The sequence below is a fragment of the Carex rostrata genome, chromosome 12 (assembly GCF_964058835.1).
Source record: "Carex rostrata chromosome 12, lpCarRost1.2, whole genome shotgun sequence".
Classification (NCBI taxonomy): domain Eukaryota; kingdom Viridiplantae; phylum Streptophyta; class Magnoliopsida; order Poales; family Cyperaceae; genus Carex; species Carex rostrata.
In genome coordinates, this window is record NC_135929.1 from 3388407 (window position 1) to 3506231 (window position 117825).

At 33.2% G+C, this 117825-nt stretch overlaps 8 protein-coding genes, 3 long non-coding RNA genes, 1 other non-coding gene and 2 pseudogenes across 17 annotated transcripts; 6 read left to right on the forward strand and 8 right to left on the reverse strand.

Annotated features, from left to right (window-relative positions):
* Positions 1–8149: 8149 nt before the first annotated feature.
* SIGC (RNApolymerase sigma-subunit C) lies at positions 8150–11378 on the reverse strand. Of its 4 annotated transcripts, XM_078312216.1 has the most exons (8): positions 11296–11378; positions 11123–11240; positions 10917–11032; positions 10360–10839; positions 9927–10157; positions 9545–9685; positions 8946–9146; positions 8150–8512 (listed from the first exon to the last, which is right to left on the reverse strand). In XM_078312216.1, exons 2-8 carry the CDS (start codon positions 11217–11219, stop codon positions 8228–8230), a joined length of 1551 nt encoding a protein of 516 aa, XP_078168342.1. In that variant the 5' UTR covers positions 11220–11240; positions 11296–11378; the 3' UTR covers positions 8150–8227. The 4 variants fall into 4 exon arrangements, with proteins under 4 accessions (XP_078168342.1, XP_078168341.1, XP_078168344.1 ...); XM_078312215.1 differs by lacking the exon at positions 11296–11378 and having other exon boundaries at positions 11123–11289; XM_078312218.1 differs by lacking the exons at positions 10360–10839; positions 11296–11378 and having other exon boundaries at positions 11123–11289.
* A 90-nt stretch (positions 11379–11468) lies between these two features.
* On the forward strand, positions 11469–11541 carry TRNAV-UAC (transfer RNA valine (anticodon UAC)). The gene has a single exon. It is a non-coding gene; the product is annotated as a tRNA-Val (tRNA).
* A 9319-nt stretch (positions 11542–20860) lies between these two features.
* Positions 20861–21670, forward strand: LOC144563002 (zinc finger CCCH domain-containing protein 37-like). Its single transcript, XM_078312375.1, has one exon. The coding sequence runs from the start codon at positions 20861–20863 to the stop codon at positions 21668–21670; it is 810 nt and encodes a 269-aa protein (XP_078168501.1).
* A 1362-nt stretch (positions 21671–23032) lies between these two features.
* On the reverse strand, positions 23033–26513 carry SYP71 (syntaxin of plants 71). Its single transcript, XM_078312128.1, has 9 exons — positions 26215–26513; positions 25999–26124; positions 24914–25076; positions 24250–24335; positions 23847–23915; positions 23722–23766; positions 23559–23621; positions 23386–23462; positions 23033–23281 (listed from the first exon to the last, which is right to left on the reverse strand). Exons 1-9 carry the CDS (start codon positions 26368–26370, stop codon positions 23266–23268), a joined length of 801 nt encoding a protein of 266 aa, XP_078168254.1. The 5' UTR covers positions 26371–26513; the 3' UTR covers positions 23033–23265.
* Positions 26514–38096: 11583 nt separating this feature from the next.
* Positions 38097–39819, forward strand: LOC144563099 (transcription repressor MYB6-like). Its single transcript, XM_078312489.1, has 3 exons — positions 38097–38327; positions 38639–38768; positions 39198–39819. Exons 1-3 carry the CDS (start codon positions 38192–38194, stop codon positions 39736–39738), a joined length of 807 nt encoding a protein of 268 aa, XP_078168615.1. The 5' UTR covers positions 38097–38191; the 3' UTR covers positions 39739–39819.
* Positions 39820–47856: 8037 nt separating this feature from the next.
* Positions 47857–50914, forward strand: LOC144562635 (uncharacterized). Its single transcript, XR_013514171.1, has 3 exons — positions 47857–48044; positions 48151–48289; positions 50651–50914. It is a non-coding gene; the product is annotated as an uncharacterized LOC144562635 (long non-coding RNA).
* LOC144563530 (uncharacterized) lies at positions 48783–49881 on the reverse strand. Its single transcript, XR_013514376.1, has 3 exons — positions 49503–49881; positions 49086–49407; positions 48783–48975 (listed from the first exon to the last, which is right to left on the reverse strand). It is a non-coding gene; the product is annotated as an uncharacterized LOC144563530 (long non-coding RNA).
* Positions 50915–50945: 31 nt separating the features above from the next.
* LOC144562636 (uncharacterized) lies at positions 50946–51609 on the reverse strand. Its single transcript, XR_013514172.1, has 3 exons — positions 51275–51609; positions 51108–51179; positions 50946–51022 (listed from the first exon to the last, which is right to left on the reverse strand). It is a non-coding gene; the product is annotated as an uncharacterized LOC144562636 (long non-coding RNA).
* Positions 51610–52268: 659 nt separating this feature from the next.
* LOC144562857 (putative leucine-rich repeat receptor-like protein kinase At2g28990) lies at positions 52269–61373 on the reverse strand. Its single transcript, XM_078312166.1, has 11 exons — positions 61239–61373; positions 60622–60760; positions 60433–60504; positions 60268–60339; positions 60095–60175; positions 59843–59997; positions 59405–59709; positions 58870–58996; positions 58543–58611; positions 53470–53659; positions 52269–53052 (listed from the first exon to the last, which is right to left on the reverse strand). Exons 2-11 carry the CDS (start codon positions 60708–60710, stop codon positions 52644–52646), a joined length of 1569 nt encoding a protein of 522 aa, XP_078168292.1. The 5' UTR covers positions 60711–60760; positions 61239–61373; the 3' UTR covers positions 52269–52643.
* LOC144562858 (small ribosomal subunit protein uS15-like) lies at positions 56975–57940 on the reverse strand (annotated as a pseudogene). Its single transcript, XR_013514218.1, has 3 exons — positions 57845–57940; positions 57340–57478; positions 56975–57071 (listed from the first exon to the last, which is right to left on the reverse strand). The product of XR_013514218.1 is annotated as a small ribosomal subunit protein uS15-like (transcript).
* On the reverse strand, positions 61143–89847 carry LOC144563003 (putative leucine-rich repeat receptor-like protein kinase At2g19210). The gene is made up of 6 exons (XM_078312376.1): positions 89662–89847; positions 63088–63190; positions 62432–62975; positions 61747–62049; positions 61239–61426; positions 61143–61171 (listed from the first exon to the last, which is right to left on the reverse strand). Exons 1-6 carry the CDS (start codon positions 89845–89847, stop codon positions 61143–61145), a joined length of 1353 nt encoding a protein of 450 aa, XP_078168502.1.
* A 1209-nt stretch (positions 89848–91056) lies between these two features.
* On the forward strand, positions 91057–95322 carry LOC144562859 (WRKY transcription factor). The gene is made up of 2 exons (XM_078312168.1): positions 91057–91181; positions 92778–95322. Exon 2 carries the CDS (start codon positions 93038–93040, stop codon positions 94919–94921), a length of 1884 nt encoding a protein of 627 aa, XP_078168294.1. The 5' UTR covers positions 91057–91181; positions 92778–93037; the 3' UTR covers positions 94922–95322.
* A 467-nt stretch (positions 95323–95789) lies between these two features.
* LOC144563385 (uncharacterized) lies at positions 95790–96384 on the forward strand (annotated as a pseudogene).
* Positions 96385–99973: 3589 nt separating this feature from the next.
* On the reverse strand, positions 99974–107587 carry LOC144562860 (glycosyl transferase family 1 protein). 2 transcript variants are annotated; one of them, XM_078312169.1, is made up of 14 exons: positions 107071–107587; positions 106906–106992; positions 106575–106684; positions 106378–106428; positions 105835–106006; positions 105105–105425; positions 104629–104835; positions 103825–104316; positions 102939–103148; positions 102123–102311; positions 101509–101672; positions 101000–101155; positions 100842–100920; positions 99974–100625 (listed from the first exon to the last, which is right to left on the reverse strand). In XM_078312169.1, the coding sequence occupies exons 1-14, from the start codon at positions 107512–107514 to the stop codon at positions 100179–100181; spliced, it is 3129 nt and encodes a 1042-aa protein (XP_078168295.1). In that variant the 5' UTR covers positions 107515–107587; the 3' UTR covers positions 99974–100178. The 2 variants fall into 2 exon arrangements, with proteins under 2 accessions (XP_078168295.1, XP_078168296.1); XM_078312170.1 differs by lacking the exon at positions 104629–104835.
* Positions 107588–117825: the final 10238 nt, after the last annotated feature.

Below are 117825 nucleotides of genomic sequence, written 5' to 3' on the forward strand. Positions count from 1 at the left end.
CTGTCTGCGAATTTAATACATCTAACCGACTCCAAATTTTCTTTTTTTAGTTTCTCATATTGTAGATCTTCTTGCTAGCTTTCCAAAAAGTGGTCGCAATCCTAAATCGGAGTTACGAGTCAAAAGTTATGGCTATTTTAAGATGAGACTCCAGTTATGCGTTCTGCTACAGTGCGTCCGCACTGCTACAGTACCATCCGCACTGGTATCTGCATTGCGTCTGCACCACCCGCACTGCGGCTGCATCGAGATCCGCACTAGGGTCGGACTTTTCCTGTGCGCTCAGAGTGCGGCTGCATCGAGATCCGTGCGTCCGCATCAATATCCGTTCATCCGCACGGATTTTGATGTATAGCTTATTATACCTTTTTAAAATTGGCGCGCGTCCAGAAATTCATTTAAGTACTTAGTGCGGCCGTATCATAAACCGTGCGTCCGCATTGGACATTTTTCTTCGATTTTGCTTCATTTTCTGCATTTTCTGCAAATTAAAACCAAACAAACGCAGTAACTTGATCCTAGGTGTATTCTATTCACTTTATATTCAAAATACAAGATATTTGATGTTATTTCATGATAAAAATCAGATTGAATATGTATATAATTTAGGCCTATCAAGCACCAAAATTAGGTGTGTGAGTGACAAATCCGGCTGTAGCTCCGGGTTATTGTGTGGCAAGGAAGGCCTCAGTTGAGGGCTCTGATACTATCCAAACTTCGGGTCAGGCAACAAACAAAAGAAGCTTTAGAGAGACTAGAACTGGTTTGACTAGGAACCGGGTTAATGAAACAGTAGAATTGGGGACTGAATTGATGCAAGTGGTGGAGCCTTCGTCTCCACTAGGACCTACTCTCAATAAAAGGCACAAGCCGGCGGGCCTAAATGCACCGGCACCGAATATATGAGTCTTATGTCGTGGAATTGTCGGGGTAGCGGAGGCACGACAATGGCCACGTTAAGCCGGTGCCTTCGTTGCACGGGTGCACACATTACTTTCATAGCCAAGACAAGGTGTTCTGTGGAGACGGCTAAGAAGCGAATTAGAGAGCTGCCACCGTGTAATTATACAATTGTCCCCTCGCGAGGCAATTCTGGAGGTTTATGGTTGTTGTGGGATTCAAGTAGCCAAATAGCGATAATTGAGGAGGGTCAAAATCTGATTGTGGCATGGGTACCACAGATGGGTGATAAGCAGCCGTGGTTGTTAGTAGCTTTTTATGGGGACACACACAGGAGGACTAATCCAGAAATTTGGAGTCAAATAGAGCAGCACATTGAATCTCATGATCTGCCAGTGTGCATTCTAGGCGACTTCAACGCTATTTTGGATACTTCGGAAAAAAAAATGGGGTCTCAAACCTTATCGGCTGCCAATAGAGGGTTTAGAGCATGGGTGCACGGTAATGGTTTAGAGCATGGGTACACGTGGTCAAATAAGCAGGGAGGGGGGGGCCCACATTTCATCACGGCTGGATCGGGTCCTAGCAAACATGGAATGGACCATGATGTATCCAAATGCAGCCGTATTTCACTTACCAAGATTCAATAGCGATCATTTACCCGTGTTGTTAAAAACTGATGCCAAGAAGGTGAGGCTACGGCCAAATTTTCGGTGTGAGAACTGGTGGTCTCTTAGACCAGAGTTCAAGAGTGTGTGTAAAGAGGCAGCAATTAAGGGAGGTGATGACTGGGAAGGTTTGAAAAAAAGTTTTAAGTTTGAAGTAAAGAAATGGGGGATTCAGAACAAGAGTCCGGATACTATGCTTGCAGAAGTTGAGAAGAAGATGGAATTCCTGATGCATCAGGATGTCACTGATGAAACCCTCAAAAGAGAAAAGGAACTGGAGCATGAACACTCGCGTATTTTTGGTTGGTTATTTCTAGGTTTTTGAGTGGGGTATAAATAGGAACCTGTAGAACAGATTGAGTACGTTTTTTAGGCATAATTTCTGATTTTAAAACAAGGAAAAGCAAAGGGAAAACAAGAAGAGAGAAGAAGGAAGAAGAGATCATTGATCAATCAGTTTTATTATTTTCTTTCCTTTGGAACTCTTTTATTCTTTTGATTTGATTTGTATCTTAGCCATGGTTAGCTAAGGGCTTTTCTAGGGTTGATTAGGGTTGTACTTGAAAGTTTTGTTATGATTTAGTTGGTTTTATTTTATATATTCTTGTTCTTTGTTATGATCTATTCTTTATTTTAATTAATTGTGAGGACTTAATCGAAATCACATGAAACCCTAGGATTTGGTATTTGCAATTGAGAAATTGAATATTAGGTCCATACCATAAGGAATAGGGTATTCGATAGGCTAGGTACCGAGAGGTGATGCCTGTCTTATACGGGCTTTACCTAATAGTTTAGAAAATTGTGCCAAGTACCGAGAGGTGAAAGATAGTTTTCTAGATCAATTGGGACAGTAAGAACTTAATGACTTTAGATTAGAGTAGCCAAGTACTGAGATGTGACGTTTATTCTAATTTAAAGATGATATTAATATAGAAATATCACTTTGTACCTACAACACCAAACTGTGCCTTCATAAATATAAGAACAGAAATTTATAAACCAATTAGTCGTGACATTAGTGGATAGGAACCCTAAGAAACCCTAATTTATCATACTTGATAAAAATCAGATTTTGCTTTAAAGACTTAGTTTAATTCAACTTAATCACAATCAAACCAACCTTTGAACAAACAAATTCCTTTTTACTTTCTTTTACTAAATTAAATTGTTAGGTTAGATTTTGATATTCCAACTTGTCCCTGTGGAGACGATCCCTAAGTACTACTTGACAAGGTTGTACACTTGCAACCGAATTGAGTATCAACTAGGATTTATTACTTGTATTGTAATAATCTACATCAATTATATTATGTTATAATTATTATTAGTATATAGTTGTGGTTATTGAACTACATAAAACTATAATTAGATCTTTAATAAAATTGTCGGTATTAAAAGATAACGGGCAATTTAATCGTTTAACCGTTAAATCGTTAAATGGATATTCTGTTGTTAACTGTCATAAAATAAATTTAAAAACTTGCTTCAAATACAACATACTGCATACATGACATATATTTTAATCGGAAGTACCATAATAGAGGTTGGCTACTCTACTTCCATAAGTATATGAGAGCATATGCTTATAAATTATTTTTGCATTTTTAATATCCAAATGATCGATCTGAAGTCATCAATATGTTCTCCATACTAGAATGTGCTTGAAGACCAAATTTTATATTTTTAAAATTTTTTTTACTATATTTTAAGAATTTTTCAAAACAATCATAAAAAAAAAATCCTGTTTTTGAAAAATTCTGAAAAAATAGTAAATTTTTTTCAAAAAATGTAAAATTTGGTCTCCAAGCACATATTAATATGAATAACATGCTGAGCGCTTCAAATCGACCATTTGGACATTGAAAACGAAAAAACGAGTTATAAGCATATGCTCTCATAGTCTCATATGCTTATGGAAGTAGAATAGCCAACCCCCCTCTCTCTCTCTCTCTCTATATATAGCAAAGCTAGGGTGTGATGTGCTCACCAATAGGATTTGGTGAGCACAGCTCCAAAAGGTATATCGGATTGATTTAAAACGCCGAATCCAAACAGTTTAAATCCATGTACTTTATGAGTGATGCATGTACATGCAAAGTTTTGAAAGTTTTGAATTTATTTGCTATAAAATCAAGCGGTCAAAGAAATGAACATTTTATAAATTAATTTATAAGTTGTTTTATATATTCAATTTTTTTCTTTTGACTGCTTAACCTTGTTGCAAATAAATTCAAAACTTTTAAAATTTTGCATGTACATGCATCACACATGAAGTAAATGAATTTTAATGGTTCATATTCTGTGTTTGAAGTCAATCTAATATACTTTTGAAATTATACTCACCAAACTCTCTTAATAAACACATCACAGATCACACCCTAGCTTTGTATGCGCTCCTTACCAAGCTATATATGCCGTTAAAATGCATCTTAGAGATTAAGCAATACTTAATAAGTTCATATTGCATCCTGAAAAAAGAAACCCAGAAAAGATTTAAATCTAGAAGAAATAATAGCCTTGTGCAGGGCGCAGCTTATGACATGGAAAGCGCCAAGACACTTTTTAGGGATAGTGACATGCCAACAATACCTGTCTCCACCCATGACCAGTTGCTTTCTTAGTTAGGTCTTGTGTATATATAACCCCTAAATTTTAGAATATTTTTGTCTATTCTGCTTTTCAAAATCTCTATCAACAATATTTTCAGGTTTCTATCAACAATATTTTTCCAAGTTTTAAAACTTCAACAACTTTATGCTTAGAAAATAATCATAAAGTTGGGGGAGAGCAATCAATTGGACACATGGCACTAAACACAAGCGTTCAGAATAAATTATAATACATGCATGCGTTCAGGAAGTAGATATGAAGTTATAAATTTTTTTAAACTAAATGTCAATGTTATCAGAACCGGACCGGACATCGATTCGGTAAAGCTCCGGCTCAACAGTTCATTGGTTAGACCAATGGTCTAACCGGTTTAATTACTGGTTTTTTTAATAAGCTGAATAAACGTTCTAGGAATTTTTTATAATATTTATAGTTATATGTGAGCTTTGATCAAGAATTTGATCTCTCTGCAAATCATAGATCAAATTAGCAGAGTATTTTTTTTTCTTTTTTTCCAAGTGAATTCAACTCTATCCAACAATTCTGAACGTGTTCATACAGATTGAAATCTGTTGCACTTGCATAAATTACAGAACTTGTTAATAGGTCAATATTGTTCATGCTATATGATACACTTGCATTAGGAATACAAGTAGTCTGACATTCAAATTGAACAAAACAAAGTTTGCCAGTTTGATTGGAGTTGAATATTCAGAGACACATTATAATTGAATTAATAATTAGAAACAAGGAAATGAGAAGACCCTTGAATAAGGATGTATCTTTTTTTAAGAAAAATTTGGGTCAAATTTCATATTTAATTGATAATTGTGGTTACAAAGTTTGTATTCACGGTTTACATAAATTTTAAATGCTCAAAACAATTGAGCTTGAAACCAGAAAATAAATTGGAGAAAATTAAAGCAAGTGAAAGAGAAGTCCCTAAATGGGCGAATAAAAAATGACAGAAAAAACAGAAACAAAAGAAACAGCCTTTAGAAGTTGCTATTTTACACGAGAGCCCCTGGTTCTTCTTCCTATCGTACAAGCAGTATCATGTACCAGTCCGGTACAGTTTTAAATCTCCATCATTTTGCAACAGCTATGTTTTACCAGTACCTGCAGCTATTGTGTACTGGCTCGTGACTGACTCCATCCTTGAAAAGGGATATATCATTGATGGTATAAAATTTTCACAAGTTCGAACATTGTACTTGTACCAGTAGAAAGAATTGTAAGTTTTATAACTTCTTCTGGTGCCTTTACAAATGAATAAAATAAAAAACAGACTACAGTAGAGAAAAGTATTTTATTTGGTTGAAAAACTACAACCGAAAAAAAAGTGATATGGGACAACGAGGGCAACAATTGAAGGTACTAGGTATCACTTTATCACCACAACTAATCAATAATTTTTTAACAGCTGATTATACCAACGACTACATATTTCCTCACAAAACGACCAAAGGCAGCATCAATCTTTGATCCTCATTTTACAAAGTGTCAATATCGGATCAAAGAAAAATTTAAGCCCAGAAAAAGGAGATTTGAGAAACTTGAGAGATCGAAACTTATTAAATTTAATGGAACTTATTAGGTTAGCGAGATCGAAACTTGAGAGAGATCTGAGATGGGAAGCGGCGACTCTGAGAAGGAGATTTGAGAAATGAACCGGGTATTTTTTGTCCGTTCGATTCAGCGAATTTTAATAAAACCGGATGGTTAAACCGGCTATGACCGGTTTATTATCTTAAACGATACTTGTGAAGAACCGAACCGAACAGATGTCTGGTTCCGGTTTTTTCCGATCGAACTGACCGGTCCTGTCCGGTTCTGATAACACTGCTAAATGTACTGTTGTTAAATATTTTAAAAATCTGAGAATCAGTTTTTGGTCTAAGTGACAGAAACAATACACTCCATGTTAGGAGGTTGTAGGTTCAAAATTCAGATGAGAGAATTTCTTGTGAATATTAAATAGTTTGGTTAGCTTGACTTCAACCCTTATTATAAACAAAATAATTTAAATCCGGAATAAACAAGAACAATTCTAAATGTAGAAAAAATGACAACAATATATATATATAGAGAGATTGATCATTTTGACGTATTCATATGTTCAAAAGCGGGCTCAACATTTCATACCTGTTCAGTTGAAAATATTCGTATACATGACATAAAATAATTTATAATTGCATAACTCTGCAATTGGAAGGAAAATAGAGAAAAATCTTCCTTCCATCTTTTATTAGGTTGATTACATGTTTGGGTTTTGGATCTTTGGTAACAACATGCATGTGCCTCAAATCGCATTAAGACATCTGTTAAGGGATAACAGTCTAAAGTTAGGTTGCCAATGAGTTATCCCAATTCCATCCCATTTACGTGGAGCTCCTCGGGCTTTGCATTTGTACCCTTTTTTTTCATTTTATATATTAATTTGCAAGATAGTAAAATCTCCCCAGTTCTATCGCGATAACTTGTACTGAGGCAATCATGGAACACAAATGATTATTTGATGGACAGTTATCCTCCCACTGTACCAGTACCAGTATTAGTACAATTTTCATGTAGAAGAAAAGGTTGGGATTCAGTGGCTCAGTGAAACTGTAAACCCGAAATTACCCTAGATTCAGTAGCTCAGTTATCCAAGTATAAGTAACTGTAAATTTCAGACTGATTGGTTTAGATGGAGTGTAATTTTAGAAGAGGACCCCAAGTATAACTGTACAAGTAAACTGGTTATATTAGTGTACATTTCAGATTGAATGTATAATTCGTCTTATCTCTATATCAACTGTACATATTATCTCATCCTCTGCATTAAACAAAAATCTGTTTAATAGGTATAAGGTAATACATGAAGAACATCCTTTGCATCTAATCAAAAAGTTTTTTCAAAATTAAAAAAAGTTCTTTTTAATTAGTAGGAAAAATAATCGAGTAGAACTAGGGTGCTCTTAAGCTCACCAAAGTTTTGGTGAGCTTAACTCTAAAACTCATCAAATCAATTTCAAATGACGAATCCAAACCGTTGAAATCCGCCTACCTTACGTGTGATGCATCTACATGTGAAATTTTTAAACATTCGAATTAATTTAGTATAAAGTCAAGTGGTCAAAAAACGTTCAAAAATGAATGCACTAAAATTAATTTATTAATCTTCTAATTTTGACCGCTTGACTTTATACTAAATTAATTCGAATATTTAAAAATTTCACATGTAAATGCATCACACGTAAGGTAGGCGGGTTTCAACGGTTCGGATTCATCATTTGAAATCGATTTGATGAGTTTTAGAGTTAAGCTCACCAAAACTTTGGTGAGCTTAAGAGCACCCTAGTTCTACTCAAAATAATCTACCAGCAAATATATTAAAAATTATAAAGAGCTCAGAGCACAGATCATAAATATATGAGAAGAGCAAACAGGTTTGCTGGCATAGCAACGAACCTGATCCTAAACCAAAGAGAACATAAATAAAAACTTTCAGCACAAATAAAGCCAACACTCAGCCACTCAATTTATAACTCTTGACACAACAAATAGGTCGCTAAATATCACACATATAAAGTTTTAGGAAACTAATAAAGAATAACAAAGGCGATACAGAAAGTAAACATAACATCAATTAGCATGCTTAATATTAATCATTGTAAATTAATAGGATTTATTTGAACAAATAGTTGTAACATTGCACAATCGATGCACCTGGAGGCTCTACTTGTAACAAAACATGAATTGGGTTGGTAAAACATAAATGCCTGTTTGACAGAGAATCTTACTTTTTTTTTTTTTGAGGAAAAGCCCTTAGGCGACAGAGAATCTTACTTGTGCTTGCTGGGTAGCCCTGAAAAAAAGCATAGCCCTGCTACATGCTACCAGATAACCTTTGTAACAAAATGAATTCGTGTACACTAATTAAAGAGGTATCAGTATCACTCACCTTTAGACAATTCTATACATTAGAAAGGAGAAAAGCAAAGTCGTTTTTATTATCTACATGAGTTCGCGACAATATGTTTCTATACAAGGTATCCTAGACTTCAATTATACCAATGCAAAAGCCTTCTGACATTGTCTTTTATATCATCCCTTCTTAGCTTAGCGATGGCACGTTTCTCTAATTTTCTTATCCATTCTTTTGACAAATTAAAATGCTGGCCAATTTCCTCCAGTGATCTACATGTTCCATCACTAAGGCCATATCTTTGTGCTATTATTTGTTTTTCTCTTGGATTTAACTCCTCCAATATAAATAGAAGCTCCTCATTCAATATTTTTCTATTTATGGAACTACGCCCTTCTAGAGATTTATCAGGAATGATATCCTGCAATTATGAGAAAAATGGTTCAGAAAAAGTTGAATTTAGAGTAGCTAGTCTAATATCAAATTAGGCGCATCATGAAAACAAAACCCGGAAAACTTAGTAGAGCGAAAGCTATTTGTTGTAATCCTCAGAATTTCATAAACAATACAATGTAAGTTTCTATCAGATTAGTGAGCATGGTCTTTCTGGGTCAAACCAGGTGGCACCAGACTTGGGAACGTAAAATTATTTTGGCTTATGGTATTTTGTGGATGCTTAACTCATAAAAAAGTTGGATTTTGTAATCTAATTTGTTTTACTTTTTTTTTATACACACTTTTGCTTCACGCCAAATTCTTTTTCCAACAAATAGAAAGACCGTGCAAATTTCATAATGTAACATGCATGGATGGTTAACTTCTCATCTGAAAATTAATAAAGAAAAGGGTGGTACCTTCAATGAAATGCTCGAACCATGTTTAAAAGGTCTCTCCAAAGACCTAATTGACCGAGAACACCTCCTAGCTAATCTAACTTTGGCCAAAGTAAAACCGGTAAATTTAGCTGTCTCTTCATCACTTGGATACCTCCCTAAATTGAAATGTAGTTCCCTCTGCGCCTTTTCTATCTTTTGAACCATACACTCTGCCCTTACCTTGAAAATGATAAAGCTGGAATTAAAAATGATTTGCTTGTATATTTTACAATTGCATCACATGGAAAACGTTTCACTCTTTGAATAAGTCTTATTTTATTTTTATTTTACAAAATTTCAGCAAAATTCAAGTCAAGCAAGAACAGATGGTGGTTCACGTCTGCACGGACAGGTTATGGAATGATGTGATACAATGTCAAATACAGCAGGCAAATCAAATGTTGTTGGCTTAACCTTGCAATTTATTTTGTTTGGGTGTTACTTCATAGAACCCTGAAAAGGTCAATTTATTTTTCCAGACAGTGCTAAATATAGGCTAGGAGTGACAAAAAAAGAACCACTTTGATTTTTCAGCCGGTTGTATCACAAAAAATTAAACACTCATAATAGGTACTTACTGACAATCTGAATATTCTAGAATTCTGAGCTATAAATTCAAAAATAGCCTTTCTGATCCAATGTCGAATATAAGTTGAGAATCTGTATCCCTTCTTGCTGTCAAATTTCTCAGCACCTTTCAACACACCCAAATTCCCAGCCTACAAGAAGAAAAGATGAAGCAGTCTTCAATATCTCTTTCAAAACTATTTTCATCATTTTGACATAATTATGTTACAACTGTACCGTAACTTATAAGTGGGTGAAGAAATTATGTTAAAGAGTAAAAAACTGCAATAGTTTTTTTTTTTTTTTTTTTTTTTGTACTAACCATTGGTCTAACAGAGAACGTTTGATAAACAACAAAAATTTAAAATGTTTTTCCAATAGAATAAAGATAACCTGTACTAAATCGTCAGGGCCAATTCCCAATCCTCGATATTTCTTGACAAGGAATATCACCAGTGGTTGTGTACACTGTACAAGCTGATCTCTACAATATTGACCATGTATCAGTAGTTGACTCAGGGTTCCTGTATCAGTTTTAGCTGCCTTTGCCCAGTCAGCATAGCTAACAGGTTGACCTGTCTCCTTTTCTATCACCTCACGAATCCTCTCAAGTTCAGAAGCTACCTAGAAAAGTAAACTCTCTTTTGTTAACCCAAACAAATTGCAACATGTACTGATTACCAAGGCCGGTCCAATTTGGGAGAGTACTATTGAGTTCATGACAATCAGTTCAGTAGTGGTATGTATAAGCTGGTATATACCACTACAGACAGTATGATAACTCTTGTTTTCAGCAGTATAAAAAAATGGTAGAATAACCTATTACCTTAACGCCCTCTGAAAATTCACATTCTTCTTTAGCAGTACAGTGATTTCTACTTCTCCACCCAAATGAGAGAATCCGCTGACGGCACTTTTGCAATTTTTTAAAATTTGTATGTGGTGTGGAAGCAAATGGCTCAGTCTCAGTCACTCTCTTATGTGATGCTTTAATTCTCTTTAATTTTCTCTCTTGACTCCTTCCGCTCCGAACAATGACTACTTTGTCCTTTGGTTTCTCCACTGGTACCTCTAATTGTAGGAAATCAGGTTTTAGAGGTGTTGATACAAGATTTTGAGAGAGACAGTCATGATATAATTTCAGGGGTCCTAGCTGCTTTATCTGTAGTACAATATCTCTCTCCAAAAGTTCCAATTCTTTATTGGCTAAAATTCCTTCTATTTCATTGAGGTTTTCCATCAACAAGCCTGATTGAATTGAACCAGAGGTGCTTTCCTCATGTAGAGAGTTACTGTAAAAGTTTGCCTGAAATCAGAGCAATTTATTTCTCAGTTTTTTTGGGGTACAGTTAAAATAAGAAGGAAATCAAATTCATGAATTACCTTTGATTTTATTGCATCAGTAGATGAACAAGAAGACTCTTTTACACTGCCAAGATGAAGTTTCTTGGATTCCTCTGGCAACAGTAAGGCCGTGGTTCTTGACTTGGTATTTCCATCTAAGAAGCATTTCATCAAACGTGTTATGTGCATGTACTTACCCTTACCAAAGAAAAGGAGAGAAGAAGTTAGAATCAAAGACCACTCACAGAGAGAAATAGTGGAAAAGAGCTGGTCGTGTGGCTTGGGTAACTGACTGGTGGGTCCATGAGAGGCGCACGCACAGCACTTTGGTACTACAGCCATGAATTACGAAGCTATCTCTACCTTTCGTCTCTAGATACGAATCGGGTCAGGGAAAAGATACTTGCCATGCTCTTACTCTTTTGCAGTATTGCTTTGTGACCGCGCAGGAAGATATTTTAGGAGTCCTTTCATTCACGCGTGAAACTTTGAGCATGATATATGAGATACAGGAATTTAAATTAGTCGCTCTTAATATCTTTTTCTTATTGAATTCAATAATTATATAAGTTTCTTTACTACAATCAATAAGTTGCCGTGGTGTAGTGGTTATCACGTCAGTCTTACACACTGAAGGTCCCCAGTTCGATCCTGGGCGGCAGCAATTTCTTTTTTCAAATTGTTTTTATACGATTTTTTTCTTTTATTTTTTGCAAATTTCAAGTTAACATTGTTTTTCACTTTTCAGTAACCAAATCTGCTCCTCAGTTTGTGTGCTAAAATTAATCATATAAAATAGAAAGCTAAGGAGCAGATTTTCTATAATTTCGTTTTACTAGGAGCCGACCCGACCTGATTCCGGGATCCGTATCCTCCCAGGTACCTGACTCAACACAATTGAAACGGACAGCTCAGATTTACTCTCAGCCGGTCAGGATTATTTGTGCTTTGAGATGCTTGCCAATTCATTTTCGGACCATCCGATTCAATTCTACTCAGTCAGGTAACCTGAGGGGATACGAATTCCCTGATTAGTAGGGCATTTTCAGCTGGTTGGATCCACATGTTTATCTTCATGGGCCCAGATCCCCTGTTTGGATCCAAACAGTCCGAGTATTCGGAGTTTTGACCAAGTCGACTCAAATTAGAATTACACAATTTCTTTAATATTTGTGAAGATTTTGATCGGACTCCATTTTCAATCTTCTCGCATATATCTTGTTAGTCATTTAGTTTTCTTTTGATTCATTTTGCACAGTGGGAAGTTTTGCTTTTAAACAACCGGCCTCCTCTTGTTATCAACCGACTCTTCCTTACTTCCAGTTTGTACTCCACTTTTTCAATCAAAGGCATGTATAGCCTTTTTTGGTCGATTAAAGTTAACAGCAGACCTAAATAACTTACCGGGAAATTGGAAGCGGAGCAGCCAAGGATAGCTGAAATGACTTGTACCTGATTTGAGTCTACATTAATTGGAATCCAGGTGCTTTTGTCAAAGTTAGGGCTTGTTCGGCATTTTACTGTTTACTGTGGGAATAAAAAATTTGCTCAGAGTTAAGTTTTTATTCCCACAGTGAACAGTAAAATTCAGTTCAAAATTTTTGATTCCCACACCCATTCCTATTCCCTAGTGGGCTGCCGAACGAGCCCTTAATGTGCAAGCCAGAAATCGATGTAAATAGGCGTAGCATGATTTTAAGGGATACTATCGTAGTGTTATCAGTTTTGGAAATGAGGACCGTATCATGTGCATACTGATGCACTATGATCGACTTCCTTAGCTTTCTTGTTAGTTGAGCACCTCAATCATTTTCTGAAAAACATCAACTGCAATATCAAACAGCATGGAAGTAAAGGATCCCCTGCCGGAATCCCTTCTTGTGCTTAAAAAAACCAGAATGACCTCCGTTCATCACAATTCTTGACGAGGCCGTGCACAGCAGATCCTCTATCCATTTACTCCATTTAAACCTCTTAACTTTATATACATCTGTAAAAAATCTTCTTACGGAATTGTAAACTTGTAACATTTAGTGTTATGTATATAAGATTCCTTTTGAAATATCCTACATAGCAAATTGTCACACTCTTTTTTTTTCAGCAACACATTTACACCACTTATTATTTCTTTTACTCTCTATTTATCATGAAAATATTACTCTTCAGGCTGGAAGCGTGACAAGCGTCCAATAACAAGGCAAATTACTGCTGGATCAAGAGATATTTTTGTATCGGTACGGAGAAATTGGAATTTACAGGCCGCATTTAGAAGAAGCATTTGCTGATTTAAATCTTTTATTATCACTCAGTACTTAATTTCATAAAAACTTTTGGGCCTATGTTTTCCAACGAAAGCCCAACTAATCTATAAGGCCGCTTAAGCCCAACTAAACATACCCGACATACACTGCCGTAAAATATGGCGGTTGCGGGCAGCCTCGCTGCCTAATTTAAAATTTATTATGAGATGATTCGAACTATATTTTGATTTGTTATAATCTGTGTAAACAGATCTGAAATTTAACAATGGCTTGTGGCAGTATGTAAGTTAATGATGGGGGTCCACCAGTCAACCTCACGCGCCTAGCCGCAATCATGTCCGTAGACGTTTAATTTGTTTTAAAGATAATTCCATAGAATATTAGAATTCCACGGAATGTAAATAACAAGAGATATTAATATTATTTATGGTGTATGTTATTGTTATGTTTGATTTTGAATGACTGTTATTTTAAGTGGCGAAACATACTGTAATTGAATGGGATGGGGGGGGGGGGGGGGGGGCTAACCACCCCTATCAATTGAAAATTTTCATTTGTGTCCTTTAAAATTTTGAAATTTTATAAAAATTAATACTATTAGCCCCTCATAAAATATAATTAAAAATTATTTAATAGATTTCGCTAATTTCCAATCATAAATGAGGTATAAATTGATTAGAAACACGAACAGGTGTACAAAAACTCAATGTAAATGCATTTCACTTGATTTTTTTTGCATAACATTTTTGGTATATGCTTGATTTTAGTACTGATAAATTTATGCACATCTAAAAGACATAAATTAAAGTTCATTTGATGAATTTGATTATTTTAGGAACATAAATAAGATGAAAATTGATTAAAAATTAATAGCTATACAAAATGCACCGTATACATTTTAATTAAATTTTTATACATAATATTTAATACATTATTTAATTTAACACTTATAGATTTATATAAATATAAACATAATTTTTTTTCATTTCATACAACCACATAAAATAAATATAAAAAACATAATTTTTTTTTCTCATTTCCTAACCTAAATTGCCTTTTACCCCCCAACGTGAAATCGAGTTCGGATCTTCTGAATTAATTGAAATCTTTTGTTACATCCGAACCGTCAAATCAAAATACAAGCTAATTCGAATTGTAATGAAATGTACGAGATTTCTTTAATATTCATAATAAAACCGATCTAAAATTTTAGAATTTTAAGTTATTGTATTATTTGAATTCCATGAAATCTAGTTGATTTTTGTGCTGATGAGGGCACTCAGGCCATATCCGTCAGGTATTTGAGTCCGTATCCCCCCGGTACCTGAGGTGCAATTAATAAAAATGGACGGCTCAGATTAATTTCATCCAGGCTAAACTCAATCTGATAGCTGTTGGGCTATAGGGTCTGCTTTGAGATTAATGCCAAGTAAAATGAATGGTCCAGATACACCACTTGCACCTCAGGTACCTGGGGCGATGCGGATTCTAGCTATTTCATGGGAAATCAATGGCCCAATTCGGCCGCACTCAATCCTGTGCGGCTGTGCCTATGAAAAATATAGGGTTGGTTTTGAGTTCTGCCAGGTTAAATGAACGGTCCGGATCTATTTATTGCACCTCAGTTACACTGGCTGTGAAATTATAAATCTGAATTGCCACGTGTGAGGCCCTTATCTAGTTTATTCGAAATTAGTTGCTTACTCCTGGTTCACCGTGCTACAATTTGCATTCATTTACTAACAACTTAACAAGTTTCCCCTCCAAGAGAGATTTGAAAACCATGTCTATTCACAGTTATCGCTCAGTTCACCTGCACCAGGGTACATCTTCCGTACAATGAGATACACCGCGATACTACAAAAGGCAACAACAAAGATGATGTCTACAAAGATTTTCCTAATTTCTTTGAGGAAAACCCGTAGCCCGAAGGCTCTGCGGAAGCATTTTCTTATTTATTTCCACAGTTCTACTTTTTTTTTGAAGTTAACTAGGCAGTGGCTGCCGGGAATTGCATTAAAGTTGAAAAGAGCAATACAGAGTTTACCTGTACAGATCCCCCACTGAACCAGACCAAAACAAAATACACCCATCACATTCGCATCCTCAGAACAAGCCTATCTACCATGTACTGTAAAAAAACTACATACCACATCTTGAACTAAATTAAGTCAAACTTGAGATATTATTCTTATTTACACACCATTTCTTCCACATTTGTTGATTGTCTCACATATGTAATGAATTGGACAAATATGTGAGTTTTTATAATTTTCAAGGATACATATGTAATTATTTATTTTGAAGGGATAAATACATACTACTTAAACTTCTTGAGAGATATACATGAAATTCCCTCTTTTTTGATAGTAATTAATATATAATTGAAATTATAAGTCTAGTAGGCAATAATAATAAATTTTGTTTGTCTACAAAAAATATATCTATGAGATGAGATTATTTTTATCTGTTCTTCCTAAATAATGTAATATTTGATGAAAAAATCAAGTCAAATTCATTTTTTCTCACATTAGTGCGCTGGATGTTCTCCCACATCTACATCTCTCAGTGAATGCACTTTTAAAACTTTTAAATAAGTATTAATTGCATATTTTTTTTCATACCAATATAATTGTCATTTATTTTAGCTATCTATTTATTAACAATAAATTTGCAAAATTTTCAGAAATTAGGTTCAAAAATTGTATGACATAATGACATTAAGTCCACAGGCCATTTTTATTAATAACCCAAAAAAAAAAGTTTTTTACAAAAGTAACCCCAAAATCTGAGTTTTTCCAAATATAACCAAACCGCCAGGGACATGGGCGGTCTGCTAGGGACCAGACCGCCAGCGTTCTGGGCGGTCCACTTTTTTTTTTTTTTAGATCTGATTTTTTTTTTCTTAATATTTTCATTTGTGAAGTTTTAGTTTTTTTTTTCTTAGAGTATTTGTCAAAAAATAAAACATTTGATATATTTATAAGTGATGTCGTAACTCTTTATAACTTTCAATTGATTTGTCAGTTGGATATCACGAGTCTAAAGATAACACTAATTAAGGACTTGGCCTTGATTCAAAAAATTTCAAGCTCTGACAGCTTGTTGATCTTCTTCTCTATATTTATGGTACTAAAACAATAGTTTAGAGATACCGAGGCATGTGCAGCCGGACAGGGAGCTCAAAGGCAAAGCAGCTGCTAGGTTCAGTCCCTCGGGGAAGAAGCATAAGAAATGATTGCAGTTTTTTTATAATGTATTTATTATGATTGCAGTTTTTTTATGATGTATTTTGGACTGTAGTATTATTATGATTGCAGTTTTATTTTATATTTCATGTTGGTTTTTATGTTTTTTCTGCTTTACATCGAAACGGTCTTCTGAAATTACAACGTATCTGTTTCGTCAAATTATAACTAATCAAGTGTTAAAACTAAGCAATTCCATCGAAACGGTCTTATACCTGTAGCAATCGCCTCAAAATCGCCCAAAATTATCCAAAATTGAAACAGTCTGCTATTTTTTTGGCAAATCAAATCAAACTGACAAATCAAATCAAATCAAATCAAATAATAAGTTCATCTTTCACGACGTCAGAACAATAAGTTCACAAATACAATTAAAGTTCAACGATACAACTGAAGTTCACAAATATTCATAATTAGTTCACCTAAGCAAAATAATAAGTTCATCTTTCACGACGTTGGAATAGACCCAATAGACGAGAAGATTTTCTGGTGCCAGCTGCAGGAGCAACAGTACTTGTAGACCCTTAGCTACTAGATGATTGGGTCGCAGGAGGTGGTTGTGTTCTACCAGTTGCTAGATGATTGGCTACTAGATGTAATTCCAAAATATAACAGGTTGTGGAGAGTACCGAATATTCTGAAGCAACTGGTAGAACACAACCAGCGGTGGCAAGTACCGAATATTCTGAAGCAACTGGTAGAACACAACCACCTCCTGCAACCCAATCATCTAGTAGCCAAGGGTCTACAAGTACTGTTGCTCCTGCAGCTGGCACCAGAAAATCTTCTCGTCTATTGGGTCTATTCCGACGTCGTGAAAGATGAACTTATTATTTTGCTTAGGTGAACTAAGTTATGAATATTTGTGAACTTCAGTTGTATCGTTGAACTTTAATTGTATTTGTGAACTTATTGTTCCGACGTCGTGAAAGATGAACTTATTATTTGATTTGATTTGATGTGATTTGATTTGATTTGTCAGTTTGATTTGATTTGCCAAAAAAATAGCAGACTGTTTCAATTTTGGATAATTTTGGGCGATTTTGAGGCGATTGCTACAGGTATAAGACCGTTTCGATGGAATTGCTTAGTTTTAACACTTGATTAGTTATAATTTGACGAAACAGATACGTTGTAATTTCAGAAGACCGTTTCGATGTAAAGCAGAAAAAACATAAAAACCAACATGAAATATAAAATAAAACTGCAATCATAATAATACTACGGTCCAAAATACATCATAAAAAAACTGCAATCATAATAAATACATTATAAAAAAACTGCAATCATTTCTTATGCTTCTTCCCCGAGGGACTGAACCTAGCAGCTGCTTTGCCTTTGAGCTCCCTGTCCGGCTGCACACGCCTCGGTATCTCTAAACTATTGTTTTAGTACCATAAATATAGAGAAGAAGATCAACAAGCTGTCAGAGCTTGAAATTTTTTGAATCAAGGCCAAGTCCTTAATTAGTGTTATCTTTAGACTCGTGATATCCAACTGACAAATCAATTGAAAGTTATAAAGAGTTACGACATCACTTATAAATATATCAAATGTTTTATTTTTTGACAAATACTCTAAGAAAAAAAAACTAAAACTTCACAAATGAAAATATTAAGAAAAAAAATCAGATCTAAAAAAAAAAAAAAGCGGACCGCCCAGAACGCTGGCGGTCTGGTCCCTAGCAGACCGCCCATGTCCCTGGCGGTCCGCTATAGAAGTGGACCGCCAGCGTCCCTGGCGGTTTGGTTATATTTGGAAAAACTCAGATTTTGGGGTTACTTTTGTAAAAAACTTTTTTTTTTGGGTTATTAATAAAAATGGCCGTAAGTCCACAAATTTACTTGATACATAATTTTGATACAAAATTACAAATTTGCTTAATACATAATTTTCATAACTCATAACTCATAACAATGTGTTAGTCTAAAATGTTGACTGGTCTATTTATTATCGAGTCCGGCTAGTATAACATTAGTGTCATATGACACTAACTTCAAAATCAATTAAATAGACTTCAAATGACTAATTCAAACCATTCAAACCGATTTACTTTATGAGTGATGCGTTTACATACAATTTTTTTTTATATTTTTGAGTTATTTTAGTATCAAATCAAGCGGTAAAAATATTGAAAAAAATGAATATATTAAAATTAACTTAAAAACTCACACATTTGACCGCTTGACTTGATACTAAATAAATTTGAAAAATTATAAATTTTGATGTAAACGCACAACTAATGAAGTAGATCGGATTGAACGGTTTGAATTCACCGTTTGAAGATGATTCGATAGGTTTTGAAGTTAGTATTATATAGACTAAAATGACACTAATGTTATAATAGCCATACTCTTTATTATCATAATAACTTCACATATAAAACAATGTCTTTTCATTTTATACAAACTCATTAATTATAAGGCCCTGTCTGGATGGTATGGGTTCCCGTCGTTTGTCCAAAACCGTTCCCAACTGTAATTCAGTAGGAAAAATTTCGCAATCTCAGACAGCATTATGTAGTTCCCATCTTCATTGGTTATTCCCTCTCTTCTTTTCATTGGTCCTAATATGTGCCAAACCTGTTGCCTACAATAACAAATACGCTGAAACAATGATTGGTGATCAAGATCTTATAATATGTGTACCTAGCTAGTATCTTCATTTTATCCTTTGTGGGACTAACTAACTTCAGTTAGTCGGGTCCGAAACTGAACTCTACAAGTTTGCTTGATGTTTGCTTGATAAACTTGCATATATTAAATTTATTTTATTGAAGCTGAGACTAACTAACTTTAGTTCACGAGTTAGTGCACAATTTTTTTAATTACATCAATTTTATAAATTTTATAAATATATTATATTTTTTATTTTTAAATTACGTCAACTTTAGTCTCACTTAAGATCAGTGAACAATCTTTTATTATTATTACATCAATTTATAAATATTTATTTTAATTTTTTTCTTAATTTAAAACAATATTTTCTACAAATTTAAATATAAATTTAAATAGGTAAGATTCTATATTTTTTTTTATTTCCGAGCTCATATTGATTTTCCTGATCGAATTCCAAATATATATTTATTTCTTATTTTGAATAGGTAGAAATTTAAATAGAAATTCTTAATTTAAAATAATATTTTCTACAAATTTAAATAGGTAAGATTCTATATTTTTTTTATTTCCAAATTGATTTTCCTATTTGAATTCCAAATATAGATTTATTTCTTATTTTAAATAGGTAGAAATTTAAATAGAAATATATAATTTTGAAATAAATTAAGATTTTCTACAACTAATTTTACAATACAACGAATATTTATTTTAACATATTTTCATAATTAATTCTGTCCGTATGTATTCATGAATTCTCACTTTTTTTTAAAAATGAATTTTCATTTCCCATCAAATTCAATTCCGTATAATTATGTGACAAACCACCATGCCTTACAATCTGTGTCTTGATCGCCAAGTTGTCCTCTACCCATATTCCCATCCCCCACGTCCGAAGTCTTATCCAATTATTCTCGGAATTAATTATTTACTCTAGGTTTACCGTATCCATAGTTTGCCTTCATATACTGAGTCACTGACAAACTTCCTATTTAATAGAGGTCCACAGACCACGTCTACACACAACCCGCAGTTTCAATTGCATTGGGGGACCGGCGGACCGCTTCCATACAATAGGATAGGCTACGCCACAAAAACAGCAAACATGGCGTTTGATTTCTAAAGGAGCTCCACGTGGCCGTCTAATAATTGGTTGCCGTTTATTCTCCGCGTCTGTCGAACATTCCAAATTCCAATTCATCTCTTGACAAAAATATCGGGACCTTTGATCTATTATGGCAGAATACAATGTTAACCTTGACGCGGTGAAGTAAAAAAAATGATGACGTCACGGCGTATAAAGATGACTAAATGCGGTTCTTTTTGACACCAGTACGCAATATCTTCATATTTGTTTTATTTTAACACATACTACACCTTTTTGTGAATACAAAGAATAATAATTTGCCAACCGTGCACATGTTCACTATTAGATTGTCCACATTTGAATTCCTCAGCAAGCTAGTAAGTTAACTATAATAAAATTTGCTACAATTACCTGAGCTTATCCGGTATAAATTATATATAATTAGCTTTTACATATGTAATACAATTTATTAGATTCCTTGTACTTAGACTTGTAAATTAGGCTTAATTCTAATTCTCATACAATTGACTACATATATCATGCAACCAAAATAAGTAAAAGAAATGAATAAATAGCAAGCGGCGTCGGTTTTCATTTCTCCAATTCAATTTGCAAGACGGCGCTGAATGTCTCCGGTCTATTGCTCCACATATATTTACATATTTCAAGGAATTTAAAGAATCTGTGACATTTTTTATTAAATCTTTTCCCTCTCAAAATGCGATCAAATCAAACCCTAGTTAACCCCCCATTTACGTCCACCCATTCCGCCATGTCCGATCTCAGTCCCAATCGCCTCTACCAAGCGACACCATGTCCGATGGCGATGCCTCTGTACGATTGCAACTCGGAGTATTCAGTGCAGCGGATACCTTGCCCCGAATTTCAGAATTCTGTGGCTATGATGCGCTATTATGGTGAGTTGATGAGGAGATTCAAGTCGAAGCCTCTGAAGGAGGTTGATTCCCATACTGGCATGGCTAGCGGGCACTCACGTGACAATTTCATGATGTATCAGTTCAAGGTACAGCGGTGTGCCACCAATCGGGGCCACCACGACTGGACCGGCTGTGACTATTTGCACCCAGGCGAGAAGGCGAGACGGCGAGACCCACGGACGTACTCGTACACTGGCAAACCGTGCGCAGATTTTAGAAAACGGGGTCAATGTGAGAATGGCGACAGGTGTCAGTTTGCGCATGGTGTTTTCGAAACGTGGCTCCATCCTGACAAGTACAAGACACAGATGTGCCGGGATCAGGGAAATTGTCAAAGGAAGGTTTGTTTTTTTGCACACTCGGAAATGGAATTGAGAGATGGTGATGGTGTAAAGGAGGGCAAGAGCGATATGATATCACCCAAGTCGGTTTTAAGCATGAATCAGTCGCTGCCTCAGTCGCCATCTCAGCTTCGAACCGATAATGATACAAAAGTTCTTGATAGATGGAGGGAGTGTAAAGAAATTGGTGGTCAAAATATTGCAAATGGTGCCTTAGTTCAAGATTCAAATTGCAATATCAATAATTTAAATGAAACATTTGAGGAGCTAAATGTGGATTGGGTTGACGAGCTTTTGAATTGAATTCTTGCTGTGATTTTTGAAGTGAATATTTAGGTTTTTAGACAGTGGTGCAATGTACAGGAGTAATCATTACCGTGGTACCATTGTAGGTTGCACATTGTATTTACATAGAACCATCTTATTTTTTGGTTCATGTAAATTATCTAAATAAATTTCATCAACTGATTAGTACCTTAATTTAGTTATTTGAAGGTTTGTGTTTTATCGTTGAACAATATATAATTTTGTGAAATCTATTATTTATTTTGAAGTCTTTATTTTCACAATGTTTTGTTCCATTCTCTCTTTGTCCCTTTGTTTGTTTATACCAGTGTTGTAAATAACGGTATGCAGTTGTCGGACGGACAGGGTACTGCCAAATAATTAATTGAAAAAATTCATAAGAGTTTGATCACCACCAAAATTTGCAACTTGAACTAAGAATACACAAAATTCTACTTTTCCTTTCCCTTCCTTTCTATTCCATGTGCTGGGAGGGACTGCACAGCTTCACTTGCTAGTTGCTAATCTGTAGTTAATAAATTCATATTATCGAGAAAACTGTCACAATTGTTTTGCTATTTTTTTTATTGTGGCATAACTATCTTAAATGTTTTATACTAGAGCATTTTCTTTTTGGGTCAATGGCCAACTCGGCAGATCTTTAATGGAGAAAACATATAAAACATATAAGAAATCAACTTTTTGAAAAACAATGGGTATTTTTGACTTTCTGGTTATGTTTATTTAAATAGTGACAAAAGATTAAATCTAGGTACATGCTGACATATCAAAAGAGAGTGACATGCGCCAGAGAAAAAAAATAAAAAAATAAAAAGAAAAAGAAAAAGAAAGAAAAGGACGTGCATGCAAATGCAAATTGCAATTGAATCATTGAATGCGTACAGAAATTAAAAGTGACAATGATATCTCGTCTAGCGACCATGGTTTCTGGGACAACTCTGTGTACGAAAGAGACCGGCTCCTAGGAATAAGATTGAGGTGCCTTTCATCCTTTGCAAGTGATATAGAATTAAAAACAGAGTTGTTTGCTTCATGACAAATCCACAAATAGAATTGTTTGCTGTCTCCAAATGATTCTCTCGTTTACCTTCAAAGAGGAGAGAGAGAGAGAGAGAGAGAGAGAGAGAGAGAGAGAGAGAGAGAGCCGGAGAGGTCATGTCATTAGATAAAACAGCGTTGAGATACCTACTGGTTACTGATTTTGGTCAATTTAATATGGTTAAGTCCTACTAAAACGGAAGCAACGTGAACCATCCAATCTTAATCGGATGTTGGATCCCTACTAACTAACAAATTAACAATATCAACACTGCGTGTACTATTTTACTAACAATGGTGTATCCCTACTGATTAATAACAAAAAAGAACATACAACTACACTCAATTACAATATTTCAGACGGAGCCAATCTTAAATGTATAGTCAACACACAGAAGTACAAGGGGGATTGTACAGAAAATAAAGCAAAAAGAAGAAACGAAGATATTAATACACAAAGGCGTATCAAGCTTCAACACTCATCAAACTATGATATTACATAAAATCAAGTAATCCAAGGCACTAGAGAAATCCCATCAGATGGAGTGGTGGCATCATTTTTTCAATACACTGCAAAACAAAATCCGGAAATAATATCAAAACAAGCAAAATTTTCACCATAGCACAATAAAATATGTAATTGCATTTGACAGAAAAAAGTAAAAAAATATTACTTGTAGAGGTAAGCAGCAATGCCCAGAATTACACACAACAAGATAATATCAATACAAAAATTCCGACTTGATCTCAGCTACACAAGATTAAGAAAAATCAGAGAATAAACGAAATCAAGTAAGACTATAATTTAATTGTCAAACTTAAACCATGTGAAAATGACTAAGGTTACCGAATTGACAGTCTCCTTCAGTCTGACATTTGTATTTTTCAAGTCAGAGGTTGCTTTGTCCACCTACACCAAATGAAAAAATGTAAATACATTATGAATAAACCATGTCGCAATATATCAGGCAGCTCCCAAGATAAGTAATGTAGCGGCAGGAAAAGTATACCTTAGTGTCAATCTCATCCATCAGGGGGACTTGTCTATCCAATTCCTGGTTATTATACAATTTGCATCAGTGTTAAACTTCTAACAAATGATGATTAAAATAAAATATAGTAATATTGAGTTTACCTCATTCATATCAGAAGCCATATTTTTGAGAGTATCAAGGCCTTCAGAAATAATGTCTAGTCCTTGGTCCTGGAAAAAACAGAAAGACGACAATATTTTAAGGAGCCAATATATACGTAATAGATGCTAAAGTCATTTAGAATACATAGCGGTACTTGCATTACAAAATGGTACAAACTGGGAAATTGATATCTCTAGGGTACTGGGATTGTTCGAGTGTTCTCGAGTATAAAAGGGTATTGAACCTAGCTGGTATGATATCGGCATTATAATAATGTAATGCTCAGGGTCCTAGTTAACCTATCTTGAAATTAAGTGTCCGGGTCAATGTTTCCTCTGACGTACCAGTCCTCTCGACAAGGCAGCTGGTACGGTACCGCAGGCCAGAAAAGGAAACACTTGCCTGTTTCATCTTGCGCATCTCATACTCTTGCCGGAATTGATTTGACTCGTCAGTTTGCTGGAAGTAGTCACTCTTGAAATTCCCATCTATACACAATTGGAAGTAGTATACAAAAAATGTTTACTTTCTTGCTGAAAAACTTAAAAAAATGAATGCTCCCAAAATCATAAATTCTAGCTGACTGCAAACACTGTCAGAGATTATTTTATGTAATAATGTTATAATGAACAACCAACAATAGTAGCAATATTTACATTACATTTATCAGACATGGGAACCTGGTTTAGGTGGCAGGGGAATCAGAGCCTTCTGGAATATTACTGTTGCTAACTACCGAGTATACATGAATCACAGTAAATGAGTGAGAACAGTAATTTTGTACTGTAAAACACATAATTTACTTTTTAAAACAGCTCAAACATAATGCTCCTAAGAAGCAAGATGATATTCTTGTCTACATTGAATATGGGGATATTACATTAAACTGTATACCCTAAATAAATAGCTCATTATGAAGCTTAACATATTGTCCGGACATGTTTATGAGCATACCTGAGTTTCATAACCTATTATCCTACCTGTCTCATTTTGACAATAAAAAATGACAAATGAAGAAGAAAAAGAAACAACAAAGACAAAGAGTCCAAATGAAAAGTGTGCGAACCTGAGTCAAACTTAATCTCATTGGTTGGGCGGGAACCAGAACCAAACCAGCCTCCTGACTGTTTTGGTTGGGCTGTACCATCTGGTATTGACCGGATCCTCTCTGGCAGCGCTGCAACAAGGTCGTTTCTTGTTGCCAGATCTTCTTTTGTCAGGCCTTTAACCTATCATAAATCCAATGAATACAAAGCATTAGCTAATGAAAATGCATCTAATCATCTACTTCCTTGAATTTATGGAAAGTACCCAGAGGTGGATTTAAGAAGAGGTAATGGGGGTCAATTGACACCCATTTTTTTTTTTTTTTTGTGTGTATTTATGTATGATTTTCCATATAATTTAGAGTAAAATGTCATTGACCCCCATTCTCTGCAGGAAAATTTTATATGATTGACCCCTATAATTCGAAAGTCTAGCTCCACCCCTGACAGTACCTAGTTAGATGTTGACAAGGCAATAATGGTATTCATTTGTACCGGAAGACTTAAAACATTGCGGTTAAAGGTCAAATAACTAGGATGTAATCCACAGATTCTAATAAGAATAGTCAATTTTTTAGACATTCTAAAAGAACCAGCTTAACAGTACTGCAGATATATCTGCAAAAGAACATTATATCACAGAAATAAACGAAATGGCTTTAGTTCATTATACAAATATGCTCTCTAAAAGAAATAATTTTCAGTTAAATTTGCAAGATTTGCATAAATTATCAATTATGGCCTAATTTACTGGAGGCACTCACTGATCAACTTTAGCAGATTGGTTAATACTTAACAGGAAGAAACAGCAATTTGTTAAAGTGGTGAAGCAGCAAAAATAAAAACAATATTTTTTGGGGCTTATATATATGCAACCTACAAGCCTTTACTATCAGTTAAAGTAATGCAGAAGAGAACTGATGATCAGAGTTTTTCTCAGGAGGTTCATCTTCATGTCGAAATAAAAAAAAAGTAAAAAAAGGAAACAAAATTAAGCACTCCAATCTCACTCGAGGAGAAAAACCTCACTCCATCACGATCTCAGAATAATGCACAGCAGCTGAATAAAAAAATTAAGCAGATCTAAATAAATAGCAATCCGAACCTTTTTAAGTGCCAATCGCTGAAGCTTAGGCACCTCATCCATGAGCCGCGCCTTGATGCGCCGGATCTCTGCATTTAATGCGACAGTGGTGGCTCTATTCTTCTCGTTAGCCGCCAATTCCGATTTCTACACCCGGAAAAAAGTGTCCGAAAAAAATCAACCAACATTCACAAAATCAAACCCTTAACAGATCTCACGATATAATGCAAAACCTACCTCGAGAGCGGTCTCAATGTCGGCCTCGACGGAGCCGAAGAGGCGCGCGAATTGGTCGTCACCGGAGACATTGTTGGCGTTGAGCTTCTCCACGTCATACTTGTCATACTTCTTGCATATCGCGTCGACACGTGTCAGTATATCGATCACACTCATGGTTTCTCCTTCCCTGTTATTCTTCCCTTTCTCCTATGATCTCCCCTTTTTTTCACGTGGGATCTCGGTGAACCGCCGGTCTCCGATCGGTTGAGAGAGAGAGAGAGAGGAAGAAGAGGGGACTTGAGAGACACAGACAGCCTGTTAATTTGATTTTACAGGCTGGATTAGGTAAAACTGGGCCGGGCTGAAATTTAAGTGTAAAATTGTATTCTTATAAAAAGAGTAGATATGATTTGTTTTGGCAAATGAAATTCGATACAGGCTGATGGGCTCTCTATGTGGTATTTGTTTTTAATCTAGTTGGGACTCTCCGTGTGGAAATCGGATCCTCTGCATGAACTCAAACTTTTTGAGTTATGCAGAATGAATATTAAAGTTGCCCCGTGCATTCCATTTTAAGTTAGGTTGGTTCAGATTTTGATCAGACGGTTAAGATAAGTTTGAGTTAATGCAGAGGATGTGGATTTCTCCATGTGGGGTTCTCTACTAATAAAATTCTAGCCTTTCAAATTTCAATATTTACAAAGAATTTCCATTCGAGTTTCGAACCCGTATATCTCACATGGTGTTGTTTTCTGTCATCATATTAAAGGCTGATTTTTTGACTGATACAACTAATTTGGTCGGGAGAAGATTTCTAGTTTGATTAGTAACTAATTACAGAAAAAGTTCCTAATTCAGCATTGATACATTAATATATAAGATTTGGCAGTTGGTTGAATTGAGAAGTACGAAATATCTTTAGGTTTCACTTGGAGCTTATATACACAAAATTGAAGATGAATTGACCAGCATCACCTGAATTTGACACAATGGAAAAGGAAACTATCATTTGGTCTCACTGCTTGGTGTTTTTCTATCATTTTTTTTTTCTATTATTCTTGTGAGTGGGTAAGTTGGATTACATTTCTTAAAGACAACCACATCTAACAAAGTTCAAATGAAACAAAAAGGTTGAAGAAAAAGAGGGTTTCAAAATAATTTTATTCTATGTGCTGAATTTCGTTAAACTCAAATCAGATTAGACGGTCCGGATTAAAACTCAAAATTTGAGTAATCTTAGTTGATACGAATTTGTACCGTCTCACCTTGAGCAGCTGCTGAGCAAGGCAAAGAGGATAATAAAGTAGCTCAAGCTGCAATTAAGTTTATCCAAAACCGGAATTTATTCAATATGAAGCTAATCGGAATTCACCAGATTGTATTAATAGAAAATGAGTTGTTTTAAGATTCATTTCTAAAAAAAATAGTCATTTTTAAAAATTTGACTGGTACGAAATTTTACGGATTAACTCAAATTTTTTAGATATCTCATGGCATATGATTTCATATTGTGGTGGACTGGAGGTGGTTAATTGGATTGATAGTTGTAATTAAGGTGTATTTTCATCAGCTCTTTGTTTTTTAGAAAAACAAACAATATTGTCAGTATAATCACATCTATACTGATAATTATGTTTTATAATTGCTTTCATAAAGTAATGAAAGCTGTCACTCTATTTCGAAGTTCTTTTGCTAAAAGAGAGAGATAGTTGTTAATTAGCGTAAAATTTTAGAAATTTTCTTTAAAAACCTTTGATTTGCTCTCCACAAATTTTGGCATTTATTTATCTGTTGAATTTTTGTTTGTTTGTTTTAAGTCCAATCAAATAATGAAACCTAAGTTTTAGTTTCGATGAAGCACATGCACCCCGTCCCCGTTCCATCCACCCCCCCCCCTCCCCCCCGAACCGAACAATCTATCCAGTGTTTATATATTTAATCATAATATGATAATCATCTTGTTGGCACTTGTTTAATTATTTGTTCCATTAGTTATGGCACAATTTTTGTTTGTTATTATTGCACAATTGCACGAGTGTCATATATACACCTGCCTAATAGTACATACTTCTGACCCCCAATCCCCTCCCAAGCAAAATATTTTGCTTCCTTTCGTGGTTATTCGTATATTTCTAAAGAGAAGGGTTCAAAATATCTCCATTTTTTTTGTATCTCCTATTTATTTTTAAAAACATTAATAAATTAAAATTAAAAACTTAAAAGTCAAAAGAAAACCATTTGATATGATCTACATCATTTTATCTATGTACATGTAAAAAATTGTGACATTTTAACTTTATTTTGGTTGTCATCAAGAGCTCGTAAAAAACATACTAATATAGATAATTTCTAGACGTTGATTTTTCAAATGATTGATTTACATAAAAAAAAAAATCAAAATGTGATATTTCTTTTATGAGCTGATAAGCATAAATTATATACACATTTGATCTAGATTTTATCGTAAAACAACCTCAAATATCTTGTATTTTTAATATAAAATGATTTAAATACACCTAGAATCAAGTTACTGCGGTTGTTTGGCTTTTCGTTGCAGGAAATGATGAAAAATGGCGAAAATACCCTCCAGTGCGGACCAAGTCACCCGCAGTGCGGATCAGAGCAGCCGCACTGAGTACTTAGCCGCATTTCCAACATCCAAGCACAGCGCAGAAAAAAAAGTCCGAGCCTAGTGCGGATGAACTTCCATCCGCAGTGCGGATGAGCCCAGCCGCACTCAATACTTAGCCGATTTTCAGGTCCTTCAGAGAAGCAGAATCCACCCGCAGTGCGGATCAGCCATCCGCACTGCCATCCGCATTCAACTAATTCGCAGAAATTAAATAAGGAAACTTGGAGCCAATGCGGGTGAGACCACCCGCAGTGCGGATCGGCCATCCGCACTGGAGCCGCAGAAAAGCCAAATTTAAATGATTTCAACACGGTTTCTATTTTTGGCACTTCATGGACGCGTTTTACAGCCAAATGAGGACAAGGCATCCTGGGAAACAATCCAGATATAGCACCCACTAACTCCACTTTCTAGGCTCTTAATTGGGCATGATCCTTGGCTATAAAAGAGGGGGTTCAATCTCTTCCCATCACACACAACATCGCTATCTCTTTCATTCTCTCTCTATACACAATACTTAGCGATAAATTCTGGAGAAAAGGAAAGCTTTCAAGCAAGGAGAAGAAGGGTTTCCTGAGCAAGAAGTCGGCAAGATAGAGGTTTTTAATTTGTCAAAGGGTGTAATTATTTCCTTTATTTCATTTCTTCTTACTTTGCCAACTTTTGTAATGGATCTCTCCATGAGGGAGTAGTCCTCTCTCTAGGGGTTTAGGTCAATGCATGAACTTGTTTAATTGTATCTTATTCGGTTATTTGTCTTTGTTATGATTGTTTTATTGGGATTTGATGTTAATTTCTGTGATTTATCATTTGTGTTAATTACATAATTAGTACTTGAAATCGCTGTAGTCCCGCTTTGGTATCTCTTTGTCAAAGGATCCAAAGAAGTTAGGACGAGAGGAGAGTACCATTTATGAATGCAAATACCCTAGGTTTAGATTAGGATTGTAACCAATTTGTGATCTAAACCAGAACTATAGAAATTAAGGTTAGGAATTTGGTGAAGAACCTAACCGTGAAGGCAAACCCTAATTAGGACATCTCAAATCGAATCGGGTATTGGTATGAAGGACTTAATCGTGAAGTATCAATATTTGAGGAGAGGAGAGACTAACAAGAGCTTATGGTCTAAGTAGCTAGGGTGAAGGACCTAACCGTGAAGTCCGAATTACTTAGACACGTTATTAATTCACGAAAGTGACCCTTAATGACATATTAGGTTAGAAACCTCATCAAATCATACATGAACTTAAACAAATACCGAATAGATATAGTTAGCAAGGGAATGTAGACCAAAGACCCCTAGATCTTCTCATCTAGAAAGCAATCTAATCTTTCTTTCATTCATTTACTCTTATTGTTTTAAAAACTCTCTATTCGGGTATTGAACCCAAATTTAGGAATTGTTAGAACAAACCCCCCCCCCCCCCCCCCCCAATTTACTTTTGTTGCACTTTACTTTCCTTTTATTTTCTGAAATTTATTACTAAAGTTTAAAACTAAGTTTTTATCGTACTCCCTGTGGTTCGACACCCCAAATACTACTTTGATAGAATTGTGCACTTGCAATTCAACTCAAACACGTATTAAAGGTTTAAAAAGTACATCGTTGTACTGAAGCTTTTTACCATACCATTTGGACACATCATGAGCACATAGAGAAAATAACATAGATTACATCTAACGGTTTTATTTTGATATTTATGATTTAAATTTAAATTTATTAATATTTTTAAAAATGGAGGCATAGTGGAGGCACAAAAAATGAAGGCATCTGAACCCTTTCATGTTTAAAACGGGAAATTTTATAAAGTATTATTTTTTTAAAAACATATAACAAAATATTATCCTCTCAAAATTCTTAACTAAATGCTCTTGTGGACCCCATTTATTCCCTCTCTTCCGCTCCCTCTCACTCCTTCCTATTTACTCTCATTTATTTTTTGCTTAAGCAAAATATACAATTATGATTTTATATCCGTTTTGAATAATTTTCACTTATTGTGTGTATAAATGATTTAGAATAAAAAAATTTAAGTGTGAAATTTTATTTGTTAAAATAAAAAAGTATAATATTAGCGTAAATGTAGAATATTTTCAACATATAGGTATTTAAAAATATATATATTATAAGACATGATATTAATTTATTTTATAAAAAAAAGTATCTAACATATAAATGTTTTTAACATACACATATTATATAGTTTATTTAGTATAAAAATTCATATTCTTAATTTTCACAACTATAAGAATTTTATCACATCACATGTTAAGAATAATTTAGTGAGGTACTTATACTTTAATAAAAATATATTAATTATGTATTTGATATATCTTAACAAATTAAGAAATAAATAACTAATGTAAGAAATATTGAGTTCGAATACTATAGCAATGAGTGGTGTAGATGGTTGAGATACATTTTTTACACCTTCGAAGTGCACACCTGGTCCGATTAATTACCAGATTTAGCAAAGTTTAGTTCCTAATTTTTCACCATAATGTATTTACTGGCGAGTCGTATTACTTGTATTGTAACTGATTCAAAGTTGCTGGCATTATTTCTTGCATTGATTATTTATTTCTTAATTTCTTAAGATTATATCATATACATAATTAGTATATTTTTATTGAAGTATAAGTATCTTACTAAATTGTTCTTAACCTGTGATGTGATAAAATTCTTATAATTGTGAAAATCAGGAATATGAAATTTTATACCCAATAAAGTAGATAAAATACGTATATTAAAATTATTTATATGTTAGTTAATTTTTTTTTATAAAATAAGTTAATACCATGTCTTATAATAATTTTTACAAAGACCCATATGTTGAAAATATTCTACATATAAACTAATACTATACTTTCTGATTTTAGCAAATAAAATTTGACACTTAAATTTTTTATTCTAAATCATTTATACACATAAAAAATAAAAAGTATTCAAAACTAAATGAGATCACAATTGTATATTTTACTTAAGCAAAAAATAAATGGGAGTAAATAGGGAGGAGCGAGAAGGAGGAAAATAGAAAAAACAAGTGGAGTCTACAAAGACATTTTGTTAAGAATTTTGGATGGATGATATTTTGTTCTATGTTTTGAAAAATAATAACACTTTGTAAAATTTTCCATTTAAAACGATACATATTAACACTTAATTTTTTAGTAAAGAAACATTAGTCAAGCTTTTATTTCATTAACCGCGATTGATTACAGTGATTTGAAGGATTTTGAGAAGTAATCTTTCCATGGATTTACATAGGATTAAAGATTAGAAGAAAAGAAAAATAAAAGATAAAAAGATACTTAAAAAAAGAAAACAAATGACAAAAAAGTACTGCTTAGTATGAATTCATCATTGCCTCTAATTGCAATCCTCAATTTGCTGAAAATTTCCACTGATTTGCAATTTCTTCCATTAACACTTAGGTCCTGATTGACGGATGTATAGAAATGATATATGAATAAGATTGAAAAAGTTTTAAACTGATTTTTACTGTTCACGTAAAAACAGTAAAAGCTTCACCACAGCCAAACAGGACCTTAAATTTTAACTTTATATAACCCTTTTGAAACACAGCATCTGGAAGTTCTTTATTGTACGAAAGCTAAAGAAAACATCAAATATAAATTAATAGCGACAGACTAAGCTAACATTATGACTATTTCTATCCATGTCATTTTCATAGCAAGGACACTTTAGTTTTTAATCCTTGTCTATAGGACCAATTCAAGTAATACAAAATTATAATTGGGGATTTCTTCCATAGAAATCACCTTGTCTAGTGAAAAAATAATACTGATTTTAGCTCAAATGAGCTAAACAAATCGACCAGTCAATATTTCCTGCATCTCTCTTTTTTGGACTGTCACTTTCTCTCTTTATCTCTCTCATAGAGAAAGAAGAAATAGAGAGAGAAAAAACTATTGCAGGATCATGACAACATATGTTGATTTTTCCATCCTGGCATGCTATATTTCCTTTGTGCATATATATGATCACAGCATTCGGCACGATTTGATGTTAGAATTGACCAAACTTGGATTAAATGGCTTCCAGCCACCAGCGAAGAACTTTCTAATTTTACCTGACTGTCTACATCAAAAGTTCAAACAGAACACTTCAAGCAAAAGGTCAAAAGAAAATTAGATATATGGCCGAAAAGTAGATGCCACGTGGGACCACTTGCTTCGTTCAAAGCATGTAAATTCAAAATGATGATTGATCGATTGCCAAAATATCCAATTTTTATATAAAGTTCAGTCCGGTCTAATGTCTTGTCAAAGTCACTCGATCCGAGTTAAAATTTTCACATACTTAATTTGTATGAATTTTTAAGATGTCAGAGCGAGTAACTCACGTTGATCGATTAATTCCGATTGAATATTGAATCGAACTTATTCGATGTTTATGGGATAATTCCGATTTATTTTCATATTTGAGAGTAAAAGAACGAATGCTAGATCAAAGACGCAAATTAGGCCGGCTGTATTTACTGCTTTATTTTTTGAATAATTATATCATTTCTTTCGCCTCTGTCCTTCCATTTATCCCTTCACTTTCTCTCTTCAAATTAACTTTCTTAACTGTCTTTTATCTCTCATTAGTTTCACTAAGAATTTTTATTTATTCCCGCATTAATTATATTGTCATTTTAATAACAATCATCGCATTAATTATACTGTCATCTAATAACAATCACCTCATTAATTATAATGTCCTTTAATAACAATCACCGCTAACAATTATTTATTTGTTTATTGATGTTCAAGAAAGTATTTACCATTGTTCTGACAAGTATTTATCATTATGTCTCAGAAGTATTTATCATTATCTCTGATATAATAATACTTTGATTTGATTAAACATTACTTATTTACAAGTTCAAGAACAAAGTTCAAGAAAATATTTATCATTGTCTTTAACGTACATATATTTTACTGAAATTTGCAATTATGTCTGAGAAGTATTTATTCATGTAACATAAAGTATTTATCATTGCTTCTGAGAAGTATTTATCGTTGTTTTTGACATACATATATTTTACTGAAAATTGCAATTTAAAGTTGATAAAAATTGATAACAACCAATTATTAAAAAAAAAATAACGTCATATGGTTTAAATTATTTATATGAAAATTATACATTAAACTTCCGTTGGGTCGATTATTATATATGAATTCATATAAAATCATAACAGATTTCAATTCATGCAACATATATACATATTGCCTTTTGTACACATGTAATCCCATGTGATCCACATAACATATACTCCTCAAGATCCAATACAATGTTTGTATAGAAGTTATGTTTTTACTACTTAGTAACCATGTGATCAAGCGTTTAGTAATTTTTTTCCCTATATTAAATTTATTTAATGAAGAAAAATTCTAAAAATTGTCAACATGTGAAAAAATTATAAAAATGTAATACAAAGAAATAATGTTGCAAATAATTTATGTAAAAAAAAAATTTATTATTCCAAATTTTAATTATTCTTAAGATAAATATATTAGTATTTATTGTATTGGTCTATGTGCACTCACATCTGGTCACATATTGTAGGATTTAAAAAGTCATACTATGACTGGATACATCATGATATGACACAACATGCGTGTTGTTCATGTGCTGTGATTTGTCCGTCTTCCGACGTCATTATTCTTTCGGAAACTTGACACAACACAGTGCATTACACGAAAGATCTAGTCATAGCATGCGGTCACGCGAGTCACATATGATTATGACTGTTAGATCTTGATCGAATGGTAAATCTTGAATAAACTAACTTAAATTATGAAAAAATAGTTAAATGTGACCAAACGTGATAAATTACTTTTGGACACGTCATGTATGGTCACGGCATGTTAGTCTTGCCGTGACCGTTCTATCGAATTTGGTCACGGCACAACATGACATGTAAAAATCTAATTCAATCACCGCATGACTGGTCACGACACGTTACGTCACATCAGATATTTATATCTCCAACGTACCATATTGGGATCTGATCGGTTTGCACGCTATAATGTATTTTTTTCTCGAAAAATACTTGCAGCATGCGACACACAAGTCATGATATGTAACCGATACATAAGTCATAGCATGTGACCGATACATAAATCACAACATATGACCCTACACATGTAGTGTTATATCATTATGAAGTTGTATCCTACTATAACATGTTTAACCATGATGTTACTTTTTTATGTTCTTACCCTAGAAGAGAATGTGGTACTTATTATTTGAAAAAAGAAATGGCGCATATCATGACACCATACTGATTTTGAGTTAATTCAGAACAAATTCGGGCTATCTAATATGCGATGATATGAATATTAAAGAGAATTCGTGCATTTTATCTCTGACAGATCCTGCTTGAACGATCGAAATGCTAAACTCAAAATCTAAGTTAATGTATAGGATACGAATTCGTCCATGTCATCTGAGGTAACATAATATTTCTGTTTAGAACCAAGCCGTCTAATTATAATTTGGGCCACCGGCCAATTCGATTGAAATATACAGGATCTCTTTAATATTTGCACTGATTATAATCGGACGGTCAGATCTAAATAAAATATATATTCTGTTCGTATTATGGGTCAAAATTGAATAAACAAAAAGATAGGTGGTCCCTGCTGCACTGCTGACGTGCTGAACTGTCCCCCGGTCAGACGCTAGTTTGGTCAAAAATCGGTCCCGTCACGCAAGAGAATTTGTATCCTCTGAGATATCTCAAACTTTGCGTGACTTTATGGAAAATCTCAACCGTTTAAATACACTCTGCACGAATCTTAAGGCATACATAATACTGACCCCCTACATCACCCCGAATAGGCACCGGACACGTCGGTCACGCAAAAGCTGAGATATCTCAGAGGATACGCACTACACGCGAAAGAGGCACTTATTCGATTCCTTGTGGTATCCAGTTGTCTTCCAACGTGGAATTAGCCATTTCAACCGATTAATACTTATAATTTAGCCCGCTACACATTTGGTAACAGAGAAACTGTTGAAGAAGTTTTTAAATTTCAGGTCCACATCGAAAGAAACGGGCAGGAATAGAGATAGAATAGAGATAATATCAGTAGAATAGTATCCTACCTCGTATAATATACGAGACAAATAAATAATAATAGTGGGTTGGTGTTAATCTTGTTCCATTCAAATATTGAATTAGTGTTATTTTTATTCTATTATTTTCGAATTAGTGTTATTCTTATTCCATTCAAATATATCCATAGAGAAATTGATGAATAATTATCAAAATTTGTAGATCTTGAACAATTCTAAGACAAATTCGTATTAATATTATTAGATTAATTATTATTTTTTTGACAAATTTAATTATATGACTGAAAATGATTTAACTTTTACTAATAGATGTTCATCAATTAATATTGCTATACCTAATTTAATATACAAATTTAATTAATTATTTGATAATTTATCAAAATTTATATATTTATTATTTTACATTTTATCACATTTTATCTGAAAATTATTTCAGTACTAGTTTGCTTTTATCAAATTTATTTTGTCCCACTCAATAATTTTTATTGGGGGTGCAAACGGATCAGATAATATCTGACCGTATTCGGATCCATATCCGAAAATTTGATATGGATATCCGATATCTGAATATCCGTGAGAATACAGATACAAATACAGTTTTAAATTTTAATTATCCATATCTAAATAGTAGATATATACCATATAGTTTAATATATATTATAAAAATATTTATGTATATATCTACAGATATCCGATATCCAATCCGTATTCATATGTATCCGTTTAATATCCAATTCGTATCTGTAAAATAAAAATGAAAAATAAAAACGGATAAGGATATGATTTTATCACTATCCGATCCGTTTGCAGCCCACCTCGTTCATGATGAAACTAAATACAAATTATTTGAATCAACGTCATCACTGATGTTTGCAATCTCAGTCCATCCGATCAGAATCCTACGGTCCAATCTAGTCACCGATCCAATGAACTTTTTTCATACTTGCAGGCTGCAGCAGCCAGCAGGAGACCGAAATTTTTATTAGAAAATAAATTAATAAATATCAATAATGAAGAACGAATCTGAGTTTTTTCGAGATATAAGAAAAACATAATAATTTATAACGTCTTCTGAACGTTATAGACTATCACAGTCTAATTAACAATAAACTAATTACAACACTTATTAATTAAATAATTTTTTTTTTTACCGCACTTGTTAATCACGTCCAGCCAGCATTGGCCAATTTGAATGAAAAATTGAAAATGCATAGTGGCTACATTTGAAGTGGCTGGATCTAGGGGTGTTCATTGGATCCGGTTTATTCGGTTTTGAACTGAACTGAATTGGTTTGGATCAAACAGTTCGGTTTTTTTTGGTTTAATGGTTCGGTTCAGTTTTCTTTTTAAAACTGAATTATAACTTCGGTTCGATTCGGTTTGGAAAATTTCAAAATCGAAATAATCAAACCGACTGAACTTTTATATATTATGAAGATCCAGACCATCTCGGTTTGTTTCTTAATCAATTGCTTTAAATACTTCGGTTTATTTCTTAATATCTTAATTTATTTCTTAATACTCCGATTTATTTCTTAATATATTTTGGTTTATTATAAATCAATTGTTTTAAATAAACAAATTAATATATTTCGGTTTGAACCGAACAATCCGAACAAACATAAATAAAACTTTGGTTCTGTTCGGTTCTATTTTTAAAACCTAATTATAACTTTGGTTTGCCTAGTTCGACCGAACTGAACTGATGAACACCCTAGCTGGATCCAGTATTTTTTATTTTTTATTTTTTATTTTTTAAGTTAATTACTAAGTGCGGAGAGTTAGAGTTAATCCTGACTGTGATAGTCTATAATCTCCAGAGGACGTTATAAACTATCACGTTTTCTCTATATCTCGAAAAAACTCAGATTCGTTCTACATTATCGATATTTATTTAATTAATTTCCTATTAATAAAAATTTCGGAGCAGGAGAGCAACTGAGCAGAAAAATGAGTGCATACTCTTTAAACTACAAGGTACAAGTGTACCAAAACATGCATACTATACATGTATATAAAATTACAAAATAGAGTGTACAACCGTACAAGCGTAATGAAGATTGTACGCTAAATGGTCAAAATAAGGCTGCTTGGTCTCAAAGCTTCCTATAAGAAACGACTATCTTTATCCAGACCCCTTTTGTCTCTTCTCTACCTTTTCGCCTTCTTCTCTCCTTTGTTTCTTTCCTCCGTGAGCTTATACTCACTGTCTCTCTCTCATTGTCTCTAGTTTACCTTCTCGTACCTTCTGACTGTTCTATTTTCTAATGGGGAGATCGCCGTGCTGTGACAGAGCCACTGTCAAGAGGGGCCCATGGTCCCCTGATGAAGATGAAGCTCTCAGAGGTTATATAGAGAAAAATAGCACTGGTGGAAACTGGATTACTCTGCCTCAGAAAGCTGGTATATATTTCTCTTCGTAAAATGTATTTAGTCGCCTTGTGTGTGTGTCAGTGTGTGTGCGTGTTCGCATGTTTGCTTGCAATTTTGTGGATTCTGAATCAATGTGATTCCTGCTATTAAACAGGGATTTCGAAGAATTTCTTGTTTTTCTTGTCAAATCACTATACTTCACCACTTTCAACTAATTAATCTTTCAAGACCTTTACAAATAAACTATTCGCACTTTGTATACCCCCTGTTGTATGCTGTAATTATGTACTGTTAAATTAACCTTATTCTGCAATAAAAATTTGTATTTTTTTTTATCTAAGGTCTGAATCGGTGTGGCAAGAGCTGTCGTTTGAGGTGGCTGAATTACCTCAGACCAGATATAAAGCATGGAGGATTTACAGAGGATGATGATAGAACTATTATTTCCCTTTACAACCAAATTGGAAGCAAGTAAGCATAAATTGTTTTATCTCTGAATTACTACTTTCATTTTTCATATTATTTAAATTTACATATACTAGTGTAATAAGCACAATGAGCTTAACCTGGAGTTTTCATAATTTAAATGAGCACACTAGATGAAAGGTACCTTTTCACTATTTTGAATTGCTTTGTTTAAATATGGCACCTCAAACAAAAAACTTTATTAAATCAATTGCCCATGACAGATGATTGAATATCAAACAAATGCTTTACAACTCAACATCTTTAATTTTAGAACAGTATTATATGGATGGCTTTTAAGTACTAATTTAATGCTAGTCTTACTACTCATCTTAAACATTGTTCCTAAGATATTAATTTAAGATCTTATCAAACAAATGCTTTACAACTCATCTTAAGTACTTTATCTAAAATCTATTACATATTAATTTGTAGGTGGTCCGTTATTGCTTCAAAGATGCCCGGCAGAACAGATAATGACATTAAAAATTACTGGAACACCAAGCTAAAGAAAAAATATATGACCCAAAAACTGTCGAGCATCACACAAGTTCATCAGACACAAATGGTCACATCGCAACCGCCACCGGCTTTTTATGTCGGTATGAATCCTGAAGAACTAGTGAACACAGACTTTGCACTATACCAAGAGGAGCAAAAGGCACATATACATGAGCAAATTGCTCCGAAATGTATGATTAGTGCAACCGAAACAGCTGATAATTTGATGGGTTCTGTATCTGACGAGGCGTCGTCAGCGGCTTCTTCCTCCGTCACATTAGAAAACTACAGCTGCATGAACTGGTCTAGAACTGGGGATTGGCAGAGCGATGAGTTTTTCTTATCTGATCAGCTTGAATTTGATGCTGCTTATGGTGATAATTACCTCTTGAATGTAACTAATATGGCTGATTATTGGGTTAACTTTGAGGTTAAGGCTGAAGGATTCTTCAATAGTTTGGCACCACTGTATTAGCTAGCTAGGATCAGGATGGAGCTATTTTACTAAAAAGTAAATTTGGATTAGTGCAACTTGTTGAATTAGACTGCTAATTTATGGCATTTTGACTTGGTCATACTAGATATTTTGAAAATCTATGCATGAAGTCATACCTCGTGCTCTTCGATGTAATGGTGCTAAAATTCATAGACTTTATTTATAAATTGTATTAGGAAACTTCAGATGTTAGTGCCGATATTACTGATAACCATTTATGTATAATGTATTAATTAATGAAGGAGTATAAAATTTTATTTTGCTATAACTTGCATGTTTATTTTGTGCAATTCATACCGCTAAAAAAGTGCATACCAAAGAAAAATTTAAGGGTGTATAAAGAACAGAGAAATGTGTTGGGTCTAATAATTAATCTTAGGTATTCATCTCTGGATGTGTCTAATATTTAGTGTTTTTTTAACATATATATACTGTAAATGTAAACATTAAACGATTTGCAATAAGCTAGTTATCTTTAACATTAAATTAGTTATACTTAACAATACAATATTATTTTTATAAACATTTACTACTTTTTTATATTTCTTTATTTTCTTTAGTACTTGTAAATTTATAATTCTCAAAGTATGAGTCTGCTTATGCTACAAAGTGCAATGTAATGATCATCACTAATTGGGACATGAAAATCGTAATTATAAGTGTTAAATAAACTAAAAAAATGTTAACATGCAGGGGCGAACTCAACATGTAACAGGGACCAGCCGTCTACCTCTGAATTTTGAGTTTTAGTAGTGATCAATCGGCACTGATCGACTTTACCCTCCTCCCCTCTTGGGATTTTTTTTGCCCCACTTTGGATGTTTGATTTGTAATTCGGGTTAAATTTATTGTTAAAATAAAAATAAATTTCTTGAATTATGATTGGTAATTAGAATTATAAGTTAAAGCATTAGAAATTACAAGTCAGAGCATTGCAAAATATAAGTCAAATCATTGTTTTTTTATCGAGTACCCAATTAGTTAATGGGTTTAAATCCGATTAGCTATTTAAACCCGATTCGATATTTTTTTTGCGCGCCTCTGACGAAAATTCTAGATCCGTTCCTATTAACATGAACTAGTTAGCTAAGTGTTTACAAAAATATTATATTTGTTAAAAATAAGAAACTTGAACTTTATACGTCTAGGAGTGGAAACAATATTGACACCTTAAGAGAGATTTTTTTTATGACTTGAAGGAAAAAGAGGTATGGAAACAGCAATAACAAAGGGAAAAACGTGAAATATTCACACACACAAAGTAGTCTATAATAAAAATAGTTTTAGAGGAGCGTTCAAATGCCTCCATGTTTTTGTGCCTCCATCATGCCTCCATTTTTCTCCATCATTTTCAAAGTTCAAACAGTCGATCCGAACCGCTCAACCTAACTTCCATACTAAAATATGTTTGGAGACCAAATTTTATATTTTTAGAAATTTTTTTACTATTTTTTTAGATAGGTACAAAAATACTGTTTTTAGATGGTTCAGATTTACTGGTTTTGTACCTATCTAAAAAAATAGTAAAAAAATTCCTAAAAATATAAAATTTGGTCTCCAAACATATTTTAGTATGGAGGTTAGATTGAGCGGTTCGGATCGACTGTTTGAACTTTGAAAATGATGGAGAGAGATGGAGGCATGATGGAGGCACAAAAACATGGAGGCATTTGAACCCTCCTCATAGTTTTAATATTCTATGATTATATGCGAGAGCAAAACAATTTGAGAATAATTCAAAATAGGGCGGTGATAATTTTATTCATGAGTTATTATCTTTCAAACACACAGACTGATAAATTATGTTTTGGTTGACTGGATATATATATATATATATATAAAATGCATCACCAAGCAATTTTAATACTAAAAACAAAAGGGGAGACTGTGAACTATTATAATAATTAAATAAATTGACAATAAGGTAAGGCGTTTGCTATCATTATAATATGCAATTGGACTTGGACAATGGAAAACACAAATTTAAGGATTTAGGCCGGAACTAGGGGTGGCAAAAAAATTCATAGTTCGTGATTTGATTGAGTTTGATTTGAGTTTAGTTTAATTTGAAACAAATCAAATTCAGTTCGGTTTGAATCTTATTCAAATCAAACTCAAACTGGATATAATTCGTTCTAAATTGATTCACAAACTATTTAGATTCAAATATCAAATAATACAACTAATGGATTCAACCATTAATTTTAAGAATGCAAGAACCAAACTTATATCACAGCTCAAAATTGTTAATATAATGGTAAGTTATAATAGAAAAATGTTTCAGCAGCGTAACAAATTAATAATGGAATAAGTTTCATTTGACTAGATCTATGCTGTAATTTTAATTTTAATAAATCCAGCAGCGTAAAAGGTAAGAAAATCTTGAACTAGTACATAATTCATTAGTGTGAATTCGTGAAAGGTAAAAGAAAACTGTGTGAATTTTGTCTTGTAAGAAGAAAATTAATGCATAAACTACCGGTATAACTAGCGCTGTCAAAAAAATTTGTAGTTCGTAATTCAATCGATTTCAATTCAAAAAATATATAATTCACAATTAATTCAATTCGAAATAAATCAAATCCAATTCAGTTCGAATTTTATTCAAACTCAAAACTAGAGTAATTTCGATTCGATTTGATTCGATGTCACCTCTACCGGAAACAAACAAACAAATGAATAAAAAAGAGAGGACACTTGAGTCAGAGTCCACTCATGAAAATTACATCATTATCTGGCTAGGTCAGAGATCATGAATCTTGCATGAATAAGATTTTATCCCAGTTTGGAATTTGACCACTTCCACAATGCACACATTTCATAGGAGTTATTTTTTGAAAGAAAAATAAAAAAAAGGGAAGAGGCGTAAGCAGCACAACTTCTAAAAAATATGAGAGATTCTCTACTTCTTTTACTGTTCATATTATAGAATTAGACCACCAGCCGCCTTCTTTTTGTGGAGCAGTTATTTCTTAATTTTTCTGCCTGATTTGGGAATTTTGAAACCCAAGTTCTCTGTTTTAAAAGTGGTCCTTCGAATAATGGTAGCACATGAAACCCATTCATTAGTGACTTTATAATAAACAACATGCCATTAAACCATGGAACATAAAAATAAAAAAAATGTTTAAACGCGTGTTTAGCATGGATGGTCCGGATGTGTTTCTTTCGTTATTATATGACTAGGAAAGCGTGATTCTGATTTTCATTAGATCTAGAAGGACCAAATTATTGAATTCAATTTTTTTATATAGCACATTAGTAGTTTATATTTGAAACATTTGTTTTTGACTTGACGAATCATAGACGAAAAATAAAAATCTGCCTTTTAAGACATGAAAAACAACAAATACATGTTCAGATGACTCAATATTTTGGGTGGAGCATTTTTCTGCTTTTTAATAACTACTCTCCAGTTTATTTAATCTGAACGAATAAATCGGATTTACTCTGTTCTGGAGAAGAGATTTATTGTGACCTAGTGAGGGTAGGAATATGGTCTACCTATTTTTGATCGAATGGAAGTATCATGTATGATTTATGAAGCTGGAAACCATAGTTACCCCAGTCTATTTATACTATGCCATTTTATTTAAGTTGCTTAAGTTGTCTTCTAATATTGCTGCTTAACTTCTAGATATTCCCAAGACAATTGGAAATATTTGGTGAGGATTTAGACGGCAATTACAATATTATTTATTGTATGCTTTTTGTAAGATTATGTTCCCAACTAATTGGACTTTTTGTGAGGCGGACAGTCACAGAGACGGTCAGATTTTCCCGAGTTTTTTATTAATAGAAAAAAATATCGTTAATGGAATACGATTTTGTATAATATCGAAATATAGGAAAATTATTATGGTTTATTACGTCTATATAATTCAAACAGTAACCTTTCTGATATTGTTAATTAACAAAAAAAAAAAAACCTGAATGCTATGGTCTATAACGTCTAGCACATTTATTTAAACTGAATTATATGAAAATTATAATCAGATACATATTATATGGGAAAAAGTTTTCCAGTTGCCGCATGCTTTTACAGTGATATCAAAAGAACTAGAAAAGAATGCTTTGTGTTTATTCCCACAATACAACAACTGATAAAGAGGAATTACGATAATAGCCCTTATGCTAAGTTTAGTTTCAGTGATTTATTACAATAAGGGACTGTTTGGATCAGAGAAAATGCTAATTCTAGCACTTGATTAGACATAGTGTATCACCAAAGACTGGTGAGGTCTATAATCTTTTGTAACAGAAGTATTGTAAATTATAGCCTTAAGCATTTTTTACTTTCAGAATTTGAGGTATACTAAATTTAACAGTTAACACAGACATTTGATTGTCAGTTCGCCTATTCAAACATTGCTCTCACTTGAATAAATTGTTGGCATAATTGCTACAGAACAATAGAAAATGAAACAAAAAATAATAATTACTATAGTCCAGGTTTTTTTATCTTTTTAATTAGCAATGTCGAGGAAGTAACTGTTTAAATTATCTGGACGTTAAAAATCATTAAGACTTTCCTATATTTCAATATACACGAAATCCTACCCATTGTTGATATTTTTTTAATAAAAAAATCGGCAGATTTTCACTTGAGGCAAGCTTTACAACCTCCCTTCTTATAATTACAAAAATAATATTCTTTCATTGCATCGATAATTTTAACAATTATTCATAATTAGTTTTATATTATCATCATTTTATATTTTAATTGTGAGACCTACTAAAGTGATAAAAGAACAAGTTTTTGTATGAAGAGGAGGGATCCAATTACATCATTTTTGGTGACACCGGATTACACTCTACATTTCTAAGAGTATGTTTGGATGGTATGAGAATAGTGCTATTCTCATAATAGCAGTGCTATTCTAAATCAAGTCCATCCAAACAACCACATTTGCTATTCCGAACAAGCAGAGCAGCGCTATTCCGCTGTTCCAACAAAAAGTCAGAATAGCGACTGTTGCAAAGAGTGCATCCAAACAACTTTTTAGCTATTCCGAATAGCTTTGAGTTAGCGCTATTCTCAAATAGTAGCTATTATAGCTATTCTTAATTTGCTATTCTCAATAGTAGCTATTCTAGCTATTCTAGAGTGCATCAAACGTACTCTAAAGTCCAAACAGTCAATCCAAACCGTTCAACATGGTGGATATATTAAAATGTGATTGTAGATCAAATTTTACATTTTTTTTGTTTTTTTTACTATTTATTAAGATAGGTACAAAAATTCAATGGTCTGAATATAGCGATTTTGTTAAATACTTAATAAATAGTAATAAAATAAAAATATATAAAATTTGATTTGCAAGCACATTTTAATATATCCATTATGTTGAATGGTTTGGATCGACTATTTGAACTTTGAAAACTTTGTAAATAAAGAGTGTAATTCGGTGTCACAAAAAAAGATATAATTGGATTCCTCATCTTATAGAGAAATTACAAAACCTTGTGTAATTGGTGAAACCTATAGTTTTTATAAAGAAATTACAAAACCTTGTATAATACTTTTAGATAAACTAGTAGTTTAATGAATTTTATAAAATAAGTTTTTCACTATGTTATTCTGATACTTCACTTACAATCCTATATTTATATTGGATGCGTATTGGATACGGATACATATTCAATACGAATCCAATACATATTGGATACACCAGCTGACGTATTCGAGTACGTGACGTATTCATACTCAGAAGATACACACCCAAATACGGGTTGACACTACAGAAATATGACTGTATGGATTGGATACGCACCCGGACTCGTCCGCATACATCAAATCCGTGGACTGCGCATGCACCAGCACAGTGAACTGTGATGGACCAGCTCCATAAATACATTTTAGTGCTCTATAGAAATTGAACCCATTCCCTTTAGTTTAGCAACATACAACCTCTACTGATGAATAAAGACGGTGCCTTTGAGCAGTGCGAAAAAGAGCGAAAAGAAAAAGGAAAATCATGGCAACCCCTTTTCTTCGATTATTGAACTGAATCTCACTTATGCAGCATGTGAAATAGTCAATCTCGTGCCACATTTGTCTCATCATAATGGGTATCAAACTTAAGTAACAAATCAGTTGTGTGTTCCTTCTCCTCTTCGATGACTGAAGAGCAAGTGGTCTCCCATCTGTATATTGTAGCTAGGTACACCTTCCGTTTTGATATGTTATTTGTGTTGTTGTTGTTTATTGTTGCATTTGGTTTGTTAGTGTTTTTTGGTATTTCCTACTCTCCCTCCTACTTCTTCTCTCTCTTGCTCTAATAAACTTTTTTGGCTCCAATCGTAGCAGTTCTTTATCTGATAGACGACTGTCCTAGTCCGGTTGATTCAGTTCTCGATCCTGTTTGATTTAGTGTTTTCTTGGCTGCACACTCCTCTGAGCGGTGATTGTCATGGTCCGGTTAATTCATTTTTCGGCCCGGTTTGATTCAGTACCTTCTTGACTGTGCATAAGAAATAATTCGATAGTGTAGTATGTCAAAATGACCAAGACAAATATGTACATAGTGGAAATAATCATTAGGCTCCTAATATTACAATCAAGCAAAGATGATCAAATTTGTATTCACATGATACATATTTTCCGTGTGTGTTTATTTGTTTACAATTGAATACTTTTAAAGACACTTGTTGTCTAATATTATGTAACATAGTTTGTAACTCTTTTAAATCAATACAATTGACTACGAACTTTCAATTCCAACAAAAAAAATATATAGTCTTTACCATTACATCAATTCATATTTGACGTTTGAATAGAGTAGCTATAATATTTAATGTTTAATTGGATTATTGTATAATTCTCTTCTAATATTTTTTTATATTTAATAAGTGTTGAATTAATAATATAAATAAAATAATAAAAAATATTATATTTAATAGGCTAGACAGAACTTGGGTAAAAGAATATTTCTGTTTAGATCGTATTTTTTATAATCCACCTACAAATATAAAAAATTATCAATCCAATCTTGGATACGGTATCGTATTCAAGATTTTAAAAAATAAAAATTACCAATACAATCTTGGGTACGGATATCGTGTTCAAAATTTTAAAATTACTATATTATCTGATACAATACCAGTAGCCATATTTCTCACATCGAAATAGAAATAGCAAGTATTATAATTTTTCTTTGTAAATGGATTGGAGAAAGAATGGCGTACATATCTTATTCTATGAGGTAAAATAATATTTATGTTTAGATCCGGACTGTCTGATCAGGAGTAAGCCTTGAATACTATGAATAACATAAGGTCATCCGTGCTACAACTTCAAAAACCTATCGTATAAATTTCAAACTTCGATTTAAATAGTTAAATAAGTTGGTTATATAATAAGAGGAGGGATCGGATGACACCCTTTTTTGGTGACATCGAATAACATCGTGCATTTTCAAAGTTTTTAAAGTCCAAACAGTCGATCCAAACCGTTCAACTTGATGGATATGTTAAAATGTGCTTGCAGATCAAATTTTACATTTTTCTGAATTTTTTTACTATTTATTAAGTATTTAACAAAATCACTATATTCAGACCGTTGAATTTTTGTACCCATCTTAATAAATAGTAAAAAAATTCAGAAAAATGTAAAATTTGATCTGCAAGCACATTTTAACATATTCATCAAGTTAAACGGTTTGGATTGACTGCTTGGACTTTAAAAATGCACGGTGTCATCCGATGTTACAAAAAAAAGGGTGTCATCCGATCCCTTCTCATATAATAAACTTGCAGAATACTAATTTTACTATTTTTTTTTACTTTTTTTATGATTTATAAAAGATGACAAAAAATAACTTAAAATATTGACAATTTTCTTTTATTTTTAGACTATTATGGCATTTTATAAATCATAAAAAATAGTAAAAATTAGTATTCTACAAATTTATTATATAATTAATTTATTGAGCTATTTAAATCCAAGTTTCAAATTTATATAATATATTTTTGAGACTGTAGTATGGATGTTTATGCTATCCATATCACGTCTTGCTCTCTCAACCGAATCGAGACCAATCCGATCCAAAATAAGATATACATACTCCTTTAATATTCGTGCCGATTCTGATCGGGCAGTTATCTAAACAGAAATATTGTTTCCTCACGACTCAGATGATACGAATTCGATTGAACGAGGGAGACACCAGACTAGGGAGAGAGAAGTACAGAAGAGAAGAGGAGAAGGAGAAAAAAGACGAAAAGAGAAGGAAAAGGCTGCGTCTGTACTCTGTACCGGTCTTCGAAAGGAAAAGATGAGCTCGGTATGGTTCTGTACCGGTCTTGAAAAAAACTCTCTTTAAACCCTCATTAAGATTTTCCTTATCTCTTGGCGATGATGCTGATATTTAATGTTGAGACCTTCTACAGGGCAGAGACGTCTGAGTGCGTGGTGACACTCAAGTGAGGTAGAGCCGTAGAGATCCATGGTTGCTCTCTTCGCAAGTGGGTTGGTGAATTCTTGACTCTGGGGTTTTTTGGTGGATTGGTGTTCCTCGTCAAACAAAAGGTGCATTGTACTCTTTTCCTTTAATTTGTATTTATAGTGTGTACTACTTTGTGCACGCAAGGTGTTTGATGAAATATCCAATTGATAATTTCATTAGTGTCCTCAAACCTAACAAAAAGTCTTCCCAAAAAGAGTAGTTTTGCCTTTGTTAAGGTTGCCCATGCACATAAAAAAGTTTCATTGATCTCAAAATTAAGCAGTAATACAAAATTAAAAAGTCCTTTTAAGCCGACATATAGTTTAAAAGAATACAAACTGACAGTAGACCGACTTCAGTTTTTCATATTTGACTGCACAACAGTAAACTCAACAGATAGAAGAATATAAAATTACAAATTTCTTCTACCGCTTGAATATACATCATCATTAAAGCACCATGTGCATTTGCCACTAGACCAAAGGCAAATCAAATTGAGAGTTTAATTTTGCTCAATTAAGATAAATATGTTAGGTTCTCATATTAGTATGTGAAAGAAAGATATCATGAGGCATGTACTCAGGATCCATGTAGCCCATTGTTCCACAAACTCTTGTCGCTACTCTCTGAGTCTTTTGGTTTGATAGAGTCTTAGAAATTCCCAAATCAGAAACCTTAGCAGTTAAGTCTTCCGTCAGCAGAATGTTACTGCTTTTGACATCCCTGTGGATAAATGATATTGAGCAATCCTTGTGTAGATAGTGGAGTCCTGAATTTCAAAGTGAAATGCTCAGGAGTCATTCATCACAAATTTTGTTCTTAATTAGTTATCATAATAACATGTAGCATATATAAACATCTCCTTAATTAATTATTGACCTTCTGCAGCTTCAAAAGCTATATGGAGGCGCTCTTTCCAGCTCAGAGTTTTTTCAGAGGACTTTTTGCCCGTTAATAGAGTAGAGTAGTTTCAGAACTTCAAAGTTAATTATTTCATTTTACAATAATTAGGTGGGTTCAAAATTTAAACTGATTAAAGAAGCAAACCCATTTATTTCAAATACAAGCACAAACCTCGGAGGTGATCGTCAAGACTTCCCTGAGACATATATTCATAAGCTAGCGCCAAGCAATCAACATCTTCACAGTATCCAACTAGTGAAACCAAGTTCCTGTGATTAAGCATCGCTAAGTTTTCAACCTGTCAAGGACCACAATACGAAATGTGAGCTCTCAAATAAAGCAAGAAATAGCGTGTAAGGGTATTGTGTGGCATCATAGCCGCTCATAGATTACCTCTGTCACAAATTCGTTGGTCCCTTGTTCTGCTGATTCCAATTTCTTGACGGCAACTCTAGTTTTATCTGGTAAGGTACCAGCAAAGACACTGCCAAATCCTCCTCTGCCAATCTCTTGTCTGAAATTTTGAGTAATATTCTCCAGCTCTGTCTTTGTATATCTAAGTGTTTTTAGGTGCACTAATGGTTCACTTTGCGGTGCAGGATGCACTATAGGGTTGCTACTAGGTAGACGATGCGGTTTGGGCCCTGGAAAAGAACTTGTTAAGTTGATTACTATTTATTTTCATTTCTTTATATAGCCAAATTTACATACAGATAAAATTTGGGAAATCAGTTATTCTTGCCTACAAGGTGAATTATAGAACTTGCTCTCTCTCACAAAATAAACTGGAGGGACTCATTATAAAAACTGTTGAAATTCTAGTCTGAAGATGTGATGAGGCCTTTCTGAATGTATTTAGATCATTATTTCCAGTGTGTTTGGATCAAATCTGAACAGAAGACATACATTACTGCACATTTCCAGAGAGTGGCATGAATGCATGATACTGCATGGCACTTGTGCTATCATGCATGAGACCAAGCAATTTGCCCAGAAAATGTGTAATTTCCAGAGAATTCCATAATAACTAATCCGAGTCTGTTATAGGAAGTAACTATGTTGGGCATAAACTGTGTATCCCGTACACTATCCTTGTAACACACCCGATCAGAAGTGCCTATATATTCAGCCATTTTGCTGGGTACATGATCATGGCCACCCTCTCTGACCTGATATATGTTAGATAAGATCCAAAAACACTAGGAAGAGAAAGAATAAAGGGAGAGCGACACAAATGTTGCCATATTCGCTTAAATTTGGAATAAAAACCGAAAAGCCTTTTTAGAGACGCTCAAGGCAAGACTATACTATTGAGTTGTGGAGCACGTGGTTTTGTTTCTATAAATCAAAATTCACCAGTGATCAAAGTTTCTAGAGGTGTAGTACCCACACCGTGCATCTAAGGCTTGTTGTGCGCTCAGAAACCATGAAAGGAGACTAGTTCAAGGTTAATTTCCCGTGGCAGAATGAATTGCATCTAGCCATATTTTCTTGCAAAAAAATATATATATTAATCTACCTGCATGTGATGACTTGTGCAGAATCCAAGTAATCAAGCTTGCAATCAAGAGAAGTACACAGATAACGGTTATTACGGAGACTAATACAATATTCGAGAAGTACACAGATAACGGTAATCAAGCTTGCCTCCGGACACTGCAGTAAAGTCTCCAGAGCTATTTGTTCTGGCATTGCAATACCATCAATTAATTCCGGAGCAAGGACATGACAATTATTTGAACTAATAATAGAATGCACTCTTATATATTCATGTTTGAGAACATAGAGAAGTAAAAAAACGTACCATATCAATACGAGAATAATGTAAATACCTCAAGGTAAGTTGTCCTGAATTTGCTCTTTCAAGTAGCTCTTGAGGGATTGGACTGCTGAAGTTATTGTATGACAAATCCCTGCACAAGTTTTAATTGCATACTTTGAGAAATTTTAAACAGACCTTCACTATGTCAGTTGCCAAGCAATATTGCAGTAACTTACAAGAATTGGAGGGAAGACATATTTCCTAGGAAATTAGGAATTGATCCGTTTAATTTGTTGTTTGAAAGGTCCCTAAATAGTTGAAAAGAAACAAATGCAAGTAGTGTCCATTATCGTATAATAAGCCATGTACCATTTTATTGTTAGTATATACTGGCTATACTCACAGCGTGTTAAGAGCTTCGAGCAATAAGAAAGATGTTGATATAGGACCGCTCAAACCACTGTCCGATAGGTTTCTGCAAGAAAATTATAATTGCCTTATGCTAATTATTTGATGCAGAAATTTAAAGTGGCATACCATGTAATATTTATCACTAAAATTTTAAACATAGAACCTTTTGGTCATCACAATTATATAATAGAATGTCAGATTATGCTAATACTTTTTTTCAGGTTTTTTTTGTTCTTGGCTATTTAATCAAATTTTACAAGGAGATTATTCTTGGAGAACTGCTGTCTGTGCTACACCCTACATCCTCCCAAGTGTATTCTGCTGGAGCACACGGGTCACCGGTCCAATTTTTCTTCACTTGGTATTCTGTCTTTAATATTAGATCAAGATATACGTGAATGAATCAACAATGATAGACAATTGACTAGAACTAGGGTGTTCTTAAGCTCACCAAAGTATTATGTGACTTAACTCCAAAACCTATCGGATTGGTTTCAAATGACAAATCAAACCCGTTGAAACGTATCTACTTTACTAGTGATGTGTTTACATGCAAAGTTTATGAATTTTTGAATTAGTTTAGTATAAAGTCAAGTGATCAACAAAAGAAGGTTTAAAAATTAATTTTTGTGCATTCATTTTTCATTATTTTTTACTGTTTGACTTAAACATAAATTAAGCTTATCAATTTATAAATTTTGCATGTAAATTTTTAATTTGTTAAGTAAATCAGTTTCAATAGTTTGGATTCGTTATTTGACATCAATCCAATATATTTGGAGTTAAGCTCACAACAAATGGCTTGGTAAGCTTAAGAACACCCTAGTTCTACTCATAGATAATTCTCATATGTTTATGGTTGACATCTTGATCTTGTATACAAAAAAAAGATTAAAAAAATCATAAAATTATATGTGGATGCATCTTTTATCTTGTACTATTAAACCCCCCCAACCCCCCCAACACAAAAAATAAAAAAAAGAGTATAAGAAAAATCCAATAGAAACACTTGAAAACAAAATTGTTAAACTGTTCTGTACAAATAAAAGAATAAGTTATGTGCATTTGGCATTCAAAAGATGAATGCATACGGCCAACAGTAATGCACAATAAAGTAACCTCCCAGACCCGGTCTCTGATCACACTCCCCTCGAACTGTCCATACGACAGTTGGACGGACGTAAACCAAAAACCTTCAAATTTGAGAGGTTCTGGTTACAATACCCGGAGATAAGAGACGTAGTTCAAATTGCCTGGGCAATAGCCAATGCCTTCAGCTATTGTAGCGGTCGACTTTTGACCTTAATTACAACCAACTAGTTATCCCGGTTTACATACACAAAGCCAAAGCCAAACATTCTTTATCTTGCCCCAGGAGCAAATTTTATATTTTTAACTGCCATGGCAGAACTCAATCGCACATCATCTTCATTACTACCATTTCTCTGACTAACTGTCAGCAAATCCAAGCACTCTTTAAGCTGCAACCCCACTTCAACCATTGTTGGCCTCTGATACGAAGACAAAGCCACACACCGCATCGCTAGGTTGACAACTTTCCATGCAGAATTGGAGCAGTAGTCTCCGTGCAACTTTGGATCCATGATAGCATCAATGTTGCCTTTTGTAATCTTTGATGCCACACGATTAGCTATGTGGGAATCGCCATCGATGTTCCTATTTGGAGGCTCTCCTGTCAGCATCTCTAGTAGTACTACTCCAAAGCTATACACGTCGCTTTTGTAGGTGTGTCTTAATGTCATACTTAACCTTAGTAATTATCAGATAATAGAAGAAATAACTTGTGTAAGGTAAGTTGACAGTTTAACAACCAGAAATGCTGATAATTTAATAAAATCATAATAGAATTGAAACTATTTATCTCTATCTGTGTTTTCAGTAGCACTATTAAACCAAAAGGAAATGTTTGTTTCCAAACCAATCAAGATGGGACATTAAGTTGGACCAAACGGATTCTTCCACAAGTTTTGAACCATCCGATCAAAATCAAACAGTCCTGGATCAGTACCTTAAGATGATACTGAGTACTTTTCTTTGTTCTTTGTTGCCTAATATCTGGCGATCCAAACCGTCAGATCAGCATCAGATGGCTCCATATCCAATGTCATGTCGCTATCATTGTTTCATAATACGAGAAAACATAATAACATGAATTAAAAAACCTACTCTGGATCAATATAGCCTGGCGTACCAATGAGGCGAACGTATGAGCCTCTATCCATACGGTTGGAGGCACCAGACACCTTAGAAAAGCCGAAGTCGGAAATCTTAGCTTCCAAATTTTGACCTAGAAGAATGTTGCTTGACTTGACATCTCTGTGGATTATATCACATCCTGTGTGGAGGTAGTCTAAGCCTAAAAGTTATGCAAAAGCAATTATTGGATTCATCAACAAAAGAACCGTTGAAATATGCTTTCAATAGAGCCTTCAAAAAAAAAAATGTGCTTTCAAAAACTGTACTTTCTCAAGTAACTTGGTCAAGCAACGCATATGTAAGAAACAATTAAGTTGTCATTTAAAGGGTTATTTCAAAGTATACGGAAAATTACAATACAAAATAGATACAAAGAGGAACAGCGCCCATAAATATATACTAGTAATCGTGCCCGTGCACAGCAACGGGAGCAAATTATGTAGTAGAAAATCTAATTTACTAAAGTATTTTTTTTCATAAAAAAATAGAAAATAAATATTGCTGAATGTAAACCAAAGATATTATTTCTGAATTGAATATAGGAATAAAAAAACATAGCATTCTCTAATAAAAACCATAAACATACAAAGCTAAAACAAAACAAACAACCAAAAAGCTACTGAAGTAAGTAATTTCAATACGCTGACACCACATTTGGTAGCACCTCACGGCATGTTGAGTCTGCACATAGTAAACAAATTGTTTTAATCAAGAAACTTCAAGTTGATTAATATTGATTAATTTAAGACTTTTTTATTTATATTAATTTGTTTAACGAATACTGACATCATTTTTGTAAGGGGGAATTTCATATATACCCTTAAAAAACCTCAAAATTACATATTTATTTCATTAATAAAGAATATTTTTTTACAATTATTTATTTACATCTCATGAAATTAAAATAAAATCATCAATTTACAGCCCATTTGTAACCTAATTAAACTCAATTACAATGAATGTAGACTATGTTGTACATCACTAAAATAGTGAACTGTCATAAGCACCTAATAAGAAGAAACAAAGCTTCTCAATGATTAAGAAATAGTAAATTCCAAATACACTATATTCAATAAGCCCTCCCTTTTAAAATTGCAAATAGCATATCACTAAAATATTCATTTTGTTGTGATAACTGGGCAAAAACTGCCGAGTGTTACATTTCAAAAGGAGAATAATAATACATCAAAAAATTAAATAGAGAAATAATTGAAGTCACAGCCCCGTTTGTCTATTCATCCTCAAACATAGCACACTTGCCTCCGTTTGTCTTACCAACTGATACCGTTTCACTTAGCAGAACAAAAGCCACATTTTCATTTCTTGAATGAATCTACTGGCAAGGATCTGAGCGCTGACCTGCTGTTCTCCAAACAGTACTCTGTTGCATTGGTTCCATATGAACCATACTGCAAATGAAATGACTGACCCATTCTTTTTGCGACATGCCCCCTATCTAGTAAAACTAATTAAGTTATGGGCATATCTCTAAATTTCTCAAATATTAATGATGAAAAGTTAAACACGTCATTTTCACCTATGAGATCCATCACTTGGTTATACAACCTGTTCTCCTTCCATACCTTTTGTAACCAGATGCAGGTTTGGCAACCTCATGCAGATTCTTTCCTAAAAGTAAATAAGCAAATAAACAAACTCCTAAACAAACAAGAAAATGCAACAGTACTTGGTTATACAAATTTCTTATACCAGCTTAAATATATTAAAAGAAAAAAAACCTGGAATGCATATTTAACGAAACTAAAAATCATTGATATACACTCATAATAATTCATTTAAAACATTTTGTTAACCCAAAAATAAAAAAAATTGTGCAATCATGCCTATCCAACCATGCTTTATATATCTATGAATTTCCTGAATCAATTCCAAACAAAAGCTTGACTTTTTTATTTTCCTCTTATTTACTGGTTTTTCTATCCTAATTTACCAATTTTGATTTTCTTTTGGTTTTATCTCATTTCAACCATGCAGGGGGTTCTGATCATTGACTGGTACATTGGTACACAGCTCTGGTAAGCATTTTATTTTCTTTGTTTTAACACACAACCTTGGTACGCTTCTTCCATACAACAAGTTTTTTGCCTCTGTAGTAGTAGCCACGTCAGTGTACTATATTAATGCCTGTCAAATATTGAAAAATTAAAAGAATAATAATCAAGAAGCAAGAAATGATGCACCAGGTTATAACAGTCCATAACAGTTGATTTAGAATCAATAAAAAATTATTAATCCGAGCATTGGTTTTTCTTGGAGCATGTTTGGCAATGATCTTACATCCACTGTGCCAGTAACAGTAATTAAATCTTTTTTTCTCATCTACTGTCACATGTTTCACTCCTGTTAAAATGAAAAAAAATGATATAAATTCCAATTAGGAGCTCCAATCTAATCAAATATCTAGTTCAAAAAAATTACCTTTTATTCTGTGAATTTTCTGTTTTATCCTCTGATGCATCCTTCACAATGGAGTCGGATTTAAGCACACAACCGTCGGCTCCGGACCTAATTGATCAAAGTTTCTTAGCTCAAAGCAAACGTATTGTTATGCATATATATTTTACATTTAACATTTACTAATTACCTCTTTTGGTTTTTTGCTATCACATTTCATTTTCTGATAGGTGCCGCTGTTAACAGTAGTTGCCAGATTCTTCTCACTGTCATCTTTCTTCTTTGGGGGATTCACCAGAGAAATTATCGCCACATTTTTCTTCTTTTTTGATTCTATGATTTCCTTTAATTTCCATGGATCTGCTTCTCCTGGTACTGTGATTTTGTTGTTTTCATAATCCAGTAAAACACTTTCAACACCTATTAATTCCAGACAGAATAATTCAAGTTATCACTTCATAAGTTAATGCTTCATCCATGCTAATCAGACCTGATATGTAGCTAGTAAGCAAACTATATACTGAGAAAAGATTTTTGAGTAAATTAAAAAAAAGCCAGAGGCACATGGTATCATGCTAAGGACCAGCCCTTTTCTTTAATTTGGATTATTTTGCTTTTCCAAGTTGAGAAAAGTTCTTATTTTAAGGAGAGAAAAACAAAAAAGATAATATACTTTTCATGGAAAGTTCAAATTTATGAAATTATAAACTCTGCATATTTACAGAAATAAAGTGTTTCAAGGTGCATTCCAAATAGGTAAAGTATACCTAAAATTAAATTTTTAAACAAATTGTAAGCAGTTAGTCACTCAATTCTAACTTTTCTATTTCTCTTTACCATTACAGGAGCATTGAATTAGGTACCTAAAGATCTAGTGGTGCAAAATGTGTGTAACCTTAAAAGCATTGAATTTCTTATTTGCTAAAAGGACAACAAATTAATGCTTTGTAGTATTTTAATTGTCAGTTTTTAAATAATCTGGCGCCAACCCTGATTATGGATATAGCAAGTCTTTTGCAATTCAGGTTATTACAGGAACAATAATGATGTTATAATACTAAACTCTCTTGTAGTTTTCTTTAAAAAACTAATAGACTATAATACAGAGCAATGGAGTAAGATTAATAGCAGGATGTTCTAACATTTTCAATTTAACACTGTAAAGCCAAAACATAAATCAGCATGAAGAAACTGTTTTATGGAAAACAGATTCTTTTTATCGACTTAACATTACACTAACTGTTAATACCAGAAAAACATGAGATATTTATTATATTTTTCACATTGCATTGTTACTACTTACTACACCAAAGCAGCTTCAATTAAAACTACATATATATGCCAAATCTTGTACTTACAATACCAAAGTTAAAACAGCATAAGCACCAGGATCCTACGAAAAATAAGCAATGAAGAGAAACAAACCTTGAGCCTTAAGGATCCTAAGGATCTTGCTACCAGTTACGCTCTTTACTTGAGCAATACCATGCGAGTCACGAAGAATCACACCGATCTGAGATGGGGTCATGCCTTTCTTGGCAAATTTGTGGATGCTCTCCTCCACCTAAATTTTTAACAATACGGATGATTATCTTGTTTTAAATTTTCAATTAAATCCAAATGCTTCACATTTTAATTAACTCAATGTTCAGTTAGAGTACGGATTAACGATTGGTTTCCTCAACACACCATAGAATCCCACCAAGTACCAATTAAGGTCTTAAATCGACATAATTTATTGTTCTATCCTCATAAAATAGTAATGGGTCACCTAATGGGTCACATGTTGAAAAATAATATTTAAAAACTGACAATTCCAAAATCCTCCACATTGCTAATCAGAGAAACTCAAGCCAAACAAAGGCAACTAATTAACAAAAGGAGAAGCGATAAATCGATCTGAGAGGAAGAAAAGGAAGAGAAAATATACATCTTGAGAAGAGATCTTCAGCCAGCTAGGCAGGGTCCTCTTGTACGGCAGAGCTGATGCCGAGATACCTTTGCCTCAATTGTGCATGCGACCCATGGCGGCGGCGTGAGTTGTAGAATATGTGTGACAAAAAGGTTTTTGAAGAGATGTGCGAAAACAGGATTGTTGCCGATGTAAGAGAGCGAGGGATCGTGACAATACGAACCTACTTTTCTCCATTGTCACGAGCTTTGTCAGATCGTGACAATACGAACCTAGGGTTAGCAGGAGAGGGCGGCTGGGGGCGTCGGGAGTGGCCGGCTGGCGTCCGGAGAGGTCGCAGGGAGGAGAGACACCAGGAAGACAACTTCGATTAGGTTTTTTTCTCCTTTGGGAAGAAAGAGACGGGGAGGGGATGGCTTTGGGAAGAAAGGGTCGGGGGGAGGGGATGGCTCGCTGGGAGAATTTTTTTTTTTTTTTACGGATCAGCGACAAAAAATTTTGGATCTATGTGACAATATGTGTGATAATACGTGTGGCGGGTATAACTTTCATTAAATTTAGACTTCTACCCAGATAAGGGGTGTATTTAATCAAAAAAAGGCAGATTATTTGTTTAGATGGCTCAGATTCAATTCAAATTTAGATCAATAAATCAGAACCCTTGCAGGATCTAGACATTAAGCTCTTTAATAAGGTGGAAGAGAAATAGGAAAAACCTTTTGCGGCTTCATATACAATTTGAAGTCTCTGCTTCCAACTCAATACTATAGCAGTACTGTTCCTCCCTAAAAAAGCAAGTAGGAAAACTGAAGCAATTATTTTCTTATCTCATAGCAGAATGTAAATTTTGGTGTGCTCTCTTTCAAGTTGCAAAAGAAGTTTCGTAATATAAAGGACATGACAATTTAAGTTTTGACATTTCTTGTGATGCTTTATAGTACCAGAATGCACTTAACAGTAGCATATCAACCAGCACAAAGCCAAAACCATTTTATTATTTTCATTTCAACATATTTTTCTGTTTTAAAGCATGTTGAACAAACCTGTTAAATGATCTTTGAAGCAACCAAAAGGCATGTATTCAAAAACAAGTGCAAGGTGTTCCCTCTCCATGCAATAACCAACCAGTGCCACCAAATTCTTGTGATGAACCTTTGTCAAACTCCTTACCTAGGATTAAAAAAAAAAACAGAGCTATTTTTGTAATATACATATTGATATGTTGACTTTATTACATGGATGAACCGTTCCTCTAGATAGTACACCAGTGCCTGCCATGATCAGATCTGACAATTTCACCACCACAATGGTTTGATAGAAAACAAAAAAAGAGAAGTATAAATGAAAATAACACTTTATGATGTTCCAAAGCAGAATCTTTTGTTGGGCATAGCTGAAATGATACCAGCATCTTGTTAGATAACCATTGCTTTTTGCCAAGGCCTCTTGATTGTCATTGGAAAATGAGTGTGGTACTTGTATCGATTCTAACCCAATTAATAAATGTGTAATAAAAGAATGTGAAAATCTAAATTAAGAAAGTTTTATGAATACGAAGCTATGTGCAATGAAACTTACCTCGGCAAAAAACTCCTTTCTCCCTTGTGTAGATGCCTTGGAACTCACTTTAATCGCAACTTCAGTGCCATCTTCCATGCAACCATGGTACACAACCCCATAACCTCCTTTGCCAACCACACGAGCCAAATTGTTTGTTATAATTTCCAATTGCCCGTATGTGAATTGACGGCCTTCAATTCTCATCTCAGCTGCCTCTGTAGACAAACTTTGTGTGGAACCCATAATATGCGCATGACTGAATTCTTCTTTTGGTGTATACAAGACTTCACTACGCAGCGGTTGCATAGATATGTCAGACGAGCCTTATGTGCAAGAAGAAGAAAATGGAATTATTTTATGTCAACCTTAAATGCATAGATATATAAAGTGCACAAGAAATTGATCTTACTGGCGCCATATAAAGTGCACAAGAAATTTACTACGAGAATACATTACCTGAAAACTTTATACAGAAATAATACATAAGGAATGTCGCAGTTATGAGCACAATAGGAACTACAACCATTACAAGAATGATGATGTTTGCTGTGGTTACATCCTTGCCTTTGCACGAGTTTTGATAACCACACAAGTTGTCATTGCCATCAATTCTGACGTAATAAAAATAATTATTTACCAAATATTGCAAACTATTGACATCAAAGATATATGCAAGAAATCAAGGCGCCAAACATAAAAGCAACTTACTGTAATACAAGCAACCCAGCTTGGGCTCGGTTTACAAGTGCATAAGGTAACCGGCCAGACAATTTGTTTTCAGACAAATTACTGCAAAAAATTAACTGTGGGTCAAGAATCAGAATCGTATATAATTTTTTCCTTTTTTATAAGGAAAAAAGCTAGATATAGTTTATACTTACAGAACAGTGAGGGATGACAGTGCTGTCAAAGAATAAAGTACTGCTCCAGTCAAGTTATTGTAAGAAAGATCCCTGTTTAAACGGAAAAGTTGAAGAGATATCTATAAACTTAACACGGATTTCAAATAAAAAAATTACATTATGTGAGATAAGGTCGTAGCCTACAAGTATGTCAAGTTATTAAGTAGCAGGAAGGAACCGGATATGTTGCCAGAAAGTCCACTGACGGATAAATCTCTGAAAAGAAAAACGAGAAATTTTTTCTGTTAGGATGCCATCTTTACAGCCTTAGAGGAACTCAATATTATACATTTATCAGAAGAAGAAAAAAGTATGTTTGGGTATACAACTGACATTCTGATGATGTTTTCTGAACCGTTGCCGGTAGAGCTACATGTCAAGCCATCCCATGCATACTTAACTGGACAGCATGGATCCCCCATCCAATTCTTTTTAATTCCATATTGATTCTTTATTGCCGTAATGGCTTTAACTGGCAAATAAAAAGCAAATATCTCATGTCATGCATGGCTTCAATGGCTTTCAGAACAGATGGTCCGATTTGACAGGACAATTGTTATTTACTTTGTATCAATCCATTTCTAACACTGGCTGGCAATATGTCAAATATTTACTTTCTTTACTTTTTGGTAAACCTTCTGTATTGTTTTTGCTACCCAGTACTGAACTTGGTATGTAAGAAGGAAACTGAAGTTACATATTTGGGATTCTATACATCATTGAAGGCTAAAGCAATTCAACAAACATCTGTGTGCACTGACAAAGATGCATACCATCCTAGAAAATAGTCATGCCTTGAATGGCAAGCGCTTATGATTGAAATTGTCATGAAGATATAAAGCTACAGTTCTGAATTATATTATGATCTTTTTTAGGCTGAAACCTGAAAAGGAACAAATTCTCACGCAAGCATTTCCACAAACACCTTATATGCAAATGAAAATACATACCATCGCTCGGATCAGTCACGGCTTCAGTTGGAACCAAACGAGCATACACTTCAATGGCGTTTATAATTGGAGGCAAGGCGGAGCGCTTGGTGGCGCGAAGCGAAAAGTTATAGGATGTGTGACCCGTGACGAACCCATTACCGTACAAATAGAACCCGCGAAGGTACGGCGGAGAAAACGGTTCAGCCCTGAAATTGCCCATTTTTACCCAAAAAAAAGAATTAAAACATTAAGGCCCAACAACAGCTCTGTTTCAAAATAAATAAATAAACAGATTTGACCCGTACAACTTGTATCTGTTTCTGTTAACTATTAGTGAGGAAAAAAAATTCCTCTTCAGTTTCATCCTGAGTTGTTGTGCTAAGCTTATGGGAGCAGAGCTTAGCTTCAAATTTGAAGCTTAATCACGGCGAAATACGAAGGGAGTGTTAGCAAATTGTTTGTCAATGACTGTGAGAAATCCATTAAAAAAGAAAAGGAAACTTAAAAAGTAATTTAATTTCAGTACCAGGGAACGGTATCAGAATTTAAGTAAATGGAGAATGTCCGTGACTGATTCGAGCCAGATAGGTCAACAAGCTCCGAGAAGTAAAATATAAAGAAAAACTCGGTAGAGGTGCAGCCATCTCCAAAATTGAAGTTCAATTCACGGCTCTTGGTGGCTGATGTGGTGGCAACCTGAAGCGTGACTGACGGTGCCTCAAACTCATCATCCTTAGAGTTAACAATTGTTTTCTTGGTAGAGATGGTGGCCCACCCTGGTGTCGGGCACCATGCTTGCCAGACCCTGTCGTACGGATCCAATGGATATCTGCAAGGTGAACAGTTATTGGTTTGATATATCATATATGTATTGTTAGTTTTTTTTATTATTTCTTTATACACCAATTATGTTTCATCTTCTTATTGTAGTTGAACTAGATAGAAATTGTTTGGAGAGCATACATATATAAAGAGTTTGTATGGGACATTCTCAATTTATTTAAGTTTCTGCGTTATTTTTCTCAAAAGATAATAAGAAGAATGATGTGAATTAAGAATTGATATTTTCATTATTGTCTATATGTTCTCATAAGTATTTGTATTGCCATATTATGAAATCAATTTTAAGTTCGGGAAAACATTTGTATGTATTATATATTTTTGAATAAATGTATAAACCAATAAACCATACCATATACTGCTTAGCTCACCTCACTTCCGATGGTCCCATATACACTCTTTCATAGAGATCAAGGTATTGAGATGCATTAGCAAGCGTATACATGGAATCCATTAATGGCCTTATTTCTAACAACGATATAAATGGAGTGCCATGACCAGTATTTATCAAGCAAACCGACACAAAATCTGTCATGACAATAGTAATGATCTCAGCTTCATAGCGTAAAGACGAATTTGTTATCTCTATTGTTTTCCAAAAATTTGCCCCAATATGAAGATCGAACATTATTGCATTGCTATTCAATCCATCGTAGTTTCCATACATGAAACCTGCTCTCAAGATATATCTTTCGCTTTGCGTAGCCGGTTCTAAGGTGTAACAATTGCGGGGCCAACTTGGAAAGCTTCTGACAGTCTCGTATTGTCTCGGTAACAACGAGTTGATGGTATTTGTCGCAATGATGTAACTCGTACCAGTGCTAACGAAATCATAGTCTGAATAGTATGTCAAATTTGTGGTGTTATCAATGTAGAACGTATTTTTGGGGAGCCCGCAATCGAGATTAACAAAACCTATAATTAACAATAAAGAACCTTTCATATTTTTTTTTATTTTTTTTTTAAAATGATAGAAAGAAGAAAGAAAAGTTCAGCTCAAACCAATCAAAGATTAAACAAAGCACACCTTGGTCTGTGGATTGAGCAAGAAGACCAATGCCCCTTATATAGCAGATAGATGCAAAATAAAGGCATAGATTGCCAGACCATGTAAACCCATTTACATTCTCCTTTTAGAGGAAGTGTAATTTAACAATTCATGCAACAATTTGGCGAACAAGAATCTCTAACTCTTCAGGTGATGAGATTGCCTAGCACATAAAGAAAGCTGACTTTGATTGAGTTTGATCAGCATTTCATCAATCACTCCGCCCTTCTTCATCCTTGCAAGAAATAAAGCTTCTAGTAAACTTAAAGAAACACAAGGAACAGGATCTCTAGATTTTAATTCCTCTTGTTTTCTAATTCCCGCCAATAAAAATTTGGCGTGCATTTTGTATTTGAGGTATCTGTTTAGTTTATTGTAATTTACGAGGAAATACTCAACCTATAGCGGACGAAGAGAGAGTAAACAAACCAATAACTTTGGGACCAATAGCACTAGGTGGATGTAATTTTTCAGTTTTAATGCACAACTGGTAGCTTCTACCAGCCTTGTCTAAAAAAAAATAACTTTGGGAGTAACAAGCAATAGCAATTCGGGTAAATTTCTTGTGAAATTATATTTTTGCTCTCCACATTTTTGTAATTTTTTATTTTATTTAATGAAATTTAGTAGGTGAAGCCCACTATTTAAAAAAAAAACTTTTGAAATTTAGAGATATTAAAAAAAAGAAAAAATAAATAAAACAATAAAATAAAAAAGACAACGTTGAATGAACTAAAAAAAAAAAACGAGTTGTTCCAATTTTCAGCCCACCTTTAAAATATAAAAGGCCTACAGATACGGTTAAAAACCGGCCCAAACAGCACTGTGGAAAGTTCTCAACTCAATTTCAGAGATAGCATTAGAATTTAAAATTACGATTTTTCATATAAAAAATAATGTCTCAGTTAACTGTGCTCAACATCATTCTCAAACTTTTCAGTTGGAAATTAATTTAGTCAGAACAATTTTAAAAATGAATATAAAATTTGTGAATCGTAATGTAATAATGGTATGTTATTTTTAAAGGATGGCACTTCAAATGAAATTATTTAGTTGTGCTCAGCAGCTCAAAGTTTAAATGCACACAACTAGTTATAATATATTTTGAGTGATTATTTTACGCAGCCGGATATTCCGAAATTTTTATAAATACCCCAAAAAAATATAAAATTACAGAATCTACCCACTGTTCGAATGGAATTCAAAAAATGCCCAATCCGGTTATCCAATAATCGGATTTGGAACAAATATCCGGTCAATGGTTTCCCGGACTCACAGTTGCATATCCGGTTAATCACTGACCGGAAAGTTGTATTTTGTTTTTTTTTTTTTAAACAACATATCATTTTAAAAACAGAAATTTTTTTTTTATTTTTTGTATTGAAATATTAAAAATGTTGAATATATTTTTTTAAAAATAGATGGAATACAATATAATTTGATTTATTAGAAAGACTGCAACAAATAACCCGGATCAATATTTTTCAGGCCGGATTTTTCACGGCTGTAAGAAAAATTAATATATTTCTTTATGTGTTATTGGAAAAAAATAAAAATGCTTAGATTCTGAGTTATTGATCCCGGTTCAAAAGTCACTTCTATGTAATATAGAAAATATTGTGATCCTTCTAGGACATTTAATTTATGAAAAGTTGTATCTATTTTTGAAAAAAACAAAAACTTTAAGTTATTTAATAATTGTTATTCAAAAAGAATATACAACTTTTTATAAATTAAATGTCCTAGAAGGATCACAATATTTTCTAGATTACATAGAAGTGATTTTTGAACCGGGATCAATAACTCAGAATCTAAGCATTTTTATTTTTTTCCAATAACACATAAAGAAATATATTAATTTTTCTTACAGCTGCGAAAAATCCGGCCTGAAAAATATTGATCCGGGTTATTTGTTGCAGTCTTTCTAATAAATCAAATTATATTGTATTCCATCTATTTTAAAAAAAATATATTCAAGATTTCTAATATTTCAATACAAAAAAATAAAAAAAAAATCTGTTTTTAAAATGATATGTTGTTTAAAAACAAAATACAACTTTCTGGTCAGTGATTAACCGGATATGCAACTTTGAGTCCGGGAAACCATTAACCGGAAGTTTGTCACAAATCTGGTTATTGGTTAACCGGATTGGATATTTTTCGAATTTCATTCAAACAGTAGGTAGATTCCGTAATTTTATATTTTTTTGAGTATTTATAAAAATTTCGGTCGGATATTACTGCATAGAGAGCTTTGTCAATATATCAATTCCACTTTTCAGTAAAGATGCTAAACAGACGTAAATTTGATCAATATATAAAAATAGAATTCAAATATAAAGAAAAGGTGCCATTTTGGCCGGACATTTTTATTAACAACCAATTTTTAATATAAATATCCACTGATATTCAAGTTTTTGGATTTTTTATAAAAATACCCAAACCGCTGTACAGTACAGCGGATCAGATTTTTATTCTAATCCACTGTATGGTACAGCGGATCGGATTCTTTTTTGTGGTTTTTTGCACTATAAAAATCTCATTTCTCTCTCCTCCCTCTCAAACTCACCAGAATTCAAAGAGAGAAAGAGAAGGCGATTTCGAAGGCAAAAAAAGGCGACTTCTGAGGTGATCTTCAGATAATTATTTTTAATTAATTAAAAGCAATTGTCATGATTGACAAAATATTTACCGGATCGACATTCTTGTCCATGGAGTTATGGTGAATAACTATGCCACATAAGAGGCAATGTCCCTATCCCAATTAGAGGGTTCATATCTGCCCAGCCCTCATCAAGCATTTCTCTAATCGACGGACCAAGGGTGCTCAGGAATTCGTCGTAATTTTTGAGTGAATACATACGTCGCATTCGCTTCCTCGCGAGTGCTTTACTTATCCAGAAATTATTAATAACTTCCCTTTTTTCTTCACGTGAAATGGACATGGTAAGACCTATGGTTTCAAATAACAGTGATGGATTAGGCATTAAGTATTAATTGTAAACAATTCATAAAAATTAATAACAATTAGTCTGGAGCAGTTTGTAACACTTTTTAGCAATTCCTAATAATTAATTGTGACAGTTGCAGGGAAAAAATAATAAATAAAAATTACCCAAATATCAGTTCAGAAGTCTAATAACGCCAAAATATATAGCGCAAATCACTACTTTTTAGTACATAAAATGGTGAAAATACGTATGCAAAGTACCCATTTTTCTGAATTATTCACCGCAAAAGTGTTTTTAGGCTATTTTGGCAGGTTTTGGAGAAAGTTGCGAATTTAGGCCAAAAACGGAGCAAAAATGTCATATTTAGGTCAATTCTGAATAAGACATCAAAATAGGGCAACACATGGAGTATGCAAACACCTCACACGAAGTGCACAACATGCAACATGGCGAAATTCACTGAAATTAGGCTAAGTACAGTGCCCTACGGCCTCGGGTATGTTGCATACGACATAAAAGCCTATGCCGCAGGGGCACACGAATTCAATCAGTGGACTGTCTAGTTTGGATTAAATCTCAGCCGTTGGACAACAAGCTTCTAAAAGGACGCATTTCTAGATGTAGCAGGCCTTGTCTCGCCTTGAAGTCTAAGTTTAGCACTCCAAATATAGCATTTTATGTTATATTTGGCACCCATGATCTCCCATGATCTCCATGTTCTCCATGACTCCTCATCCCTAGGCTAGGCTATATAAACCCCTCTTGTAATAGGAATTAGTGTGCATGTTTTAGTTGTGTAAGTCCATAGTTTAGAGCAGAATATTGCGTGAAATATTTGGAGTCGTGAAGAAGAAGAGGCGCTCGAAGTCCAAGGCAGAAGAAGAAAGAGTCTTCTAAGGAAGAGGTGTTCTAGGTTCTAGGTTTTTTTTTTTATTACTTCTTTTATTTTGTCATGGCCTTGAGTAACTAAGCTCCTCCTTTTTAGGGATGGATGTAATGAATTCTAATTGCTCTTTACTATAATATTTATTTTTCTTTTATGTCTATTTAAGATTTCGTTATACTTAGAATACTATTGAAATATGTCCTTACATACATAGTTCTGTCTACAGATGGTCCAGTGTCCTCCACATACCAATAGGTGTTATAAGTCGTTGAACATCGGTGTGAGAGAGGATACATGTAAGTACTATAAACACTTCGGCTAACGAGGCCTGACCGTAGTTCAAAGGCTAGGGTTCGAACCCAGTGGGCTCCCTTGGCAGGACATAGATTAGATAGCATCTCGATGTTTAATTAGGAATTTATTTATTACTTGTAATGAATAGGGTTTAGGGTTATTGCTTAACGAGTAATAGGGGAATATAATTAATTAGATTAGTGTGAGTGATTTAATTACATTATATCCTGTGATAATCAGAATTGTCCCCCATAAGCCGACCTTAGAGTCGGAGAACCTTTCAAATACGCATAGAACCAAACCCAAGTAATCCGTGGGGAATAATAGTACCGGTATGCGGCTCTGCTCTGCGGGGTGGTCTATATCGCATACGGCAGTGACAAAAGGCCGTAGGCGAAGTCGTATGCGACAGTGACAATGTCGTATACGGGTAGACATGAGTACCATAAATATTGTATTGAGTTAATTAGGAGGAATTCGTCCAAAACCCTAGAATCTCCCTAAACTTGGTTTACAACAATTAGCATCTTCACCTATAAATTCGCCAGAGTAAACTGTAAAATCAACTTGCACCTATTATTATTACTATTATTTATTTTATTTTAATTAGTATTCACGCAATCCAACCAAACCCGAAGAACCTAGACTAGTATTATTGTTGTTAAACTACTAAGATCTATCATTGTGGATCGACATCCGACACTACTACACGGTAGGATTATGCGCTTGTAATCCGACAGAGTAGCATTAGAGTAACTAAGTATATATTTATATATACTAAACGTTAGTAGTCTCATTTAGAGTCATCAAAGTCGTCATTTTTCGCCTCCTTTCTCTTTCTCTCTTTGAATTCCGGTGAGTTTGAGAGGGAGGAGAGAGAAATGGGGTTTTTATAATAAAAAAAATGATCCGCTGTACCATATAAAAAATTCAAAAACTTAAATATTAGTGGGTATTTATATTAAAAATTGGTTATTAATAAAGATGTCGGCATTTTGACTCTTTCGACAGCTTTAAACGAAAAGCGCTTCATACTTTAATTACAAAAACCTGGCGCTACTATACTGATGGAATCAGATACAAAGAAAAAAGTGTCATTTGGCTTTTGACGACACATCCAACGGCCAGAGAGCAGCAACGAAGGAGAGCCTCCCCTTCCGGCATTCCCTTTGACCTTATCCTACAACATATTCCTACATTCTATTCTGCCACAGCGAATCTAGATTATTTTTCCTTTTATCTGAATTAAGAAGTTTCTTTTCCAAACCGACTCGAATTTTAGAACCAGGTCCTCCATGACGTGGCTACAGCTACACCGTCCATCCGATGGGAACTCGACGGTCAGTTGGTCAAACCTTTTAAAGAAAAGTTAATGAGAAATGTTGTACCGCGCCAGGTTGCACCCCGCTAATGAAATTGTTCGGCAACACCTCTTAATTCTAATTAGAATCAAATCTTAAGAAAGCTTAAGAAAACGATGTTCAGTTGTCTTAATTCATGAGTAATAGCTAAGGAGGCTAAAGGAAGAGGTAGAGGTGCCTTAAGACCCGAACAGAGGATTAAGATCCGGACAAAAGGAGTCTAAATGAGGTAATTTTAATCCGTGCTAAGGAATCGGTGTTCAGTAGGACTAAGCGACTAGGGAAAGTAAAGAAAACTTTTTTAGTCTTGAGGAGGCTTAAGGAAGCCTTGCCGAACAACCCCGTAGCATTGCATTTGCATTCTACTGCTGGATCCCCATGAAGTAACTCAAATTTTTTGTTTTGATCCGGACCGTCCGATCTGCTATAACATGAACATTAAAGGGCCCCGTGTGTTTTATCACGGGCCGGATTGACCTGAATTTCTGATGGGACGGTTCGGATCAAAACTCAAAAATTGAATTACTTCAGGGAATACGGACTCCAATTTGCAAACCCACCCCCTCCCCAACTTATATCCTACCAGGTACCTGACTTGGTACAATTAGGTCCAAAAAGTTTTGACCGAATGATTGAAATTTAGTGTCTATTTAGACATAGATGGTATGTTTTGAGATTCGTGTCAAGCTAAAACTGAGGATTCATATCTAATTGTACTCGGTTAGGTATTGCATTGGATGTGAATCTCCCCCTCTCCAATATGTATTATTATCTCAGGTACTTGACTGAGTACAGTTAGTAATTCCATTAACTTCCAGCTATGTAATTAGAATTTCGTGTATGTTTAGACATATGGGTCTATTTTAAGAATCATGTCGGATTAAAACTGTCGACTCACTGACTCAGATCTAATAATTGTACTTCAGAAAGTAGTGCATTGGATCTGAATCCCCCCCCACACACACAAAACTCTCGGCCATTTTTTTTAATACCCCAAAAAAAAAGAAAAATATTAAAAATAACCTCTGTTTTGGATTTTTTTTCATATATGCCCTGACCGGGCCAAAATTTTAGCAAACCGCCCATTGTATGGGCGCTTCATGCCATTACCAAACCGCCCATATAATGGGCGGTCCACTTTTTCTTTTTCTTTTTTTTTCTTTTTTTTAAAGTTTTGTTTTTTTTTAAACAGAAATTTTTTTATTTTTTTTATTTTTTGTATTGAAATATTAGAAATATTGAATATATTTCTTTAAAAATAGATGAAATACAATATAATTTAATTTATTAGAAAGACTATAACAAATAACCCGGATCAATATTTTTCAGGCCGGATTTTTCGCGGCTGTAAGAAAAATTAATATATTTCTTTATGTGTTATTGGACAAAAATAAAAATGCTTAGATTCCGAGTAATTGATCCCGGTTCAAAAGTTACTTCTATGTAATCTAGAAAATATTATAATCCTTCTAAGACATTTAATTTATAAAATGTTGTATCTATTTTTGAAAAAAAATAAAAACTTGAAGTTATTTAATAATTGTTATTCAAAAAGAATTCTCAAAATAGATACAACTTTTTATAAATTAAATGTACTAGAAGGATTATAATATTTTTTAGATTACATAGAAGTGACTTTTGAACCGGGATCAATAACTCGGAATCTAAGCATTTTTATTTTTGTCCAATAACACATAAAGAAATATATTAATTTTTCTTACAGCCGCGAAAAATCCGGCCTGAAAAATATTGATCCGGGTTATTTGTTACAGTCTTTCTAATAAATCAAATTATATTGTATTTCATCTATTTTTAAAAAAATATATTCAACATTTCTAATATTTCAATACCAAAAATAAAAAAATAAAGAAATTTCTGTTTAAAAAAAAAACTTAAAGAAAAAAAAAATTAGAACCCCAAATCGCCCAAGCCTGGGCGGTTCATTGTTTTTTTTTTTGAAATTTTTTTTTTAAACAGAAATTTTTTTATTTTTTTTATTTTTTGTATTGAAATATTAGAAATGTTGAATATTTTTTTTTAAAATAGATGAAATACAATATAATTTGATTTATTAGAAAGACTGCAACAAATAACCCGGATCAATATTTTTCAGGCCGGATTTTTCGCGGCTGTAAGAAAAATTAATATATTTTTTTATGTGTTATTGGACAAAAATAAAAATGCTTAGATTCCGAGTTATTGATCCCGGTTCAAAAGTCACTTCTATGTAATCTAAAAAATATTATAATCCTTCTAGTACATTTAATTTATAAAAAGTTGTATCTATTTTGAGAATTCTTTTTGAATAACAATTATTAAATAACTTCAAGTTTTTATTTTTTTTCAAAAATAGATACAACTTTTTATAAATTAAATGTCCTAGAAGGATTATAATATTTTTTAGATTACATAGAAGTGACTTTTGAACCGGTATCAATAACTCGGAATCTAAGCATTTTTATTTTTGTCCAATAACACATAAAAAAATATATTAATTTTTCTTACAGCCGCGAAAAATCCGGCCTGAAAAATATTGATCCGGGTTATTTGTTGCAGTCTTTCTAATAAATCAAATTATATTGTATTTCATCTATTTTAAAAAAAAATATTCAACATTTCTAATATTTCAATACAAAAAATAAAAAAATTTATGTTTAAAAAAAAAATTTCAAAAAAAAAAAAATGAACCGCCCCAGGCTTGGGCGATTTGGGGTTCTAATTTTTTTTTTCTTTAAGTTTTTTTTTTAAACAGAAATTTTTTTATTTTTTTATTTTTGGTATTGAAATATTAGAAATGTTGAATATATTTCTTTAAAAATAGATGAAATACAATATAATTTGATTTATTAGAAAGACTGCAACAAATAACCCGGATCAATATTTTTGAGGCCGGATTTTTCGCGGCTGTAAGAAAAATTAATATATTTCTTTATGTGTTATTGGACAAAAATAAAAATGCTTAGATTCCGAGTTATTGATCCCGGTTCAAAAGTCACTTCTATGTAATCTAAAAAATATTATAATCCTTCTAGTACATTTAATTTATAAAAAGTTGTATCTATTTTGAGAATTCTTTTTGAATAACAATTATTAAATAACTTCAAGTTTTTATTTTTTTTCAAAAATAGATACAACTTTTTATAAATTAAATATCCTAGAAGGATTATAATATTTTCTAGATTACATAGAAGTAACTTTTGAACCAGGATCAATTACTCGGAATCTAAGCATTTTTATTTTTGTCCAATAACACATAAAGAAATATATTAATTTTTCTTACAGCCGCGAAAAATCCGGCCTGAAAAATATTGATCCGGGTTATTTGTTGTAGTCTTTCTAATAAATTAAATTATATTGTATTTCATCTATTTTTAAAGAAATATATTCAATACAAAAAATAAAATAAAAAAAATTCTGTTTAAAAAAAAACAAAACTTTAAAAAAAAAAAAAAAAAAAAAAAAAGTGGACCGCCCATTATATGGGCGGTTTGCTAAAATTTTGGCCCGCCCCGTTTTCAGGCGGTCAGGGGATATATGAAAAAAATCCAAAACAGAGGTTATTTTTAATATTTTTCTTTTTTTTGGGGGTATTAAAAAAAATGGCCGCAAAACTCTGGACCGCAATATAAATATACATAGTTATATAAAATAAATACACATTTTTTATATTTGAAAGCATGTTGAAGAATTTTGTATGTTGTTATTATAGTATGTGCGCACTTTAAACTTAGTATGAAAAGATTTTTCAATTGTAATTGAGGAGGTTCAAATGTCTTCATTTTTTATGCTTCCATCATGTCTCTATTTTTAAAAATATTAATAACTTAAAATTTAAAACTTAAAAGTCAAAAATAAAATTGTTGGATATGATCTATATCATTTTATCTATGCACATGTAAAAAATTATAACATTTCAATTTTATTTTGGTTGTCATCAAGAGCTTGTAAAAAATACACTAATGTGGATAATTTCTAGACGTTGATTTTTCAACTTATTTATTCACATTTAAACAAAATCGAAATGTAATAATTTTTTATGAGCACATAGAGAAAATAACATAGATCACATTTAACGGTTTTACTTTGATTTTTAAATTTTAAATTTTGAGTTATTAAAATTTTAAAAAACGGAGACATGGTGGAGGCACGAAAAATGGAGGCATTTGAACCCTCCTCTTCAAATGCCTCCATTTTTAAAAACTTTAATAACTCAAAATTTAAAACTTAAAAATAAAAATAAAAACTGTTAGATGTGATCTATGTTATTTTCTCTATGTGCTCATAAAAAATTATTACATTTTGATTTTGTTTAAATGTGAATAAATAAGTTCAAAAATCAACGTCTAGAAATTATCCACATTAGTGTGTTTTTTACAAGTTCTTGATGACAACCAAAACAAAATTGAAATGTTATAATTTTTTACATGTACATAGATAAAATGATATAGATCATATCCAACGATTTTATTTTGATTTTTAAGTTTTAAATTTTGAGTTATTAATATTTTTAAAAATGGAGGCATGGTGGAGGCATTTGAACCCTCCTCCTTCAATGTTACCATATGAAAAAAAATTGTTTGTGGTGTAATGGCAATTATTATTTCTGTTATCATCAATATTGATATAACAACTTTGAGATGGGCTACAGTGAGTTGCGAAGTAAAATGCGTTTCTACTTCACGCCGTATTTTTATTTTGAAAGTCCAAACGACCGATCCAAACCGTTAGATGTTTAATCCATATTGAAATGCGCTTGGAGACCAAATTTTATATTTTTTTTTTTACTATTTATTAAGCATTTTTGAAAATTGTTGTTTCGCTGTAAACAATAAAATAGTAAAATTTTCTGAACCATCAGATCAGCGACTTTCAAAATTGCTTGATAAATAGTAAACAAATTCCAAAAAATATAAAATTTGGTCCCCAAGCACATTTCAATATGGAGAACAAGATGAACGGTTCGGATCGACGTTTTGAACTTTAAAATCGCAAAATATGAGCATGAAGTAAAATAGTCGGTTTACTTCACAACTCACCGTAGCCCATCTCTAACAACTTTTGTGTTCTTCCACCGCTTTATATAATAAAAATTGTGATTCTTGTTGGATTGCTTAATGAAATCACTCGCATCTCTTTTTTCACTACAATCGTAACATCAGATTTGTTAATGATAATAATAATTTTAAGAACAATCAGTAGATGTTGGCCGGGTTGTTTTCATATTTCGTATATATGATGATGACACTAACAAAAAGGAAAATCTAAAATATTTTATAAAATCCATCATACCAAAATCATAAAAATCTTACAATGTTTTTTTGTTTTGTTTCATGTGTTTTATTCCGACCAAATATTAACAAATTTACAAATATTTTTTGGCATAAGATTTTAACTAAACCAAAACCAGCGATAATTTACCTTTTCCGAAATCAGAAGTCCTTGCGTCAAGGCATGTAAATAATTGAAATATACCTTTCGACAAATATTAAATTTCTTTACTGAATTTGTTTGATAAATTTGATAAATTTGTTGGAGTCAAATTTTAGAAGGGCATTGCAGGAGATATCTGAAAGCGAACCACGGTGGCAATTTCTTTGCCCCTTTGGAATTGTCAAAATGTGAACGGAACTCTCCAGATACCCTTTTTCTTTTATTCATTGTTTCTTAGATCATGTATCAAGACGTAATTTAGTAGAAAATTAATCTTCGTACCTAGACATGAAAGCTATGACAGCCATTAAATTCAATTCTTTTTTGAAAAGCGGGTAGAAGCTACCTGCTACCAGCATACAATTAAATTAAATTCAATATTTTTTATAGGGCACAGTATTTTATTGAGCCAATCAAACCTGAGAGGCACGTATGCTTCCTTCTCACGTATAAAATTTCTTATTTTCCTAAACTATTTAAAATCGGGTTATTTTTGTTGTCACAGGTATTTAGATTTAGTTTTGTTGCGATTCGAATGTTGAACAAAGATACCTTTAATAATTAGTCATTGTCAAATGATTTACTTTTATTATGGACATTGACCTGGTGGGTTGGTTGATGTCAAAGTATCTAATTATCTATCGTAGAAATGAAAAGAAATAAAAAAGTTGTGAAAGGGACTAGGAAGTAATTACCCACAAGACATTTGAATTGTAGCTAATAATGCTCTCTCTCTCTAATTAGAGAGAATTTTATGTATACTTTCTATTTTAAAAGTTATAATATCATATTCATATTTATCTTTCAAAATATTAATAAGTCACAAATTTATTCATTTATTATTATTTCTATTAAAATGCATTTTAAATTTATAAATTTTTCATTTTACTTTTCAGTAAAAATAAAAAATAAAAAACATGTAACATGTTTTAAGTCAAATGTTCAATATTCAAATCGAACGGTTTATGAGGACAAATAGTTATTTCTCTACTTGTGATGTATTTGTAATGATATTTAGAGATATGCTTGTATAAGCATCACGTGTAGAGAAATTAATATTTTATTCCCGCTAACCGGAAATATAATTAAAAGACTGAATAGTTCTCTTTAACAATATTCATATTTGTGTATTTTAAAAAAGAGTAAATAGTAAACTTTATAAATTTAAAATAAATTTCAATAAAAAAAAATTTGTAAGTTTTTAAAATATAAAAAATAAAATAGACGTAATTTTAAAAAAACCAAGGTACATACATAAAATTAACTCTACCCTCTCGAGATTAATCAATGCTCTCATAACTTCCGTGTACTTTATTTTACAAAACAGTGCATTTGTCTTATTAGTGACTTAAGAATATGCTCGAGAACATTTGTTAGATGCTGCTCATCCATTTAAGTGCGATGACATGTATTTTATTTTTCCAACGAGGTGGCTACTGACTACTAAGCACTTTGGTTTTCCATTCCCACTTGATTCTTCTTATTTTTTAATAAGAAAACATTAACATTAATTTTATAAATTATTTATGAAGGACAAATAGAAATTTAATTACATGCAATTGTATTTTTTTAGCAAATATTTCTGTTCAAGTTTTCTTTCTTGTCTCGTATGTAAATTCTTCTTACTGATGTGAAAGATCCTATATTTTTTTTATGTTGATTCTATCTATTAAATCTCAAATGCATAATTTCAAGATATTTTCTCTATGCGAAATGATATTAATATTTCAAACATTAAACTTTTTAGATTAAATTATAACAGTTCAATAAAATTAATAGACCGTTTAAAATGGTTTCAGTATACAACAACGATGACAACAATAACAACAACGATAACAACCAAATAATTAATTTCAAACAAATTGAAGTAGGTTAGAATGAAATCCAACCGAAGTCACAAAACCAATATAAATAGTATAAAAAAATAATAATAATAAACAATAGTAGTAACTGGTAGTAATAATGCATGGTTCTAAACTTCCAATAATAATATAGTAATAATATTTACTATATTATGCCTACACTATAAACCCCGAAATTTTTATTAATACCCAAAAATTAAACAAAATTTCAAAGTCTACCCAATTTTTCACAGGATTTCGAAATATGTCTTTTTCGGTGACTAAATAACCGAACAAAGTCCCTCTTTCCGGTTATTTTCTCACCGGATCCATAAATTGGACCAGTGAGAGAATAACCAAAAAGAGACAGAATGATCCGGTTATTTAGTCACCGGATTTATTTTTTGGCCGGTTCAAGATTCATAAAAAAATGGTTATAAAATCGCACCACATTCTTCTCAGATCATTTGAATTCAAACAGAGGAAGAAAGAGGAAAAAAAAAAAGAGAAGAGGAAGAAAAAAAATCAGATTCGGAAAAAAAAATAAGTTTTTTTTATAAATTATTTGTAAATTATTTAATTTTTGAAATTATGTTGTACTTATAGTAATATTATTTTTTAAAATTGTAGTTTGTTATCAAGACCAATCAAAACAAAAAATGACCACCATCTATGTAAGAATTTTTGTTGGAGGGGAAATAGTGTACAATGATGACGGGGTTTTTACAGTACCCGACCTAAATACTCATTACCTATAACTGTAAACCATAACTTTGATTATCTCCAGAATGAGATTTATAAACTAGTTGTACATACTGTTAATGAAGCAAATATGGAAACCAAGCCAGGTTTAACATGTTTACCGATGGCCAACGTGACTACCAATTACTACTGATAACAAACCAGACATCATTCGAGATACTAGAGCAGTATCCCGTCCCTGCCACTGTCTGGGAACAAACTGGATGAGAATAGGTCGAAGATAAATGCACGGACATACCTAGTAAATTTCAAGAGAATGTGAGTACATTATTGATATGCTAAAGTACAAATAAGTTGATATATATATAAAATACTTACCACTTTAGCGTTTGATCATCGGGCTTGTCCAGCAGCTTCTTAAATTGATCACGGAACTTAGATTTCAGGATAGTCAAGTTCGAATATTTTTTGTTTTCCTGAGACCCCCATTTTTTCATAAATTGAGATTGTTCATGCTCTTTTATCCCTAACAATTCAAAGAGCCGGCCTTTTGCGTTTGTCCCGTTTGTATTCCTTGTCACTGGGAATCTCGTAATGGGTAAACCCCACAAACAGCTCACGTCCTCCAACATAAGTGTAATTTATTAAATAAAAAAATTATAAATTTCTTTATTTGAATTGTCAGTAAATTATCACAAAGTACAAATTTATTTGAATTAGTTTATTTAATACCTGTAATCTCTCCAAATGGAAGATGAAAGGTGTTCATCTCATAACACCATTGCTCCACAAGTCCGTGTATTAGCGTCGCATCGATGTTGATCATAGGCATGATTGTGATTTGGTATAGGCCCAATCGAATAAAAAAATGGAGCGTACAAAGCGTGGTACAGGGTATGGCAACTATAGTGCTCAACGTTTATTACCTCCATACTCTACATTACAAAGAAAAAAAATAGGAATTAAAACATGATGAGATTTCTTAACAAGTCACGAAAAAATAAATAAGTAAATGCTTACCTCCTTAGAAGCCTCACACTCCCTATGATGGATGTGAGGTATCCACAATAGACGACTAAAAGTATTCCCCTCCCCCCTCTACTTGATCATGTATTTCGTCTACCATACTAAAAAATTAATTCAGTTCCCTCTCTAAATTATTCTCTATTTATAAATTACTCTAAACCGTTTTGGAATTTTCTAAACTAATCTAAACCGTTTTGGAATTTTCTAAATTATTCTAAACCAATTGAAATTACCTAAATTGTTCTAAATCGTTTCGGAACCAATTTGGAAATTTGAAATTTTCTAAACTATTCTACACCATTTTAAAATTTTCTAAATTATTCGGGCACCAATTTGAAATTTTCTAAATTATTCTATACCATTTTAGAACTTTCTAAATTATTCGGGCACCATTTTGGAATTTTTTAAATTATTCTACACCATTTTGGAATTTTATAAATTACTCTAAACTGTTTTGGAATTTTCTAAACTAATGTAAACTGTTTTGAAATTTTCTAAACTAATCTAAACCGTTTTGGAATTATCTAAATTATTTGGATAATAATCTAAACCGTTTTGAAATTTTCTAAATTAGTCAGGCAACAATCTCAACTATTATAAACAATATTCTAAATTATTGAACTAATATTATAAACAATCTAAACAATATTCTAAACAATTCTAAACAATATTCTAAACTATTCTAAACAATATTCTAACTTATTGAACTAATATTCTAAACTATTCTATAAATAAAAAAACTGGTGGATATTTTCTCTTCTTTTTCGCTGCCTCTCTTCTCTTCTCTTTTGTTTAGCTTTCCCCCGCTGCCTTTCTCTGCCTCTTTTTCACTGCTTTTCTCTCACTGTTCTCTTTCACTCCTCTATCCCTTCTCTCACTGCTCTTGTTGTTCTCTTTCAAATTTATAAAAAAAAAAATTTGAATTCGGTGATTAAATGACCGGACCCTTGGAAGTTGGATCTGGTGACTAAATAACTGAACAAAGCCCCTCTTTCCGGTTATTTTCTCACCGGTTCAATTTCTAGATCCGGTGAGAAAATAACCGGAAAGAGGGGTTGTGTTCGGTTATTTTCTCATCGAAAGGGGTAGATTTTGAATTCTTGTGAAAAGTTGGGTAGATTTTGTAATTTTATAATTTTTTTGGGTATTAATAAAAATTTCAGCTATAAACCGTAGGAACCGGATTCATAAGTCCTACGTCCTTGACTCTATAGTAATAAAGTCTATATAGAATTTTAACACTACTCTTAAACTCTGATTCTTAGGTTATGATTTTGATACGTAGATCGCTAACTTTCACACGATTCTGTCTAAAGCTAACTCTTTGAATAGATAATCAACCATGTAAATAAATGGTAGGATAAATTAATTCTCACATGTTAATTTAAAACATAAAAAATAAATAAGGAAATTAAAGGGGAAATATAAAGAATCACAAATCTATACAAAATATGAAATCACTAAAATGCTTCAATTCTTCCTTCAACAAGAACCAAACACAGATAGAAAAAGAACATAAATCTGACTATAATGATGTATGGCTTGACTAAATCAGTCATAATTAATGAAGAATCAATGAAGGGTAATGAAAAGAACATCTTTAGTTTGGTACCTAAGTGTCGCCGCATTGTTGAGATTTCATGATTTTGGACCGTCTTATCAAATCTTGAATTCACTTTTTGTTATCCTCTTCATGCGATTCTCAATGTCGTTCTCTCTACTTCTTTATCATCCAATCCTGCAGTTATCACCTCATGATATGCAAATATTTATAAAAAGTTGGCAAGGTACATATAGTCGATTCAAACTGTTAGATGTTTAATCTATTTTAAAATGTGCTTGGAGACCAAATTTTACATTTTTTAAAAACAATTTACTATTTATTAAGATGGTTTGAAAATTGTTGTTTTTTAATGCTGCAGAATTTTAATAAAAACAGCGATTTTCAAACCATCTTAATAAATAGTAAAAAAATTCCAAAAAATGTAAAATTTGGTCTCCACGCACATTTTAATATAGATTAAACATCATACGGTTTGAATCGGCTATTTGAACTTTGAAACTAGAGATATGAGCGCGAATTAAAACAACTCGTTTAATTCGCGAAGTAACGTAGCCTTACTTTATATATATATATATAGTATGGTTAAATTGCTACCGGTAGCACGTCGACCGAGGTGTTTATGGAGTCATATTTTAGCATTTGATGTTCAAATAATAAATTCAAACCGTTAGATGTTCAATCTATATTAAAATCTCCTTGGAGACCAAATTTTATATTTTTTGGAATTTTTTTACTATTTATTAAGCTGGTTTGAAAACCGTTGTTTTCAATACTTCATAAATTTATAAAAACAGCAGTTTTCAAACCAGATTAATAAATAGTAAAAAAAATTCAAAAAATATAAAATGTGGTCTCCAAGCAGATTTTAATATAGATTAAACATCTAACGGTTTGGATTTGTTGTTTGAATATCAAATATGCTAATATGACTCTGTAAGCACTTCGTCGAAGTGCTGCCAGCAGCAAATTAGCCAGTCCCTATATATATATTTTGCTTCTAAAAATATATTTTTCACAAATTGAAAAATTGATTTATCGAAAACTAGTTGAATTTTTTTTTTTATAAATAAATGGAATCAAACTAATAGTTCTGTCCAGTTGAGGACATGCCAATGAAACTGGATCACTGTTAGGTTTTATTGATTTCTATGTGAAATGTAAATTAATTTTTACACTAATAAATTCATAGCTTCGACCGAATTGTTCAGTCTCATAACTTTTTGGTTTTTAGTGGTCAATACATACTGAAACTTCCGAAAATTGAAAATTACTGAGACCAGACTATTTATTCAGTCCCAGTGATACACCAGAGCGGACGGAGGGAAAAGAGAATGAAAATGTGATTATAAAATTTTTGAACTAATTTTTACTGTTTACGTGAGAAAATACTTTGAGTGAATTTTTTTTCCATGTAAACAGTAAAAATTTTACTGCATCCGAATAAATAATAATAGAATTCAAGTAATAGTTCAGTCTCTTCTATTTGATCGGAAAAAAAAAAAATCCATCCCTTTACTTTTTTTTATTTCTGTAAATATAAAATTTTGGAATTCGGATTTACCTGGTGATGAATTTTAGCTAAGCAATTAATATATAAATCGTTCGAGACAAGAAATAGTAAATTTCGTGAAACTGATGATGGTAAGTTCGTAACCAATCTAATCCTTAATAGAAAAGATCAAAGTTCAACAACCCACTGAAATTTTAAATTGCAGATAAGAATATTATGAGAGAATATTCGTACCTTAGAGGAACAATCTTATCTTGCTCTTAAACCGAGACAACTTTTTTTTTTCTTTTCTATTTTTGTTATCAATACAGATATGATTATATGAACTAAAACCTCTGTTTTTGTTTTCCTTTCCTTTTGGATTTTCCTTGGTGTCTAGCTCCTTGTTTATTTTTGCACACATTTTAAAACTGTTTTTGAAAAGAAAAGAAATTAATATTACATATTACAATCTACATGTAAATCACATTCAAATGTTTGGTATATTGTTTTCACATCTGAATTTATGTCCGTCGATTATTTATATTGCCAGAGTTTGAGAAAGCTAATTAAATATAATTTATAGATAAAACTCAGCTCTTCAAAAGTACATGCAATTAATTACTTTTGTTTTTAGGAATAATTCGCCATTCCTTCTTTAAAAAAAGCAATCAATAATTGCATTTGTACATAATTTGAAAATTTGAATTTTGTACATAATTTATATCGTTCAGTATTTTAATCTACAAATTGAAATTTTGCTCAGCACAACAAACTTTAATCTATAAAATGTAAATTCATATGCCCTTTTTTATCAGATGGAAATCATAGTTACAAAATTTGCAAATATTTGTTTTTTTTTATGATGACGAATTGAATGACAAATTATTTAGTTGGCAACACGTTGATCAAATTATTTGTGAATTTTCTAAATTTTTTTCAAACTCTATAAATTATTCGCAATTTTTTTTTGCTCTCTTGTGGAACTGAAATCTCCAATCTGAATTATTTCTGAATTATTCTTGAGTTATAAACTTTTGATCTCGCTGAACTGACTCAAATAATTCATTTGTTACTATGGTGGCAATTAGCAAAGCCGAGAGCAATGTATCCCTGCTAATTAATTTATTTGCCAATACCTCCCCACCGAACTTAGGCGTTAAAAGAAAAATAAGATTAACACATGTTTGAAAAGGGGAAAACCGAAGTTTATTCGCCACCACTGAAATCGACGCAGAGACAGCCAACGGGTAGCTACATTTCGTCTCAGCGCGGGTACATAGAGCGTGTTTTAAGCATTTGACCTTAATTAGATAAGATATTCTATGTACAGGCTTAATAATATCATTACGGGGAATTTTACACAATGCCCCTGCAAAAGATAAAATTTACCTATGGACAATAATGCCTATTTAAAAATATCTATATCAGGTCATTTTTTTGGTTTTTTTTTTTATTTAGAAAAAAAGGATGCGGAAGCTTATTAGTTACTACTTTCTTTCTTTTTTTGTGTGTAGCTTTGTATTTACGCAGATGAGACAATTGACTAATTGATGGTTTGCGAATCTGCCGCAAAATTGTGAAGTTAAAATATTGCGATTTGCAAGAAGTATCAATTTGAGTACAATCAATGAAAATAAAAGTTACATTTGAATATAATGTTATATGAGTGAGGCTATGGTAATGTATAACGCAGATTACTTCACGCTATAGATTAATATTTTATTTAAATTTAAATAATTGATCTAGACCGTTTAAAATGATTTTTATATAAAAATATACTTGCAAACTAAATTTTACATTTTTTTAAAATTTTTGTTAGTGATTTTTAGATAGGTAGAAATCACTACTTTGGAATGATATAGATTTTTTTTTCTTTTAGAAAAAATTGGAGGTCAAATCACACAACTATTTAATATTCGCAAAGAATTATTTCTTTTAGGCCCGTTCGGCAAATGCATGGAATAGTGGAAGAGTAGAAAAGGGAAGAGGTTTTTATTCCATATAATTTCAATCATGTTCAGCACGTTTGAAATAGTAGAAGAGTGGAATTGAGCCAATTCCCATATGTGAAAAAACCGCTCTTCCTCAATTCCATCTCTACCATGGAATAGTATGATGGAATAGAGAAGGACTAAAGTGTAAAAGATAAGGATTTGACTGCATATTTCCATTTCGATTCCACTTTTTCACTTTTTCTTTATTTCATTCAATTCCGCTCACGTTCGGCTATTATTTCTTCACAATTCCTCGCTCTTCCCCTATTCCACCACAATTCCTTTGTGCTGAAATTGCATACTGAATGGTATAAATTTTTAGATTAGATGACTTTCTACCATCTAAAATATATATATATTATAAAAAAAAATGTAAATTTTGATCAACAAGTGCATTTTTATATGAAGATTATGTTGAATGGTTGATATTGATCCATAATATCAAACAATTTGCAGTTTCGCACTATGCATAGAACCCTCACTCATATTATATGCATAACTTATATAATCCGCACACTATGTCAATGCAAGATGAGATTTAATACATATTTTATTATTCATTAAGCGATGTGCATATCTATAAATTTAATTGGACTTCTGGATATAATTACTGAAGACATTAATGTTATTGTTGAAAAACGTCCATTATTTTTTCAAGCAAAACTGATGATCGATGCAACTTCATAAAATAAATTTTAAATATGGATAAACCTAGAGAGAATAAATTCCGCATAAAGCACCATTAATTAAATTGATCTTGAAAAAACAAGCGAAATTATAGATTCGCAACATTTTATAACTAATCATGGATAGTGCTTAAATAACAACCAACATGCATATGGTATGGTGGCAAATTGTGTGATTTCAATCGTTATATTATTGCATAATTAGACAGATGTCAAATCCTTAGTTGTTTTATAAGACTAATTACGTATGTCTATGCAAAATTTGGATTGAGATACATTGGTTAAACTTATTATCATTTTGATTAAACAAAAAAATTGCAACATATATTATCTTTTTTGCAAGTGTGGTATATTCCAACAACCAAATTTGAAACTTGGAATTGTTTTTTATTGTTATGAAAACTGTCGAGTTAATTCATTGTCTATAAGTTTTAACCAATAAAATTTAGTTAGAATATATAATTATATGCAAAGTTTATTTATTGGATGCATAGCAATTAGTCGCTTAAGATTATCTTATCTGACCACCAAGTGCAATATAGGGGTGGTAACGAGCTAGGCCCAGCTTGAACTCGTCACAAGTTGGCTCGTCCGAGTCACGAGTGAGCTGATTTTAGGAGTTCGAGTTGAAATCTTAGCATGAAATTGTCACGAATTAGAATGAGCTAGCTCTCGAGCTGACTCACTGGGTCTGGTTGGAAATTCTACATATTTTTTGGACCGAGTTGGAGAGTATAAAATGCACCCAAATTCATACATATTCACAAAATTATTTCTAACCGAGCTAGCTCGCGAGTTAGGCCCCAGCTTGAACTCGTTAATTCTAAATCGAGCTAGTGGTGAGCTGGCACGTTAACAACTCGGTCAAGTAATGAACAAGCTGTTAGTAAGCGAATTAGATGCGAGTCACGATCGAACCATGAAGTGCAAACTTTTTTGCCACCCCCTAAATATACTTGTATAACATTGGTCATAAATTAATAAAGTCATTTTAATAGATAATTTGAGGTTATAAAAAAATACGGTTCATAGAGAAAATAATCCTTTCAAAGAAGCATTTTGAATAAAACAAAAAGGAAATGCTAACAATTACGAAAAAAGAACTTGCAGCTTCAAATTTTTTTAGAGCCTAAAATTATTAATTTGCTAATTTGGTTTTTTGTTCTTATGACGGTCCAAGGCATACCTGCAAGCATTTTGGGTCTTCAAATGAATTATGAAGTTTTGTATGGGCACAAAAGTGAAATTGTCTAACCAATAATAAATGCGTTATTTTGTTTGTCCGTTCAAACAAAAAGGACCATGAAATGGAAACGACGCCGCACTCTATTGCGTGATAACGAGATAATCCCGGGTCCATCAATTTTCAAGATAAAAAGATGAATTTCCTTACACGTCCCTATCAAATTATCTTTTCTTTTTTTTTTTTGAAATCGACCCCCCTATCAAATTATCAAAATGCTATCCCCTCACAAAGATTGAAATCCGTATTCCCAGTCGTAATATATGACGTATGAACGGATAGATTTTTAGAGAATATTTTAAGATTGAAACTGGACAAATTTTGAAAAATAATTGTGAAAGATGCCGCATGGCGGCATGGGGAAGAGGATTGCAAATCCGAGAATTAAATGTTGAAAATTTCTAAGCAAGTTCTAAGAGGAAAGCATAGACAAGACAAAAACAAATAAAAAGAAAAAAAAGGTAAATACAACCTTAGGTCTTCTGTTATCAACGTCGAATATTTCATACCTAAACAAAACAATAAGTTGCTGATTTAATTAAGCGAGTATTAAAAGGACTTTTTTAGTTTAAGCAAAATACTTAAAATGGGCCGCTTTTTTTTTTTATCACAGTTTATTAGATGCTTACAATCAACATAATCTGTAAAATACTTTCTGATTTTTTTTTTCTCTAGCCACTTTTTTCCAAAATTATTCAATATAAAAAAATGTGACAAGATATTATTAAATCTCGAATTATATATATTTTGTGTTTCGATAAAATAATAATTCAAGTCATGTTCAAATCTCACAATGCAAAAGCCATGTTGTGGTTTGACCGATCTATAGCGGTATTAAGCCAACCAATTTAACAATAAAAAGAATGAGTTCGACCATATATATATTTTTTTAAATCCGTTACTATTTTTTTAACAGTTAAGAGTGCGCATCCGTTGATTAAAAGGAATATCCAATTCACTTTTACTATCCAGAAATAAAGTTATTCGTATTAATGCATCTCGCATATTACTGTCAATAATAAATAATTTGGAGGAATAACAGGATATTCTTGTAAAATTCGCTAAAGATTTTAATTTAGAGGAAAAATGGTACACGGAAGTGGTGGGGTCCACCTAGAACGGGTGCACCATCGACGGCTGCAAGCCGCTGCCTACACTTACGATGACGTCATGCATGACGTGTTGGTCCCACGAGAATGGGAAGCACAACTAAAACTTCTCCTTTTAACATGCATCATAAATTTGAACCCACATCTCAGTGACTGGAATGAATCCATGCTGCTGTCGGTGTATGTTGTTCATTCTGAATTCACATCCTCTCCAATACCTGATAAGGGAATCTTTTACAATTACTAGATCTGAACCGTACTTTTTAACTTGGCACGAATCTCAAAGCCAAAAAATACAGCCCCTACAGTGACCCGAATCCCAAGCTGATTGAGATTTAATCTCAAACCGTAAAGTAAATGATCCTCTGCAATATCTGTGCAATACCTGAGAGGATACGGATTCGTTGATTCTCCCGTCGGCTGATTTCGTGGGTCCTTTTGTGATTGACCGCTTTACATGGCCGGTTATATCTGGTTTTGTAGCACGTGACATCTACTTTTAATTTTATCCTGAAAATATTAACTTTATGTAAATTTTGGACTAGTCAATACTTTTGTAGAAACGGTACTAATTTTTTTTGCATTCAATGAAATAAAATTCAGATGTGACACAGTGTTTACGAGATAGATATTAGATAGTAACAAGTAGGTTTTGAGAGTTAAATAAGTTCGAAACAAATGATGCTCAAATTATATTCATGTCATATTTCATTAGCAGATAAATAACAGATTCACATCTAAATAGATAATAAAATGAAACAAATAATTGATGGATACACATTAGACAACAACAAATTCATATCTAAGCAGATAGTAATATGAACAGATAATTAAATTAATGGATAATTATCTGTTCATATTACTATCCGCTTAAATTAATAGATAATTATCCATTAATTTTCTACATGACAAGTTAATTAAATTAAATTAATGGATACTTGTAATATGAATAATTGCAAGAAAACTTGTAGATAATAATGGTAAAATCAGTGTTGTAAATAACGGTATGCGGTTGTTGGACGGACAGGGTACCGTCAAGCGATTAATTAGAAATAATCGGAAATAATTGGTCATAATTGGAAATAATCGACTGATTAGTTGGAGAAATTCATAACAATTTAGTCACCGCCACCGACTAATTGGCCGATTAATCAGCCTAAACGAACGTTTTTTACAACTATGGGGTAAAATTGTCATGTAGTATCTAGATTCTAGAACAAGCCGATTATTTTAAAAATGACAAACAATAACTATCAAACTATACTGATATTGTGATTTTCAAAAGAAAATTACATGGATATGAAAGCTAGTTTTTTTTATTTTTTTATTTTTAATGAAGATGAAACAATATTTACATAACTAATTTCGCTAATAACTAATTTCGCTATTTAGATAATCATATTATTTTCGATAACTTACTACTAGTTGAGTTTTATTATGCAAACAAATGAAATTGCAAAATAAAATAATAAGATCCAAAAGGAATATTAAATTCAGATTGTGTATTATAATAAAGATTAATCTTAGCCCTTCTTAAAGAAAAAAAGAGATTAATCTTTAGCGATAGGAGAACTAAACAGTAATTTAAATTTCCGAAATTTTATGACTATTTTTATCAAAGTTTGAAATAGCGATTATCGCATCATAGTGGAAAATTTTTAAAAAAACTATTGCGAATAGCGTAGCTATAACGAAAGTTATCATACATAGTGTTTTTTTTGTTTAAACAAATATATTTTGTATTTCTATTAATTATCAACACTATCTAAAGTCTCATGAAGTAATAAGTAACACAAAATTAATTAAGAAATTATAATATTCATATTGAACCAGGACAAGTCAATATTGCTATTCAAAATATCCCTAATAATATCATAAACTATCTATCTTTTTTCATTCAAAATAACCTAAACTGATAGCATAAACTATATTTTTTCTATTAAAAAAAATAAGTATCATGGAATAAACTATCTATCATTTTATATTTAAAAGCAAAATCAATCTGGACCTTTAAAAAATTGATCTTTAAAATTAATTTTCAATTGGACCTTTATATAAAAGTCTATATAGCATGGCGTATGCTATAGTGCGTACCATGTAGTGTAAATAAAGGATTGTTTTTACTGCTATAACGGTCATAGCTGAAATAACGCACTTTTATTTCATAATTTAGCGTTCAAGGACCAAAAACAATATAATGCCGCTATTACATCGCTATAGTGTACTATTTAAAACAATGATTTTTATAGATCACTGATGTTATTTTTTTTTTTTATAGATTACTAGTGTTATTTGAATTTATTTCCATGAAAGTGCGATTACCAAAGCCAGAATTTCACATGAATTGGAGTCCGCATCTTCATGCATTAAACTTTAAGTTTAATAGATATCAGCCGTCTGATCAGGATCGGAGCCAATCCGGCCCATGCCTATGACACCTGGTGCTCTTTAATATCAGTGCCGAACTCAATCGGACGGTTCAGATCTATTAACTCACGTTCTGCTAATGCAGAGGATACGAATTCTATGAATTGTACCATGATTGTAGAGATAGATATTCAACTAACGTATCCGTATCGCTTCGTTGCCGCCTCGATATTTTACTGTCATTAATCATTTAATTGACGCTGTGGCGCTGTGCCAAGTGCCAACATACCGAAATACATCCATAACCTCGTGCATATCACATTTCCGTATCACACCCCTGATCTACTTTTTTCAAAATGCCGCGTAGACCAGCCAGTTGTACCCAAAAGTAGGTCCTTTTTCTGGCGTTATCTTAATTTTTGCAAAGGTTATATTACGTGTAAACCCTTCGAATAACGTAGATTTTGTGCACTTATTATTATTACTGCTACATTCTTATTTTGTTATGGATAATAAATTAATAATAACGTGCATCTAATATTTATAGTACATTGAATATTATTATAAAATAATCGATTGGAACATGAGAAAAATTTAATGAATTTTTTTATATGAAATATTATATTTAATAGGGATAGAATGAGCAGATGACTAATTGGTGAATTAGAAAGTAACCCACAACATGTAAATTACATGGACGAGTACCCTTAATTTTATTTTAGTGAGATGTTATAGGAAAATTCCATCTTAATAGTAGCGTGTGCAGATTAGGGAGGAATTTGTGAGATTGTTTTAACAATTAGCACATTCTCGTTGTACTTCATTTGCTAAAATGTTGTATTTGTTTCATTTACTAAGTAATCATTGCTTCTTGTATAGTTGCATTTAATCATTTATTTGCAAACTTGTTCTCCCCATCTGTCTTCATTTATCATTTATTTTAATTATCTTCTTTTCACCTACGTATAAATTTTGATGGAAATCAAGTGTTATAACTTTTGTGTTGTAGATTTATTGACAGTGAATTGGTAAATATTATGACAGGTGAAATTTTAGACAAACAAAAAATTCTCACACGTGATTAATTATTAGCTATCCTAACTTTGATGGGTGGCTGTACAGCTGTACTCAATGTGCTCTGGCTAACAAAGATTAAACTTGTTCATGTTTTACAATTAGATAAAAGTAAGGCTCATTAAAATATGATTTCATTATATTTGTTAATGTAAATTATTTTCATTTGATGTACTTGTGACTTATTATAAGTAACTACTACTCTGTAATCAAGTTTATTTTTAACAAACTATTTCCAACGCAATTGTTAAGGCACGATAAATATAATCTTCAAGAACGAATATGTGAATAAAAGTTGTCAAATTTGCATATATATATATATATATATATATTATTTTTTTTTTTTGAAAAAGTGAAAATCCACATGTTTCATTACGAAACAATAAAGGTCATACAAAAAGTCAATTATTCTGAACTAGTGGAACAATAACCAACTAGTATTAGCAACCACAAAACAAAGTAGTATACCTGAAAATGAAATCAAACTAACATCACTAAAAACATCAAAATTCATAATATCAATCATTAAGAACAAGGGCATCAGAAGAGCTAGTGTCAACTAAAGACCAATCAGAAGACAATAAGCCATCTGTTTCCTCGATGACATCAGAGATGTCCATATCATCCGACTCTCCTAAGCTAAGAGAAGGGACCCTGTCTAAAATTATATGGGAGCTGGCTCCTGAGAGGCTGTGTTCGATATCACTATCAAAAGGCATAATCAATGATAATTTAAAATAGGAATTATCTAAACGAGACTTACACCAATATGAAGTCAAAGCAATAATAGAAGATGCAACATAACTAATAGCTAGTACTGGTGTATTTTGAAAGTAAATTTTATTTCTGGTTAACCAGACAACCCATAAAGTAGCTGCCCTAATTAACTCAACCAACAATGAATCTTTTAAAGGTATCAAATAATCAAAATTTCAAAGGTCAGACACTTGTGTGCAATTAAAAACAAAATTGTTATTGTTACCAATCCAAGTCCACAAAGTAGAAATAAATGGACAGGTAACAAATAGGTGATGTACAGTCTCAGAGGCACTACAAAATGGACAGTCTACATTACCTCGCTAACTTCTAGTACATAAATTGCATTTAGTTGGGATTTTACTCTGTCTAAGTAACCAAACAAAAAATTTATCTTAAGAGAAATCTTAGCCTTCCATAAAGTATTGAAAATATGATTTGGAATACCTCTAAATGAAAGTCATTTATAAAGAGAGTGAACAGTAAAAAGACCCGAAGAAGTCCATCTCCAATATATTCTATTCGGCTGAGCTGGATCTAAAGCATGAAAAGGAAAAACTCAAAAAGTCTATTATAATCCCCGTTAATTGCCTAATAAATTGCAAACTAAATGAAAAATTAAAGAACACCGTAGATACATGAATGGATGGATGGGATGCAATTCTAAAAGGATTAGGAAAGACACAAAATAAAGAGCAATTATCATGCTATCTATCTTAACTAAAATGAAGTATTACTACCATCACCTACAATTCTAATTATGCCCAAATTAAATATTTTTGTAAGATCTAAAATACTAACCCAAAATGAAAATTTGCATTTATTTTTATAATTGAAATTTATATTCTTCTAAATTGAATGTAATATAATCTTAAATGTACCATAAAAATTGGATGCTCACTAGAATCATATTTTTGTTATATATTGTCAATATTAGTTCGAACTACAAGGTCGAGACCAATGTTGAATAGTAGTATTGTTTGATTTCTTACAATTTAAATTATTTATGCATGTGTCATACAAGCATTTTATTACTAGAATGTACGGGGAAAATTACTTTTCTTCAACCATCAAATATTTTTTTAACCTTCTTACAAATTACTGTAAATCAGGAGGGTGTGAATGCAAAACAATTTGATACTTTTTTTAATGAGAAATTCTCCCTTCTTTCCGTGTCTTTTTTCCTCCTGCGTTTCCCGGAGGCACAAACACAGTCTTTTGTTAAACCCACCTCTCTCTCTCAAACAGAGAAAACCTAGGTTTTTAGCGCTTTGAACGGGGTCCCTTCTTCGATTCTGTGAGTAAATCTTGTGTTCGTTGAATTTTTATGACATATGCTTCATGTTTGTTATGCATTTATTATTTGCTATGTTACTTACCTCGAAAGCATGTCTCTGCTGCACAGAATTTTTACTCTCAATCTGTTCAGGAATTGTGCATAAACTTTTTATTTTATTCGTATTGATTTTTGTAATTTGTTTCTCTTAAGATGCTGTGGATACAGTAGATATACATAAAGTAATTTTTGGAGAAATTTTTGTTCAGAATTAACTTTTGCTTTATCCGCACTTCCTTTCCAATCTCGTCTAATTCAAGATTTTAGGCGAATTATCTGGAATCTCTTTTGGGAAGCCACATTATTTCATATTTTTAGCTTTAGCTTTCTATACCAAGAAAATTTATCCCCCATCCCCCTTTAATATTTCCAGATTTGAATTCAGAATTGCTTCCAGAAAACTAACTACGAGAGATAAGAGCTCAATTTGACGGGGAATGTGATTTTATGAAATAAGAATGCTTGGTGAATAGTTTTATGTCTATTTAGCTGACCAAATGACTATTGTGCCCTCAGATTGAAGGTCACAACTCACAAGGCCACAAGGGAAAGTGGTAAGGTAATTTGGTGAAATAAAGGGGATCAGGCTCCCCTTCAGTTCCCCTCAGAAACTGGAGATATCCCTGATGTCATAAAATTTGTTTTTTAAAAGACAAAATAATTTCTTGGTTACCACTTTGCTAATTATCATCCTGTAGTTGCATTTACCACACATTTTAGTTGGGTGCTAGTAGGAAAAAGTTCCAAGCGGGGCACTAATGCTCTTTGTTTATCCAAGATGGGTGTTTCTGTGAAGTTGGCAGTGAACTCTAGTATGCTGTTTATATTCGTCTCACTTCCTTTTTCTCACAAATTAGGGCGGGATCTTTTTGCGTTGTTTCCTGTTGTATCTTAATTTCAAATTTCAATGCTTAACTTTATCTAAATAAAAATAGAGGTTAAGTATTTATACAGTTGGATATACTGACAAGTACAATCGTCGAACCTTAAAATTCCTTTTTTCTAAAAATCTTTGATCCCATCTTATGTCTGTTGTATTGGATACAGGTGCACAGCCCTCTTCCCAGAATTCAATTCTCTTATCTAGTTGTCCGGTTGTCATTTCCAAAGAGAGAAAAGAATAATTAAGATTCGTTGTATTTACTAAACTCTGTTTTTTTTTATTTTTTAAATGTTCTTATAAATATCCAGCATTGGGGTCTGTTCTTACAGCATTGCATACTAGAGCTCTAGCTTGTAATCTTCTCCTTTACGTCGTCCATCTGTTCACAGATTATTTTTTTGTATGTTTTCTTTGTTAATCATATATTCTCTTTGCACCATTAACATAATAAATCAACTTTTGTAAGACATGTTGTCTTTTATTTATTATGTAATTGCTTTGACCTTTCAAGTTGCATTACCGCTGTAGAAATCAAGAATTATATACACGTGTTGATTACCTGAACTTACTGGCAGAGATTTTAGCAACTCAGCTTAATACCAAGAGTCTTTCACGGTGGTGTTGTTCTTTTTTCTTTGATTGTTTCTAATCTTACTTTTATTATTACTCTTTAGGTTTCTTCAGCTACATATTATTGGATGATATCAGTGTCAGTTATTCAATCCAAACTGTAACTTTGCCTAACCTCTACTTCCCATATTTCTTCTAAACACCAAACCTTACCAAGATGGATCGTCGTGACACATCTGGCTTTGTTAGTGGAGGTTGCTATGAGATTTATCTCTTAAGCTTCTAACACTAACCCTAGCTAGTAGTTTATCTCTAACCTCTCACTTCAGTGATAAAAGTAAGGAAGAATTAAATTCTGATAACAATGGATGGATTTCCGCAAAACAAAACACATTTCCCCAGTGCGTTTCCTTCTTGGAACAAAATTCATCTGGGTTCTGGGTTCAACCCGGATATTTCTCTTCGACTTGACCCACAGCCCAATTCATGTATTTCTAGCTCTCAAGGGATAAAGAGAAAACGGGGTGTTGCAAATGGAGAAATCCCAGCTTTAGCCCTGGGTCTGGGGCAGTCTCCTAGTTCATCAGACAACAGTAAATTGAGCTCACCAACTATTTGTACTGCTTCCTCAACCAAAGAGACTGACGAGGAGTCATCTATGGACCTGGGGTTCAATTTTGAGCTTTTTTTGGGTCAAAATGAAACTTCGCATCCACAGAAGAGGCCCTTTGGCCCTGAGTTTGATCTCAACTTGAGCCTGTCAACTGGGCCCCATGAGTCAGTAACTACAAGCCTGGTTGAACAACCTTCCTCCAACCATTCCAAGCAGCTTGATGAATGGCCTAGACCAACATACTGGACATTTAACAGCCACTTTGCTGGTCCAGGCACCAGTTCCAGTATCAGTACTGGGACTGATCCTGGTACCTCTCTCTGCAAGAGCAATCCATTAAAATCTGACTCAAGTCTGGCCGTCTCTGTATCAGACCTGAAGTCTACCTTGGTTAATCCACCAAGAATGAGCTCTACAGTTGCTTCTGATAGCAGTAACCAAAAGCGCGGCGTGAGTACCAAGATGTGCCAATTCCCAGGCTGTACAAAGGGGGCAAGAGGGGCCTCGGGAAGGTGCATAAGCCATGGTGGGGGCCGCCGATGCCAGCGGCCTGGATGTCATAAAGGTGCCGAGGGGAGAACCATCTTTTGCAAGGCCCATGGAGGTGGTCGTCGATGCTTCTTCCTGGGCTGTACCAAGAGTGCAGAGGGAAAAACTGACTACTGCATATCTCATGGTGGGGGCCGCCGATGCAACCACATAGACGGCTGCACTCGTGCTGCCCGTGGCAAATCTGGCCTCTGCATCCGCCATGGGGGTGGCAAAAGGTGCTCCCAGGAGGGCTGCACCAGGAGTGCTGAGGGTCAGTCTGGTCTGTGCATTTCCCATGGTGGGGGCCGCCGTTGTCAGTTTCCTGACTGTAGCAAAGGGGCTCAAGGAAGTACCAAATTCTGCAAAGCTCATGGAGGAGGGAAAAGGTGTACCTTTTTGGGATGCACCAAGGGGGCTGAGGGAAGCACTCTATATTGCAAGGGACATGGAGGTGGCAAGAGATGTAATTTTCAAGGAGGCGGCATTTGCCCTAAGAGTGTCCACGGTGGAACCCAGTTTTGTGTTAATCATGGCGGTGGGAAGCGGTGTGCGGTTGTGGAGTGCACCAAGAGCGCAAGGGGACGGACGGATTTTTGTGTGCGACATGGGGGTGGGAAGCGGTGCAAGGAGCTAGGATGTGGGAAAAGTGCACAGGGTAGTACTGATTTCTGTAAGGCTCATGGGGGAGGAAAGAGGTGTGCTTGGGGACAAATTGGGCATGGATATGGACACAGGGAACCTGCTTGTGACAAGCTTGCTAGGAATAAGACGGGTCTTTGTGGTACTCATGGTGCCCTTGTCCAGGACCAGTGTGTCCATGGTGGCCGTCTTGAGCCTGTGGTTAAGCCAGAGATGAATGAAGTCATGGATGCTGGAAACACAAGTCTGGAGCTGGTTAGCAAGGCGACCGAGTTTTGCTGGAGCGGTGGATTTGGTGTGGATGGGGCTGCACAGCATGGTATGGTTGGGTTGCCGGAAGGGCGGGTCCACGGAGGAAGTCTCATGGCTTTGCTCAGCAAGGGTCAGGTGAATGCAGGCACCGCGACTGGCATGTCAGAGGATGACATCAACGCCTCTGGTACCACTATGCTTAGCTGGATTTAAAAGGTTTGATTGTCGCTTGGTATTGGCAATTAAGCATGTTGATCCAGGAAATTTTGATCTGGTTTTATGGGTATCTGTTAATGATAAGGAGTGGCATGTTTCAAAAATTGAAAAAAGAAGGAAAAACAAGGGATAAAATAGAAAGGTACTGTTGTGGGGAATAAATGGTAAACCATTGTAGATGTCTATATTTATTAGCTTGCTGTTTTCAGTTTAGTTGGCCGTCTTTAGTTGTTGTTTTAAATAATTGGGTGTTGTTTGGATGATTGTCTAATTGTGTATGCTATGTCCGTCCAGAGACCCTTTGAATAATATAAGTAATTAATAGATTGTGGCTAACTTGTGAGATCATTGTTCTTTAAATTATTTTGGATTACTATCTTTACAATTTATCAAGAACTGTTTTTAATCTTTTCAATTTTTATTTATCATTTTATTATGCTAGATCTCAATCATTTATTCTGGTGTTCTCATCTTATAAAAAAACAGACAAACTTCACCAATAAATATGTTAGATGGAGTTCACGTGTGGTGATATATTAGTGACAGTGCAAATGTATTATAGTTATTGTGGATCGTCTGATCAAAATCAATGTCTAGATTACATATTGATTGTTCTTTTAGTTGCGAATACTGTTACTAGCTATGAACCGTCCAATTTTGATCTTACTGTCCACTTGCAAAGTATGGTACGTGGTGATATTGTTTTTATAGTAAACTGATATGAAGTCATGCTACATGGCCTTTCTAGGTCTGGCCCGGTTAGTTGTGCGACTGATATTGTGGAGACAGACTTTAGAATCGAATGATTTTAGACTTAGTAAGATTAAAACTGAGTATATGAAGTGCGAGTTCAGCGGTTTCAAGTCAGGTGATGGAGATGTCAGTTTTGTTGGACAAGTAGTGTCTAGGAATGACACCTTTCGATATTTGGGGTTGATGTTGCAGAGTGATGGTGAGATCGATGAAAATGTTAGCCATAGGATACAAGCGGGGTGGGTCAAATGGTGACAGCTATCTGGCATCCTATGTGACAGAAAAGTCTTACAAAAGTTCAAAGGCAAGTTTTACAGGACGGTGATCAGACTTGCGATGTTGTATGGTGCAAAATGTTGGACTACTAAAAGACAACACGTTCAGAAGATAAGTGTAGTAGAGATGCGTATGTTGTGGTGGAGCTGTGGCCATACAAGATGGGACCGCATTAGAAATGATGATATACGTGACAGACTTGGGGTAGCACCGATTGAAAAGAAGATCGTCCAACACCGCTTGAGATGGTTTGGACATCTCCAATGGAGGCCTCCTGAAGCACCGGTGTGTACTGAAATTATAAGGTATATCAAAAACGGAAAGAGAGGTAGAGGTCGGCCACAATTAACATGGGACGAAGCAGTAAAAAGGGACTTGAAGGAGTGAAATGTATCTAAGAAGTGGGTTTCGGACAGGAGCGCGTGGAAGCTAGCGATCCACGTATCAGAATTATGATTTAATAGTAGTTAGGGATTATTTAGGGATAGTATTACAGGTCTTAGGTCATAAGACTATGAATTTGGAGTCAATGATGTAAGCTTCGGACTTTGACTCTTACGATTAAGTAGAATATAGTTAATATTAGTATTAGGGAATATGCTAGCATGCTATGCATAGCATAGAGCCCCTCCATGCAACGCCTTAGATTTCGACTTTTCAAAATCCTAATGGTCGATCCGAACCGTTCATCTTGTTCTCCATATTAATATGTATTTGGAGATCAAATTTTATATTTTTTTGAATTTGTTTACTATTTCTTTAGATTTATTGAAAATCGCTGTTTTTATGGTCCAGATTTGCTGAAAACAGTGATTTTCAATAAAACTAAAGAAATAGTAAAAAAATTCCAAAAAATGTAAAATTTGGTCCCCAGACACATATTAATATGGAGAACAAGATGAACGGTTCGGATCGACTGTTAGAATTTTGAAAAGTTAAAATCCAAGGCGTTGCATGGAGGGGCTCTATGCTATTCATAGCATGCTAGCATATTCCTTAGTATTAGTATTATTACTATCACTTTCACTTTTATTATTTTTATTTTTATTTTTATTACTACTTTATTACTAATCTTTATTTTATTTTATGATTGTGATTGGATTTCATTTATAACCTATTTCAATTTGGAGTAGAACTAGGGTGCTCTTAAGTTTTGGTGAGCTTAACTCTAAAACTTATTAAATCGATTTCAAATGACGAATCCAAACCGTTGAAACCCGCCTACCTTACGTGTGATGCATCTACATGTGAAATTTTTAAACATTCGAATTAATTTAGTATAAAGTCAAGCGGTCAAAAAACGTTCAAAAATGAATGCACTAAAATTAATTTATTAACCTTCTAATTTTGACCGCTTGACTTTATACTAAATTAATTCAAATATTTAAAAAATTCACATGTAGATGCATCACACGTAAGGTAGGCGGGTTTCAACGATTTAGATTCGTCATCTGAAATCGATTTAATGAATTTTAAGAGTTAATCTCACCAAAACTTTGGTGAGCTTAAGAGCACCCTAGTTCTACTCTTCAATTTGTTTGAAACTAAAGGCTTTATTGTTGTTGTTTCTAGTTTGCTGACACAATTCCTAGTATAGGAGTATAGGACTCGCTAGTTCATCTCACATCAATTACATGGCCTTTCTAGGCCTGGCCCGGTTAGTTGTGCGACTGATATTGTAGCACTTTACAATTAGCATTTTATATTGTTACCAGTGAGCTGTAATGGTACAATCAATTGGTTCTCAAGTCTGTGAGCTTCAACTTCTATTCAGATTTGTACCTTCTTTTTGTTTCTTATTATTTTCTTTTTTTATATATCAGAGTGTTGATACTTACGAAACCATTGTCATACAATCTCAGAGATGCTTTCCTTTATTTTATATTAAAAATATCACCAATTGTAACTGTATGCTGTGAAAAAAAAATGAAAAGACGATATTTTTCTTGCTTTCACTAAAACCAATAGTATTCTACCGCATTGCACCTTCTTCAAATGGGGTTCTACCAATATTATCCATATAAGATATGGATCCTCTCCTAAAGCGTCTCCATCAGTGCAATTGATTAGCAATTGTAAGGCAGTTTTAATTTAAAGTAGCTACTAATTACAAAATAAATGCATTTATAAAAGAGTAGTAATTGCAAAATTTACTTTTTAAAGAATAGTAACCGTCAATATTCTTAAATGAAAGTGCTTTTGAAAGCTTTCAAATTTTGAAAGGATTCAATATTTTTGAAAATAGAAATAAAATTGCCAACAAGAATTTTGCAATTGCATTTGCAAGTCATTGGAGATAAACAATATTTTTAAGAGAATTGTTATTCATGTATTATAAATGGATCTGGATCTGGAACGATAAACAACATTTTTAAGAGACCTCTCTTTCCTGGGAACCGGATTTCCTGCCCCCCGGGGTGCAGGAAATTTCTGCCCCCAAAGTCACTACGGGGTGGAACCGGTTAGTGTTACTGTTTTTAAATGAGGGCCCACCCGCAGTGACTCTGGGGGTAGGAATTTCCTGCCCCCGGAGGGCAGACGATTCGGTCTCTCTTTCCTGGATTGAGTTCCTTTGCCACTCTGCAAATTGTCCAGCATAGATTGACGAACATACATTGGAAGCACAATTCGTGATAAACCCTCCTCTTATAGGGAGGAAAGAGAATAAAATGAGGAAAAAAGTTAACCTTCAAATTGAAAAAAAAGAAAACCCAGATTTTCAAAAACTAAATACAAGAATTCTCCCCATTTCCCTCCTTTCACCTTGTCCAGCGCGTTTAGTGTGGTATATGATAAGGATCTTTCTCCTCCTTTTTGAGCATTTCTTTATGTTTTTCTTCGTTCTCCATTTCATCACGAAGTGCACAATTTAACATGGGAGTTTTGATTTATGAAGAAAAAGTAAGAAGCATGTGATATTTGCCTAAACTTCTACGCTGCTTGAATTAAATCACGGATCTTAGGCGAGAGACATCAGATAAGTATGTCACAGATAAAGTTTAGGGATAGCCGTTGAATCCTCAGGATTTGAATCAAATCGACAAAAAAAGAAAGACGATGGGCAAGGGAAATAACAAACATGAGGCCGAACGTTTGGTCCCAGCTGGTTGGGATTCAGAAACGCTGAAAGGTGGGATCTAGTTGTCAGATAATGAAGATCAATAAGGAAAGAGAGCAAAAGGGTGGTTAAGAAGACAGTTGAATTCACTAAATCCCAAACTGCTTATTTGGCAGCTGCATGGAGAGCATACATTGATTAGAGAGAATTTGCAGATGCTTTAATTCATTATGTATTGTTATTTTAACTTTATGCAGCGTACTGCGTAACAGTTATATACAGTGTTTTAAATAGCTAGTTATATCTTTTTTTTTTACCCTAAAAGCTATGGTGTTATGAGCGATATAAGCTAGTTATCGGCGCTATAGTTAGCTACTTAGTGTAATTGCTTTTTTTTTTTAACCGTCTCGCTATACCGCTATAATCGCTATTTAAACCATTGGTTATATATTATGTCATATATAATTTCAGTATCTCTTTTAATCGTGCATTACGTGAAGTTGAAATAACTCAATCAATATATTTGCCTATGAAATTAAAAGAAAATGAATGGAAACAAAAGAACACTAATGCCTACTATCTTTACTTTCATTCTGTATCATGCCAAGTCATTATCGATTCTCTCAAATTCTCCGGGTGGATCCACATTCACCCGTACGGGTGTTAAGCCATCCTATAATTTAAAATTTTAGTTATGTATATTGAAATTTAATTGAATTTTATTATTTTAAAAACTTTTTATATAGCCTAACTCTCTCATAAAATATCACATCTACTTATAATCTAGTGATTAGAACTTTGTGATTGTGGAAAACTTGATTTCAATTCTCACTAACAACATATTGTTCGTTTTAATTTTAACATCTCCTGTTATAAATTTCTAGTTCCGCCCCTAAAATCTTTTCACATATGTTCTAATTGTTCATACTTGATCAATCTTTGATCAATATTATGACAAAGTACCTCTGGAAAAAAAAATTAACATTAGAAAACATAAAGATAACATTTACATCTGTGAGCATCATTTAATGCTTTTCCGCAAATATGTTACAAGGAAAACCACAAATTTTGGCTTCCAGCCTAGACCGAAAAGAAAGGAAAAAAAAAACGCACCTAGAAGTTAGAAGAAACAATAAATCACCAAAATACTCTATAAAGACAAAAAAATCACAAATTAGTCCTTGTGCTATTCAATTCTACCCCCAAATCCTCCTCTGGCGGAGGCTTAATAAACTTACCGATGGTTTTTTGCCGGGCCCGTTTTTTAATCCTTTCAATTTTTTCCTTACTCTGCTGCTTTCTCTTCTCCTTCTGTTGTTGCCTAATATTTCTCTCTCTTTCATAAATCCCTTGCCAAAAAACCTCACCAGTGGCTGGCCAAAGCCACCGCTTGCTTGGTCGGTCTGAGTCAGCCTCTTCAGCCAGATCCTCATCCATGTTTTTTAGGGTTTGGTAGGAGAACCACCGAACCCACATCTGACGATGACGATTGGTGAGGTGGTGTACCTCGTGCATGGATCCAGTTTGTGGGTCTACATATACCATGCGCCTTGCACTGTGATAAGCCCAGATGTTTACTAGTAGTTCAAGTAGTCGTGAGTAGCAGTGGGGATCCTGTGAAGTAGTTTAAAATCAGTAATGGTTCCATTGTTCTTTTCTCTTTTTCAATTTTTTTACACCATTTATTTATTCTATTCATTTCTTGCCATACTGAATCCGACTAACACCCTGACATGCAAGAGGCAATAACTAACACCAACATGTAATTATAACTGGTATATATATTAAATGAAAGAAGTTGACATAAAGAAGTGTAAATAAGAGAGAGACCTTATTTACACTGAGGTAGCAATGCCCTGTTATGTGGTGTTCCTCGTACATCTCAGCATCCAATGCATCCACGAACATTCTAAATACAGAGCAAACATGAGTTGTTGATCTATACATTAAATTCGTTGGACTCTAAACAATGCTTTGAATTTATTTACCGGGAGAACATAACAAACTCTAGGAAAGATCGAGTCGGCAAAACCCAGCTTTGCATCACAGACCACGCGTCTGTGCTATTAGGCATAGGTGGTAGTGTATCCTTCTCTTGCTGTTTTATGCTGTACATTTTTCTCAGTGTATTTGCAACCGCAAACCTTCAGATAACATGTGTGAAATTATATCAGCAAAACTTATAGCTACAAGAATATATTAATAGTTTAATACCCATGTATGATTTAGGTTGGAGGCGTGGAAAGGGAATTTGCACTTGGGAGCTCCTTCTGGTTTTACTGTTTCAGCAGGTTGTAGATCTGAGAAGTCAGAACTAACAAACTGTTCAGAGAACTAGAGGGTCTAGGTTAAGTTTTACGTTTAGGAATTATCAGGACTGAGATCAAACCATATGAATGGACAGCTTTCAGCATATAATCAAGTAATCAACATCCTAGTGGGCATCAAATAAGTATAAACACAATATAAGAGTTTGAACTTGGAAAAAAAAATATACCTGCAGTTGCCAGAATTCAAAGAATCACAAAATGACCAAAAATCGAGCCGAGAGGGATTTCTCTGGTCTTGGTCCATACGAACCCAAAAATAAAGTGCATCACCATGCTTCTGCTTTTCTATGGCTTCTAATATAGCCAACTCAGCATTTCTAGACAGACTAGCCTGCTCAATAATTACCAACCAGCTTAATTATAGTAGTTTCTGGCTTCTAAGATGACAATTAACTTGATAAATAGTTTGTCTTTGCAGTGCTTACAATGCCAAGACAGGTGGTTTCAGAGCAGAGTAGTTCCATGTTTTTTAAGTTAAGGCAGGTATGGGAAAAGGTGCTTAGAAACTCATTAAATATTAACCAAACAAAAAGAACAACTGAATCTATCAGTTTGGTTTAAGTGTAAGGATACTCTAGCAAATATTGTACCCGTGATGCATGACCAAAACCAAAACCTTAAACCCTCGACCATGAAATATTAAAGCTGAAACTCTAGGAACAATAAATACCAACGATAAGACCATAAACCCCCAGCATCGAACATAGTATTTAATTCTTTAAATCAAACCACAATTAAGAAAATAATGAAGAACAATCATAGAAATAAAAGGGAACCTGACCTTTCTGGCAGAAGCTCTCCAAGATTGAAACCCGATCCACGCATTTTTGTGAATGCGATCAATTCTATTCGCAATAGCAAAAATGGCCCCATATTCACCAAGCAAATCTCTGTAATAAATGTCATTTAATAAGGGTAGCCGGGATGATGCATCTATATCATCTAATCCTGGCCTTCTGCCTCTTGTAGCCTACACACAGATATAGAAAAATGAATCACAGATGTCAATAATGGACTAGATTAGTCAATTATATAACTCCTTGAGAGTTGGATAGTTCTAGCTAGTAGCATGTGCTGTTGCTAAATTTACCACAAGTACCAGTATAGGAAATTAGGAATTGTTACTCGAAGACTGACATTAGTCAATTAAATTCTGTTCATGAAGACCCTTTTTTTTATTTATTCCAAAAACTTCACAGTTAGAACTTGTATCATCTGGCACACAAAGTACCAAGACATTAGTACAATCTCTCCAATAGCCTTCTTTATAAAGAAGCATGCAGAAAAAAATAAGCTGATGCATTATTCTTATCAACAAAAAAAAAGGGATTTGAAATTCTAAAAGAATTTCCTATAAAACTAAAAAACTTGCACACCAATCGTCCAATCGTTCCGTTATCATTTGCAAAACTTGTCCCTCAATTGGAGTTGTAATTTTTGGAAATTGGAAATATTGGGGGTTTCTCAGCTTCTACCAGCTGAGGTACCATTTGCAACTCTCTTTACAACAACAACAACAATAACAAAGCCTTTAGTCCCAAACAAGTTGGGGTAGGCTACAAATGAAACCCAACCAGAGTCACAAGGAGAGAATTACCAAGCCAATGCCACGATAAAGGGAGGTCTGATGGAGAAAAGGCCAGGTTCCTTCCCCAAAGTAAGGTTCATATATACACAGAGGCTGTCCTGTTCTCTCTAGTTCCCTATCGTCTCTCTCATGCAACTCATTCTTAGCCCGGTCGGCTTTTTTGACATTCCGGTACACCTCCTCCCATGTACCATGCGGCTGTTCAGTTCTCTCTTTTAACTACATTTCCAATTTTTATAGTTAGGCGCAATATTCAAGGGTGGATTCATGGGAAGTTTGGTCTTCTAGTAAACCATGATAAGCAACTGGCCAACCAATAAAATCAGGTCAAGACACCTCAAACTGAACCTGGCCACGAGATCAGCCATGGCCTAGTCTGTATGGATTGGACTTATGAAAAGTTAATGAATTGCTGGTCTCAATATCAAGTATAACTCTGAAAAACATCAGGTATATCCCTGCCAGAAAATATAATATGAGTACACAGCATGCCCATAAAAACCGCAAGTATTCACATCACTTTGTAGCACTATGTAAATGTAGAAAAGGGAGGTGATTTTGAGAATTTTAGAGCAGCATGATAAAAGAATTCACTGCTTGCTTCAGAAGACAATACAAGATAATCGGTTTTATGCTTTGTTATTGTTTTGTTAATTATGTAAATACCATCTTAGAGAAAGCTCATTTTTTTAACCATAGTAGCACAAGAATAGATAGTGATTCAATTTAGCTAACTGTGCTCATGATTTATGATTTAAGAAGGTTTTAGAAATGAATTTTCTGGTACAGTATCAAGATATCAGACTGGTAATATATTAAAACAACGATGACAAACATATGCAGAAAGGGCCCAAACAAAACATGACATAAATTTTCATAAACTTTAAACTATTACCTCATCTTCCTCTAATCGCCTCCGTATATTCGCCATTTCAATCTTCTTCTCTTCCTCCCAAGTTATAGCTACAAACATATCATCCCCCTTAGAATAATTCAAGTTACCATTATGCCCTTCACTTTCAATTCTTAACCATTCCTTTTCATATTTCAGTAAAATTTGCTCCTCTCTAGAGTCTTCCTCTATATAAAACACACTTGTCAAATTCTCAAAAGGGCGCCATTGCCATTGCTCCTTCAAATGGGATGGGATTTCTCTCAGATTTGGTTTTACGGCCTCTGATGGGAACTGGACTGTGTTTTCAAGCAAGTTGATATAACCTTCAATGCTTTGGCGCGACATCAGGTTTTTGGCATGGTTTTGACCAATTGATGCCATTCTTTTAGAAAATAGAGATAATTTCCCATCTGACATTGCCTCAGTTATAATACGGGTTATAGTCCCCACTTTCTCTTTTGGGTAAAGGTAACCATTTACTCCATTTTCAATCTGCATGAATAAACTTTTCAATCAATACATATCATAAGAGAGAGAATGATGGTTAATATATGCATGATACCAGAACAGTGAACTGTTTATCCTAAGAAAAATTGATCTCCCAGCACTTAAAGCTGGAGAGAGAGAAAAACTCAGAAGCCACTGGAAAGCACCCAACTAATAAAAGTCTTGTACAAAATTAAGTTGGTCCGGTAACATTTGATAGACACCGATTGTTACATACTTGTCATATATGGTATGACACATTTGCTTCTCTTAACTTTTCTGTTTCTTTTGACACAATATGAGAGAGAGAGAGAGTACATATTTACTAATCATTGAGAGATTTGGAGCTATAATCAATCTCTTAAGACTCATAGCTTGTATTAGGACACCAGGAAAAGACTGCTCCTCAAGAAATGAACCATATATCACAATATCTGAAATACTAAGCACATATACTGACGCTTCTTCAAAATGACTGATATACCCCACAACCCCGCTAGGGAAGCCAGCATCATGGGCCGCTGCCTAAAATTGTCAAAACACATCAATATATACATACATGAAGACAGATGCTTGGGGTTCAATGCAAACAATCATCACAATATTACAGTTGATTGAATTAATTTGAAACTTTCAGGTGTAATTGCAAATACAAGCTTCTGCAGTATATGGTCATTTTGAGGCCTAATACTCTAATAGTATCATTTTGATTAAATATCAAATTAGGTAATGGTACCTAATAAGAAATACATAAGCACGAGGAAGCGTGTCTGAAGAAAAATTAGTATAACTACCTCAATAGCCATCTTGTAGGCATCGGTCAGATTTGAACTCAAAATCCGTACTTTCAACCGAGATTGTGTCTCATTTTTAGATCGAAACTGTTTCAACAGAGGAGCTAAGGCTTTTAACACAACGGCATGCTCTAACATGATCCCACTGTACAGAAAATGGCTTCCAACCACGGTAATAATAAAATCATCTGGGTTAAAGCCATACTTTTGCCTCATTTCGACGTCATTTCTATTTTTAAGAACTATGTCTGCTCTCAGCACCTCAGCAGGAGATCCGGGAATCACATAAAAGTTACCAGAATCAAATGGGGAATACATCAGCTGCAATAAAAGGTAAAAAAGTTTATGCCAAAGATCTTCTCAAAATAGAACTTGCTTCGGTATATTCTCAGTTGAGTTGTTTTGCATTTCAAATCCTCTAGCATATAAAAAATAGTGTTGCCAGTTCATTCTGCTTGCACTGGCAATAAATGCCCTTCAAAACAAAATCCATACGACTTCATCAATGACAGCTAATGAAATTATAATACCAGAGTGTTCCAGAAAATTCGGGTATATTTAGTAGCTTTATTGCCAGATTAAAATGACCAAGAAAACCAAACTTTCTTTCAGTAACTACCAAAATTTGTATGCTGTGGATCTCTATGTCATGTTCAAAAGTAGACTTAACAACATAAATATGGTCAAATATAGAATCAAAGTCATTAGTTAAGGTCAAAAGTGCAACTACCGGCAAAACATAGTTTGGGAAAACTACAACCGTGGCTCGGTTAAAAGCTCGATTCCAATCATTTATCAGCAGAGTAAGACCATTAGAAGCATAGCTGCTCAGGCGAACTGCTAGGTGCCTTTCGTGAATTGTCCAAACAACAGGAACTGATTTGAAAGGTTCCTGTGAAAGACTGCAAACAAGCATAAGCACAAGGAAAATTTTTATCTATGCATACAAAATGTCCAATTATCTAGAGCCCTCAAAAAACATAAGAACAAAAAGATATTTTGCACACTTCACTTAAAGAGAATGTGAATCAGGACTAAAGGGCAATTTGGGCACTTTCTAAGGAATGGGGAAATAATGTGGTCTTTCTCGTGATTTGAGGAGTATTGAGTTATGTTTTCCTTCTTCAAACATGTTTTTTTGCGTGCATTATATGTGCGAATTACGTGATCTACATCCTTTGACTATGCGCATGCATGAAAAACAGGAGCTAATTTTGGATAAAGACATAAATGCTATTTTAAGAAAGTAGAAACTTGGTACATGACATCCTACCTTGACAATATAGGTCTTGCTCGAAGGGAATTTAAAAAAATGCCATCGAAGCTGCAGAAAGCATGTAAAGAAACCTGGTGAGAAGATGTTTAACTCAGTACAGCCAAGTTCGACAGTTCTCACACTAACAACAGAATTTAAAAAAAAAAAAAGATGTTGTTAGAAAGTTCAATACTGTCAAATCAAAAGCTAATTACTCGAGCCAATCGACGGAAGTATAGCGTCCGATGGTATTAGATAAGTTGTGGATAGGAATTGCTAGAGATCTCCAGGCAGCACCAGCTGGGCCATCCTCAATAGTGAAAACCTACATACATTTCTGAGTTTAGAAATATGTAATAATAACCTTAGTGAACATAAATTTCTATTAAACCCCTCAAAGTGCAAAATTGAAGAAAAATGAAATTGGGCTGGAACGAGCACCTCAAACTACATAGCTCACTCAAAATAGTAATTCACTGAATTTAACAAAAAAAAGGAAAACATTCTGGGAATGAGCAAATCGAGATTTTCATTTTTCATTTTTACCTCAATTTCACACCCAGCCTCCTTCAAAGCAGCTCCGACGCTAACCATCTCCAGCTGCATCTCATCCAGCAATAGATCTCCAAACACCTAATTTCGAATAATCATTGAAACTAAATCCAATTGAAAAAAGAAGAGGACAAAGAAATCAATGAACAACTAACATACCATTGCTAGTCTCGGTTTACGTACACCAATCCTTAAAACCTGTCTCCCCAGCCCATTCAAACTCTCCTTTTCATCTCTCCTCGCCTTCTCCCAGCTCTCCAACAGCTTCGTGGGCTCGAATCGGATACCCTCCCCAAAATCCAACCCGAAAACAGCGATCTCTCTAGCCTGGTCGCCGCTCTCGCCCAGCCTCCTTGTCATTACATGGTTCTCGGGCACGGATCCGGGTAAGAAAAACCCGAAGAGTAGCACGACAGAGAAGAAGAGCGCTGCGATGCAGAGCAAGTGGAAGTAGTCAACTTTTTCAAAGAGGAGGAAACGGGCCAACTTGGATCTGCACGGACGGTGGTGCACGTGCGGACGGAGGGAGGATGGTCCGAGGAGTGGGACCCGCTTAGTCAGTGACAGTGGAAGCGGCGGAGCGCCATTCTCTAGTGAGCCCATGGTGGCATGAGAGGAGAGCGAGACAGGAGCTAGAGTTCTCTGTATTGCGATGGATGAGAGGCGACTGCGTAGAGAGAGAGACAAAAGAGGGGGTATTTTACGCTCGAAGTGTATGAACCGTTGATCAGATATCGGACGATTTACACATTTCCTTGCATAGGATACTTGACTGAAAAGTATAGATATTGAAAATTACACGGTCTACTTGATAGATGTTCTTCTGATAAAACTTGGTGTATGGAAAAACCAGGAACTGTTTCTAATCCATCGTTATATTCTCTCTCATTTTTTTCACGGACGAAGTATACAGGTGGAGGGAATATATAATATATTTATTTAACTAAAGAAAGATTTGAAAACCAAAAAAGAATTATAGTCAGATTAAATATTAATAAAATAATAGAGCTTAATAACATAGTCATACAATCTCAAAGTCTCGTATGATTGTACGAATAGCTAGTGGAAAGAAATAACCAAGAATATAAATAGAAATTTTACTACTTTAGGGAATATATATTTTTTATTTTTAGGAAGAAATTTAGATAGCAAAGTAATTATAGATTTATCAAAGATAGATTCCTTTTACATCTATGATTACTTTATTTTCTTCCTTTTTCTTTATCTAATTAACAATTTGTAGTAAAAGGAGCATTTACTTGTTAGCCTGTTAAATATTAATGTTAAAAATTATTGTCAAAATAACCTAAAATCGAAATATTTATTTTGAAATATTTACTAAGATGAGTAATACTAATTTTTTTTCAAAAAGATAAGATATAAAGACTCGTGAAACTTCAAATGTATTATGTGTTTTGTAATAATAGATAAAATTTCAAAATAGAGTGGTTTGCTTAAAGAGGTGCAATGATATTTTGTTTTTGTTTTTAAAGAAATCTAATAATATACTTTATTGTTAACTGATATTATTATTTTTTAATACAGCATTAAATACTAACACATATTTGACATTGATTTTTTAGTTTTAAAGATTTTGTTATTATCAATGCACAATATTTGCAGGTCATTTAAAAAGTTTATTCAATAATTTAAGTACTTTGACGTTATTGCTTGTAAAATTTTGCTAATTATTTTGCAAATAATTATTTACTAACTAATTCTTGAGCCTTCGAGTGTAAAATAAATTACTGCGATGGAATTAAACAATCCTTCTTGTTGATAACTAATAATTAAATGTTGAACTTTTGAGTGTACAACAATTTAATTGATGTAACTGAATTGAACAAAACCTCCTTTATTAATATCATTTTGAAGAACTCATCTCAACTTATTTCAAAAAAAGAAGAACTCATCTCAATAAATATTTTTCAGATTATTCCTTACGGTGATTTATCGTGCTTTTCACTAACCATTTAACGAGGCAAAAATTCACAGAGCATTTGCATGGAAAAATAAAAAGAGAAAAAGGTTAGGCCCCTGCATCGATTTCTCCGGTGCACCTTTACGTCTGTAGACCTAGTTCTTACTTCATATAATAATGTTTGAAAGGGGTCTCCTAACAGCAGTAATGAGGTCGAATAAATCCGGGAGGTTGACATCTACGTGTCGGTGATCCGTTTCTCCATCAATCCAATCTCATAACTCATATAAGATGAAGACGGGATACGCGGATAGTGGCACGCTCGTTATTTACATCAATTGAGGGGGGTGTTGTACTAAACAGTGACTTTTCTCCGAGACAATCGGGAATTCAGATCCCCAAATTAACTTAAATTTTAAAATTTTATCTACACCGTCCGATCTGATGTTCACCTCGGATCGGATTGGTCCGGATTCTGATCGAACGGTTGTAATCCAAACACAAAATTTGAGTCCTATGGAGGATCGTGAACCGACAATTGGAGTGTATCGAAATTCGTATCCTCTGCATAACTCAAAAAGGAATCTTTTGAGTTAATACATCTGGACCATCAATCAGCTTTAAGATTCGTGCAAATTAGATCCGCACAAATATTAAAAAGCCCCTATGTTATAGGCATAGGTCGGATGGACTCCGTCTACAATCAGACGGTCCATATGCATTAACTGAAAAGATTCTCTTTTGAGTTAATGCAGACGATGCGGACTCGAGTGTATCGGGGGAAAATGGTAAAAATGGGCAAATGCGTTTTAGACTTCTAGTCTTTCAGACCAAAAGAGCCAAGTACAGTGAAACGGGGGACATTTTTTAACAGCGCTTTTTAGTTTTCACTTCATTTTTTAACAGCGCTTTTTAGTTTTCACTTTTCCATTTCTCAATACGTGTGGATGTGACTTTCGAAAAGCTCTTTTAAAATCCGGCTCTTCTCTGTTCTATCAACTGTTATTACCTAAATTACAAAATTTGCATTGGGCATAAAATAGAAATTGCACCATTTACAATTGTCAATCGACTTCAGTATAATTTTAAAGATAGAATTTTTTTTTTTTTTTTTTAAGGAAACCCTTAGACAGATCTGTATCCTCTGTGTTACACTGTTACTATACGATGGCGCTCACAACTCTACAGTACATATTAATTCAATAGTGATTTAGACTGTAGGAAGCCCACAACTTTACAGTTCATATTTACTATCAGTCGAATCAAACTCATTCGGTAGTGATTTAGACGGTAGGGATTCCTTTTAAAATTCGTACCGGATTAAAAGAAACAGTCTGAATCATCTCATTATGCATAACAGTACCTCTCTAGTTATATTGATGATTTGGGATTCAAATCAGCTGAATCCCATATGCGTGAACAGTACCCCTGAAATTCCGAATCCAGCCGTCCAACTTTTTCTATGCACGTATCTCGGAGCAGCTGATTTTTCTGTGCACGCATCTCGCAGCAGTTCAATGGTGGGACTCAGAATTTCAGGAGTACTGTTCACGCATATGAGATTTCAGCTAATCTGAATCCGATGATTTGAATACGCCCTTAGACAAGATAGAAACTAATGGATGGTAGCTAAAACATGCAAAGCCGCAACACGAAAATCAGAAGGCAAAGAAAGAATAAATATTAAATAATAATTATTATAATATTAAAATAGTTTTTAGTTTTATATCCTGATACAACTAGCTTTTATCAATGCATATTAAGTTCTATCTAATTAATACATACATCCTGTAACTATCTAATTAACTCAGTGTTTTAGTTTGTCACTGATGTTTATCATTTTTGTTAACAAACTTAAATATACAAATATGACATATATGATACTAATCACTTTTTCCAATCACCGCGAATTAAAGTATTTTGATGGCTGAGCGTTTAGGCCGATAAAAAGTTAAAAGTCAAATTGTTGTATCAAGCCAAAGATTGTTAGTAATCCTTCTGATTAATAGCTCGAATCTGCGAAAAAGAAGCAAGCCGCGCTAATATTAACTCAAAATCATCAGATGAAAAAAAATTAATTCATAAAAAAATAATACTTTTATTAAGGTTCTGCTCCTATAATATTTGCCAATATAATTTTTAATCTTGAGACAACAACCAGTGCTTACTGATATACATTGATTTAATGTCTGCGAAGTCAATATATTTACTAAACTGTTTACTTAATTAATTGTTAGTTTTTAACTTTTTATATATATTTTCACTATTGTATATATCAAAATCAAAATTAAAATTAAATTGCATATACTGTGTAATTCAGTTTGTCAATCATCAACCAATAACAAAGGACAAATTAAAACAGAAACATATTTGGTTTGAAAGAATGAGGGCCAATTGATCTCCAATTTTTATTTTTATTTTTTATCTATAAGTGATATTCTATATAATTTAGAGTAAAATATTATAGTACTATAAAATTGATTCATATTTTTCGTAAGAAAATTTTATATGATTGATTATCATATGTCTTTAATCTTCATAGTTCGAAAGTCTGACTGTGTTGCAAAAATAAGTAAAAAAATGATCCCATCCCAAATTTTCTTTGATAAATCAAACTTTTTCACATTCCAAATAATGTTGGCATTGTAAGTTCGTTAATTTAAATATCCAAATAGTTTGCTAGATACCTATAACAATTATTCAATTTTCAATGTATAAGAGAAAGTGCGTGCTTCTCGGTGGCGGTTCATTCTATTTCTAGCTCCGGAGTCGATAATTTCAAAGCCTTAGTTCCTCAAACGAGTGTTGAATTATGATGGTTTTTCTTTCAAAATATCCTTATAATTGCTACGAACAAAACGAGTCTAATATTAAACATATTTTGTACAAATATATATTTTGTTTTAAATTTATTTTTTGTTTTACGTCTGTATAATACTATAATATGAATAAAAAAATGTGATGAATGAGAACTATGTTCTGTTGCTTAATATTGCCATGTCTCGCAAACTTTTTAAATATAAAAAGGTTGTGTTCTATAGATCCATATTTTTGGATTGAATTAATTGACTGTACAAAGAAACAATCTCGGTAATTATTAATACCTTTCTTTCGTTGTGGGATTGTAAAATTTTCTGTTTTAATGAGCACATATCAACTTTCATTTTTTTTCAAAAAAAATATATGAATAAAAAAAATACAAAATTCTACAACTATTGATGCATGTAAATAAATAATGATCTTAATCGTCCGTTTTTATAGGGACAGCAAGGTCTTAATTGATATGTAATAATAGCAAAAGATTTAGATCCCATCGACCATTAATACTCTGTGTATGTTGTAGGAAAATCATTCGTGCAGGTTACTTTCGGATTTGGTAAAAGGTTCCCTGATTAATTAAGCAGATAACATATATTTATCAAAATAAATTATATATCTATCAGGAGGAAGAAAACAAAAGTGGTTTGACCTGAGCTATCTATAGGTCTAGAAGAAAATATGTTCTTCACCTAATCCAAGTTGAATCCAATTATGGTCAACATTTTGCAGTAGAAAATTTAACTATCCTTCAATTTTGTCATATCTTTACGCTGAAGCAAGATGAAAGATGATTATAATATTAAAAGAACAATTGGATGCAAATCAATCAATACTTTCCGAATTGTATATTTACGCCAGCTAAACTTTAAAATGTGCACAAATTGTATATTAAAATAATTATTTTTTAAGGACCTATTTTTTCTTGTGTCTTTAAATTCGGTTGTCGAATTCTCTTGTTCCATTCTTTTTCTCCATGAATATCTGCACAAATTGTTCAATAGAAGACCTATAGTCAGGGAAGCAAAAAATTCATAGAATGAGACAATTTTTGGGCAACGTACAAATTTATAATATTTTTATCTAAAGTATAATTTTTATTTTTTTATAAAAGTATAAAAAAAAAGCATATTTTGGAAAAAAAAAATTAGAGTGAGGTATACTTTATGATGTTTTGAATCTTGAGTATATTTCTACAATTTTATATGTGAAAAGCATAAAATAAAATAAAAAATTTTGAAAAAGAAAATTCAATTAAGGGTTTTTTATTTTTATTTTGAAGGGATAAAAGATGGAATGAGACAATTGGAGAGAAGGAAATGTGCATGTGAAGTAGACAAAGACCAACAAGGTGGAGACAGAAACACAACTTATAAAGTTATTTCAAGAAAATAAATTGGTGAGCTTCATAAAGTTAATGCAATTTTTGAGGTGATGTAAATTTGACAAGGTAAATTAAAGTTTTAAATATCTTTAACTTATCTGAAACCATTTTGTTTGGCATGATTAAGGTGAAGGTTTTTTTTTTTTAATTTTTTTTGCCATTTCTCAAGTGTAAGTGTAAAGTAGTAATATATTAGAATGACTTCAAAAAATTCATAAATTTGGAGTCTATTTGGCAATGAGATCTTTTATGAGAATTGAATTTAGTTCTAAAGAAGTCATGCAAAAAAAATGTTGTTGTAAGTAATCTTCAGTGTTGTTTGATTAATTTGTAAAATGTATAAATATTGAATTTTATAGTTTCTTTGTTTGAGATGTATGCATGTTTAATTGTTATGTCCAAAGATCAAAGCAAGTCAGAGATATATATCATGACAAATTGACGTGACATGTTGTACAAGATAATTGGATATATGATCTACTCGAGCTATAAGGAATGATTTGATAAATGATGATTTGATATACGATTCACACGAGTCATTTGAAATGACGGATGTTGACGAGATACTGAATCATGAAAATTACGGAAGATCATAGAGATCAAGATCATGAAGATTACGAAGATCATACTTTTATCAATTTTAATTTATATCCAAAAGTATGGTCATTGTGACCGCCTGAGTCTAGTCGTTGCATGGCTGGAAATCCAATTCAAAATTCAAATTAACAAAGCTGGTCAATACAGAAAACTAGGCACAAGCAAAATATATCAATCATTTATTTTGTAGATCTTGTGATATGCATAGAACCGTTGGCAAACCTTTTGAATCTCATTATAAATAGTGAGCTATGTGGTCTAAGTAAGACAAAAAATACCTAAAAAACTTTACACTTTAAGATCCTTTAAGAGGTTTAACATAGCCCATTGTTGCTTGTGTCTAAACTTAAATTATCTTTCCAACAACCTCAAATATACTTCACCTAAATTGATCAGTGTGAGATTAGAGTGAAAGTTAGTGATTGCCTGGGCTTAGAGCCTTTTGTTGCTCGCCTACTTCAAACCATTGTGCTTGATCTTGAGCCATGTGTGCTCATTTCTCTGCTTGAGCCTGTAGTGCTCACATTTGTGTCTTTGGACCGTTGAGTGTTGTCTCGCCGGTTCCTACTTGTATTCCTTTGTGAATTGGATAATAGAAAAGCGTATCTAGTTTTGGTTGCGTTGTCCAGATACGTAGGTTCTTCAGTTGGCCGAACTCTTTTATCAACTCCTGTGTCACTTTGTCTAACTCTATCTATTTACTTTGTTGCACTTTATTTATTTAAGTTCATAAGTTCTTGATTCTGTCAATAACTTCACATAGATAGATATACTTACACACAAAAATGACTTTCTAATTTGAATATTAAACCGATAGGGTTTAAATTTTATAACAGTCCCATATTCACCCCCTTATAAATGCAATTAGGGAAAACAAAAATTAGAAGTGATTGTTACAAATTCAGAAATTTTGAAGGGAGAAAAAAATTACGTCGAAATATGAGCTTTTACATGTTATAGTTCGAGCTTTTTTTGGATAGAATATAGTTCAAACTTTACATGTTTTTTAGAGTTGGATCATTTAATAGTTGTACTCTTGTGTGTAAATTTTAGATTTTATATTAATTAGAAAAATCTTATTTAATTATAATAGGAAGAGATAATTATTAGACTATGTTTTAGAACTTTATCGTGGAAAAAAAAGACTAAAGATAAATTAAATGTTACCGTAAAAATCACTCCCTCTACTTCGATGTACAACATATTTTATCTATTCTCTTTTCTTCTTCCTTTATATTTTTCTTCAATTTTCTTCTTTTGAAACCAGTAAATAAATCCAGTCAAATCCAATCTTATTGTGTTTTCCCTTCTCTCTGTTTTTTTTTAATGATCACGTATATATAGACAGAGTTAAACTTTCAGACAGTAGAGATCAAACGTAAATGGAATAAGATTACATTTACACTGCTTATAATAAGAAAATAAGATATAATTTATTTTTATTTTTTTTTGAAAATATACGAGATCAATGAACCTCCATTACTTGAGGATTGCTCCGCCCAATGTATTGAAACACGGTGTTAAACATAATGCAATAACTTTCGAGATGATTTTTTTTTTTTGGTTACAATCAGATAATGACTCCACTTATTGCCTAAAGCACACCATGATTGAACAATAACAATGCATTTTGTGAATTGGCGTGTTAGGTAACCAAATACATTATTAAATGGTTTGAGAATTGAATTTTATACCAATGCTGGTTTTGATGCACGAAATACTAAAAAATGTGAAGTCTTCTAACATTAGAATCGCAATTGTACATGATTTGACGTCATCTAGCGTGAATTATGTACCTTTTTTTGGTTAGTTTATTGTCAATTTTATATCAATTCAAATTTATATAGATTTCTTAACGAAATAAATTTATATATGATTTCATGTTAATGAATGTAAACTTTGTATTTTTTTTTTTTTAATAATTGCGAATTTTTGCTGTAAAATTTGTGTAAGATTTTAATTAACACCTTGTTTGGATGGAAAGTAGAGGAAGGAATGGGAGGTAAAGAATAGAAGGGAATGGAATGGAATAAAAATGAAGATTAACATATTTAACCTCTTCATTTTAGATGATTAATGAGAGAAAATAAATTTAACTTTCCTTTCCATCTTATTTCTTGTTTAGTTGATTAAAATTTGAAAAATTAATGAGAAATTCAGTGACTGTTGTAGGTTCGAGGAAAAAAAATTGTATGAGAATTATATATATAAGATATAGGGTTGGGCATTTGTGTCATTTTTTTTTAAATATTTGTAACAAGATTTCTTTCTATCCATTACACTCTAATTTAGAAAGGAAATCATTTCTATTAATTATAATGATACAAGGTTAAACCTTTCACCTCCAACATAATTTTATCAACTAAACACGATTCAATAGAAAGTTTTTGTTCCTTTCCATTCCCTTCCTCCCTCTACTCTCCATCCAAACAAGGTGTAAGTGTAAACTCTGTATAATTTTTTTTATTAAGTATGAATTGAGTACAAATTTAAATTTATCATATATAAATATATAATTTGCCTTTATGAATATATCAATAATATCATGCATAAAAGATCACATTGGCGAATCAAAGTTCACACTGATGAGTTCATGGTGAAAATGCCATCTAAACAAGTGTCAGTAAAAATAAACAAAATTAGTTATTCTAAAGAGAAATCACATGATTACTATGGTATAAAAGCAGGCGGTGGTCTCCAAATTAATGTTTTCAACTTCAAAAATTAAACCGCAACAGCACCGCTAAATTATGAAGCAACTTACTAACTACATAGAGTTAGGATAAATAATTATAATTATAGAAAATGACCAAACCAATTAATTATTTTTAAAATAGCTAGTCTGTGTATATAACTACTTAAAAGAAAAAAAAACTAGTCTGTGTAAATAAAGCTTGTAATTCACCAATAATTGAAGTTCATCTTAGTACCTAATTGTACACATGAGTATATGATACTATCAAACTACAAATTTTACAAAAAAATGTTGGCTTTTGATTTAATAGCTAAAGCAATATTTTCTATATGGAAATCGCAGGTTTAAAATTAAATTGATTTCTGTTTTGTATTTTAAATTGAGGATTAATTCCATTTTTATTTCAAACTATGGCTAAAAATATCATTCAAGACTGCAATCAGTATAATGTTCAAGAAAAGAAGAAAAAGACATCTTTTGAGCTGTTAAAATTAAATTCTGAAGCATCTAATTTAACGCAATACAGCTAGTGAAACTAATTATTCCTTGAATAGATACCCCTCTTAAACCTCTTACCAGTGTCCCAGCAAATAACGTCAAAGTAAATCACAAACTTATTTCATAAAAAATAAAAAAAATCACAACATTAGCCTTTATGGGGTTAATGACTATAAAATAATATTTAGGCATGTGACCCAATAAACACACATTATAACCATTGCATGCAAAATAAGTGCATCTAGATTCTAGAGTGCAGACTCATGAATGATTGTCATAAAATAAAGTCAGTGATATCACAGCTACAAAGTTTAAAAAAAAAAAAATGCAAGCACATGAAAAGTTTTTAAAAAAATGATAGCACAGTGTGGCTCGTAGAATTGTCAGAAGTTCAAAAAAAGAAAAAAAAAATTAAAAGCATTAGATTGGATCCATGTTTGGTTTCATATCGGCTTGTCTCTACATTTACCAACGACTTCTTTATTTTATTTTAATCTCATTCTATCACTCGGACAAAATGTTCTTCACTTTATATTATTCAAATAAGTCATTATTCCTGATTAACTTCATGTTTAATCAGTAACAACTACTAAGCTCAGACTATCTGGATAATACGGTCCGTTCGGCAGATTACTGTTCATCATGGGAAATTTTTTTTTGCTCAGAGCTAAGTTTTTATTTCCATGATGAACAGTAAAATTCAGTTCAAAATTTTTGATTTCCACACCCATTCCTATTCCCTACTGGGCTGCCGAACGGGCCCTACAGTCATGCAAAAAAAAAAGCCAATCTTGGTGGATAAATAGTTTAGGATTTTATGAGTGGTTCTAGCAGGTGTGACTATTCTTGACCCGATCCTGTTCGACAAATGGGTCAGATCCAGGTCACAGCGTCTTGCCTCATTTACAGAACTGGTCCACTCTGAACTAATCTCATTGAACCTGTTTATGTTTTGACTTTTTTTATAACTAAACAAATAGATTGTATAGAAAATTAAAAACT

Coding starts and splice junctions, on each gene's coding strand:
- LOC144563002 (XM_078312375.1), top strand. CDS start 20,861: ATGTCCGATCTCAGTCCCAATCGCCTCTACCAAGCGACACCATGTCCG.
- LOC144562859 (XM_078312168.1), top strand. CDS start 93,038: ATGGATGGATTTCCGCAAAACAAAACACATTTCCCCAGTGCGTTTCCT.
- LOC144562860 (XM_078312169.1), bottom strand. CDS start 107,514: ATGGGCTCACTAGAGAATGGCGCTCCGCCGCTTCCACTGTCACTGACT. Junction 104,317..104,628: donor TCTCAATGATTAGTAAATAT/GTACTCTCTCTC, acceptor TTATTCATGCAG/ATTGAAAATGGAGTAAATGG. Junction 101,673..102,122: donor GGAGAGCTTCTGCCAGAAAG/GTCAGGTTCCCT, acceptor ATTATTGAGCAG/GCTAGTCTGTCTAGAAATGC.
- LOC144563003 (XM_078312376.1), bottom strand. CDS start 89,847: ATGCCTTTTGATAGTGATATCGAACACAGCCTCTCAGGAGCCAGCTCC. Junction 62,976..63,087: donor TGCTCAATCCACAGACCAAG/GTGTGCTTTGTT, acceptor TGTTAATTATAG/GTTTTGTTAATCTCGATTGC. Junction 62,050..62,431: donor ATGGGACCATCGGAAGTGAG/GTGAGCTAAGCA, acceptor TTCACCTTGCAG/ATATCCATTGGATCCGTACG.
- LOC144563099 (XM_078312489.1), top strand. CDS start 38,192: ATGGGGAGATCGCCGTGCTGTGACAGAGCCACTGTCAAGAGGGGCCCA. Junction 38,328..38,638: donor TACTCTGCCTCAGAAAGCTG/GTATATATTTCT, acceptor TTTTTATCTAAG/GTCTGAATCGGTGTGGCAAG. Junction 38,769..39,197: donor TACAACCAAATTGGAAGCAA/GTAAGCATAAAT, acceptor ATTAATTTGTAG/GTGGTCCGTTATTGCTTCAA.
- LOC144562857 (XM_078312166.1), bottom strand. CDS start 60,710: ATGGGGGATCCATGCTGTCCAGTTAAGTATGCATGGGATGGCTTGACA. Junction 53,660..58,542: donor TGTATATGAAGCCGCAAAAG/GTTTTTCCTATT, acceptor CATAACTTTTAG/GCTTAGACTACCTCCACACA. Junction 53,053..53,469: donor CCAGGCTATATTGATCCAGA/GTAGGTTTTTTA, acceptor ATAATTACTAAG/GTTAAGTATGACATTAAGAC.
- SIGC (XM_078312216.1), bottom strand. CDS start 11,219: ATGGCTGTAGTACCAAAGTGCTGTGCGTGCGCCTCTCATGGACCCACC. Junction 11,033..11,122: donor CTTTTCCACTATTTCTCTCT/GTGAGTGGTCTT, acceptor AATGCTTCTTAG/ATGGAAATACCAAGTCAAGA. Junction 10,840..10,916: donor CTGATGCAATAAAATCAAAG/GTAATTCATGAA, acceptor CTCTGATTTCAG/GCAAACTTTTACAGTAACTC.
- SYP71 (XM_078312128.1), bottom strand. CDS start 26,370: ATGAGTGTGATCGATATACTGACACGTGTCGACGCGATATGCAAGAAG. Junction 25,077..25,998: donor AGCGATTGGCACTTAAAAAG/GTTCGGATTGCT, acceptor GATTTATGATAG/GTTAAAGGCCTGACAAAAGA. Junction 24,336..24,913: donor TGAGATTAAGTTTGACTCAG/GTTCGCACACTT, acceptor AATTGTGTATAG/ATGGGAATTTCAAGAGTGAC.